The 132,695-nt window shown below is 37.6% G+C and overlaps 2 protein-coding genes across 3 annotated transcripts in view; one reads left to right on the plus strand and one right to left on the minus strand.

The window, feature by feature from the left end:
• The first annotated feature begins 38,088 nt into the window (after positions 1-38,088).
• CDK17 (cyclin dependent kinase 17) lies at positions 38,089-90,102 on the plus strand. 2 transcript variants are annotated; one of them, XM_018080510.2, is made up of 17 exons: positions 38,089-38,237; positions 42,718-42,756; positions 50,376-50,540; positions 56,978-57,111; positions 73,640-73,765; positions 77,669-77,725; positions 79,222-79,336; positions 79,866-79,960; positions 80,594-80,656; positions 83,418-83,541; positions 84,539-84,659; positions 85,191-85,288; positions 85,551-85,656; positions 86,432-86,474; positions 87,490-87,580; positions 87,806-87,883; positions 88,325-90,102. In XM_018080510.2, the coding sequence occupies exons 1-17, from the start codon at positions 38,120-38,122 to the stop codon at positions 88,360-88,362; spliced, it is 1,611 nt and encodes a 536-aa protein (XP_017935999.1). In that variant the 5' UTR covers positions 38,089-38,119; the 3' UTR covers positions 88,363-90,102. The 2 variants fall into 2 exon arrangements, with proteins under 2 accessions (XP_017935999.1, XP_008918488.1); XM_008920240.3 differs by lacking the exon at positions 42,718-42,756.
• A 5,559-nt stretch (positions 90,103-95,661) lies between these two features.
• ELK3 (ETS transcription factor ELK3) overlaps positions 95,662-132,695 on the minus strand; it is a 38,191-nt gene continuing 1,157 nt past the window's right edge. The window contains exons 2-5 of the mRNA XM_008920244.3: positions 115,443-115,651; positions 105,051-105,845; positions 99,906-100,028; positions 95,662-97,273 (exon numbers count right to left, since the gene is read on the minus strand). Coding sequence (XP_008918492.1) covers positions 97,175-97,273; positions 99,906-100,028; positions 105,051-105,845; positions 115,443-115,649 — 1,224 coding nt within the window. The 5' untranslated portion in view covers positions 115,650-115,651 and the 3' untranslated portion in view covers positions 95,662-97,174. The remainder of the gene's footprint in view (positions 97,274-99,905; positions 100,029-105,050; positions 105,846-115,442; positions 115,652-132,695) is intronic.

The following is a 132,695-nucleotide window of genomic DNA, read 5'->3' on the forward strand; positions in this document are numbered from 1 at the left end:
CGGGGGGCAGCTGCGGGAGGCTGAGCCCTCTGCGAGGGGAGCCCCGGGAAGCCGGGCCCGAGGGGTGAGCCGGGGCTGCGAGCCCCTGAGCACCGCCGGAATTTTTTGGTGAGCCTGCGTTCGTCACCGTCCTTTCCCACCGCCTCCACTGCTTCAAGCGAGGCAGCGTTCTCCTGACAGCTCTTCTCCTCGCAGCCTCCGCACGTATGACACATTCGCTCCTATTGCAGGTTTCCCCCCACACGCACACCCAAAATATATAGGTTTCAGTGCGTGGTATAGGAGTTTTTGTGCCCTGAGCTTTGAGTTCGAAGATGACAGGATACGTGAACACTGGCTGACCCTGAACTTCTGTGAACTCCTCCCTCCCCTTCCTTTCTCAGATATGTAATGGCTTGAGACCAGTGAGAGCAAAATGGTTCTCTCTAAAGAGGGGGAAAAATCTGGTGGAATTACGTTTATTTTATATTTCATGGAAATTTTTTACACCCACCAGTGCCAGTATACCATGTTCACAGGAATGGGTTAGCTGTTGCGTTAGAAGAATGCTGACCTTGATTCCCTTTGTCATTTCTGCAACAATTTTGGGAGCTGTCTGGAGTTGTGTTAAACTCATTGCTGTATTTGGCACTTTACTAATAGTGGTTAACAATATTATGGGTGTTATGAGCAAAAGGGGTATGAGTTACATCATAGTCCAACTCAGTAATTTAAAAAGCATCCATTTCCTTTTTTTTATTTTTTTTTAATTTTGGTGAATAACTTATATTCTTTTTATAATTTAACAGAAGATCAATAGCAATTTTCTTGTAGCTATCACGGCATAGATATAAGGAGAAGCCTGGTTGGACATTCTTCCATTTCTTCTCTTCTCTCCCCCTTCTTTTTTAATTGTATTAATTGAACTGGAAACTAGATCACCAAAGGTTAAATACTGGGAAGATGCAGGGCAGAAGAAAATATTTATGAAAGGAGACTTAGTACCGCATTCAGCTTTGTTTTCTTATTAGAACTGAGTTAAAACGAAATAGGTGATTGGGTATTTTATGTGCTTAAGAGGTTAAAGAAATTGCCATATTGCTTTGTTGTAAGAATTCTGTGTTCTCGTACACAGCTCTTGTTATTTATATCTGCACTTCAGTAAGTGACATGAGGAAAGCTTGTTCTGAATAATTAACACAGAAGTAACAGATACGAAAATGTCAAATTGCATGTTTGAAATGCACAGTGAAAAATTTCCTTAAAAATTGCTTGTGCTTGAAAAACAAACTGAATTTACTTCTCCAACATAGATAAACCATTATAATATTCACTTGGCATTAAAAGTGACACATAAATTGGAAAGATGAAAGCATCTTTTTTTTGGTGGCATTATTTAAATACTGCTTTAACAATAATGACTCTGACTTAGAAAAATCTGTAGGAAGCAGTGCAGTTCATACCTTTATTTTGCATATTGTGTGGTGTAACCCTGTGTTTACCTGGGATAGAGCTCTACACAAATCAGGAGGTGGGTTCTGCCTACATCCATACCGAAGAGTTTGCAAATTAGAGCCCGTGTTGTCTGAAGCAAATTATAGTTTAAAAGTGGCGAGTCATTTATTTTAAGCTTGGCTAAGGATGTGCATTAATTGATCTTTTTAATATGTAAAATGCAACTAAGGTGTAGTGAAATACTCGATCTATAATTACAAATATAATTCAGATTGAGAAACAGATCAGGGCTGTGTATTTCCCCTGAATGGCTCTGGCTTCAGTTTCTGCCTAGCACTGCAGTGTGAAAATATGATACAGCTTATGACAGGGATGTTAACATGTTCTATATGCCTGTGTTACTGTTACGATCTGGAGCTCTTACAGTAAAATGGCAGAAATTTTTGAATGGCCTACTAACATAGAAAATCTTTGAATTTCTTAAATTACTACCTGCTGCTAGGGAAAAAACCAGAATGCTTCACTCCTCTTAATAAGTTTTGGTTCAGAGCAGTACGTTTGAGTATTTACACCTAAAAAGTGCAGTTGGGAAAGGCTTCGTTGGAATCCGATTCAGTGAACAATCTACATTAAAATCTTTCCATGAATTTAGTCTTTACCCTCTTTTCATGTTAATGGAAGCTGTTGGTATTTCACATACTAATCAGCTTTTATTTGTTATTCAGGGAAGCTAATCAGCTGTATTCTAAAAACATGTATATACTAGTTGTGTCCTTATTGAATGCATTGTCTGGTAGGATGTGAAAATGGACAAGATGACGTCTAAAAATCTAGCTCAATAATAGTAAAGCTTTTCTAGTGTAAATTCACTAAACATTGCTTAAAGTTCTTAAGTTACAGATATCTTAAGTTGTTAGCTGCATGCTTGTTAATGCTTACTTTTTTTATTTTTGCAGCAAGCTCTGAAAGCTGTTGAGGCAGCTGGACAGAACTGTGATCAGTGGCACTTCAGAATTTGATGTAATACACTGCTGCAAAACTTTAGCATGTAAAAATGCTTTTAAAATGCCAAATGTTTACTTGACAGTTAGGCTTCACATCTAAAGAACAAACTAAGCCAGTCTATTGCTAGTGATCACTGTCCTTTTTTTGCAGTGCATGTAATTATAGCAATGGCTTTCCTTCTGAGTATAAGAACTAAATTTTTTTTTTTGTTCCTGTTCACATATTGATATAGAGACTTGGATGTTAGAAGTAAAAGTATTTTATATTTAAATATGTTGATCACTAGACAAAAATTTTACTTTTAAAAAAACAAGTCTGGGCCTAGGAGGCTTTTTAACTTTTTGAATATTTTATATCCTCTATGTATATCTTCTGGGCCCTAGTAACATTTTTCCCCATGAAGCTGGAAAGAACAAGGCTTCCTCCAGAAATACCTGCTAATAATGTGGGATGTTTTCTTTTTCCTGTGGATTTTGTGAAGAGTTGTGATGCCCTTTTAACAGGTTCTATCTGAAGAGTGAAAGTTAATGCTTGTTTGGACAAATCATTTTTTTCTGATTCTGTATTGAATACAAATCCATATATACACACTTTTAACTAACTTGATGGATTGGCAATCCTTCCAGAGTTGTTGGTTTCCTGGATTCCTTTTAGCAGTGATGTCAACTCCAGAGTTTAGTAGAACTGGCTAATTAGAACATCTACAAACAGTGGTTTAAACCTCGAGTGATTAACCACTGATGTCACAGGGAATAAACAAAACTGGAACTTGGGCTAATTTGCTGACTTGGAGCACAAAAACATTTGGAAGAGAAAAAAAAAAAGAATTCTTTAGTTCTGTGATCCAGTTATATGGAAAACAATAACCTTAATGGATACATAGATCAGGTAACGTGCATTGGACTGGCTTTTGATACATCAGTCCTGGCTTTTGCCACATCCTTGGAGATCATTAAACCCTACATTGGGGTGTATTATAAAATACTGTAGACTCATTGATACTGGACATCACTGTAATTCTGTTTTACTGGCATATTTGAGCTTTTGCAGTCTAGTGCCTGCTTTTAAAGGCTTAGAAATGTCATTCACTAGGAAATATCAGTTTATCTGGTATGGTATGCATAAGCATGAATGCTGGAGAAAAAAGAAATGTGACAGCAGCATCCTCAGTGCAGCAGCAGAAGAAATAACTGTCAAGTCACGTTTAATTTTTCATGTGGTAGGACAGAATTAGGCTTAATGATTTTAGGAAGACTGAAAAGTATCCACTTTATAACATTTTTAACTAAACACTCAAGGGCTTCTCTGAATTTCAGGACAATTTTCTGGTTGCTTATTTCAGTAATACCTTGAAAATGCAGTAAGCTGAAGGACAGTTTTATCCTAGGTTTTGATTCTGACCTTTTTTCCCAGTTTTTTTTTTAATTTATCTTCTCTGGAGCAACTTGTTTTGCATATATTACGTTGATCAGGGCTATGTTATTATACCAGAACAAAGAAATGATATATCTTCTAGTTGCACTCCTAGCTACAGTTCTTACCTGTCTTTGATTTTAGGTTGAACTTGTCAGGTATCTTGCATAAGTGAATGTTACTTTCTGCCCTCTAATCATATTTCATTTAATTGTAATCTGTACCTCGTAATTGCACTCCTTTCTCTGACTGCTGTTTTTTCCAAAGGTTTGGCAGAGTTGCACGATGGTCTCTGATTTTTAACATGTGTACTTTGTCAGCTTCACTAAGGATACTTGCATGCTTTCAGTTTGTGTTTAAGTTGTCAGAATCATGACATTCTTTTCTTTGCTTGGTGGATTAGAGCATTTTGCAGGCACAAAGCTGTACTGCTACAGTAATATCACAGTCAACTGCCATAACCTGCATAGTCTGTGAGAAATTTCTCTTCCCGAGTATTTCTGACTTCCTATTCTTAACCTGTACGGAAGTGTCTTTGTTTGTTTACATGTTGTTCAGGTACGTGCAATGTCTTTATACAGCAGTCATTAAAGTTAACATTTAATGAGGTTTACAGTAATGCGTATTAATTAGTGTTCACTGAAATAAATATCTTTTTGAAATATGGATTACTGAGAATGAGTAGTCATCAGCATTGTTATTAGTCATCAGCAAACCCATTGTCCTGTAACTGAGAGAAAACTGTTTGGGTTAAAAAGTTACAGTCTCCTATAGGTCAGTTTACAAAAAATGTAAAGAAGCCAATTTACAAAAGTATGAAGAAGTTGAAGTTGAGATCAGTTAATATGATTGATAAGAGAGGCCAAAGGCTGTGATGAGGAAAACCCATTTGCCAGCTATTGCAATAAGGCAAGGTGTATTTTAGGAGGAAATTAAATTCTAACAAATTTACATTTTAGAAATGTAAAGAAAATGTTAGTGTTTGATGTTCTTAGAATAGGTTGTTGTTCATTAAATCGTGCTGTATTCATAAGTAAACCAGCTGATAGTCATATGTGGTTCTCTGAGACTTCCTTAGAGAACCTGAAGGTTTTAAACAGCTGCCACTGAAGTTGGGTGATAAGAATTGTAAAAGTTGATAGGGCATTTTCTGGAATGGTAATGCTGGTTATATTTCTCAGAACACTGAGAAATTGTGTCATTTTTGCACAATGTAAGGTTTCTTTCAGTGGTTTTAAAAGTTAGTAATATGCATAGTAATGGATATTGACAGAGCAGGAGTTTAAGTAAAGAAAACAGCTGTTGCTCAACATATATTTATAGAGGACTCATCTTGTTAAATTAACTTCTGGTTCTCTTGATAAGATTAAAAATTTGTTTGGTATGTTGTTGATATTTCAGACAGGCTTCTCTGAAACTTTTTACTTGGCTGTTACATGGCATTCTGATTATAAGGAACTAGAATGATAGATCGAGTGTCTACATATGAAATGGTTTACAATCTGGTGGATAATATGAATCAAGTGGTTAACTATAAATAGTTGCTGTTACGTAACTGGGTGTGATGAGGGCTCCTCATGGTCACAGTACATTCACGAAGGAGCGCGGGGAAACCTGCTCAGTGCCCGCTGCTGGGCAGTGCCGCTAATGAAGGGAAAGCCAGTGACAATTGCTGGTCATGTTTGTAGCTCGCAAAAACAATAGATACTGCAGAACGGGTAATTAGCGCAGGGTGGATGCTTGGTAAAATGGCAGTTTCCTGATTGTTTACTTGATGTGGTATTTTATATCAGGCTTTAAAAGACTGAATACCGTGTGCTAACTTTTTAAAATAAATTAGTTATATTTTGTGATTGAATCACATATAAGCAGTTTATTAATATTACCTTTTAGTTTGGGAATTTATTTTGTAAAGGTTAGGAATAGTTTTTCATGTATAATAGAGAACAGATATTAAGTGTTGATCTGCATTCAGTGTGTGGGTTTTAGAGAAAGCTTTTATTTTGAAAATATAGTAATAGAAGTAATGATATGCAAGAGGAGGAAAAACGGTTATGAAATAATAGATTGCATGTTATATTTCCATCAGTTTTCTGTATGTCTTGGAGCAAAGTTGAATTTCTGAATGTAGAATTTGTAAATGCTCTGTGTAGGCCGAAAAAGACGTGGCCATATTTATGTTTAACTGGAGAAAATTAAAAAAGCCATTTTTCAGTCTGTCCTTAGTTTATTAGGAGCACAGCTTCCACTGTTGTTTCTTTCCTTGTCAGGATCTGGCTGTCATAAACAGCAGTAGAGTATTTACATATGGAGGGGGCTTGTTTCCTTCTTAACCACCATTCAGTCTTAAAGCCGTGTCATAAATATGTGACTAAATTGTTTAAGCATCTCCTTGTAGAGCGTGAAGCTATTTCATAATTCACTTTATTTATGTTTGCTCTGAAAGCTAAATGTAAAACTAAAGTCTTCTTGTATGACTATGGGAGACTAAGCTTGAGCTGGTGCTGCCTGTGAATGACTTCGTTGCTCCACAAACAGTTCAACCTCTAATAACTTTGGCACTGTTGCTCAAAGCTGTGGTGGTTTTCCCCTTGGCTGGCTACTCTCTCATCCCCACACTCCTGCCTTGATACCAGCAGGTGTCTTGTGACTGTCAGGGAACGAAGGAGGTTACCATAGATATTTGGGTTCAACTTCACTTTTGTGTTTACATGTAAATAACAGTCACTTTCTGCAGAATCAATGGAAAAACAGCAGTTTGTAATTATTTTTTTTAAATATCCTGAGCAGATGGGAGGGGAAACTTCCTGTGTACAGATAGGAAAGGAGGTGCTCAGCTGCTAAATATATCAATCATATATTCTCTACTAAAGTCTTTTAAAAATCATGTGTAAAACAGCAGCTTAAAAGCTTACTTTGGTACTCAGTAAGAAGGGACAGTGGGGAAATAATTACTGATAAATCTTACAAGATATATTCTTAATTTTTAATATGAGTACATCTTTGAAGTGAAAGTTATGAAAGGCAATAGGAGTTAGTTGTGGAAAATGTCAGTGCTGGAGGAAAGAAATCTAAGGAAACTAAAAGTTATATTTATCCTTAGAAATAATATTTAAAAACTTAACTACATAAGCTGAAATTGAGCTACAGAAGGAGTTTGAAAAATTTTGGAACATGCAACAATGAAAAATCAATAACTATAGTATTCATATTTTAAAGGAGCCCAGTAGTGGAGTTGTGCAGGGTCCTTTTTTTTTTAAAAAAAAAAAAATTGATCACCTCTGGAGAGACCAAATGAAATCTTTGGCTTCATTGAACCTGCAGTTTGGATGTAAAACACTGAAATTTACACTGAGTGTTCTTAAAGAGTGAGAAAAATGTCCTGTACAAATACTCAGGTAAAGCAATTTCAGAGGCAATTCCAAAAATTTAAGATTCTCCATAATGTTTCATTACCTTTGTCAATGTGATTCAGTAGGTTATGGCAAAGAAGCAAAATATTTTGAAGCTTATGCTGTTTACCTTCAGGATTAAACAAGATAAACAGCTTACAGTGTTCCCATATGCACAAGTCACAGTATTTTTAAACCTGCTGCTTGTAATTCTGGGTTGTTTATCAGGGAATACAGTTAACCTAAATGTTTTTTGGAGGCTCGTTTCTGATACATCTCAGTATAATTCTCAAAAACAAAGTGTTTGATCCATGAGCCAAAAAAACAGCTTTAAAATGTATTTAGGCAGAAGGCAGCTTTTCGTTATTAAGCATACTCTATTTTATTTTATTTTTTTTTTGTCCTGGACAGCACAGGAGAAACAACATAATTGGTTTGCTCAGTAGTTAAATGCTTTTCTTCTTGAATTATGCAATTTTAGTAATTTAGGAGCAAAGTAGATTATGAGTTCTGAAGGTATGAATTTGATATGCTTTGGTAGTAAACTTAGTTACTGCATTTTAAAATGTTTTTGGTTTTAGTTTATGTATGAAGTGTTGAGTGCTGTTAACTAAGAGTTCTGAACCTGCATCCTTTAAAATGGGCTCGTTCTCTTTTTTCTGGTGGTTTTACATAATAGGAGTTTTGGTTTCCTGGTATTTGTGAATATTTCTTATAGTGGAAGAGGCAGACTGTAGTTGAAGGATTTAAGTCGTTAGTTGTTTGTCATTGTTAAAAGTTATTTTGGGGATGAAGGGATAGCCAGTGATCATTTTTACCTGTAACTGTGTCTTAGTGTCTTAACAAAATACCTATATTCTTCTTAATGATCTGTTTCTAGGAGTGGGTAGCTAAAACCTGGGTTTTTTTCTTAAATGCATATCTCTATAATCAGTAGAGAGAAACAGGTTCAGAGGATAATCCAAAGATCTTAATATAGAGCTTGTCTCTCTTTCCACATTTACCTTTGAGGGAGCCCATCGCAGCCATTGTTTTTAGATTGCAGCATTACGGTTTGAGCTGAATTAGGTGCTGACTTCAGAATAATTTTTGTTGCACGGGTAAGTGGAAGAGGTTTCCACAACCATCTGCAAAGTACTGGAGGGAAGAGAGAGGGCAGGCATTACACAGTCCATGGTGAAGAAGGAAGAGAGGGTGGCTGGGGGATGGAGTCAAGCATTTTTTTACTAGTGGTGGGAAACTGTAAATGAACTCTAGAACTGGTATGAAACTTTCTAAGTGCCTCAGGTGCCTAAAGATGAATAGTGTCCCACCCCCCTGCAATTTATGCATTTGGGTCTTTTAATATGTATGCAATAAAACCTGCAGACTTTCTTTATTCTTTACTTCTGCTGGCAAATGCTTAACATGAATTAAAATTCTAGTCATGTTAGTATTTGTGATAGTCCATTTTAATGTTGAAATAGGTTCCTGAATGATTTGTGTTCATTTTATGTTTTGTGGCAATTTCAGAATCCAGGGTTGCAAAATAATAACTCTCTGGTGTGGGTTTTTTTGTAGCATGAGAACCTGGTTCTTAGAATATATGTGCTCTGTGATAAAGTAAGCCTAGTGAAGAGTTGGGCATATCCTACTCCTGCAGTTGATGTTCGTTATTGACTTTTTAACAATATAACGCTGTATTAAGTTAATGGTAAATTTACATCCTTTACATGATTGGATTGACATATCTGCTCTTGGTAACTGAAATTGTATCTTAATTCAGAGTTTGCTTTTTTGATTTTGCTTGGAAGATAGGATGTGAAGTCGTTATTTTACTTGAATATTGAGAATTATTTTCTTGAGTTGATTGACATTATTTGCCAAGTTCTATGCTAGTTTAGATAACCTGTTGAAGATGTTATTTTAGGATATAGCTGCAAGAGGCTTTGTGTAGTGACACTGCCAGTTCTCATGAGAAGAAGTGCATCACTACCTAAAGAAGTATGTAGGAATGGATTCTGTCAATTTTTGGTTGCTTGACTTGAGGCTTCTTTAAGATACTGATCTTCAGGGTGTGAGTGCTGAGGATGTTTTGAAAGTCAGCCTTAACAGGATTGTCTGCAGAGGCCTATTAACAGAGATAATACCCCAGCAGGGTCGGAAAACTTAGTAAATTCTAGTAAATATTTCTAAGAAACAGCTAAAGGAGAAGCAAAGATCTATCAAATACTAATAAGCCACCTTTATACTAACAAAATAGGCTAGCTTTCCTTTTTCTATGGCTAGATGTTATCTTGCTCTTAGTCTTTTATGCCAATGTAAATGAATCTAACTGGGATTATTTAATCTACATTAATACTTTATGTCTCAGTCTAGGTAATTGCACAGGGCTCTTCCAGTCGTATGTCAGATAGAACTAACACATATGTAACCTCACTGCTTCCCACCAGCTCTGAAATACAGGTTTGGAAAGCAGCCCTATTGACTGTCTTCTATAGGGAGTATTCTATTTTAACTGCATTTGGTATACAGAGCTTCCAGTAGTAGTAGACTGTTAAAAAAAAAAACAAACCACAAAGGTCTTTGTCACTGAAGGAGGAAAAAAGCCTCAAACGTCTGATAAAACACAGGAAGCAAAATTGTTGACAAAGAAAATTCCTTTTCTGTATAGTCACTTTTATGAGAAGAGCCACACCCCAAAGGTAATATATTTAACTGTTGGTGGATCCTAGTAACATAATAGATTTTTTTTTTCTCTTGTATTCAGAGGTTTAAAAAGGATAAAGAAAATTATGTGGGTTTATATCCTTCCCAAGTTATTTGTGGTAGTTGCCACATTATTTGTGTTACGTTCCAATTATAATGTTTGCCTCTCCGTGATTGTAAGAGGCTTTGGAAAAATAACATGTACCACTTTGTGCAGAAGTGGGAGACATTTATGGTGGTCCTATTATCTTGTTTAACTCCTGTCAAAGCTCCTTCCACAGTGTGTAAAAGCCTAGTTTTTCTGCTAGGTGGTAATATTCCAGTTGGATTGAGTTATCATGACTCTTTATCATAAAGTCTAGGAAGCTTTTTGATTAAGCAGTATGAAATACAGAGGAGCTGCACTCTGTTTTACAGCATAGAGATGCATTTTTATGTTTAATAATATCCCTCTCCCCTCTTTGGATGAGTGGCTTTGCTGTATTTTTGAACCAAACCTTAGGATAGCTGTGGTTTTATTGGGTAGCAGAGGGGACAGACCAATGTGGGGAGAGGAGTGCATAACTGGGGCCAAAGGAGAGCTTGACAGGTAGGGCATGGGATTACTGTGCACTCATCTAGAAACAGAGATTACTGCAGCATGTTCTTGTGAAATACTGGGAACCTGGTAGGGTGGGGGCTTTGGGGTTTTCTTTTGGTTGGTTGTTGTTTTTGGGATTTTTGTTTGTTTGTTTGGTTTTTGGTTGGTTGGTTTTGGTTTTTTTGTGGTGTTTTGTTGTTGTTGTGGGGTTTTTTCTTTTTTTCAGTGGTGGTTTTTAAGCCAGAGGAAGACCTAGGTGTTGTCTTAAAGCTTTGCCATCCATGCTATCAATAGTATTTAGATATAAAAAGTCAGACATCTATGTTTATCTAGTGAAAAACAACATATGTAAATTTGCTCTTATATCCTTGCAGGTTTTCTTTGAGAGATGCTGCATACAGTATTATCCATGATATATGCTGATTATGTGTTCTAAGGATAATTAAATGTTTTGAACTCAAGTAGGCCATAGGAATATATCCAGGAATTCTTTTTTCTTTTTTTTTTTTTTTTTAAATTCCAGTCATGAAATGCTGTAGACTGAATAATATGATGTAAAAAAGGTAGAGGTGATTACTGAATTGGTGGTTTTGATTGATGTCAAACCCATACTCTGCAGCATCTAAACTTCTCTGGTGCGAAGTTTGAATTTAGACTAAGAAATGTTTCACGTGTCCTAATGAATTGTCTTGTAGTGATACTTATTTAATCTTATCCGTGATTCTGACACAATTTTCCATTGACCAGCCCTTTACCAGAACACTGTTCACATCTGCACCTCTATACCCATGAATGGAGTGCTGGGCTCACAACTATGCTATGAAGTGCCTTGTACTACTCTTTTTTTAGTACCTTGAAGCTTTAAGTGTATGCAAGTTAAATACTGAGAATTTTGTTATTAAGGTTTAAAGTTCTGAAAGGCAAAAAGCAGCTTTTCTCTTTAATTTCTGGTACGGTTTTGTTAGCTTTTTTTTTTGTCCAGCAATATTTTGGGAAGTGCTGTATTTCCTTAAAAATATTGGTAGGGAACATCAGAAGAGGCAAGCTGTATTTTTATATACTTTTATATACCTAAATCTTTGCAGCTTACCTCTTTTTTTGTCCTTATCTTTTCTTAGTAATTTGACTTCTACTAGAAATGACTAATATTTGAATTTGAATTTTAAATGTTTAATTTTAGAGTTCTTAAGACCCCCTAGAATATGTTTTTGTTTGCTGTGTTGCTCAGATGTCAAATCTGAAATTTTTGATGTTACTTCAAGCATCTTAGATCACTGAGAGGCAAAGTTAGTCATAGAGTCTTGTTCTCAGCCCAGGTTTTCCATACTGTATTCTGGTTTTTTTTCCTACATACATTGTGCAGAAATTTATTTACTCAGATAATGCCATGAGATTAGCTGTAAGAATTTATATTATAATAAAGATGGAAACTTGTAGCTTCTGATCTGGGAAAACTATGTTTGAAAAAAGTAGAAGATTGTAGAATTAGTTAGTTCTTTGTCATTTTGAGATGCTACTATTCAATATAATAGACTGCCATCTATTATATTGAAGGGATTTTTTATGTTGAATTTTTAAAATGGTGTGCTATATAACTCTGAAATTCAAACAACTAGAAAGAGAAAACATGATCTATCTTAAATGTTAAATAAATTAATAGAAAAGAGAAGGGCACCTGATGGATAGAAGAACATTCTGACCTTGTAGAAAACAGAAGGTATTTAGGATTATAATAAGCATTAGTAGGCCTTTGCATATTTTGCTTAAGGGATCTCGAAGTAACTTTAACAAATGTGACCTATTTTTAGAGTTTGGTCTATTGAAAATCCTACTTATGATGTATTTGAAACTGTTTTTACTTGAAAAATGCAATGAAAGTTTCAGGTATTCCTATAGGGAAGCATTCACAAAGGAGGAGATTGAAATTGCAATTTTATGCCTGGGTGAAATTTGTATATAGGAAATGAGATGTAAAAAAAGGCAGCCACAGTTACTTTTGTTGCACACTTCATGATTAGTTAATGCACACTGGGCGTGATATAAATGCATGTCTGGCATATCAGAATATGATTTATACTGTGTAAATCATAAATACTTTATTCAGTATTTTCACTGCTCATTACACAGAATTGTCTAGCAGCACTTGAGAGAGTAAATGAATTCTCCTAAGACACTTCTAAATGCTGTCATCAGCAGTATCTACGTGTTTACATTCTCAACTGCATGGACCACTTTTTGAAATAATCCACTGTGTGAATAAAGAATATTCAAGTCTTTGTCATGCTAAAGTAGAAGTTTAATACAAGCACTAAATAAATTAAAAGTACTGTTCTTTTTTGATAGTGAAACTGTCTCAAATGTAGACATCCAGGCTCAAAACAGCAGTTATTAATCATTTAGTTGGGTTAAAGAGGTAGTTGCTTTTAAAAAGCTCTTTGTAATTATTTAAAGCTAATTGTTTATTTTAAAGGAATAGGAACTTTTCTTGTATAAAGTGGTGTACAGTGCTGAAATTAACTTAATTTATACCATGTGATGTACTGTTTATCAAAATGATGCACTGTAATTTAGAATCATTTAATGAAAATAGCAGTATCTTCTAGGTGTTTTTATTTATACAATCAGATCAACATAAATAATATGAATTAAAAACAAAAGACATAAAGTTGTTTTTCTTTGTTTTTTTTACAAGACTTTATGCCTCTCTAGGTGTACAGATATCTGGGAGTGGCGTTCCTGTCCTGGAGGGTGTAAGGCTGAATGAGTCAGGGCATGGCAGGAAACGGGCTCTTGGTAGCCTGGCTGTGCCCTGAGCAGTGACCTGGCCACCATCACTTCCCTTTTGGTGGCTCTAGTGGGTGCATTCTGCAATGATAAAATTAACTTTAAAGCTCAGAAAAGCACCTTAAATTGTTGCATTAATCTTTCTACTGGGGATATTTGGTAAATTCCTGAGTTCTTGTTCCTGTCTGTATTCTCACTAACTTGGTCATTTGGTCTTCCTAGCTGGTAGACATACACTCAGTTAAAATGTAATGTTGGTACCAAGATAAAGGTTTCTGTCTCTACCAAAGAGACTAGGTTGAGAATAGTGTGAGCTACAGGGAAATGAACGTTTGCAGGATATTCATCTATTTGCATCATACTTGTTTTAAGGATAGGTTCAAGAGTAGGAAAGTTTTGAAATGAATGTGTATTTACTGTTACCTCCAAAGGTCTTTGCTGACTAGATTATATACCAGTATGGACAGGATCCTGTTGTGGTAAAGTATTTTCTTAGTTAGCTCTACCTGTCCATACGAAAGCTAGTAAATCTCTGTGTTACTCTGACTTAGGGGTTTAGTTCATCAAAGCTGTAATGTGAGGCACAAACAAAAACTTAGCTGTGATACTATAAAAAGGTTTCTTGAACTGAGGATTTATGCCTGGCACTATTCCCTGCTATTCTACAGATCCAGCAGAAAAAGTGATTGTAAGCCTGCTTTGATGGCACTGGTAAATGTCTTTATGTATAAAGTCTGGGCAGGAGTGTGTGTGTATTTGTTTTTTAGTACAAGGCTGTTCTGAGGCTGAACGGAGCTGAGTAAATGTTTTTTTCCCCTGCTGTACTGTGCACAAGGCTGAAAACAAAGTTTTGAAAAGGTTAACTAGAGATGGCCACGAGTCATTGCTTTAGTCTTGTCTCCACACTATTTTCCTTTAATGTGGTGGTCATAAGACTGGAGTAGAAAGATGGCCTTTTCCATTGTCTGATGCTCCAGGACAGCTTTCCTGCCCCACAGACTTCAACAGAGAAGGATTCCCACCACATGGTGGTAAATACACAGTGGTTTTCTCTCTGGGTGGTAGCTTAATTTAATGGCATTTAGAGGAGTTCATGGTTACCCATCTCTTTCTCTTAGGTCAGTTATTTACTTTGAAGCTCTCTGCTCTATATGCTTGTTGACCTAAGCATTAGTGTGCCGAGCTGCTGATAATCAGACATGTACATTCCAAAAAATTGCACATTTTCAATTTGTCCTCCAAGATGCTCTGTACAGTAAGTGCAGTGTACTACATAATGGAGGGAGATGGTTAGGTCTTCTAGTTGACTTGGTGATTAAATTAGGTAGTTCTCACAGAGGATACTTTTGACACTGGTTATAAATTAAGTGGTCACATGAAACCTGCTCATTACAAGACTAATTAATAAGAAACATTCTATACTTACACCTCATAACCTCATCTTGTTTTACTAAATGTCACCTAGTATAATACATAATTAAAATATTTTGAACAATTTCTGGGGCATCATAATAAATTGTGAAACAAATTCTGTCAATCCTGTAAGTCATATCAAAACAAGCTGCTTTTTGAGCTTATTGTGCTGTCTTTGTGAGAATTTTTGCTGGTGGTTTACAAAACATGAACTGGGGCAGAAATTAAGTTCCAGAAGTCTGTCGAGCTGTAGATAGAGTAATTCTCTTTTGATAGTAGTAGAAAGACTCTGATCCTTATTCTTGCTTTTATGTCATTGTGAAGACTCAGTGTTTGAGTACAAGGGGTTCAGCATGGTATTTACAATGGGATGTGTTTTTGTTATACCTGAGAATGGAAAGTTTAGTGTTGCGTGTCTTGCTAGTGTGAAAGGCAGTATGTGTTTTGATTCTTTGCCCCCCCCCCTTTTTTTTTAATGTTCAATTGGTTCTGTCTTACTGTGAAGAAAATATAATAATGTGTATTTTGAAGAGTTGATACTAGATACAGAGTGTATTTCAAGTGTTTACAAATTGTCAGATTTGGCTTAAAAAATTAACTTGGTCTATGCATGTACCAACTGCATTGGGATGCCACTTGTATGTAGCTTAGATTCCAGTTTGGGTTTTTTTATCTCAAAAGTTGTCTTTCTTCTACCAAATAAGGGTTTAGTTTGACATACTTTATTTTGATATTTTATATCATCTTGCTGGGATACTCATGAGCCTTTAAAATGTTAATTTACTTTATATTGGAATTTCTAAACAACTGGAAGTATTTTCTGCTTGACTTTTGTGGTTCTTTCTAACTGTCATGTTTCAATGGTAAGCAAGAGCTAATCTAGTCTGGAAGGAAGCAGGATACCTTGTTTATGTAAATCTGTTGTAACAGATTTCCACAATATGCAGAGAGTATGTGTAGCAAGAATAGGCTTAAGAAGAGTTGGTCCCAACCTTTCTTTGCGTTGTAAATCATATTTGAATGTTTGACATGCAAATTTAACGATGAACGTACATTTGAAAAACAAATCAACGGTAATTTTATTAACCCTGTAGATGGGAGATTCTTTAGTGGAATGATAGAGAATTTTATTTTGCTAGAGTGATCAAGAAGTGCGGAACATGGATGTGGAAAAAAGGGCAGCTCTAACAGACTAGTCAGTCTCATTCCTAGGGCACCCTGACTGTGTGTGTGTGTGTGTTGCTGACATTTAGCATGTGAGCTCTGCAATTTTCTTTCCTCTGATATCTGATTTGGGAGACGTAGTAAATTTCATGATAATTTTAAGTTTTTTCAAATTCAAAATTTAGAGCTTTTTCAACCAGGTTGTCAGGTAGTTACTTCAGCTCAGAAGTTAACTGTGCAAATATGGTAATTTGTTCCCTGTTGAAGGGAGAAGCTGCTCTTCAGGCATCAGTTTATCAGGTGGAGTATAAATGTGTCAGCATGAGTCCTGCTGCTCTTCAGGCATCAGTTTATCAGGTGGAGTATAAATGTGTCAGCATGAGTCCTGTTCTTACATGAGTCTAAGATCTTGTATCTGTGTAGGCCTGCAAGCTCCATGTAGTTATGTTTGCATGTTCAGTATTTTTTTTCCTAGTCTCTAATACTTAATGAAGTTCTTCAGGCTTACTGCAGGTACAGGTTAATTCCTCGGAACGTAGTTGATCTGTTCCTACTGAATTTATGCAGCATATGGGAAACATATTATCTTTGTTAAGGACCTGATTAAAGTTCATGGAAGCATGTAATGGCGAATTAGATGTTGGGAAAAGAGTTACCTCTATGCTTGGCTTGTTTCAGATTTGCCTCAGTAATGTTTGACTGTCTTTGCTTTTTTGCTGTCAAAATGTCATTATTTGGATCTTTCCCAATGTTTTTATTCAAGTGATAGGGAACAGAAGGGAAGGAACTAATTGGTATGAGTCTGGAAAACATGCTCTGAATACCCGTGCAGCATTTGTGCTTTCTTATCCAGATTTCCAGCATGTGAGATATGTGATGGCAGAAGCATCACTGACAATATAGTTACAGCTCGTGGGGAGTCCAAAATGTATTTTTATCCTTACTGCCACTAAAGCAAAGTGTGTGTATTTCTCTCCTTATGGAGGTTCTCTTAAATTCTTGCTGTATAACGAGAAGCTTGTCTTGCTAGTTCATTAGTAATGGCTACATCCTACCGTCTCTTTTGCCAGCAGGGGTAGGAATTCTTCCTACACCCAGGAAATAGGCCAGATTAATCACTGATCCTGTAAGACAGCAATTTGTTCTTTAGATTTTAGATAAGTGGTATCTTTAGGGGGCCAAGCAACACCGATGTTGCTGTGCAAAGGATATTTCCACGTAGGTCATCTGCTTGTATTTGGACTGGCTTGCATGTATTGACGTTACACGTGTGATTAAGGCATAGTGGAAAGCTGCCTGCAATTCAGAAGCACCTGGTACCTTGGTTGCTTCACCACAAGAGGCCAAGGCATTTCTAAAACTCACTAAAATCCTAAACTGCCAAGCTTATAATTCTGTTTCTGCTTCAGCATATTGCGAGGGCAGTATAGGTGGCAACACTAAACAAAAGCATGAGAGGAAATAACTTGTAGTGGGTTGCATATAATTTTCATTATTTTCTGTCTGTACTGCAGTCACAGCAGCAGTGATACCTGAGCTGGCTATAAAGTAATTGGTTTGCATATTGCTACTGACAGAAGTCTTTCACTGGAAATGGTTGCAAAAAATGTTATAGAACTTTCTATGAAGTCTTCCAGTCACCTCCCTCCATGACTTGAAGGTTTTTATTCCCTGCAGGCTAAAAACCTTTCACTTTTCTGTGTTCCGTTTAGCTTCAACTTTCAGGGACTAGAGTCAGTGTTTTTTCCAAGTTAATCTGTTTCTGGGTCTGTGCCAGCAAGCGATCAGTGAATGTTTATTTCCCCCTCACCCTAAGAATTTGCTATACAATTTGAAAATACAGTCTATTATGACATGTCATGCTAAGTTGAGATGTTTGCTGAGGCTGTGCAAAGCAAGAGCTTGTTTGGAAAATGTATTTTGTTGGATTGTCATCACCTGCTATCATATTACAAGTTTTCAAATCTAAAACTAAAATATTCCACAGTTGGTACTGAAATACACAATATCAAAATGTTATATGAGAAATAATATTTGACAATCCTTTTGATATTCTCTTCTGTCCACTGTTATCATGCTAGTAGACATTTTTCTTGTGGGAATAGACAGCTTAAAACATCCTTATGTGTTCAAAGAAGTGTATGAGTGTAAGTGGTCATGAGCTTAAATGGTCGTGATCTCCACTTGAATCATCAGTATGAGTTATGTTATAAAACTGGTTGTGTGGCATTGCTGACACTTCATTCTACTGAACAAGAAAATGGCTTGCAACTTCTTGCCTGTAGACCAAGCCTTCTTTTTTTTTTTTTTTTGTGCATCTGGAATGTCAGGTGGTTGGTTTCCAGGCAGTTTTGCCTTTTTTCTTCTTTATTTGTTTAATAGCTTGATTATTTTGCCATTCTCTAGACACCAGATATCCGCAAGCATAATGACTGTTAGCTCTAGATGACTTTCATATTGTCAATCTAATGGCAAGATTGAGATATAAGTTCATATAGAAAAGACAAATAATACTTAGCAAAAATGGAGGGGGAAAAATTAATCGATTTTTTTCTCTTTTTTTTTAAAGTGTCAAGAGTATGAAGTGTATTTGTTTAAATTCAGATGACTTCTAATATTTTTAAGGTATAACATTTCTGCTGATTTTTCCAGTCTATAGGACGGATAATTATTAGTTCTTGGGGATCAGTACTTGGGCTGAATGTTTTGATGGTTGATAAAGAAGTGGATTCAATATTTCAAATTTGCTAACAAGGTGGAAGTTACAGATTTTAGCCAGAAAAACTAAATCAAATGTGATCTTTATTTTTTTCAAAGAACTTGATTGCATATATCTGTACTGTGATCCCTGTTCATTTTTTCAACTTTTCTTCACAATAATTTATTTGACTCAAGTTTGGGAACTTAAGAAAAATGATAAGATTTCTTACGTATTTCTTACGTATCCTGAAAAGGGTAGGATTTCCTACGTAATTCACTCAGCATCTCTCAACACTAAAAATAGATCTGTGAAATTCTTTCAATTTTTTGGCAATTTCCCATTGTAAATGTGTAACTTTGGGTGTTTTTATTTATAATAAATACTGTAGCTGATGTTTAAACAAACTTTAGGCTAGCTTGGAAGTGGAAATTTTTAAAATCAAAGATAGATGAGGGGAAAAATCACTACTAAAAATATTTGTCAATATTTTAGCCTTAGAGTAGCTCATTTCTGATACTTTTGATAGAAGCCTCTGTCAGGTCATTATTTTGTTCTTTAGATTTCAGATCTTCTTTGCAGCTTTGTTTATTTGACTCTATCTATTTCTTTACATCCAGAAAGGTTACCTTCAGCAGTATGGGAGAACTTAATCCGTTGCCTATCTAGTGCAATCAGAAATAAGCTTTGACACACAAGGAAGAGTAGGCTAAAGAGCAGAAATGCATATTAAAGTACTCTTACATAAGGAGAGTATTTTTAAATGGTGCTGGCTTAGTACTGTGGATTTTGTAAAGGCACTCATATGTTCTTGTAAACACATGCAGTTAAAAAGCAAGACTGTCTTAAGCATGAGAATTTTGGTTCTGTTGAGGTCATGGAGGGCTGAAAGACTACTATATCCATTGTCAGTGCTCTTTCTCATTTTATTTGAAAGGTTTGAGGGTTATTTACTGGGGTTTTTTTTTTTTGTTGTAGTTTTTACTTCAGAGCCAGGTTCAACTTGCATGCATTTTGCAAGAGCTTTCACAATTTCCTTTTTTAATGCTTCTATTAAACAAGTTAAAAAATGAGAGAAAAAGATAGGCACACACCTCCAAGGCATACTCAACATTCTGAAAATGCTTCCCTGAGTGGTGTCCATCACAATGGAATCTGAATCAGACCAGAAGCAACTGTAAAACACATTTACTTTCTTCCATTGTTAGAGCAGCAAGATGTGAACCTCAGCCACATCAAAAGCAGTGTAGCCAGTGGGTCAAGGGAGGGGATTCTGCCCATCTGCTCCACTCTGGTGTGACCCCACCTGGAGTGCTGCATTCAGCCCTGGGGCCCCAAGCACGGGAAGGACACTGATCTATTGGAGTGAGTCCAGAGGAGGGCCAACAAGGTGATGAGGGGGATGGAGCACCTCTCCAGTGAGAAAAGGCGGAGAGAATTGGGATTGTTCAGCGTGGAGAAGAGAAGGCTACAGGGTGACCTAATTGTAGCCTTCCAGTACCTGAAGGGAGACAACAAGAAAGATAGAAAGAGACTTTTTCCAAGGGGTTGTAGTGATAGGATAAGGGGGAATGGATTTAAACTGAAAGACTTTAGATTTAGATTAGATATTAGGAAGAAATTCTTTACTGTGACAGTGGTGAGGCACTGGAACAGGCTGCCTAGGGAAGTTGTGGGCTGCCTCATCCCTGGAAGTGTTCAAAACCAGGTTGGATGGGGCTTTGAGCAACCTGGTCTAGTGGGAGGTATCTCTGCCCACTGCAGAGGGGTTGGAATGAGATGATCTTTAAGGTCCCTTCCAACCCAAACCATTCTGTGATTCACAGAATCTTACCATAGAATCATAGTGTGGCCTGTTCTATAATTCTAAATATGGCTTTGATATTTGTTTATGCTATTACATAAGATAAAATAATTGTAACTTACATAATGAGGGAAAAAGATGGAGAAATGAATTAGAAAACAACATTAATATTTTATGCTTTGATATCAGGCTAGTAGTGGAATTTGTAGCAAGGTAAACTGTCCTGAAATCTGTGGGGGAAAAATGTTTGTGTTTCTGTAGTATTGATTTACTGACCACTTTACACCATTTCTTGTTTAATTTTGATGTGTAACTATTCTGAACATGTTGCATGTTTCAGTTCCTTGAAAACTTTCATCCTAGCATTGAATCCCAATTTGTCTAGTGCATGACTTAAATGATCCCTACGGAGAACTGAAGATTGCTACATGCAGTTGTCTAGAGCACATCCCTCTTTGAAGATTAGTATATAGATTCATTGTTTACATTATTTTCTTTCCAGAAATACTGCTTTTGATTGCATACTTTTCAGCAGTAGCCATGCAAGTACAGTGAAATAAGTTATGATTTTTTTTTTATTAATATTTTTCTTGTTAAATTAATCCATTTGTGGCAAAATAGTGAGACTATTCACCTTTAGGGAAAAAAGCATCAAGTGGCTGTTTAAGTGTCTGTATTGCTATATATTTTTCCATCTATTCTTTAGCCATACTTGCTCTTATATATAATCAAATACTGCAAATGTTTTGAGTAAGTGTACCTTCAGTAATAATGCATTTATTTTCAAGCAGTCTTGTTTCTGTTGACTGACGTTAAAATAGTTTATAAAATGTGCAGCATTGAGAAAATGAACAGATAAATCAACAGTGATGGCCACATAGCCTTTAGCTGTAGTGTATTGCTTTTTGTAGTGAAAAAGAATCATTTTTCTCCCACGAAATCAATTCCATCATTAATATTTAGGCTTAAGGAATTTGCTGTTACATGACTGTTACTGTATTCATCATATTTTATGGATTCAAACAAAAATTTATTGTAGGTTAATAACTTTTTAGTTGTAATTGCTTCAAAACCAGATAAAAATATGCATTGTGATAATGCTGAATTATGTAAAATATCAAACGCTCCTGTCAAATTGGTTGAGTCACATATTTCTCTCAACTTTTCTTTTTTTGTTAAGTTATTTCAAATTTAAGGAACTGTTGTGCAGGGTACAAGATAATTAGAAATAATAACACATTTCAGTATTTTTACTTGAATAGTTTCAGCTGCATGAAATTTAAATTGGCCATCTAAGCTAAGGGGCTGAACACAGATGGCAGAGTAATGGCTGGCTAGTGATCTACTTCAGAGTCAAAAGGAGTACTTTAATTTTACAGGCAAGAAAGTCTAGTTTTGAAAACAGACTGGAACAATTCATTTTTTAGAGCAAACAGTTTGAGTAGAACATGGTATTAAAACTGAATAACTTTCAAGTGTTTTGCCTTTCCTTTAAAATATATCTGATTCAACAAAACCAGTAAATTTATTTGCACCACACATTGAAAATTTTGTCTAGACAGTGTAAGAAAGAGGTTTGTGTACTGCTCTGTTTCTTACTCTGTGTAAGAGCTGTCATTTGTTTTTGTGCTAGCATTTTCATGTAAATCACAGCATCTGTCTTTTGCTGTTTATGAAAAAGAAAGAAATTGTTATTGGTTTACCTGCAGGGGGATGAGTTACAATTCTCTTGAAGAGACATTTTGAATATCACCTTATTTCTGAATAAAACAAAATTCCTTTTTGGGTTTTGAGGACTTTTGATAAATCTGTTCTTGTTCTTAGACTTTATTCTTCATTTTCTCATGACCTGACTTCTGGTTTCTTTACACTTTTGGTCTTCCCACCTTTTTTGAGGATGGGATAAGTGAAGAGAGTACCAAAATAGAGCTTGCATTTGTGTCTTGGTGGAATTAGATAATTTCTGTGGTATCTGTACTTACTATTCCTTTGACTAAATGATTTTTAGAGAGTAACACTGTGTTGACTTAAGGCTTCCTGTGTACAGTAAAGGAAACCAGAGATCTTTGAAGCTCTGGAGATCTTCTGTCTCATTCTCGTTTAAAGATTAAAACTTGCCATAGGCACTTAAGGGCTCACTAACTGGATGTGGCAGATCATTAATATATTTTATGGTAGAGTAAAAGTGATGACATATCTTCAACCTTTCTTGAGTTATTCTTGTAGGAAGACTGCACAACTACAAAGTAGCCCAAACTTTGTCCTTTACTCTTGTGTGTCCTTCTTAGGAGTAATTTCTGAAGGAACAACCCCTTGAAACTAGACACATTATAGATATCTGACCAATTTTGCTAAGTTAAGTAAGAAGTAAAAATCATGACACTGAGTAAAGAGGAGAATGGTATCTTGACTTAACACTTCAGTTTTTGTTCCTATGCAAGACAGAGCCTTAGTTTCGAGATGGTCTTGGTTCTTAAGCTTAGGACTGGTTCTAGTACTTTTTTCTTGAAAAGACTTGAGAATTGGGAAAGCACAGGTTTGGAAAATAGAAAATTTCATATTTTACTATAAACCTTCTTGAGCTGATGTAAATTTTTGAAAACTTCATTCACAAATGAAATTTAAAGCAAGGCTTTTAGTCTCTGAGGTGTCTTATGTTGGTCTGATGGTTCTCCTGGAAGTTGATGGAAATTTTAATGTCTTCAGTGGGAGAGTAATTAGACCAACAATAGAAATAAAAAAAAAAAAAAAAAGAGAAAAATTTTAATCAGGTAATGGTGGAAAAGATTTTTTAAACAAAATACTAAGTAAGAACATCAGCCTGTAATTGGACTTCCTGAAAACCCTTGTTTCTTTGATGCCTGGAATAAGATTGCTTAGGGGGCTGTAGGGCTTTCTGATTGCTGTTTTACTCTGGAAGGCTGTCACTACAGCTCTCTCTGTGCAAGCTCCTGTACCGCAGATCTCAGCTGCACCTCTAGCAATAGCAGATTTGTTCATTAGTCTCACTGCAGGATCACTCATCAGTGCAAACTTGGTCCAGATGAAGTGTAAGCAAATAATAACACTTCTGTTGACTTGATGAGAACATGTAACAATGCTGCTTTTCAGCTTTCTGGTGACTTGTACAACAGTTGATCCTCTGTTTAGTGTAGGTTTGGAACAGAGTTATACTTACAGTGTTTTGAACAGATTTGTGCAGAAAAGCTGGAGAATTCTGCTGCTTTGCATTGTGTGAATGTGTGGGCTTTTGATCTAGTAATTAGGCAGCATAATACTCAGTTTACTGTCTTGAAATGTAGCTCAAATCTCTTGTCATCGTTTTCCCTTTTTATTGGTGAGAAAACTTGTTGCATGCAGCTTACTCCAGTCCTTTCTCTCACTTCTTTTCAATACCTTGTGAGTCTCCTGTCTTCTTCAGTTTCTCCTCTCTTGTAATTTCATAGTTTATGCCTGTCATTCATTGCCCATTGCATTTCCTTGCTCAAGCTTCATTCTCCAGAGGCTCTAGTTGCTATCTCATGGAAGCATCAATATATGTTTAACCTTAAAACTTGTTTTGTTGCAACTTTTTAAATTGTTGGTTCCAGAGTAACTTCTCTTAACAAGAGCAAGCTTGCATGTAGTGCTTCACAATCTTTTCTAACAGATGTTTAAATATAGTTAGGATACTAACTGAAAATAGCTGATTTCTTTTTTCTTTTCCCTAAGACTGCAAGGTTATTGTGCATAATTTCTCTTCAGTAGCTTGTATGCTTTAATGTAATTGAAGACTGATAGGCTGAACAGACAATTGAAATAGCTTTTATATAAATTATAATGTGGAAATCAAAGTAGAGGTTGAGCAGTTAAAGTGAAGATCACAGCGAGTTTAGGAGTGTGTTTTGATCATTATAATCTGTGCAGTTCTTGTATGTTTACCTGGTTACTTGCCACCCTCAAATATTTAGCTCTCAGTTTTTTCTATGTTGTTTGGTTTCAGTAACAAGATAACAGTATACCAAGATAATACATATTTTTACATGTTGTTTCTCTGAATTATTTTTTTTTAACAAACCCTCTTTGATTTAGCAAATTCGGTCTTCATTCTCGAAAACCACCTTTGCTTTCATTAACCTGAGTTTGTTCTATGTTCTTTGTATAAAGCAAAAGTGAATATGCTTCTACTACAATTTTAGCCAGGCAGAAGCACTTTATGCCTAGCACATTTGCTACCATCAGGATTCTCCTACAGCTCTTTTCTCAATAATGGTAGTGAATTCAGAAAGGAAATATTTCATAACCACATAACAGTTTGTCTGTTTTATCTTTATTCATGATAAATGGCTCCATTTTGGACCTTGCTTCCAACAGTAGAGATAGCTAAGTTTTGAAGATCCAAAGCTATAGGATCATAGAATGGTTTGGGTTGGAAGGGACCTTAAAGATCATCTCATTCCAGCACCCCTCCTATGGGCAGGAACACCTTCCACTAGACCAGATTGCTCAGGACCCCATCCAACCTGGCCTTAAACACTTCCTGGGATGGGGGTCTACAGTGTCTCTGGGCAACCTGTTCCACTGCCTCACCACCCTCACAGTAAAAAGTTTCTTCCTAGTATCTAATCTAAATCTGCCTTCCTTCAGCTATAAGACCATTCCCCCTTGTCCTATTGCTACATGCCATTGTTAAAAGTCTCTCTCCTGCTCTCTTGTAGGATCCCTTTAGGTACAGGAAGGTGCTATAAAGCCTCTCCAGAGCCTTCTCTTCTCTGGGTTGAACAACCCCAGCTCTCTCAGACTTTACGTGTATGAGAGTTGCTCCAGCCCTCTAATCATCTTGGTGGCCTCCTCTGGACTTGTTCCAACATGTCCACATCTTTCTTGTGTTAGGGGCCACAGAGCTGGATGCAGCACTCCAGATGGGGGTCTCACAAGAGCAGAGTAGAGGGGGAAAATCCCCTCCCTTGACCTCCTGACCACGCTGCTTTTGATGCATCTCAGGATACTCTTGGGCTGCGAGGGCGTGTTGATGAGACACAGTGAGTTCTTGTCCACCAGCACCCTCAAGTCCTTCTCCTCAGGGCTACTCTCAAAATAATTTTTCTGAATTTCTGAAACAATTTCTGTAAACGTTCATTATCTTACTCTATTTACATTGTTTTAGTTCTGTGGTGGATTCTATTTTCAAATGAATTATGAGAACCTAAAAGTAGATGTCCTGAGCAATTCATGTGCATATTATGCAGAAGGCAAGTGTATGCATACCTGACCAGATAAAGGCAAATGTGTCAGCCTATAGTCGTTCCTTGGCAAGGAATCTTACAGTCTGTGGTAACCATAGCATTATATGGAACGAAGAACCTGAATTATTGAGACAACAAAATAATTTTGAAGATCTAGGTTTTCATATAACGTCCAGGTTACTTAAATACTCTTGTAAAAATCCCTTCAAAAAGTGTTCCTTATAACCTCTGCTAGGGCCATACAGGGTTCAGAGATGGACAGCGGAGAAATGTCCTAAGTTTCACCAACAGTGTGGAATAAAAGATACAAATATCCCAAAAAAGTGTTGGAGCAGTTAGATGGTCCCAATTGTTTTAAATGACAATACTAAACAAAACAGAGTCCTGAGAAAAAAAGAGTCCATGAGATTAATGAAATCAGCTGATACCTAATGGTATTTAGATTTGCTCTCAACAGTCAAAGGCTGTGGCTTGTTCTAGTGAGTCATTCTGATGCCAGAAATGGTAATGCCTAGAGGATTACTGTTAGAAATAGTACCTATATGACATGTATCATGTTGGGAAGAGAAAGGTTTGAGTTTATTATGCTCTATGAATGTACAATATACTTTTATATGGGATATTGGCTGGACTGCAATCCAACAGTTTATTTCATGTAATTAAAATCAGAAATGGCACAAATGAAGAGTGCATGTCAACAGTTGAGCAGAAGGAAGCATACACAGTTCAGTAGGCAGATATGGTTGCTGTAACCAGGCCTTCATTAAAACTACTATTTCTTTGTAACTAGTGTAACTTAGTAACTAAGTTTACTTATTGATACTGAACAGAAGCATAAATTTGTCTAATTGTGTATGTGTATCTTGTTTCTATGTGAAATAAACCTGTAGTTTACTGAAGTAAGTAGTAATAGTGAAAACCTGTGCCGTTCTGTTTTATCATTCAACTGATGAGAAGTTTAATTCTCAAGTCGTGTTATAAAGATGTACTAAAAACACAGAGGACAGGGAGATAAAAAAATTACTTCACGGCAACAGTCTGGCAGATTTTTATTCTGATGTTTTCATCAGAATGTAAGAGTGAAATAATTGTGTAAGGAGAACCTTATATGTTGGGGGTTTTTGGTTATTTAATTTTGAAAAATCTTCTCTAAAAGCAAGTGTAGTTTGTTTTTCGTAATAAAAAAGTCTAATAGCTCATTTTATTTACTTTAAAGATATATCTGTTTAGCAGGTGTTGTGCTGAAACTGTATTCAAGATGCACAACTAAAATTTCAGTGTGATAATACTTGATTATTTTGTGCTTTTACAAATTACTGATGAGACATAGATCCCTGGTCCTTTTGAAGGTGTTCTCTTGGGTTCCCTTTTATTAAGCAGAAATGCAGACTAATTTTAGAGAAAGCAAAGCTATGAATCTGAATTACAAGTACTGCAAATAAAAACTAGAAGCTTCTTGGACTGTTTAATTTCAGACTGATAGATCGTAGTTATCAAAAGGAAGTAAACTGAAGTGGGAGGATTCTTCTGGTTACTCTCCAATATGCTTGGGTATGTTGAAAGGGAGCATACCTGGGTGGTAAAACAAATATATACTTCCCTTAAAATGCATGTAATATTGTTTTAAAGAATATTTTGGGAAAAGGATACTGTTTTCCAAGGCTTTTGAGCTGTATAATTCAAGATCAGCTCAAGTACTTGACGTGGAAACAGTAGTTTGGTAGAAGAATAGCATATTCTAAAAGTTTAAAGAAATAGGCCTTCTGTTATATCAGTCAAAACATAATCTTCTACTCCGTGAGATGGCAGATGACATAAATTGGACTTTGGATATCAAAGGTTGAATACAGGGAAAAAAACAACCCAAGGTTTTCCAAAGAAGGTTAAGAAACAAAGAACAAAATAGCTGAGGAAAAAAAAAAACAACTAGTAAGATAACATCTGTTGCCCTTAAACTTGGCATATTAGTTTTGAATGTTAGTGCTGCTTTATCATGAATTTTCTTTTATGTGTCTCTTTATCCCAGCACTTAGATTCCAGAAAGAAAAAAACATTATGGGAACCAAGTTACTGAATGTAATGGAGGAGGGAGGAAGCGATTAGAAGAGCTTGGACATCTCTTCCATGTTAGAGGAGCAGGAGTCTTACGTGTCCTTGAGCAACTCAGTTTGGTCTGTTGTGATAGGACAAGGGGTAACGATTGTAAACTAAAAGAAAGTAGATTTAGACTAGATGAAAGGAAGAAATTTTTTGCAACGAGTGGTAGAACACTGGAACAGTTTGCCCAGGGAGGTGGTAGATGTCCCATCCCAGGAAATATGCGCAGTCAGGGTGGACAGGACTCTGGAGCAGCCTGGTCTAGTTGATGATGTCTCTGCTTATTGCAGGGAGGTTGGACTGGATGACCTTTGAGGACATCCAACCCAAACCATTCTATGATTGTAGCTCAGCTGGACTATATTGAGAGTTATCTCATCTAGTGACGTTATAATAACAGTTAGGGCTCTTTTTTCCTCCCTTGGAGTTTTACAGCAAAACTACTTCAGTACTTCTCCAAGTGAAAAACTTAGTTTCGATACAGATGTGTATTAGACTATGATATTAAATGATGCTGAAGTAAGTCTCTTTAGGGAAACTTACTGTCTCTGTAGAGGCAGCAATTTAAATTTACCTTTTCATAAAACAGTTTCTGTTTGTTAAACAAATCTTACAGTTTGACAACTTTATTCAGGTCACTGACAGCAATAGCAATATCAGCCTCTGCAATGTGATTAACATCCAGATTGGGAATTAGTTTGCTGTGAAAGAGTTTGGCCCAATGTTAGTCCTTGCCAGGATGAGACTCTGTAAGCATTAGGCTTTAACGGCAGAAGAATGCTGGTGTTTATAAATCAGAAGAAATTATTTTGAAGACAAATACAAAGTGTCACTTCTTTTCTTCTTACTCAAGAAACCAAAGAAAGCAAATGGATCTGCCCAGCACAAATACCTGTTTCAGACCAGTGCTCTGTACATACTGTGTGATCCTTTCACTGCTGCTTTACAGAGATTTTGTAATAAAATATCCGTCTGTCCTTACTCAGCCTTTAAACTGTAGCTTGCAGGGTCCTAGAGAAATACTGCTATGCCATGTGTGTGGGCCTGCTTTTGTTGACAGTACCAGTGTTGCTTACCTGGTATTAGTCACAGTTATTTTACCTTTTTTAAATTCTGTTAAAAAGAAATCTGGAGACTACTTGTCTTTCAGGTTTTGTTTGCTAATTCTTTGTGTCTGGTGTAATGGTATTGACTGACATTAATAGTTGTTACTTTTCAAGGTTTCCTATATACTAATGCTGTCTTACTGATTTGACATTCACTTACATATACATATTTTTTCCTTTTTTTTTTTGTTACCATTTGTCTCCTCTTTACTGAGTCAAGCTGAAGTCTTGTCACTCTCTCAGTTCTGTATAACCTGTTGTTGTTTCTTAATCTTCAGCTGGTCTCTGTTCAAGGTCCAGAAAACTTGTTTGGATACCTTCAGGTAGAGAATTGTTTATAGTAAGAGAAGGTAATGTGATGTTTTAGTAAGTGTCCTTTGATGTGCTAGACTGTTTGCTCAGTCTGGGAGGGAGTGGCCTCTCACACTGATTAACCGGAGTCGCCCAGATTACGTAGCTGTAATTTAGTTGTTCTGCTTAGTTTCAGAATCTGGGAACCCTTGTCTGAATAGCCTCAGTTACCTGGAGGAAGACCAAAGTGTAAGATTATGAAAGACACATAGGGAAGAATTACCTGCACAGGCAAAGAAAAGGAACATCAAGTGATCTTTAGTCTCTGTATGTGTTAGTCTCCATGTAGGGTTCTTGTTTTTTAAGCCAACAGTGACAGTTGTGACAGCTTGATGCATGGCAGTTGCTTTATTTTGTATATTTAAATGAAGATGTAACTTTTTTCCCCTGGCTCCTTCAACCCTCAAGAATACCTGTTGTAAGGCCGTCAGCTGCTCAGACTTAATATGGGAGCAGGATGTTGATGCAGGAGAAGTATAGAGACAGAAAAAAAGGTATTTGCATGTAGATATTGTGTGGTGGGAATTGTAAGGGGCTGAACCTACTGCAGAGAATGAAGGCACTTGTGTTTCATTCTATTTCATAGGCATTTGTTCTTGTTTTCCCATGTCATCTTTCCTCAACAGCATTTGCTGTTGTTCTTTATTTTGTTCACAGATTAGTTTTATTTCAGATCTCAATTTTTGTTTAGCTAAGCTAAAAAAGCTTAAGGCAAAACTGTGGTTTTTCAGGCTACTTTTCTGGTACACAGTAGTTCTGTCATAGTGCTCCCTGTGAGGACAGTCTTATACCTTGGATTTGATTTGCAGTAGTGACCAGTATTCTACTTCTGTGGAGGTATTAAATTGACTTAAGCAGGCTCGTGCTTTCCTCTCTGCCTTGTAGGGCATATTGCCACCACCTTTTTGTTGCCAACCTAGCTATTTGCAAAGCCACTTGGCAAACATATGTTAAAACTCTTCTTTCTTTCCCAGGTTGTCAGCTAGATAATAATTTGCCTTACATGTTTAGTATCCTTGGCAATGGATACTGAAATGATCCATGTGTGCATATTCAGTTGACCATTAAATGGCAGCATGAACACTTCAGACAGATGTAGCAACATTTGTCTGAATGTTATAACAGAACAAATTGGTGCCATGCTGAGATATCTTGACTGCTATGTAAAAATCAATACAGCAGAAAAAAATTGTAATTGACTTATTGTTCAGAGATTTTCTATTACTGAGGAATCTCTGAAGTTGTACTAATTACAAGATTGGAGAAGAGAAGAGAAGAAACTATGGTAATTTGCAAGTTTTAAAAAAATTATTAAATCAGAGCAGTTTATAAGTTTATGTAAAAGACATTCATGAATTCGAACAAATTTTTGAACCACAGTTCAAAGATTGTTTATTGCAAGAATAAGTTTAATTACTGCTCCTTTGGAATTACCTTTGAAATACCTCAGTGGAGGTATTAAATGTGCTCAGCCTGGCTATAAGAAACCTGTTTAGGCTGTTGTTTCTGTCAGTAGTTGCTTTCTTAGTTGTAGCCAAGGTATTCTATCTCTCTGTCTGTTACTTCAGGAACAGTAATTGTACCATTGACAATATTTCTATCATCAGAAATCTCTAGAAAAATACAGAATACAGAAAAGATTGATAAATCATATGGATTAAATGTCTCCAGTGTCAGTTTTTTCATACCATTTTTTTTCTTAACATCTTGTTTTATGTAATGCCTTCAGTGCATCAGATCTGATATGTGGCTTGTTACTTGTTGGAAAAATATACATATATTTCATCAGTTCTGTAGAACATGATCTGTACCATGCTGCTTATTGGTCTCTTAATTCACTAATTGAAAATTCTTCCAGTGTTGCTATATTGTCCTTTCTTTTAAAAACAATCAACCAAAAAAAAAAAATCAATAAAACCAAACTGTCAGTTACTGTGAAACAACTTTCTCCTGGACAATTTTTTTTTTTTAATCTTCTGCATGTACATAGAAATGTAACAGAAATGCGTTCAATGCTGTCTGTTTTTAAACCATTCGTGGCTCTTTAATATTACTCTTAGGCACAGATGTCTGCCTACAGTAATTGTGGAAGGGTTTGATTTTACATTTGCTTTGTGGGCTTTTATGTCAGGCCTTTCTCTCTGGGTTGCTTGATGGGGCTTTTTTTGTATTCACAACTATACAGAACGTGTACTCAGGTTCAACATGTCATAAACCCAAAAATTTGACATTTGTAGTAGAAATTGTGAGCTGTAAATTTATAATGATTAGCCACAGAAAACTAATTTTTTTATGACTGCCTTCATTTTGTCTGCAGTCTTAACAGTTACAAAGATTTTTTTTCTTGGGGTGAGCTCTCACTTGGTGGTTAATTTCCAGGCAGGCCACCATAAAGTTTCCTCAACAGCTTTCCCTCTTAATGAATTTTTATTTTAAAAGAAAAAGGCCAAACTCTTTTTTTTATCTTGTTTAGAAACTTGTGCCCCTCTTCTTTGCTTATCCAAATCAGGTGTTGCTTTAGGTTTTTTTGGTTTATATTGTTCTAGTGTCTTTGTTGTGTCTCGATGCTTGATTCAAGAATATTGAAGTAAGTTGAAAACTTGTCATTGCCTTAGCTCTCATGTTGTAAATAAAACTTTCTTGTTAGCACAACAAGAAGCAAATGTGGAAGACTCTGGTCGTGGGAGTTCAGATGCTTACAGGACGGGTGGTGCTGGGCTGAGAGCTGCTGGAGTTTGGGAGAAAGATCTTCAGTATGAGATTCTTTGATTTGATGCCTGAATTGTAATGGGGGGGGGGAAGGCAAGCCTTGAAAATCATGCTTTTTGTTGGCAAAATTGCTCAGGCTCACAAAAGATTGGAGATGCTTTTCAGTCTTAGAACCAACATTGTCTTCCGCTCAATTTTCTTCCAAAAACTTGCTGGTTTGCAAGACTGAGGAAAATTGTCCTAGAGGTGATGGCTGCAACATTGTAAATATGTTACTAAAATAATCTCAGTATTAGGGAATAGCAAGCTTTCTGTGCACAGCTTCTTTTTTTATAATATTTTTTCCTGAATGCTGCATTAAGGCTTAATACTTACTAATCAAAGCTCATAAAATTACAGATATTGCTTTTGGTTTCCACTGCTCACTTATCTTCCAGGATCTAAAGTTCTGTGGCTCTCTGGTAGTATTTATGCTACATCCATGCATAAATAGTTTTTGCCTTTCCCTTCAATAGAAAAAGGACTTTCAATTTATGGATCTGACAGCAACTGCAAGAAGCTTTGACAGTCAGCTCATTTGTTTTGTTGGCTTAAATGTCAGCCAATTTAACCAGACTCATACTGTGTTTTTTAACTTGGCACTTGAGAGAACAGAGCCTTTGATAATTAGCATGGAGTTATTAATCAGTACAATCTATCTAATCTAGGGAGATCTATCAAATAGTATGTCTCTGGTGATTTTGGTGTTTGGTATGGCTTGAATCTGTGTGGTAGAGAATACATGTCTATATTGTAAAGAATGTAGACTTGTAATGAGTACCTGAGTAAAGTTTTTTGAGTCCAGAGAAATAAGCATAGAATATGAAAAAAGGACTGCAAGATTTGACCCTGTTGGCAGATTTGGTGGTTTTGGTTTTTTTGTTCTTTTAAATTCTATACCAGTAGTTAAATATGCCTATCATAATGATCAGTATGCTTTTTAACTTAAAGGATTAATTAAAAAGAAGCCAAAACTCCTTCTATTAATTTCTGTCCTTCGCTACTCTTTAAAGGCAAAGGGATTGGGTGGGGGGGTGAAGATACAGAAAAGTATTCACAGGCTAAATTAAATTAGAACAGGGTAATTTCCATATATTTCCTCTGTTTGCAATGGTTCTTCCAGTTGATGATCTAGATCAGGAGCTGAATATAGATGCTCTCATTCCCTTTGTGAGGAGCCTCTTTGCCTACATTACCTAGTAAAACTATCCTCAAGATAAGAAGTTAACCTTTGTGAGTACCTTTCTACCTCCAGTTTTGAGTAATTGTTTGGCTGTGATTCTGTAAGTACATAAAAAGGAGCTTCACCTCAAAAGTTTAGTTCCATATTGGATATTGTTTTATTCATAAGAAAAAGGCTATGAGGGTACTTTTGCCCTTTTAGCACTTGGGAGGTCAAACTAAGCTGTGATATTTGACTTCACAGTTTTTTCTTTCATCAGTAACAAAGGCCTTGTTTGTCAGATGTTTATCTGTACAGTGTCAGTTCTTTGACCCAATGCAGCATAAAGCTAATAACTTTTTAAGTAGCTGTGTTCCTGACAATAGAGTCTAATTGCTGGGTCTGGTGTTGTTTCTAAAGACCAGAGGTAGAAAAATGCAGTAGAAAATTTTCTTCATTGAAGTGAACAAATGTAAGTTGAAACAAATACAAAGAACAGATGCAATGACTAAGATGCTGTATTTATAATCCATTCTTGTAGAGTAGAATTGTGATTGTAAGGAAGTGTGAATTTTATGAGCATTTAAACTGATGGTTTATGATCTTGGATAAATTATCTGTATACTTCTCATTAGTGTAATTAATAGTTTGCTCTATATTTGATGTGCAACATGCTGATGTGATCAATAGTTTTGTTTTTCTAATTCAGGTAGATCAAGAACAGTTTATTAAATATAAATTACTTGATAGAAAGCTGGTTTTCTTTTTAGAATTCTTTTTTCCTTGACAGGTGTTTCCTGTTCCTGTTTTTAATTAATATCGTTTGCAGCACTTTAAGCTTTTCCGACCACTCTTTCTGACACAAGGAGTTCATATGGTGTGCTGTTACCTGCTTTCTTTGATGTCTTCTGCCTGTGGCTTTAGTTTGCTAACCTCCTTAGTGACCATGCTGCATCCATGCTGTTGCTCATGCTGTTAGGTAGGGTTTCTGATCCTCTCCTTTCCTCCCCACTTCAGCTGTCATCTTACAGGTGAGTTTTCCGGAACAAGAACTGCCTTTGGATGTTTGGAAAACACCTATTGCCTTGTAAAGCAGCTTGTAAAAGCAGTCAGATAGCAACTTCAGTGTGTATCTAAGTTGGAAAGTACTTTTATAGTGCTTGATTTCTATGTAGATGTATCTTAATGCAATATAACTTCTGGAAGCAGAAGAGTCAGCACTTAGACTGATGCAAAGCTTGTTGAAGTTGAAGGACAGGTTCCCTTTGACTTCAAAGGGCTTTGAATCAACAGAATCGTAGTAATCTTGGTATTTGTGATCCTCCTGAAATAAACTAAAATTTAAGCTGTTAAATAACTTAATTTTGAACATTTTAGCTGAATTTTTTTAAACTTACAGGGATTAAGCACGCATGTTAATTGTGTGAAGGTCTTATGCATTCCTTTTTTCATTATGAAGGTACCAAGGGTCTGGGAGATTGAAGGAAGTGGTAGGGTTTTTTGAGGATTTAGCCATTGGCAGTCTAAGACCTCTGATTTTTGGTGAATATACGAGTGCGGCATCTGGTTGAGTTACTTCTTTTGGAATCAAAATGCTTTAATGTCTGTCTGCTATATAGCCAGGGTGTTGTGAACATCTGTGTGTGCTGAATGTGAAGTGCTATACTATAGGCATTGTGGGAAGGATTGGTCTGATTCAGAGAAGGTGAGCCAGAACCCATATGTTTAAATCTGATCTTAACCTGGATGATTTAAAAACTGGAGTTTGTTTTCAGAACTGTGTTATAAAGATCACATTTAGAGACTTTGGGTTCAAAACAGGGGTTTAAGACTATTGAAGGCAAATGAGTTAATGACAGTGTTGGAAAACAGAAAATGTAAATTTTGGCATTTTTTTCAAGGATTAACTTCTGTTGCTTTTAAAGACAAAAAGACCAATTTTTCAGGGTTATACTGCAGATCTTTTGTAAGAAGCGGCAGTTCCTTTGATACATTGTTGCTTCCTTCATTTCATATCATATCAGTATAAGGATTGAACAGTCTTTGCCAGCTTTTGTGGGTTGTATCAGATAGTATCATATGAGATTGCTTGTCCTCATTCTGTCTGCAGAAGACTAGAATTTGCCTTAGTTGCATTCAAGTGTATGCATCTATCTGCTATGACATCTAAAATATTTGATTTGCATATTATGTATTCAGAGTAGGTAAATTTACAGAATAGAACAGTCAAGCTGTGGTTTCTATTCTAGAACTAAATATAAAAATAACAGTATATTCTTCTCACAATTTTTAAGAATTTGGAGAAACATCATGAGTCTTATTACATCTAATCATTGCTATTACATGTCTGTTACTAATCGAGTAATTCTAGTTTGGATTTAAATTAGATTTACTGTTAAAAGGAGGTAAGTATGCATCTGCTATGAATTGGTGAAAATGAGTGTCAGACAATTTCCCTCCAGTTTTGTTAAACTGAATTAAAAAGGACTTTTCTGCAAAATTGCTGTCATTTTAAAGAAACAGTGCTAGCTTTGGATTGTATAGGTGACATTTTCAAAGCTCCATTCACTGATATCTGGTCTCAAACTACCAAGACTTAGCAGGCTCTACAACTTAGGCTGTGAGAATGAAGAAGTCAAAAAGATAGGACGTTTCCAAATGCTCGATACTAGTCACTTCTCCTTCCATTCTTTTTTCCCCCCTCTCCTTTACAAATCTGGATTAGCAAGAATACTGGTGCTTTAAGGGAGGAAAATTTGGTTTCATTTCTGTGAGCATCTTTTCCTTTATAAAAACAGAATTACATTTCAGTAGAAGGAAGCATTCACTCACATGTACGTTCCCACTCCTTATTCCTTTTTACTGTTAAATTCTTGGAAAATCAAGCTGTGAACTTAATCAGAATCCTAGCTGCTCCACGAAACATTCCTTTAACAGGAGAAATGTTGTAACTATAGTTAACAAAATACTTGCTTTTTTATTAGCTTGAGATTTAGAATGTCTCTTAGATTTTCTAATCCACCCATCTGTTAATTTATATGTAATATTCTTCAGCAGTAGACCTTCTTTTTAATTAAAAAATTGTGTAAGCTTAAATACTTGCAAAATCAAAATCCAGGAACAGCCTGTTTCCCTATAAAGGCACCTGGTTTTTTGGTTACTGCCCAAGTGGAAAATTGGAAAGAAATTGTTGTGCTGTCAAGTAGCTTTAGGGTATTACATAGCTAAAAATTGCATGTATCTTTTTGAGAATAATACATGTAGGAAAATGCAGGTTTCAAAGAAAATTGTGGGAGAATTGAGAAAACTACATATAAATGCTGTGTCCTTCCAAATATTTTACAAAACTGGGTTTTTAAGAGAAACAGGAACCGTTGTTTTTGGAAAGTTAAATGCAGAAATAAAACCGTTTCAAGTAAGGTCTTTAAAGCTGGTCCTGAACAGGAGAATTAAATGTTCCCCTTGGAATGTTTTCTGAATGCAGGTTTTTAACAATAAGCATATCCTGCTTTTGAGCAAAATTACTTATACTAAGGCATGGCTTTATTGCACATACAGTAGTGCATTAAAGGGGCAGTTTGGAAACTGCTGTCTTAACTGTATCTCCATCGGTATATTTTATTTCCTATATATCTGTACCCGGTGCCCCACTGTTTCTGTTTATACTAACTGTGGTTGTCTGAGATGTTACCGTTTTGTAATCCACCTCTTTCCCCTTGGATGCAGCTGTTGCTTTGCCAATGATTTTACTGTTCATCTCAGACTTTGGAGCTCATATCCCAAAGGTCTTCTTTTATCCATACCTAATGTGTTTTTTTCTGTCCTAAGCAATCTAGTGTTGTGATAGTTCAGTCTATGTATGCATTCTCCTACCACCCGCAGCCACTTCCAGGTTTGTTCCACCACTTTGTTTTCCTTTTTATTATGGAGCATCTAAACAAAGAGTAAGTTCCACAGTTGAAATGTGTATGCTTAAGGGAATGCTGTCAATACAATAAATGTAGATTTGTGGCATACTACTTCCTGCATTTCTCTATTTAAAGGAGAACATCGAGGAAAATATGATTTTGTATGTGAATTATGCATTTTGTAGTGCAAAAAAGCTGATGGAAGGGAAAAAATATATGAGCTCAGACTTAAACCTATGCTCTGCTTGTGTCGGACACTGCACATGTGAATCTTAGAGGTTGTGAGCAGATGAACAAGTTACTGTGAAATAACATCAAGGGTGAATTGTCCATATAGACTAAGGAGGGACTCGTGCCTCTTGTCATGCAAGGTCAAACATATGGCACACCACAAAGTTCACTTACCAGCTTAGACTTGTGGCAACATGTTTATTGACCTGGACCTTTTGTTATTATGGCTTGTTAGTTTATCACTATCGATGGAGAAAGTGCCTTCTGCTTTGTTCCCACTTTAGTCTTACCACTCAGCTTCAGAGAAATACCTGTTTTAGTCAACACTGTCAGGCCCTGGCTGTCTTATTTCCGTAGGTGGGATCAGGTTTGAGAATTGCTTTTGTGTTTAAGGCTTTCAGCGTTGTCCCCTTCCTCCTTTTGTGAAAAGGGCAAAATACAGAGAAGTTCAGTAAGTTATCATCATAAACAAATGGGCTTAAAAAGAGAAGGTTACAGCCTCTTTCTGCTCAGTGGATTTGGTGGAAGAGGCTGTGGAGAAGGCGATGGAGCACACGCTATCGAGTTTTCAGATGACAGTTGGTTTTATTATCAGACTGTAAAACTAGTGATCACATTAGCTGTTTTGTTTTTTTTAAAAAACACAAAGATTCTCATTTTCCCAAACAGAAATAAAAATTGCAAAAGTGTGTGGGCATCTGCCTCTCAAGACATTCTTCTTCCATCCAGTAGAGTAATCTTACTTTAAGGATATTGTTTTAAGGATAACTTGGATATTGCCTATATTTTCTGTAAGCCTTCCTGCATTTTTATGTCAGGCAATTAAATTTCATTTTCTGCTTAAATAATTTTTTCTCACTTTTTGTTGTTTATTTTTGTTTTCAGGCTTCCTTAAGCCAGACTTAATATTGATAGAATGAAAAAATTTAAGAGGAGACTTTCCTTAACCTTGCGGGGAAGCCAGACCATTGATGAATCACTGTCTGAGCTGGCAGAACAAATGACAATTGAAGAAAACAGCAGCAAAGATAACGGTAAGCATGTCTTTCACTTTGTAGAAAATGTAAGAATTTTGTCAAGTGAGTGTTGCTGGGGTTTATTTTAGTTTTCATAGCTGCAGGGACTTCCTTCCTAACCATTTCTTTTGGTTTATCTTATATTCAACTGCCCTGGTTATTTCAACAGGTTGATATTTATCAAAATATCAATAAATATACAATATTTATCAAAAATATCAAAACAGCTATTTATCAAAAGCTACCTAAATTTATCTTTTTATGTCATGCGCAGCAAGGCTCACAGATGCTCTTTCAGTAAACAAACCCATTGTATGAATTTACTGGGTCTCATATCAGCTCATATGGCTTCAAACTGAGTCTTTTCTCAAAATCATTATTTAGTAATATGATTGATACTAATTGCTTAAGTATTATACATAAAACTGTTTTCCTTCCCATTGGTGGTGCAGGGCACTAGTCTGAATTCTGTCATCTCTTCACATCTCTCAGTCGTACTTCTCTTCACCAATATCAGGGTGACTAGAAACATTCAGGATAACCAGCTTGCCCCTGTGTATCTTACAGAAGTCTTTGGCTGATCCCATAAACATACTAGCTGCTGTAAAGTCCACATTAATGATGATACAGCTTTTGAATGCAGTCTGCTGTAATAATGACTGGAAGGGGTTTTGTTGCTTGTTCTGTTTCCTGGGCTGAAGCATTTAAGTCATCTTCAGTGCTGACTATTTTTTACTCTGCCGACATCTAAGATTTTTCTCAATTAGCAAGTGGTCTGAATTTTATTTTTCCCCCACTTCACAGCAATAAATAATTCTGAATTTTCTCACTGAAAACTGACAGGGCCGGGAAATTTGAACAGAGGTAGAGGCAATGGAATTTGCCTTGCAGACATTTAAAACCCCATTCTAGATAAGTTGCATACCAAGGTTTTGGAAGTTGTATTTACCTTTGGCAAAACAAAGTTAGTTATGTTTTTCATTTTTGCCCTTAATCCCTGGTATATTCGTGCTTTTGTCCTGTTTTTATCATGGGCCTTGCCCAGTATTTTGGGAAACAAGGTTTATTACAACTTTTTATGTGTTGATACAACAGGTCTGCTCTGAAAGCAACAATTACAGTATTTTTACGCTGATATCTACTAAGTCCTTTCTGAGGCACTGGGTTGTCCCACATGATTTTATTTGTATTCACCTTAGTTACTGATGCATATTTTCTTCAGACCTGTATTTACTTCTGCAAGATTGATTTCATTATGTAAATAAGTGCTAAGAAAACTGTTTTCACACTAAGAAATAAGCATTGTTACCAGCATCAGTGAATGTAGTGGACTGAGTTGCTGAATTGATTCATTTGAAAACTGAATTCAGGAAGAATAAAAGCATTTTACTTTAAACTGGACCATGTCCTGGCTGTCAGCTCAGGAGACAGAGAACACAATAACTTGTTTACAGAAATGTGAGCTTATGCCATCTTAAACCATGTGTGAATCCATTTGCGGCTTGTAATATTTATCTGAGAATTATCCCAAAGAGCAATACTTAGATGTCTTCTCCATGCTTGTTGCCAAACTGTGACAAGCAACTTCTCAGCAGATACTTAAAGTGATAAAAATACAATTCAAGAAAATATTTCTAATTGCAAATTTTTTATTTAGCTTTTAGTGCTCCTTTTATTTTGCTTTCCATGTTATTTAATTGGCCAAAAGGAACTTCATATGCTAATATTATGATACATTATATGCTATGCTTATACATGCAGAATGTTGTTGATGCCTTAGTAGAGTCTTTTTGGATGCATTCACGGTGTTGTTGGTCTCTTGAAAGAAGAAGAAATATATACTGTACTTTTGTGTGTAATCTTTACTCATCATTTTCTGTCACTAAAAAAAGTTTCACTGACACTTGCTACCTTTTTTGGATTCTTACAGAATGCATTTATTAGTATCTGTCCTATCTTTGATCTTGCAGAGATGAACAGGATACTACATTATGAATTTTTATTTTCCTTTATTTTTCCTTTTCAACCCTACTTTTCTTAGGAAGTAGGGTTGGAAAATGCTTACTAGTCTTGCTTTTGTAAAGGAAGCTCTAACTTTCCCACAGATGAAGATATTTTGGAAAGAGTAGGGTTTGGGCACTGAAAAGTGCTGGAAAAACAGTCAAGTAATGAGTTGTCTCTTTTGGTGAAAGACAAGTTTAGTAGAGAACATAGCCTGGAAAAAAAAATCCTTCAGTGGGCATTTAAAAAAATTGCTTAAAAAGGATTGCTTAAATGAGGATGGTTTGCCTTGGCATCTTATAAAATCAGAGTGGTAAGAAGCCTGTACTAACTCTAAATATCCTGCTGGGACACATGAGAGGATGTAGTCTCTTGAAGAATATTTTATAAAGTGATAGCTGCATTAAGATCTTGAAAGTGCATCCCTTACTGCGATGGTGCTGGTCTCAGAAGGCAGGAGTAACCGTCTCCTTAGTTCTGCTTTTAGGAACAAACAGCTCCTTTACCTTGTGGAACAGAGAAACCCAAATGTGCCCAGTTTACAGGCTTTGAATCTGCTCTTAAAGAAACTTTAAAAGCACAGTTTAAAAACTTTAAAAGGCATGCCAGTGTCTTGATCTACAGAGAATCAAAGCCAGGGATACAAATAGCCTTCAGAAAGTGGTTCTTCATATATGCTTTATTTTCAAGCATTAGTACATCATCAACTTGAGAAGTGAGAGTTGAAGGGCATTGCAACTGTGCATTTTATGCCAGAAGTCAAGGCTAGACCCTGAACACTGAAGACCTTTACAGCAGCATTTTGTTCCGGTGTTGTTGTCCAATTTTGTTTTATTTTTTTTCTTTCTGGCAAATTGCTCATCTTGTCTCCTGTCATTCCATGCTGATGGCTGCGTTCACTGAAGGTTATAATTTTATACATGCTAGCTTTTTTCCTTCCTAGGAAACAGCTGTGTTAATGGACTGTAGAGATTGTAGGGACTAAGTCCGTAGAAAATCACATTGTGCTGACCTAGAATCCACGCTCATGTCCTTCTGATTTTCACATACATACCCCGTAAAATCTTTAAAATAAAGTTCCAGTTCAGTGCTGCCATTCCAGGTGTAGATCACTTGTACATAGTACCAGGGACCTTTCCTCATGATCACCCTTTTGCAATAACCCGTGTTGTTCAGTCCCCTGTCAAATGTTTCTTCTCCCAAACAATTGCCTGTGATTTCAAATAACTGTTGCTCCCATCCAGAGGCCCACTTTGTCATTAGCTCCAGCTCTGAGTGGGTTGTTTCAAGACTGAAAGAACAGTACTCCTAATGCAGAACAAATTGTCCCATTTGTAGTTCACAGACATAAAAATAGATACATAACTTTTCATTTCTTTGCAGTACATTGATACCATTGAATCAGCTAACCTTTTGTATGCAATCTCATTTCATACACATACTCCTTCATCATGTGATGTCACTACAATCTCAGTATGCATCACTCATCCATGAGCAGCAAAATGGGATTAGCAGGGATCAACCCACATTGTTCAATGCAGTAGCACAGACCTATTGCACTGAATGTAGAATAACCATTAGTTTTGGGGGTTTTTTAACACCATCAAATTATTTAGTGACCAGAAACCTATATATAATTAAATCTTCCTTACAAATTATGTTCATCATAATTGGCTTCTGGGTGAGGAAGCATTGCCAAATCATATGCATAAACCATAAAAATAAAGTGACCAGTGAAATGCATAATAATACATCTGAAGCCTTATGAACTGTGGACTGTATGAAGTATACTTCGGGCTAGCCTTTTAGCTAAGTACAAAAGCTTTTCATGGTCTCTGATGTTTCAACATATAAAATCAATTAGGTGGATTTGTTGTTTATTTTTCATTCTGCCATATTTTCATTCAGCATACTAACAATGTGCCGGCTTGCTTTTTTAATTCTAGGTTCTACCTTAATATATGTATTCAGATTAATATTAAAAATACTAAATGGTAATTTGTAGAAGTTGATGACTAAATTTACTCCTGAAATTTTTCTTTGCCAATGACATACTAATATAATTTGGCTAGAAGTAATATCCAAATCATGCATATTTCAAGCCCAATTCAGTGTAAAATTTATGCAAATACTTTAAATACATATGCTCTCTAATAAAAGCAGAAAATGTGGCTATATTGCCTAATGTTATGAATTGCATTATCACAAACTCCAAGCATGCTTTTAATAATAATTGCAAGACGTGTTCCAAAATATGTCCACAGCTCTTACATTTATATGTAAGTAACTTGGAAAGCATTCTATTTTGTCAAGTTTTGTTTTTATATATAGATAAATACACATGCACATAATAAGCAAAACAAGTGAAATTCTGATAGAAATGGCTATATGAATTTGTAGAATAATATTTATCCCCATTTAGTCTGTTTTAGCTCGGTGATGTGATCATAGGATCCATTCTCACGAACACTTGCATAATTTTTTTGTAATTTTACAGGTGTGAGTAATAATGGAAGGATCAGCTACGGTAAAGTGCGTAAGTGTTTTTTAGGTTTAAGGCATTAATGACTAGTTAATACTCTGATAAGAGGGGTGAATGTTTATAAAAATTGACACATTGCAATACTGTCTCGGAACATCCAAATGCCTTTGTAGCTGTAATCATGTCGTCTCATTAACAGAGCTGAGAAACTCCCATTCCATCTGCTTTGTGTGATTCCTTGAGCGTGGAAGTAAAACAGTGTGTTGCAACATATTTTCGAGACAATGTTCTTGAATTGAAAATATAAGCATAGAAATGCTTACTGGTAATAAATCAGTACATTTTTTCTGTTGATGTTGGAGGAAAGTATCAGTATAAAAATGTGGGGGGTGGGAGGGAAAAAATCCCCAGAATTGCTAGAACTCATTCAAGAGCTACAGATTACTGCAAGTCACTGGCAGTTGTCACAGCTAAACACTGCACCTTGGACTGTCCTTTGCACCGTGCTGACAGTGTTTTTATTATAGTCTGTATGTACCCTTCTGTGCTATGGTATACATCCCTTTTTATTATTACTGTTCAGTGTGGTTTCTCCATCCCACGTACACTGCACAACATAGTGTTCTTCTCTTTCTGTTTTGTTTCTTCCCACAAAATGTAGAGGCTCTGTTCATGTGTGGAAGTGCTTATGAAGTGAAATGAGCATGAAAATTCAGTGCCTGAAAGCATGCTGCAGAAACTCATAGTCTTGGAGGGCTATGTGTAGGTCTTGTCCACTCATAATTGTTCTCCTTCACAAGTAGAATACAGATTTGGCAGGAGAACGTGATGCTTAGATGCAGAAGTGGACTCTCTAAATACACCAAATTTCTGTTAGCTCACTCTGTAGGCTCACTGGTGTATATGTAGAGATTTGTTCTCAAATGGTGCTCAGATGGAGTTTCTAAGTACAGAAAAGTAAAACACACGTAACTAGCCAACACAATTTATTTCTGAAAGTAGGGCAAAAAGGAGCCGGATCCTCTGTTTCCTGGTTTGGTTGGCAGCGTGGTCTCACAGATGTTTGCATTGGGAGTTACAGGGTAGCTGTGTGTGTGGATGCAAGGATAGAGGCCAGGGATGCTTGTATCTTGGCTATGATGCTGACTCACATTAATTTAAATTGTAGCTAAAACAGTTTTCTGAAGGATTTGGTGTAGTGTGATGCCTTCTGCAGTTACGATTTTAAACTGATGGTTTGCTATGCTTATATGATTTGAGGTACAGAACTGCCATGCCTGTGTTCCAGTGCAGATCTGATGAACAAAAATACTGCCTGAGAATTATTTTCTAAACACTGTGAAATACGTAAATCTCAAAGGCAGGTTTTTGGCTTTGAATATATTTCACTTGATTGTAATCTTTGTCTTGGTATCCAGACCAGAGGGAAAACCTCACTGCATGTGAAGTCAGCTTTGAAGGCTTTTTTTAGTGGTTTTTTTTTTAGATGGCTTGATCTCATTCCTTGCGTTGCATATTATCTCTTGGTTTTGTAGTTTAAACAGAAGCCTTGGAAAAATGTCTGCCCTTTTTGTCCCAAATTAAAAAATAAAGTTTACAGGACATTACAGTGCCATTTTAGTAATTGATGTACTTCATTTCTCATCGAAGGTTGAAGACCATGTTTCTCTGGGTTTCTGTCAGCATATTTCTTCAAATGTGCTGCCAAATATTTTTTGCCCTGTGTCGTCCAAGTGAAGAATATTTGCTCTGGACATGACTGCTGCACTCAGATGGATAACTTTGAGCAATGGGAGGAATCCCTTGAGGTTTTGCTAAGTTTTTAATATTTTAATAGTCAATAGTTCAGAGGTTTCATCTTATTATTTAATGAATAAATACTATTTTAAGTGATATTGAGTGGTTGCTCTGGTTTTAGAGTGACTTAATGTTTTCCTGGGTATCACATATTGGAACCCAAGGAAACAATCCCATAAAATAATGTATAAATACACAGTATTTTGTAGTGTTCGTCATCCAGCTCCTTGAGAGTACATATATAGAAAACGTATTGCTGCTTTGAGTTATTTAAATATAACTTATATGGGAGCTGTCACCTGCAATCAAGTAATTTTACTGAGTGGATCTGACTGCCTTATAGCAGTATGATTAAGTATTGTACAGTGCAGCATGCCAACTCTAAAATGTCAGAAATTCACCTGCTTACATTCTACACTTTCTGAAGAAATAAAGAGCTTCTTGACAACAGCTTCTTCAACAGTTTGTTCAAAATATTTTGTATTTTCAGTAAAAAAAAAAAAATCAGTTTTTATTGCTGAGACACATGTAAAAATTGAGTAATTATTAACAGAGCATACATTCAGATCAGTTAAGTGAATGTGTAGTAGATGATGCCAAAATATGATTAAGCTCTATGACAGTGGCATTTGAGAGACCTATATAAATAATCTTAAATGGTTGTCATAATGCATCACAAGCTTCATGAATGCAAGGCTGTTTAGAGAATGAATATTTAGTTTCATAAATGTAGATTTTTGACACTTTTTCATTCTCTATCAAAATGGAAAATTAAAAAAAAAACAGCCTTGGAAGTTTTCTGGAGCAAGGGTGAGGTCAAGGTGGGTGGAAAAGAAACTATGTAGAATCCTGACCTATAAAAACCGGTAGCGGATTCTTGGGACATTTACTGAGATTTTGTTATAGTTGAGCCAGTCCAGAGTCAAGTTGCAGCTAAGAGTGGTGAGTGAGGTTCTGCCCCCACCTTTCTGCCAGCACCCGCTCTGTGTACTCCATGGTGATCTAGTTCTAAAACCTAAATCAAAATTACACTTCTTTTCTGTGGGAGGAGGACCTTGAGCTACATTTTAGGTAGCAGCAGTGAATTGTGGCAGGCTTGCTGTCACCCAGAGTTCATCCTTACTTAGAATACGGAACATGCCTGGGTTCAGTCCCCATTCTGTACCCAAATCAGCAATCAAATTCTGTGTCTCCAGTATCACTTGATTAGAAAAAACTCCAGTTGTGTACTTTATTTGTATGAAGTTAAAATACATATTTATGTATTTGTATGGTTTCCATGTCCAGAATGGATAACGGTTATGGAATAGAATATTTTTTTGCAGACTTAATCAGCTCTGTCAGAGATGTTTGATTTAAGGGATAATGTCGTGCTGTATGACAGGTGATTTTGGTTCTTTATTAAAGCTAGCTGAAGCAAATATCATTCCAAAATTTAGGCAGTGAAATCTGAAAACCAGCTTGGTCTTTTTGTCACATAATAGAGATACTCATGGGACATAAAAAAAAGAAAGAGGTAGTTGAGTATGTGGTATTATATATTCATAAAATGTGTTTTAAAATGCATTTACATTCCTAATGAAAACACTTTCTTTCTTTAATCCACCAGCTGACTGATGTGTGACAGTATGTCAGTTGCTGAGGCCTTGCCAAGAAATGCCAGGCAATTCTGCAGGCTCTCTGGAGCTTAGATTAAGTAAATCCAGTTAAGTAAATCCAGCACAGGAAAGAAAGTGGTAGTGTAGGTCTTTGTTCTTATAGATGGACAAGGAAAAGAAATATCATGGATTTATTGAAAAATTGCTTAACTCAGGAGTAATTTCAGGTCAGGCTTTATGGTTAATTTAAATTGCAGTTAAAGGAAAAATCTTTATGAAATACTTGGTTTTAGCTAATTCCTCAGACAGGCTACTTAGTAGTTATATACACCAATGTTTTACTTGATTCTGGCAGTTCTCATAATTATGAAGTAATAAAAGACAGTTCCACTTATGTTAAAACATGAATTTATGTAATTTCATAACTGAAAGATTTCAGTGTCTCATTTGAGTTATTTTCTGGGGTTTTTTGTTTGTTAGCCTTAGTGTTGGCATTATTTCAAACTTAGCAAAGCAGTGGTACCTTACTGGGTACTCTATTTTCTTAAAGTATATGTGTGTATTCTGAAACAAATCAGTAACATGGTCTAGCAACTCTTACAAGGTTAATAAGCCAGGCTTGGTTGTATTTTATACAGTGTTGTCTTTGGATAGTGCTGTTGTATTTATTTTGGGTCATGCTAATAGTAACGGAAGTTTGAGTGATAGAAAGTGAGAAATACAAGACAATTATCCAATTGAAATAAATGGTCAGCTCAGCATTCACCAGACTTGAAAATCGAGTAATACAACACTGCCTAATCACCATGCATTGCCCAGTCTTCAACCTTGCTGAAGGTGTACACTTAAGATAACATGAACATGGCATTAAAAAAAGGGTGTGTATGTTTTTATAGATATAAAATTAATGTTTATATAGATATAAAATATTTTTAATTGTAAAAAGTGTTCAGAGACTTTGAAAATAAATACATATGGTCATCCTGTACATCAGTATAACACATAATTTATGATACATAATTTATATTCTCATTGAGAATGTTAACTTTGTCCGCACTTAAAGACTAGATTTGTGTGATAGCTTAGTAGGCTGCATAAGAAATGTAAGAGTTGAAATGGCATTTCTTGAAAGATGAGTCAAAGATCTCATGATTTTTTAGACAAAATAGGAAGAGAATATAATAACAACCAACGAAATACAGTTTAAAAAGAACCACTGAGAAGTCCCTGCTTCAACTTCTTTCCATATCAGTTTGGAATTACAAATTATAGAGCAGGGTAAGGAAAAAGAGCTAGAGATAAATAATTAACAAGACCCTTGCTGGAATGGTTGTGGCAGCGAGAGCCAAAACAAGTGAACTGCCCAGGTGCTGCAGAAGTCTTATGCTGTAAGGACAGCTGGAGTTCTACCTGTCTGTTCTCCAGTCTCTGAGGATGACATTTGAGGGCAAGTCTAAGATTAGAGCTCAAAATATAACATCATTTCCCCAGAGAACTGTACTGGTTTCTAGTTCAGAGCCTCCGTGAACTAGGCAAGTCTCTGTGTGGTTAGTAACCCTGAGCAGATTTCTTGTTCCGTCTCCCCTTGAGCCTTGTAAGTTCTGACAGTTGTAGCCTCCTGTGGTGAGGAAACACCACAGACTGCGTGGTGTGAAGAATCATTTTGTGTGCCATTTGCAACCTGCCACAGCTGGCTCTTTCACTACCCTCCCTCTTGTGCTGAAGGAGGTGGTGGATGCAGCTGATTCCTAAGTGCCCTCTTCAGTCCTCTACAAAGTCTGTGGGTTGTATCATATTTCTACTGGTTTAATCTATATGAGAGAGGAAGACCAGACTGTGTATGATACACTTGCACAGTGAATTTTCTGTTGTTTTTTTACTCCCCTTTTAATTTCCATCATTCATTTTGACTGTGACTGAATATTAAAGCAACAGCAGCATGAAAATACCTGCTGTGCTGCTGGAGACACCTCCATCATGTCAGCTAAGCCTTTGAGTGGTTACTTAGTACAGTGACACTAAGCTAAGGAATGTTTGTGAGTTTTATATAGGGAACCATTTTTTTAAAGGCAAATCAAACCTATAATCACAGAGATAAAATTATAGGAAGCAGATTATAGATGTATATAGTATATGCATTTAACTTTTACAGTGTCATGTGGAATAAGTAATAGATTCCATTAAAAAAAAATTATGAGGAATTTGCTACCTGCTGCCCTAGGATAAACATGCTGTTGAAGGAACACAAGAAGGAAACTTATACCATGCTTAAGTCAAAAGGGATGATGCAAAATATTAGAAATGTAAATAAGCATTTGGGACAGAGATGTGCAGAGTTTTGAAGACCCTGATTATACTTCATGAGGATATACATGGATGTGTGGTGAAGTTTTCATCATGTTCACCTACTTTGAAGCTGTATTTATGAAGGATGGTAACTGAAGGATGCAGGCAGGTTTATAAGTGCTGACATGTCCTTTCACATTTGGTTTTCTGCCTGCAGCATGGTTTTTTTCCGGGGTTTTTTGTCGTTGTTGTGTTGGTTTTTTTCTGCAGCAGCTGAGTTAGTCTTTTCTTGGTGTTTCTTTTTGGTTTTTTTGTGTTTGGGTTTTTTTTTTGTCTCACTGTGTTATACATGTTTATTTGCAAAAATCCGTTGCACAATTATTTCTTAAAGTCACTGCCCTGTCCTTGGATAGTTCTGTGTACTTCTGTCTCTTTGCTTCAGACTAGTCATAGTAATATATGCACAAGGTTTTTGTATATGTGGGGAGAGAGTGGGTTCCCATCAGGATCCTGCTTTTATTAGAATAATAGGTATTTCTTGCTGTTATTTTCCTTCACCATTGAAATTCTGCTTTCCATACAAAATTTTCTCCTAGCTATATTGTTCTTCTTACCTTATTTTGGAAGAGAAAGCAAGATTTTGGGGTCCCTGCATGTGGGAATATAAGTTGGGATGATGAAATGGCATCCCAGACTACTCCCTGTCCCAGTAGGCATGAGTGGAGTTCTGAGAAGATCCTGTCTGTGCTACACTCTGGGAGCAGTGGCTCCAGTGACACCTTGGTGGGTGCTGCTCTGTTCAGTAGCACTACTTGTGCTGAGGTTGCTCAATGCGCGGCTGCTGCGTTTTCTGTCTTCTGAATAGTTCCAAACAACACAAATCTGTAATGTTAATAAGAATCAAATGATGGAAAAATAAAATCAATTGAATCACAAGTGGCTTTTGAGCATATCTTCTGGTCTTTACCCTAGTACAGGGACAGTGCTTGCATGTAGCTGCCAAATGACTCTGATCTCTTTTTCTGAAGTGAGAGTATTTCTCCTGTATTTTCTTGTATGAATGACTTCATTGGCGGTTCTGATAAATCCAGTTTTGTGACAGTCAATGCAAGCTGACATCTGTTCTGCTTCTTCTTGGGGTAAAAAAATCCTCTTGCGTTTTTACAGTTAGTCTGCTTCTAGTACCGTGTCAATCCTTTGAGTGCTAGTCCATGTGTGCACAGTCAGGTTACTGAGAGAACATGAACACTCTATTTCTGTGCACACTTGTAAATAAGATTTTAAAATTTATAACATTTTATCTTTTTAGAAAGTGTTTATCAGTAATAATAACTTTTACAAAAATCTCAAAATCCTAGTTTTAAGTCTTAAGTACTATGAACTGTCTGAAGTACAATCCAGTAGAAAGGCAAAATAACAAATCGAACACTTAATTTTTCTGATATCTTGTAAGTTAATAACTTTAATTATGACATGACAGCTCTAGTAGGTATAGACAGGTATGTTTACTTCTAAGGACGCCCAATAGCAAGATCTTGCTACTAGTGAAGCGAGAATTTTGAGAGGCAGAATGTTTGCAACGGCTTGCAGTTGAATTTGCTCATCATAGTTGATCTAACAGCTGTTCTGTTTAAATTATAGTAAAGATTCGACACTGTGCAGTAAGACAGTAGAAAATAATTACAGTGTTCTCATTTTCTTGAAGTTCTAAGACTGTATATTCAGCACATTTACTCATCCAGCATCAGAGTGACAGAATTTAATAAAATTAAATTTGCATAATACTTAATGCCATGTTTTGTACTCATTTGTTAATAGAGAAATGGCAGTAGTATGATGGTCTACTGTTAGCATGAAAGATAATCTTAACAGACTGGTGATTTCCTGTTTAGTAACTGGTTTTTTTCTTTTTCTTTTTTTTTTCCTTCTGGCATGTTCCTGACACTCCTACTTGCTTGTGGCAATGAATATTTTGATCCTTGTGAATTGTAGAGCCTATTGTGAAGAATGGCAGGCCTCCAACATCTCACAGCATGCACTCGTTTCTCCACCAATACACAGGATCTTTCAAGAAGCCCCCTTTACGGAGACCACATAGCGTCATAGGGGGCAGCCTCGGCTCCTTCATGGCAATGCCCAGAAATGGGAGCAGATTAGGTAATTTCCTACATTGTTTGTTTAAATGAAGTTTTCTGTGAAAAGTAATGTTTGTATTGATTCTTAGGAAGAGAGATGATTATTCTAATGCTTTGATAAATCTCTGGGTCTGCAGTAATTTTTTCTGGAATTGTTCGAGAATTTTGTTTTTGAGTCACTGAGTGTCTCCTAAGATTTTCAGGAAGAAAGCAATCAGAAGAACACACAGAAATCACTCATGAATTTTTGACAAGTTGCAGTGTTACAAAAGTTACAAAATATTCTTTCTAAATACTTTGCAAGGAACCCGTATGTCCATCTCAATTAAGCATTGGCAAGAAGTACCATAAATGTAATATGTTAAAAATAGAGACTAATCGTCTGATATGTGGAATTTTAAAAGAACCGGTGTATTACTTCGCATTATTATAAGGAAAAAATGTTTTTTTCAGTGACAAATTAAGACCACTCAACTATAATTATCTTTTTGTTGTGCTCCCGAGGTATATTTGTGCCTCTGTAAAGCAAAAAAGTTGTGAAATATTTTCTCTTCTACAAGTAATTTGTCATGTTGCTGCCTCCAGTCACCATTAATGTTTTACCCTGCTTTTATGTTATTTTAAATTATGCTTAATTAATTGATTCTAGAAAATGAGAGCAAGTCACAGCTTAATTAGAATTTTATGATTTTTTCAATCTTCTGCCCTCCTTTAGAAGTGTGTGATAAACTGATCTTCAAGATTAAGCTATGAATCTTCAAGATAGTAGTCAAACCACTTATATCCTACTCTGCTGTAATATCATTCATCATTTTCAAAAACATGCCTTTTTACTGCTTGTGCTACTGTTCAGACTGAATCTGTCTTCTTCAACCTGTCCTCTTGAATTGACTACAGCAGCTGTCATCACACAAGAAAATGGGTATTAGTGTGCACAGTTTGACTGCTATATCAATTCCTGATTTCACTCAAGTACTGTACACAGTATTTTATTTTTTTTCATTTTTTCCAGGCCAGTCTTTAGTTAACTTGCCAAGAATCTAACAGGAAGACAAAGTTTAAAAAAATTATTGTGTACTTAAATTTGTCAAACTAGATAAATATAAACTGTGTGCAGGAACAGCAGAGATGTTGTTGAGTACAGAGATGCTTGTACTCTTGTACTTGTGTGTTGACTTTACCATCATTCTCTTAAGATTTTGAAATGTAAATTTACCAGTGACTTATTCCTCCCCAGAATTTCACTTCTTCTTCATGAACTTCAAATGAGCTTTGCAAAAGGAAAATTCATACACAGAATCACAGAATATTCTGAGTTGGAAGGGATCCGCAAGGATCATCAAGACGAACTCTGAAGTGAATGTCCCATAACAGTTTTTGTTTTCATTTAATGATCCTTCAGTTTTCTCCAAAGCTTTATTTTTCATCTGGAAAAATATACTAATATATAAGTATTGTGAAAGAATGACATTAGTTATATTTTTCTCAGATGATCACATTTTATAGGTGAACTATTGTTTAAATAGCATGCATGATTTGAATATGTTAGTCTGTACAAAGTATTATAATAGCATGTTTTAAATAGCTACAGATAGCTGTACAGTTTGTAATTTTGTCGAAGTAGTATGGGATAGATGCACAGAATGTATCATAGAATCACAGAATGGTTTGGGTTGGAAGATCACCTAGTCCCAACCTCCCTGGAGGTTGCCATGAGCAGGGACAACTTTCACTGGACCAGGTTCTTTATGTGTACATTAAACACCTCTTTTTGCTTTGGATATGATGATACCATTTTTTTACTCCTTATTTGATGAAAATGTAAGCTACGTATACGTGTTATACAGTGGTAGAAAACACAAGTACAGGTATATGCAAGCATAATTACTCTTTCTGCTCCTTTTTCCCATTTTTCCTCCTTTTGTTCCTGCCATGTTAGAATGGTTATTGCTCAGCAGGAAGCTGAGGTTTTGCCTGTTGGGATAATGACATCACAAATTAAACAAGTTAAATGTACTACGCTACACGAAACTTTTATTTTCTTTGCTTTCTTCATCTGTCCTCTTTTCTTTACAGTTTTTCCTTTATTTCATAATAGAAAAATGCGGTCAGAGAGATATCCTAGAAATATCACAAAGTGATGGCAATTAAAGGACGATTATTTGGTTAAAAAAACTAGCTGAAACTGAAACCTGCCACAAGTGCATCTTCATGGCTGCTTGTTTTTGAATAAGATTTTCAACGTAATTCATTGAAAAGCCAAGGAGTGTTTTGGAGTTTTGTTAGCTTTTTGAGCATTGTGCTTGAGTTCCTGCAGTTGTGGTAACGTGTAAAATCCAAAAATACTTTAAAAAGAATTTCTACGTGGAAACTCTCTGTTAGCTTTAGGTTTCATAAAATGCTGTGTAAAATAAAAATTTTTTAACTGTACCTCCATTTAAAATTTGTTTAGTAGTTATTTAATTTAGTATTCAGTTATCAGGATATTTTTAAATAATATAGATGATTCCCAGGCCAAACTGTGAAACCACCGAATGAGGGTCTAGCTGAGGGATTTTTTTTAGTTCACTTGGATCTATACAGCTTCTACAGTCACGTACCTCTGGAAACATTTAACTGCTACAGTCCATGATGAAACTGGAGCTAATAAACTCTTTTTGGCCCTGACCTGGCTGAATGCAGAGCAAACCTGATTGTCCTTGTTCCATGCCTCTGGAGAGGCACCTGGAATGTGCAGAGCCACCTGAAGCTGACCCTCCTGGTGAACTGTAGTAACGACCAGGAGAGAGTTTATCCCTGCTTTTGCCAGTCGAGCTGATATAGTTGTGGAGAAGTTTTCATTGTCATAATTATTAAATGAAAGGAATGAGGTTCCCATACCGCTTTTGTAGTTCGATAACATTAACAGCAAAGGCAATTTCTATGGCCTTCCTCAATTTGAATCCTATTATTAGTGAAACTAATCTTAAAATGTAGTTACTTCATAGGAAAGTAAGCTTTGGAAAAGTGTGCCTTGGAAGGAATCCAATATGCAAGTCATGTGACTATTTTTGTAATAATTTGAGATAAGGTGGAAAGATCATACAGTCTGACTCAGTACTGACTAATTAGTGCCTTTGATTATGGCTCACTTGCAGGAGTTCTCCTTTGCTGCACTGTAGGTTCCCTGTATTAATTTCTTCTGTGATGTGTTCCTTGCACAGCCTGAAATGACGACTTCCCTGAAATGAGGACAGCCTTTTCTGAATTGAGGACAGCCTTTTCCTTTAAATGTACTTCCATAGTTACCCTGTTACACTGTAGTCATCTACAGCTTTAATAAGATGTGTAGAGTACATTGAAATAAACACCTGTGTAAGAGAATGGCTTCGATATTCAGTGAAAGCAGTTCAATACATTATTGAATGTTTAAAACCTCAGAAGACCATTGCAAGTAGGCTCTGATGCAGAAGAACTTATCTATAAGAAAGCTTAGTGAAATTAAGGAAATATTTGCATGATTTTCGTCATTGCTTAATCAAATGTCATCATGCACCTGTGTAAAAATTATTAAAATGTCTAGGTTAATGCCTTAGTCTGGGGTTTATGCTATTAAAATAATGAACATAAGGCTCTACTAATGCCTTTTTACTTCAATAAAATAAAAAGATGAATTTATATTAGATGATGACACAGTCAAATTATTCTTAAAAAGCTTAAAATTATATCTATTTAGAAAATAATTAAAACATCTGCAAACCCTTACAGATAAGAGCAGTTGGGTATTTAGCCCATTGGAAACTCAGGCATGCACTTAATGATGCATTTTTGGATGCTACAACCAGTATCCTGCTTAAGCCTGCTTGGTTATGGGTATGTAGCTTATCCAGACTTACCAGAATTAATCAAATCACAACAGTATTCAAAATCATCATCTTATATAAGTCTGAAATACTGCATTTTTAGACTTGTGTGGTACAAACCACTTTGTCTTCACATTCCTGATATATAAAGAGTAGAATCTCCTTGCAGCTGCATTTTTTGTCCCAAATGTATGGGTTTGTGTTACTAGTTCTTGAACTAGTCCTTAGTTGTGTGTCATTACATAGGTAATCTTCTTAGTAGAATTACCTTTGTCAACTGGAGTGCTCTTTGTAGTTCTGCACATTGCATTTTGAACTGCCCTTTTTTTATAGTAACTTTGTAATACGGATGCTTTTGTGAATTGAACATGAAAAGTATGACAGAATCAGTCCCCTAATTACTTTTTAATAAGTGTCAGTCTTTTTAAAAAAGGAAATTATGTAATTGCTCCATGGTTTAAAATACATGTTTTTAAATACAGTCGTTTATTTTGCGGAATTGCTGCGATAACTGTCTCTTACCTAGCTTCCATAAAGAAAATAGACTTTGGGGCCCAATCAATGGGCTTGTGCTAACATGAGGATAAATAACTTGGGGAACAGTTGTCAGTAGGTGCTACACTTCATTTTACAAACAGAATCTCGAAAGCTGTAATTGAAAAGAGGATATTTATTAAATAACTGATACTGTGAATGTGCTCTTTACCAGATACAACAGCACTGTCATAACAGCTTTGCTGCAAATAATGTTTTCAATGATGCTTTTATATTACTAAAAATAATTTCCCACCATTTGTTAGAGATTTTTAAAAATACAGCTGTCAAGTCACTACAGAGGGTAAGAGAGATTTCTTAGCGATTTTGTCTGCTTAGCTTAAAGGTAAGGCTGATCTTTAGGAACCACTTTCTGGAAATCTCTTCCTGTGGTTCAAACTACTATGCTTTTAGAAGCATTGATGAATATTTACCTTGTTTGAAACCAAAAGATTGCTTCTTATTATGTAAGGAGTGCAGGTTAATTTTTCTTATTCAGTCCAAATCTGAGCATGACTTGCACAGAAAATTCTAACGCAGCGTGGATTTTTAATCAAATCCAATATAAATCCACATCACTGCTGGAAAATATGCTTTGTGCATGAGATGCATGCTTAGTTTGTGTGTTTAATTGCAGTATTTTGTGTTAAAATATGTGTTGCTAATTCCTTATGAGTTAATCTTTCTTTTTATATCCATTCTATTTTCTGTAAAAGGAAATTCTTTGCACTGAAGAAGAATTTGTTCCTTTGAAGTCTACATGATTCTGTGTGAGACAAACTAGACAAGTGAAGATGTGCTGATAAGAAACATTGACCTAATGGCTTTTTTCCCCCTAGAAAATCCAGTTTTCTTGCTTGTTGATAGTGAAAAAACTTGCAGTTTTTCTTTTGTTTTGTTTTGGGGTTTTTTTAGTTCTGTAATGCTTTGCAAATGATAAATATTTTCATGTGTGTTGGTGGTAAGACTGAATTGATCTCTATGTGTTTTCCTAATATTAGCATTTTTTTAGGGGTAGAGGTCTGAGGTTTTTAGTTCCTCAGGTTCTCTTTTACCTTGTACAAGATAATGCTTAATATCAAGGAACAGGAGAGGGCAGGGAAATGGGTGGTTTTTGAAGCACCTAGTATTTAATCGCTAGGGTAATTTTGACTTCAGGTATTTCAGAAGTAATAGTGGAGCATTACTCATAGTGAATTGCTTGTATGACCAATTTCCCATGTGTGTCCTTTTGCAAATCATTTGGCTCTCTACTGTTAATTGATTTCCTCTTGTTCATTACGGTGTCTTCCAAAGTCTGGAAAATTCTTTGGTGCTTAAAAGTAATGTATATTATACACATAAACTCTTTTGTGTGGATGAATCTAAAGGATTGTTTTAAAAATACCGATTTCAGTTGACATGAAGATCCTGCAACATCACATAACTCAGGCAGTCTGTTATGTAAATTCCTCCATGAGATCACAAGTTTCACTTAATTGCTCTTAAATGTCAGGTCCTCCACTGAATGCACTTGTACATTGTGGGCCTCTGTTTAGATGGTCATAATACATCCCATTCCTCCACACTTGGACACCAGAGCATTTTATTTCTGAAGTTCCAGTATTTGTCGTTTCTGAAAATAATATACCTATACCTCTCTGTTTTGGGTTTTTTTAAAGCTTTCTGAAGATACATTTAGGTTACTAACATCAGGTATTCTGATTTGAAAATGCTAAATATTCTCAGTCATGTTGTATATCCAAGAGCAGCTAAAAGAGAAGAGGTACTGAGGGAGTTTAGCTGGAAGGGCCTTTAGGAATTAAAATTGGTATTGAAATGTTTGTCTTTTGTTTTGGAAAACTGAGTTCTGCTGCAGTCCAAGTAAGAGAAAGAAAGATAAAGTCTGCGTAGAAGTCCTGTAAAGTAAAGCTATTCATTTTGTGATTATTCCTGAGCCATAAAAAGTATATGTCAAGGCTACCATGGCTGTGATGAGCCTTTGACTCTGCCATGTAATCCGAAGCGCAGTAATGATTGAATTGTTTTCCATCTCTTCAAAAGAGCTGATTAACTGTTTTCAATTCTTTGGATTATTTTTAAGATATTGTTCATGAAAATCTGAAAATGGGGTCAGATGGGGAAAGTGACCAAGCTTCTGGAACGTCATCTGATGAAGTTCAGTCTCCCACAGGTGTTTGTCTCAGAAACCGGATACACAGACGAATCTCCATGGAGGTAATTTATTTTTCATATAAGGATCATTTAAATTGACAAGAGAGTTGGGGGTTGCTTTAATTGTTTGTTATAACTGGTTATCTTCTCAATTAACTGTAATTGTTCTGACATAAAATAGTTTCAATTCTGCACTAAATACGTCCTCATTTGTCACACAGAAAGATGGTTATCTTGCACTGTTTATGAACTGTTAATTTTGAAAATCTACATATGGTTTGAAACTTGTTTTTTTGGGAGGAATTTCTTGAGTTTAGCATTTGAATAGCATTCTGTCACATTCTGTGCAGTTCACTGAATGTATTCAAGAAGATACATGGTTTAGACATTTTTTTTTACTTAACACTGTTTTCTGGTCTTTGCAAAACTAATGCTACGGCAGCAATGGTCCTGACTGCTTCAGCCTTTTCCTTTCTTCCTGTTTTTTTCATGAACGGAACTTTACAGGATGGTAAACAAAAGGAGGAAAAGTACCTTATGAATAACTGTGCACATAATTTCCTTTATTTATGAGTCTCATTATGAATACTAGCCACCCTTGTGCTTGCTTTGTTGTCATTTCCCTTTGTGAACTAAAACAGAACACTTCCTTTTTCTTGAGTGTATAAAAGTTACAATTATAATGATGTCTTTGTTACAGAAGCATGTAAAATTTTTTCGTTGCTGCTTTATAGTATACACAGTAATATGCAAGATTTTGTAAGATTTTAAATCTTCATTCAAAGCCTCATATCAAATACTGGATTGGGAAACAGATTTGGATAAGTTACAGTAGGGTGGACGTGCCAAAACTTTTTTTATTTGTGAGGCATTCTGTTATGCTTGGAATTCCAAGACTCCAAGCATGTAATGCAGATATGAATCCAAGAATGTTGTGAATTAGCTGTATTGATTATTTATATAATTTCTTGCATGTGGAAGGTTTTGTCTTCAGAATCCTGAATTTGTAAATTAATCTCAGGTTTGATCTAAAGACTTCATTCTCCCAAGTTTGCTTGCTGGAGTTTGCTTGGGAGAGCTAAGGTGGGCCTATTGGTTTATGAGGGATACTTAAATTAAGAAAAAAAGTCATTGTAAAAACTTGCTTGTCAGAATGCATGCTGGAGACACTAAAAATCAAGGAAATTATTTAAAAGGATTATTTGCTTTTTGTTCATTGTTTGTTTCCTCTGCATTTTGAAATGCACACTTAAAACAGGAAAGAAATACAGAAATTAATGATGCATGATGAAATTACAAACTGAAATGGAATTCTGTCAAGTCTTCCAGAGAGGGCTAAGAAGCATTAAAGAGTTCTCTTTTATATTAGAATTTAAGAACTCTAAAACAAATTACAAAAGAACTCAGGAAGAGTCAATAAAGTTCAGGAAATTTCTGTGTAGTTTTTCATAAGATGTCAAATAAAAGCATCTTTTCATTGACCTCTTTAATTGTGTAACAAACCTAATATTACTGTTTAAGAGGCTTGGGAAGCTTCTAAGTTTTGTTTATGCAGTGCTGATTTTCTCATTTTTCTCCCAATTCCAATGCTTGTTTCTGACTGTTGAAATTAACATTATTCCTTTATTGACTGGCTCAGTCAGTAAGAGCAGGAATGTTTTTTTGGCAGCTGTTCATGTATATTCTGTAAGAAGTGCAACGTTTCCCTCAAATCCCTTTAGTACTGATATGGTGACTTTTCCCATAAGATTTCATGCTAATGTCTGCCAGCAGCCTCAATTCTGCATTTTAAGAATGCTGCCATTGAGAGATATTTTTGGTGGACTTAAGTTTACTTCTTAGAAGTGCTTAGGTTTGACTTTTACCTGTTTGTGCATTCCAGAGGGAGAAAACTATAACAATCTTTGTAGCTTTAGTTAAAATACCTTTCTAATGATAATCTTTTCAGTCAACTTTCTAATTTCCTTAGTGAAAAGGCCTTAAGTGATTACATCGTCTGCCTGTCTTTCCCTTCTCCTGTTTATCCCGTGGGTCATTTTTAGTCAGTTTTGACAAGTGGGTAGAAATCTTAGATGCTAATTCTCTGCTAATTTCTGTGAAAAAAAAAGCTCTGCATCGGGAGACATTGTTAATGTATCCACTGCTAGGAAAGATGCAGACTTTATTAAATGCCACAGCATCCATATATGAGTTGAGCTTCAAGATATAAGTCAATAGAAAACCCAGTTTTACTCGTTTTGCTGTTTGTGGAACGGGATCGCTTGCTTCCTTGGCCTTTGAGGGAACCAAAGAAAGGTTTCCTCTTGCAAAAAGTCATGCCTGCATGCCTGGTGTGATTTGTGCCATGGAGCTGGCTGGTTCAATAGTAACAATGTGATTACAAAAAGAGAAAGAAACATCTTTGTTGTTAAGTAAGTTTCTGTTATTTCAGTTTTATTTTGCTGGCTTGTGGGGACAGTTAATCTATCATCTCTAGACATCATTGAGTAGCCTATACTCCCTTTATAGCCACTTAGGTTGAGTTATAGCTGTGTGCTATACATACACGTTGGAGTAAATTAGTGTATGTGACAGTGTGTTTTTGCTGTAGTCTGCTGAAGTCATCAGTCCCACTTGAAATCCATTGTAGAATGTATTTGATTAAATATTCACAGTTGGATAAACGCAGTAAATCAATACTCCTGTTCCTCCACATTCAGGTGAATGTGCCTGTCACACTATGGCTATGTGCTTTTTTTGTGTTTAGTTTGGCCAATATTCGCTGTATTTATAGTGGTTTTGTTCATAATTACTTTGTTATATATGTTTATTTCTCTCTGCTGAATTGACAGAAGTCCCGAGTTGTTTTGAAGGTAACTAATCAGGTAAAGCTGAAACCTTGGAACAGTCCTTTTTACTTGAAAGAACTTCGTGTATATAACCAGATTTTTCATGCTAAGCTTGACCTTCCTCTAGGATTCTGAAAATTATCAGCCCATCAAAGAAAAACTCAAGCCTTATTTTAAAGTGCTTGCTGAAAGCATGCATACTGGACTCAAAGTTCTAATTAGAAAAACTGAGTATTAGTATTCCTGGCATGTTTTGTCCATTAGAATACACATTTTGATTTTTAGTGCCTATCCCCACTGCAATCAAATAATGCAGAGCTACAAATAAAATGCTGTCAAAGAACAGCAGACATATTATCTTCTACAGAGTATATGAAAGATTCTGCTGGGAAATAAAACTTGATGTTTCTAAAATTTTTGTATAGAAATATCTTGGAAGATAGAGAAATGCAAAATAGACAATGGAGAGAGAAGTGGAAAACATGTTTGTTGTAGCAGAATCTCCATAACAATAGAAAACTGAAATTTCATAACCTTAAATTGCCCTGCTTTAGATAGGAAGTCATCATACTGCAGTGTAACCTAAATATGAAACATTTCAGATATGAAGTGGTGATAGTGCAATGAGAAAGAATCCTGCTCTGCAGTGAGAAGTCTGCTGGGGTGAAAACTTTCCATACATAGAGATACCAGCTTTCAATCTGTTGTATCCTCCCCCATCCGCCCCCCCCTTTGCCATACAATTTAGGCCGGTGTGACTGCTGCAGACAGGGAGATGGTGTGCATTTGCTTCTGAATTCGACAACACTGCAGCTGAGGTTCTAATTTTTTTTTAATGATTATTTCTTGTTATCATGTGCTTAGAAAACAAAGAGAACGTACCAGAATCTCACTGTGTTGCCTAGATAAAGTTTATTTTGCCTGTAATCCACAGGCTACAAATTGTTGGTAAAGCAGTTGCCTTTTCTTTTTTTTTTTTTTTTCTCTCCTTGCTTCCACTCATTCAGGGAGGAACCATGCTGACAGTAGGTGTGAGGTCTATTATGTGAGGAGTTTGACTTCAAACAGCTGTTAGGTTTCAATTAAAATGTCTACTATTCTCATGCTAATATCAATGATTACTTAGTAAATCAGTAAAATTATCAAAACAGTTGTATGGAATAATTTTTTCAAGTGTCAGAAGCAATACAGCTTAAGAATGACTACTTGTATATCTCTGTTTTAAGTGTATGTGCTTTCATCATGTAACGAGAAACACTTCTCTAGATCATGGAGCTACAACTTAAAGCATTTTTCACTTTGATTTTGCTTGAGAAGAAGACATGGGCAGTAAGGCATTAATATAAATTCATGTTTCAAGCTGTAAGGGTTCGCTGGGGTCCCTGTGCCCACGCACTGCATAGTGAGTGCATCATTAAGAGCTGTGGTGGATAAAAAATACAGAGAAACAGTCTGTGCAAATTGAAACATCTGTTTCCCTTTCCCAGAAGTCCAAGGTCTGTAAGCTGTCTTAGCATGTGAACTGGCGGAGGGCCATAACCCACTGTTCACCAGCCTGTTTCCCAGATATTTTATCCTGAGAAAGAGTTCCTATCCATTGGACTGTCACATTAGTGACAGAAGTGTGTTCCAGATCAGACTGCTCCTACCACACTGCTGTAGAGTATAATTCTCCTCTGGGAGGATTAGCTGAAGGGTCATGCTTTTAGCTGAACAGAAAGAAACACAAAGGCTGTGAATTGATGCTGTAAAGCAGGTGAGCATTGTGCTGGTCACCTTCCGAAAGGAAGTGTGTGGATGAGAAAGAAGTTTTCGGTTAGCTTCACTCTTTATCAGGGCTGTGACTAGTTTGGGGGTCTTGACACAGTCTGAGTAACAGTATGCTGTTGGTACAGTTGGGCAAGTGTACCTTCTCCTGAGAAAACCCCACAAAATTAATTGGTGTTTCAACTGACACAGTGTTAGGATTTTGTTCATAGGCTTCAGATTAGAAGGTGATTTATAGATCCCCCATTCACATGTGCTAACAGGGCACTCTTGGATCTGTTCAATTGCTTGAATGCTTGAACAGCAGACTGGATGGCAGTACTGACACAGGTTTTTGGTTGGGGCAGTGCAGTATCTTCTCCTTCCATTAGTTTTGGAAGCAGGAAGCCACTGTATCCAGGAGAGCCTGAGCATTCAGCCCTACATATCTTGCCCCTCAAGAGGCTCCCGTGGATCCCCAGCAGACATTACTGCATGATGCCTTCTCTGAGCAAAGTTTCTTCCTTCCCTCTTCCTTCTGTGCCTGGCAGCTGCAGAACTCTTTCTGCCTTATTTACTGGGTTTTACCTAACTTCTTTCTCTTTGGCTCCTGAGAATGCATAGCTCTTTCTTCAGTTGTCTCTTCTGAGAATCTAAGCATGTAATCACCTACCAGAAGATTTCAGTACTAGACAGACAAAAAGTTGAAGCTAAATACAATCAAGACTTTTTTTGATTTTCAGTGGTCACTGTATTATCTCCATTCAGTTATGCTTGGCAGCTGTCTCAACCTTTTTCAAGGTAACACTAGAAAATGTGTTATCATCTTTGTAAACTCCTACTTTCAAGTTCACAGGAAACTTGATGATTTCTAAGTCCCTCTTCTAAAACCACAAATGTATGTTCTAAATTACTAGTACAGTTTTGATGAAACTGATGGACCTCCTTTTGATCTGTTTGATTAGCAGACTTTAATTTCTTTTGCATAAGAAAACTGTCACTGAAACAAGAAAAATAATTTCAGTTTGAATAACGGAGGACTTTAACCTGTTTTTTGCTAGATTTTTTAAAGGATAACTGTCTTTGTTATAAGCAATTGATGCTTTTTTTGCCTTTCTGTTAGGAACCTTTGTAATCCTGGTGCTAAAGTTCTTGCATTCCACTTGCAAATGCTTCTTCCTTTAGAAAAGCTACTGCACTAGGCAATGCTCTTTCTATAAGGAGGGAATGTATGCTGGTTTGGTTTTGCATTTTCATAACTCGGATTTCCTTTAAAGTTCCATTTAGGAGTAGCCTGATATAATATTGGGTGTGTTCAGCCATCTGTAAAACACATCTCTAGTAATCACTGGAATGCATCAGATGAGAAGTAGTAGGTTGCAGTTTCATACCCTGCGCTCCAGCCACACTTCTATCCAGGAAGGTCAGATTTCCCGTTTTCACATTCAAGAAGTTGGTTTATTTTGAATTAGCTAGTTTCTTCATGGGACTTTCCGTTTGGTACTTGAAACTTTGTTGATGGTGTGAATGCTAGTGTTAATAATTAACATTACACAGAATTGTTTTAGAGGTCCAAGTTTGCGTTTTTGCAGTGGCATGTTCTGTTTCATTTCTCATGGTATTTTTTTCTTCCTCTTTGCCTCATTCGTCTGGCAAGCTGATAAATTTGTGCTACCTTCTTTCTTTTGGGCAGTTTCTCCTATTACTATGTTACAGAAACTGATGAAAACATACAGAAATCTATATTTAAAAATCAGGATGGTGTAGTAATAAATGAGGCAGAGCTTGCTTTATTAGCTTCTGTTACTGCCTAGCACCTACCACTGAGTCAAACAACCATCAGACCCTGGGTTTCAGCAGGGTTTATGTTGAGGCTGATGCCACAGAGTGATATCTTGATAGGTGATAATTTAGCCAAGCAAACAAAATCAGACATGATCTTTTTAGAGTTGTCATTATTTTTTTTTCATAGTCTTCCTTATATTCTGTAAGTTCACTTCCTTACAAGCTCTCTGAGATGCAATAAAATAATAACAAAACAAAAGTAAAAGAAAAAACACAGAAGAAGTACTTTTAATTATTTCTGGCATAATCTGTCACAGATTTCCTGTGTAATTATACACTTTATGAAAAGAAAGTTAATGTCTCACATTTGAGTTTCATTTCTCCTTTCTCAGATTTTTCAAAACTGCTTTTATGACACATGTATTTATTTTGTTTGTTTTTCATTGGTTGTGAATAGAAACTCCTGGACTGCAGTTTCTGAATACTCTGTGCTGAACAGTTTCAGTCTTTCCCTCTAAAACTACTGGGAGATATGAAGTAAATAAAAAAACCTGCCTGTGTTTTTTTGAAAAAAGAAAGAAAAAGCAGTTTTTATTCAGCCAGTCATTAGTCTAAGCAGCATATCCATGAAATGAAAATTCTTGCTAAAAGTATTTTGAAAAAGAAAGTGTTCAGAATTCATATATTTGACTACTTCCATGAAAAAAACCTGTTGACCTATAATTCTAATTTTGTGCCTTCAGAAATACTAATTGCTGCAAATACTACTGAAAAGATATTTAGCACATTTCATGAGTTTTTCATGGTGCTAAAATAAATTAAAACAAAGATACCCTAACTTTAACCTGGTTTCTGTGCTTTTTATTTTTATATTATTTATTTTATATTTTTATTTGGCCATAGCTGCTGTACATATTGGGATCAATTCTATCCCAAATATAAAAAGCCACGTGATTCAGTGCTCCAGATTGATGCTTTCTTAAATTGTGTTGCATTTCAATAGACTGGCTGAAAACCAGCATGGATTTATGGTACGAGAAGTAGCAGTGATCCTTTGTAGTCTTAAGATTATATTTTCATTATTGCTGCTAACAGAAGTAAAGGTTCTTTGATGACCCTTTCCTCAAGTTTACCAGAATAGTAATTGATTAATTGTGATTTAATGTTTTCACTGAAATAATAACAACATTTAAGTATAAAGAAAAAAATATAGTATTCAGATAGAAATCACTCTGCTGAAGGCACTTTATCCATCATAATGAAATTATAGCTAAACCTGTCTGTTGCAGGGGGGAATGATGATTGTTTTATACACATATAAGGAAGACTGGTATAGATAACTCATCCTAGCTGTTAAAGTAGTCTTTCTGGCTACAGTAATTGAGGCCTATTTATAAAGGTGTTAAAATAACATCCTACAAGGATGCTGTAGGTTTCTTTTGATGCATGTGTATACTGGTGGTTTTGATTCAACACCTCAGAGGTCTACAGAGCTGTAACCAAACAACACAGTTCTTCACAAATATGTTATCTGATTTGGGGTTAGTTTTTTTTCTATTTACTTTGCCTCTAGCAGTCTTGTTGTATGTCATAGTTTTATAGAGGATCCAGTTGGCTTCAACTGTGCTAACTGTCATTTGACAAAAATGCGCTGAAATTTGATAAGGCAACCTTCAGAAAAAACTCCACAAGCTAAAATATTGCAATAAGTACATGCTTATAAGGTTGTATATTAGAATGCTTAAATTCTTACTGGCATAAGCAAGTGTCCTAAAATTAATGTTTGCTTTATGTATCATGAAGTAGCACCTAATACACATTTTTAGTTGAAATATGCAAGGCAAGAATAGAGGGAAAGGTTGGTTGTTTTGGGTTTTTTTCCAGTAAGCATGTCATGAAGTTTAACTGCATTGCATAGAGGGTTATATGTTGTAGATGTCATTAAGCATTCTCTAGTGAACAAAAGCACTGTGAGTTACTAGTGAACAGCTTGTGGTTGCAGCTGACACGTCTCTCTGGTCCTTGCTAAAACTGGTGAGAAGGCTAATTCAGACCAATGCTTACACAAGAGAGCATTTTCATTTGATCTATAGTGGATTGTTTGGCTGTCAGACTGTCTGTATTCTTAGAAGAACAATTCTTTTTTCTTTGTGAGGCTGTAACAAAATCTTACAGATGGAATTTAGCAATATTAACTCTTAAAAGATAAGGTATAGTTTAAGGGAGAGGTGGAGAGCAAGTTGTCTGTTGCCTTATAGTAAAGTAACGATTGGTCTGGAAATGTAACTTATCGATGAACTGAAGACCCAAAGCAATAAGGATTGGTATATAATGATGTAGCTTGACAATATAGTCTGTCATGCACTGACAGAGACAGCTTCTTTCTTGGCTTCTAAACTTGTATCAGTGGATAATTACTCACTTTGCTTTGAAGGGGTAGTTATCTGATAGTTCACTTTCTTACACCACATCACTGCATCATCACCTTAGAGACCATTCTCCTCCAAAGCCATTTGGCCACACATAAGGAAATACTGGGTTTGGAGGTACTCAGCTGTTAGGTTGGCTAAATGAAACATTCAAGTAAGAGTCAATTGTGGCTGATGTTATCGTGGTTTCCCGTTCCAGTTTTTCTAACAAGTCATTTGGTATTACAGGATTGCCCTCCTTGTGTTTTATTTGCATCCTACTGCTTCACTGGCAGAGGCATGAATCTTTCTTCTCTTGTTGCAGTTTTGAGTGCAGTGCCATTTGTAGCCCAGCAGATTTGAGAGAGACTTATTGTTGCAGCAAGATAGAAGCAGTCTGCAAAGTGGCACATTTGTTAATGGATAAAAATAAAAGCAGCCTTGTTTTTTCTGCTTTTTGTAGTGTTGTAAAAATTGGGTCCAGGAAGACCTTAACAAATCCTTCCCTGGGGCAATTTTCTGGTTATGTATTTTATTTTTGATTGTAGTTTTTCTGTTTTGTCAAAAATATTAGTATCTATTGTGTAAATGTGCTATGTAAGTCAAAGACGTAATGACTCGGGTTGTCAGAAGACAGACTAAAAAGTGTGAATGTTTCAAATTACTTCTTTTTCGAGCAGTTTCAACATGTAGAGTTCAAACATTCTCTGTCCTGTGTTAGGTACATCTTTTTTTAACTTGGGTGAAATTTAGTGAAGTGTGTAGTGCATCTTGGCAAAAAAAAAAAATGGTGAGTTAAGCAAATCCAGAAGTATTTTATTATAATATCTGATTTAAAGAGTGTAAAGTCAACAGTTTTCTTTTCACAAATAAAAGTAGGTTTATCCTGTGGAAAAATGTACTTTTTTGACAGGGTCTAAGAGAAGTGAAAATTGATCTGCTGATCAGGAATGAGACTTTCTGAAAAGTGTCATGCTGTGACACTAAAGAATATTTTATGAGTCAAGTCAGGAAACTATAAAGGGGAATAGCTGGTAAGTTTTTTTTATGGAGAGTAGGAGATGAGAAAAGGATAAGTAGAAAAGGAGAAGTTTGACAGTCAGATGTGAAAAACAGAATGTGATAACAAAATTCTAGTATTAAAGTCTTGGGAATGGTTTACTATTGGTGCCAAGTCAAGAAGCTGATATTTGTGATAGTATTTTAGGCCATCCGAAAGAGGACTATAAGTAATGAAATAAAAAAATGTTAGGAGTTTTGGTTTTTACTTTAAAGTATGTGTGAAAAGCAGGCTAAGTTTGGAGGGTTTGGTCTTGGTTTTTGTTTGTTTGTTCATTTTTAATTTAGAAGACATGTTTGTTTACTCTATAATGTTAAATTCCTCAGCTCACAGGACCTACAGGATTTAAGTTGTGCCCAAGTGTAAGTAGTCAGTGGTAGACAGAACATGCACATCAAGTTACAGCAACACAGTTGGGTGCTAGCCAGATGAAAGAAAAGGCTCCACGAACTGTAACTCTTCTCAGAGCATTTGCTGTAGCTGGCATTAGAAATAGATGGTAAAGACAAGCACGAGTTAGGGTAGTTTATCTCCACAGAAAACAAAGTGATATTAGTGTCACAAGTGCTTAGATGTTTATCTACCATCAAACAGGGTAGGACAAATGTGATTCTCATTTCAGACAAATTATAAAAATAGATTGCATTTCTCTGCCAGTAATACCAGTAGAAAAGCAAAACTGAGAATAAGCATTGCATATGAGGATAGAAAATGTGGTTTTAAGTTTTAGAAGGAGGGGGGGAAATGCCACAAGCATTCTGGTTTCCCTAGCAAATCAAATGGTGCCTGAATATGCTCTCCAGAGTGTAGTCTGGAACTGGATCAAAAAATAGCTCATTAAGTAACATACAGTTAACCTTAGGCATTTCAGCATTTACAGTACCACACTGATATATTTTGTTGCAAGTTGACCCTAAAGATAACTATAAAAGAATTAACTAGAAAATGCTATGAATTGACAAAAGCTTTTTCATATATCTAGACCTCATTCGGAGAAACAAATCTTAAGTGACATGCAAGAAAATAATATAATTTTAGTTTTTTTAAAGATAGTTTGTTCTACCTGAAGTACTTTGCTGTCCCTAAAAGCTAAGGTTCCACATTCCAGTAAACCTTTGCTTCTTAAGAGTTATAAAGGAATGTACCCAGATTCCCTCTGCATAGTTGAGGGTCTGTGTACACCACTTACACACCTGTTATGTTTAAGAAAGGATATATAAAATAGCATAGAGAGTTGCTCTGTTTTACTACCTTTAAAAATTAAACAAAAATTTAGAATATTTATAAAGGGATGCAAAATTAGTGTTGAAAATGGACATTTAACTCTGAAGTATTGACTGTCTCAAACTCTTAAGTATCTGAAGTTAAAGAGGATAGGAAAACTCAGTCCTGCCTTATTCTTTTAACAGTATTGTAGCAAGATCTTCTAATGGCCTGCATCCTAATAGTTTCAATTATAAAAGCTTTCTTGGTTTTAATTTGTTTTTTTTTTCTTATGAGAAATGCTAACAGGTCACTTCATTCAGTTGGTCATTGAAATTAGTGTGGACAAAGTCCTTTGTCCAGAAAGTCTCTTTTTCATTGTTTCATGGAATTCTGCAGAGATTTAAGAGAATTAGAAATTCTTAAAAATCACTGTTTCCTACTGTTGCTGGCACCGCAGCCTGGTTCACACCAAACCAGCAGCAAGCTGTGGGGTTTGGAAGAGCAGGTTTTGCTGCTGGTAAAGCAGCAATGGCGGGATTGGGGTGGGATGGCTGCATGAGCAGAGGGAGGGAGCGGAGCTGGAGATTGCATCTAACGGGCAGCTCTGGGCTTCATACTCCAAGGACAGCCTCTCCATAAAGGCTGTTCAGCACCAGCAGGGAAACAGGTCTCCCCTGGGCTTGACAGCCAACCCAAACTGGCCGAAGGGCTAGTCTGTACCATCTGGCATGGCACTCAGCAATAAAAGCTGGGAGTAGGAGGGAGGAAGGGGGAACATTTGCAGGAATGGGGGAGGAAGGGAGGACATTTGTCTTTCACTTCTTGAGCCACTGCCATGCTTGCTGAGGCCCAACTTTCTGGGAAACAGATGGACCACCTGCATGCCGATGGGAAGCTGTGAATCAGTTCCTTCTTCCACTCTGCTTGGGCACACAGCTTTTGCTTTCCCTGTCATTCCCTACACCCACAATCTCCTCACCACCCTTCTGTCTTCTCTGCATCTCATGGGAGCAGGGAGTGGGCACTCCTCTGGGTGCAGGCTTGACTGTGCACCGGGGTCAGCCCGGGTGGGGGGGTAAGTCTCATGCTGCCATCCCAAGCATCAGCAGACTGCCTGGTCTTGAACTTAAGGCTCAAAATTGGTGGGTGTGTGGTCAGGTTTTTGCTTTTCTTTTAATGTTATCTCAGTTAAATTAACTGGGTTTTTCAACTGTGTCAGACTGATGTGATTTTAGTTTCCAGTTTTTCTGTTTAGCCACTAGGAAACGTTATGCTTATTCCTCTTATGCATATCAAATGAATCCCCTTTCATGTCATCGTATAGTATTTAATTATAATTGCTTGCTTTTCCCAAGAGGTGGCAGCTTCAATTATTGCGAAAACTGGGAGGAATTAAGGTGGTACAGAGAAACAAGAAACAATAATTTTTCCATTTTTCAGATATCTGGGGTTCCAGTCTAAATTACTTTCTTTAATTTTGTCTATTTTAGGCAGTTAGATAAAGGATAATTGTAATACAAAAAAGACTTCTTATTTATGATTCTATGGTCTTTCAGATATTGATGTCATAAAAGGTTTCTGGCTGGGGGGTAGCAATCTTAATATATGGTTTTATAAAAGAAGTCTTGGATTGGTTGGCATTTCAACACAGCCAAATGTGCATGAGTATTGCAAGTAGAATAGTAGTGTAAATCATTAGGAGGAAAAAATCTATAAAGTACCTGCTGCAGTTTTCATAAAATCATTATGTTTTTGTCACAGAAAATAACCTTTCTTCAATTCAAAGAAGTTAAGGAGAATAGATAGTGTTTTGATTTTATTTACAACATGGCAAAGATTCAGGCTTCCAGCACTTAATACTTTTTGTTTTTAAGGGGAAAAAAGAATGATTACTATTGTGTATAATCCATTATATTACAAGTGTAAGTAGAGAAATTTTATTAAAATCAGGTATTGCAATTCTAAAAAAAAATTTCCCTACTTTCCCCCTCAGGTTGTGGTGTGTTTGGTTCTTTTTTAAAGACAGACACTGCAGAGGGTGGGGATATGAGGGTTGTTGTGTGGTTAAATCGAAGTAGTGTTTGTTGGGGTTTTACCTGAATTGGAATTGATATTGGCCTTTGCAGGAGTAAGTATTTACATTCAAACAGTATCTGTATTACCTACTGTGGAGCATCAAATGTAAGTTTACAGCTTAAGCTCAGTTTAGAACTGAGGATGTCACATGGATCTCTGAAGTAAGTCATGGGGGCTTTTGCAATTGCCTGTTGCAGAAATGGCATAGGCAGAAGTTTAGAGAATAAAGGAACAGGAATTATGTAATAGATTTACAAATACCTCCCATTATAATATTTTCTGGTACCAAAATATTATCTCTTTTTTTTTTATGGTACCTGGGCTTCAAAGTAAGGAATTCTTAAAGAATCTTAGACTTGTTTCCCTTCCTCTCCATCTGAAAAGTTATGTTTACTGATGGCAGGCACTGTGCACAGTTAATGGCATAATTTTCAAATTGCCATCACAGCCTAAAGGCTACCTTTGCTTCCTTCTTCCTATATACCCATCGACCTTGTATGCTTGGAAATGCTTCTTGGAGGCTATGGAGCTAGGTTTGAAGCACCACTTTGGCTGCATTAAGAATTAGTGCTGTGAGAGGAGAGAACATGCAGATTGAAAGCTTTGGGATACAATCAACTCAGTATTTCATGAGGCCTTTGAGTTGTGGTCTGTGATTTCAGTGTCCCTATAAACATTCTCCGTTAAAATCCCTAGAAACAGGCTGTGTTAAAATACATATTGTCAAACAAGCACTGTGGGACAGTGAGAAGAGAGCACTACATAGCACATTTCTGTGCCATAAGAGTTAATGGATAGAAGTAGGAGAAAGCTATTTTGCCACATGGTATATAGGATAATGATGATATCTGCTGTGTTCAGAAGGTTATGTTGAAAAATTCAGCTCAGTGCTCTTTTCTTCTGCTGTCTTGATATTTACCAAATTGTTCTTGAGCCATCAGAGAAAGAAAATGAGGATATTTGGCCCAGTGTTGATCTGGGATTACACTAGGAAGGTGGAGTAGAGTGACGCTGCTCCTTCTTCTGTCATCTGTCTTGTTCCAGCAGTCTCATGATTTTACTCTGCAGTGAGATGTCAAAGCTGCTTTCCTTAAGTCAACATGGCACGCCTTCCTTTGTGCTCAACTGTTTTGAAGGGCTACCAGAATTTTCTGAAAAATGCAGTAAAGTATAGGATGGAATTATTTATTTTTCATGATCTGAAGCCCTCCTCAGTAGGAGAGAGGCATTTCTCTTTTCAGATAACTTTAGCTTCACTGAATTTTAGTTGCTTATTACGAAAATGGCATTTGCATAGCCTGGCAAAAAGAAAGAAAATATTGTAGTGGAAAATGCCAGCTTACTGTAGGGAATACTTCTAGCTCCTGTTATGATTAGTTAGTTCCACTACTCTCCCGAACACCACCCAGGCAGTTTTACAATTGCCAATGTTTTGAAAAATTTGAAATACTCAAGTTGAAAATGAGTTAATAAACTTAAACTAGAAGCTGCCAAAACGGAACCATCCTTTTATTTTCTTTTGATTTAACTTCAAAATGTTGGTCAGAGCTGTCATTCTGTGAACAACACTTTTTTGTTTAAAGAAAATTTAAAAATTCTGTACCAAATGAGAAATAGACACTTATTTTTTTCAGTTATGCAAAACTGGGCAGCAAAGCAGGAGCTGACAGACTTAGTGCTCTGTACCTAAGGAGGTGTGAGGAGCAAAAGGAGAAAAGGAGGATCATCTGCCAGAATTTGGAGCTTTGCTGGCATCTCTAAAAAGTTCTGCCTGTATCCAGTGGCCATAGTGAATAGCATATGTAAATCATTGTGGGTGGATATATATTAGCACTTCAGTCCTACCTGAGATTCAACTAATTGCCAATATATAGAGATTTTTTTCAAAGTATATATCTTTAACTGATACTTTCTGCCTAGCTTTTGCTCCAGGTATGTGTGCAGGTCATGCATATACATGGTTCAAATATGTTCTCATCACTGAAAGCTTAGGAAGTAGTTCACCAGGATCTTGAGTCTTGAAAAGTCTGACGATCCAGTTCTTTTGTCAGCCTAAGCCAATTTGGCTGCCGGCTTCCTGGGCTTGCCCTGCCTCTCTTGCCCTGTGTTCAGGCTATGAGCTTGTGTGACCTTACACTGAACCTGTTTGGAGCACAAAGCTGGCAGGAAGCTTTTGCACTTTGCCTGAGATAGTTTCTTGATGATTTAGCATGCTGAAATAGTTCAAAGCTGCTGCAAAGACATGAGTAGAAGCACATGGTCAAGCCTGAGGGGAACTGAACTGGGATGTAGCTGCCAACATTTTAGCTCAGGATGCCCATCTGGAGGTGATTGGTAAGATAGAAAAGGGTAACTTCCAGAACGCCTTGCTGCCCTCAGGTCAGTATTGATTAAATCTGAGCTCCACCAGCAGAAATCTGCAGTTCCCCTCCTGTGCTGGAGAAAAGTGTGAAAACAGTGGTGCTTCCAGAGGTGTCCTCTTAACTTTAGGGTAGAATCTCTGGGAGTGGATTGTATACTGTGACGTTGTGCATGATTTTCTTAACTTGGATAAGCTATCTTCACCAAAATACAATTCCTGCTGTTTTGCAAAAATACTTCCCATCTTTTGTGAGTTTGGATATGTTGTCCTTTTATCTCTGTCATGGTGACTGACCATTTTAAGACAACATTTGATATTTTGTTTTCTGGCATGTTTGAGATTAAAGCCAAACTAAAAATGAAAATAGTAAGAATGTGCAGTCACCCCAAAGAAATCTTCTCCCTCCCATTTGCTGAAATGTGAAGTAATTTTGTTTCCCTCTTGTCTTAGAAATAATGCATGTTGCTGTTGAAAAAATTTACTAGTGAAAAACAGAATCTGGTTTAGGGAAAACTGCTTTTATATAATGGCATTTTCATTTTCTAAAGATCCTATAGTAAAGAGTTTGAAATAGAAAACATGTAATAATACTTGTTATAGTTGGCTCTAATAACGAAGCAGTTCTGTTTTGTAAGACTGGAAAAACTGGAAATTGAAGGAAGTCTGTAACTTCCAGTAGTCAAGAGTAAGAGAGGGTGATATATTTTGAATCATGGAGATCTCTTGTTATTCTAATGTAATTGCTATAAGAAAAGAAATGTATTTACAAGTCTCTGAATTCTCAGTCTCTAGTATTCAAGGTATGTATAAGTATCCAAGTAAACTCAATACATTTGTCCACAATGTAATTAATTGCATTTTAATATTTCATTCCTCTTGTTAGGTTAATGAGTTTACACGGGGTTTGTTTTTTTTCTAACCTGTTATCTAAGCAAGTTGAAGTATTGTTAGGAGAGAATATGTTTTTAAAGCAATTTCTGTGAGATTATTTTTAATTGTATAAATCTTTCAGTTTTAAATAGCAACACTGGAAAACCAATAACACTACAAGTGTTAAAAAATGTTTGACAAAATTATGAATTGTATTTGACCCTTCTCTTTTCAACATTCTTTGCTGCAGGATTTGAACAAGCGCTTGTCCCTGCCCGCTGACATCAGGATACCTGATGTCTACCTTGAAAAGTTGCAGATCAACAGCCCGCCCTTTGATCAACCCATGAGCCGACGTTCTCGTAGAGCATCACTAGTAAGTGTAATGCATCTGCCTTTCTAAACCAACCTCCTGGGTCTTCAGAATCCATTTACTGCATGTGCTTGTATTCCATGGGTATGTTTCAGCTTCATTTGCACCTTGACTTTTATGTCCTGAACGTCAGCATGCACCTGTCAAAATCCAATTAAGAACTTCATTTCGTTTTTCTCTTGCTATCTTGGTCCTGTCATTTCTCATTGAAGGTCTTGACCCATGGAAATCAGTGGCTAAACTCAACTCCTGAAGTACATACTTAAATCCTTTTGCTTTTTAGAGCAGGGATGATCTGTTTGAGCAAATAGGCCACGCAGTCTTAGGTCAGGGCTGGGGCCTTCATATGATTTAGTAGGAAGACCCTAAAGCAGCATAATATGAAGGCAGGTCCTCCTTACTGTTCTTTTTGTGTTGGATAACAGATTTTCTTTCTCAGAATTGCTGTTGAGATGGTAATGGGTGTTTTGCATTTTTGCTGTTGTTGTTTTAAAGCATATGTGATTTCCTAAAAGAACGAATGAATAAATTCGCATACATATTCTTAGATTATTGAGTTACATTAAAAAATAAGTCTTTTTGTTGGAGATGGCAGAATGAGTATCTCTATACTGTAATTAGAGTATAAGTCCTAGAAATGCTGGATACTTGTGCATATAAAATATGCACATCCCTGAAATAATACAAAAAGCACCATTATTGCCTTATTTTACAAAAAATTGCTACATTTCAGCCATAATTTGATCTATCAGCTTTCTTAATGTTAATTGAGGTTTTAAAGAGTTGCTAGACTGTTACTGAATTCCTGAGCAAATTCTTTAGTGAGAAATTCTTCACAGAGAAAAACTAAATACATTTTTGAAATGCACATTGATGTTTTCTTGATTTAATACCTTATTTGCTGAAAAATTAATATCAAAGTACGTGTAGTGAAATAGTTTCATTAACTGTGAAATATCTTTACTCACAATGAATAATGTTTTTAACAAAGCAGTGGTTGAGATTTCATGTAGTTTTACCCTGAAAAAAATACAATTTAGTTTGCTAGACTAACGAAGCTCTGATATGTATGCCACCTTTTACAGGAACAATATTAAAAGAAAAGAAGATTGGAGCAAAGCTCTGGAAGTAATAATACTGTAGCTAGCTGAAATATTTATGCCAGAATTTTGGAGCTCATTCACCCCTTAGTTACTGATGTAGCATTTAACTGAGGAACAGACTTCCCCAAACCTATCTTCAGATACTGGCGAAATACCTGTTCAGTCCAACCTTTTCAGTGGAGTCCACTATTTGGGGGCTGGGGGAATTTTCCTGTGTGTTTAAGTCTCCTTGCTCATTTAACATTGAGCCCTGAGAGTAGCTGAAGTTCTCTGTACCTTCTGGAAGACTGACAGAAAAACAGTGCCCTCTAATGAATATGGTCTGTGTGTGGAATCAGCATGCTGTCACAAGGTTGTTTCATTTCACCTTTTAAAAATGCTTTCATTTTTAATGGGCTTAAAAGTCCAAAATGAAACCTGCCAGCAGTGCTGTGGAATGCAGGCATGCATTTGCTGCATTGTCCTTTCATGATTTCAAACTAAGCTTTAAAAAGGAGAAATTCAAGGACTCATTATTCCAAAATTGTCATTGAAAGCCTGGTAGCAGACTCTTAATTACAATATATGAGTACTATGCTCTGTTTCAAAGGCATGTTTCTTTTCAAGGCTTAATGGGAATCAAAAAGGCTATAAAAAGTACCAAGTGAGGACTTGTTATACTTTAGGTCTGGATTTTGTGCATACATGTATAGTATTGCATGCACAGTGGCATAGGTGTAACTTCTGCACCAGTTATTAGAAGTCAAAGACCAAAAATGCCGTGCTTCAGTGTTTCTGTGTAAGTCAAGGTAGATGCATATTGCAGAAAAAAAATGAAATAGTTCAGAAATTATTTTGAAGGAAAAATGAAATTGATCTTAGTTTGAGGAATGTAAAAATTAGTTTTTCTTAGGAGTAATAAGCAACCAAAGTGTGATCAAAAATTTAAACACATAAAAAAGCAGGTCTTGGAGAATATCTGTCTTCTGTATGTAGGAAATATTTTATGGTTTTATTGTATAAAAAAAGATAATGACTTTATTTAGTCTTGATGAAATCATCAACGTTTCTTAGTAATTAGGCTTTTTAAATTGTATTCCAGACTGTCTGGCAATAATAAGACTAAGGGCTATGAGTTCTCCTTTAGTTTCTCCTATAAACTAAGCAGCCTATCTTTTTAATTCTAACAACATCTAATATTCACTTCAAGATATGTTTGTTTAAGTAGGTCAAAATGCACTTTGGAAACATAATATTTATTTTGGTGACATTGTACCTGTATAAGTGGTATGTTTAAAATCTCACTGGAGCTATAATCCCTAAGGCTTGCCAGATATCAACTTTGCTTGTATTTTGAGATAAACAGCTTGTCTTTGACAAACTCCTAAATATGTGTGATGCTGAAGTAAGTATCACTGCTTAGGCAATTCTAAAACATTTCATTTCTAGCAATAATTTAATAAAGCAGAATTACTCTTAATGCTATGTTGGCATAATTATATGCCCTTTTTTTCTCTTAGATATATCAAATATGTTTACAGACAAGATCTTATACTTACTTCGGACGTATTTTCTTCCATGTGTTCTGAAAATTAAGTATTAATCAAACTTTTCTTACCTTCATATTGTATTGTTTTCAAATCTGAATACAGTAATCAGTATTTATGTTACAGTGTGTTACCATGAAATAATATAAAACTTTAATATCCATCAGATTTTTAGGAGCAAATCAGTGTGTCCTGATGTGTGTACCTGGGCGCTAAAGCCAGTCCAAGATCAAAGGATTGTTCCTTGGAAATAAATAGCCAGTGGAGGGCTATGGTTGGAAGTGAAAGGTGATGCTAGGGGAGAAAACCTGGCTTTTTTGTCTTAGTGTATGTCCAGTTGTCAGTAAAGCATAATCCCATGAAATCGGTGAATTTTGGGTTTTGACAGGATACAGGCTATATGCACGTTGTAAATTGGTTTAAAAATGTACATGCTTACATGTTTACTTTCAGCATTCTTTACACTGCAAGAACAATAGAAGGCTTTGGTGTAGTTGACTGTGGTCTTATGTGAAAATAACTATTAGAGACAACCATGTTAAATATGAGAGTAGCAGTGAATTTGAACAGGAAAAGAGCAATGATCTTACAGTCTTTGGAAATAAAGGTGTTATATAGGCAGGCAAAGCCTTCTGGCTTGCATTGAAGAGCTAAGCTGGTGACAAAAAAAGAGAAGGTGAATAGATCCAAGTAAAATACACAAAGATGTGGAGTTATAAGGTAAGAAATGTGAATTGTTGAGACAAAGCTGAAGCTTGTGGAGGATTTATGTTTAGGGATTTTCCTAGCGAAGTTTTAGTCCGAAAAGCATTGAGAGTCAGAATGGGAGAGGAAACTTGGAGCTGGGATCTTGAACATAGCAAATAAATTTACTTTGAAAGAAGCAGCGACATATGGTTGTGCTGAGCAAGAGAAAGAATGGACTAGTTCAAGGTGACTTCTGTGCTTTGAGCTATAACAACCTCATTAGTAGTAATCGGATCAGAAGAGTGGAGAAGACCTAAGTAGGAGGTAGGTTAAAGTGAGGGTTTGGTCTAAGTGTAACTCAGTACATAGTCCTTCCAGGATACACTGGAGACTGGCCAACGAGCTGAACATTAGACTTGGATGCTGGGATAAATTTATATCATAGCATGCTAAATTGTTTTTAAAATAGCAGAGTTATATGGTGTTTACTATCAGGTAATTTTCTGAAGTGACGTTTGGCTTGCTCGTTAAATGAGGTATAAATGAAGTGTTTGGTTTTAATCATGAATTTTCCATTTATTTCATTGCAGTCAGAAATTGGATTTGGAAAAATGGAAACCTATATCAAGTTAGAAAAGCTTGGAGAGGTATGTATAGCTTTCTTTTGGAACAATCACTGCTTTGATGACAATGTCTTATATAAAATTTTGCATAAGTGTTAACCGAAATTCTCCATATCCCTCAAAATAGCAGTTGAATTTATCTTTCAGTAAACTAAACATATTCAACACGTATAATAATTTCACAACCACACGAATGTTCTGTGCATAATAAGCATAATAAGCAAAAAAAAGGAAAAAAAAACAGGAAAACTGTCGTAGAGCTGAGGAAGAACAAGACTCCATTAGCCAATGAGCTGAGACCTTCTTACATAGGCTGGCTTTTTGTAGTATAGACAAAATTATTCTGTTGATAATAAAACTAATTAAGTCTGGTGTCCTCCTGCCAGGAGTTAGGGAACACTCATGATGGACTAGAGGCCAGTGCTTGCAAGGAGCAGGCAGTAGCTATGTCTGTTCTGGTAAAGAAACCTGCACGCCTGAGCTGGGCAGCCAGCCAGGTGCTGCCAAGTGAAGTATGGAACACTTTGATTTTGCCTTTCCATCTGGGAGGGCAGCAGGCTTTCCACCTCCACTCAGCCTCTGACTTCCAGAGAAATAGCAGGTGGGTCGCCAAGTGTCAGTCCTGTACCAACGGAATCAGAAATGGACAAGGAGCACAGGAAAGGGATGCACTGAACATTGCAGAAGGAGGCAGGGCTGGTCAGCATCTCTGCTGTGAATGTTGCAGTCCTCCATTTGCAACATTTTAATTTCCAAACACATTTATTTTCTTATTTTGCCTCTAGTACTTGTTAGATGGATCACTAGACATGACATAACAATGCCCCTCTCTAGAGGAATGTTAATTTAATAGCAATCAAGTGATAGTTGTGGGTGTACATAGTCTCACTTGCTTAAAAAATATAGTGGACAGCACCAGTTTTGTAGAATCACAGAATTGTTTAGGTTGGAAAAGACCTTTAAGATCATTGAGTCCAACTGTTACCCAGCACTGCCAAGTCCACCACTAAACCAGGTCCCTGAATCTTTTATCTGTCGTCTACATATCTTTTAAATACCTCCAGGGGCAGTGACTCAACCACTTCCCTGGGCAACCTGTTCCAATATGTTTTCATTAAGGTTGTGGAAGAGCATGTCTGCAGCATAGTGTAGAGATACCCAAGCTAGGTATCAGTCGTCTAACAGAGACTTTCAGGTGTGTAAATGATCCCAGCAGTGAACTTCGTAAACTTAACGCTACCTGATCTGACTTCTTTGGTAGCTCTGTGGTATACAGATTTCCATGTAATTTCCAGAGCTGTTAAGCATGCACACCCCATGTGTCTTCTGTGAGTTCGGTCCTGTGCTTGAAAAATACTTCTGTACTTTTACATAATATCAAAAAAACATAATGTAAAAGCTATTCATATCCAAAATGAAACCTCTTAGAACCTCAGACCAGAAGTTTATATTTTTTTATTTAACTAAAGTTTCAATGAAGGAACAGCTTGTAAAAGTTTCCTTCTTTTTCCATTTTATAGGGTACTTATGCAACAGTTTATAAGGGGAGAAGTAAATTGACAGAGAACCTGGTAGCTCTGAAAGAAATACGCCTGGAACACGAAGAAGGAGCACCGTGCACAGCCATAAGAGAAGGTGGTAACTTTTTCTTTAATTCTTGGAATTTCAGATACTTCTGGATTTGTTTTTTGACCAAAGAACCATCAGTACTTGGAAATACATAGACTACATGGGAGATTAGTGAAATTGATATTAGTATAGATCAGGAAAATTTTAGTGCAAACATATTTAGAGGTTGCATTTCAGATTTATTTGCTTTATGGGGGATGATTCTGATCTCAAATGCAGTGTTATAAACGGATGATTTGATACTGAATTAGACTACTATTCGTGAGTAACTTCCAGGGACTCAGAATACATTTTTATCAAATGACATCTGTCTGAAACGTATCATTTGCAAAATACTTACAGTTTATTACTTGAGTGTATGTTTGATACTTTGATTAAATACCTTTCTTATTAACTTAATCTCAGAGTATTACGTTCCTAAAAATAGCTTTTTAAGTAAAAAAATCAATTAGCCTATATGTATGAACTTTTTAGAAATGCACTTAATGCTTGTGTGTTTTGCACTTATTTTTTTACTTACTATTCTCTTTTGCAGTGTCATTATTAAAAGATCTGAAGCATGCAAATATTGTTACATTACATGATATTGTGCACACAGACAAGTCTTTAACTCTTGTTTTTGAATACCTGGTAAGTGCTTAAACAATTAGTGAGCTTTACATTCAGTTTATTATTTCTAAGAAATGGAAACATAGTGAAATTCTGTACTCTTTTTAAAAATACTGGGACTATTCTAATTTACTCCTGCATCTACAGTCATTCAGCTGAAAATGAAGAAGATGTATTCAGTTCTTGAATTGTTGTAAATTAGTAAACGCTGTTGTGATCATTTCAGAGTTCCATTAATAGCAGGTAGTTGTGGTCTACCTGAGCAAATGGCCTACTTGTCCAAAATCATTAACTGTAGAAAAGGGTAATCACACTGCTATTCCTATGATATTTTTTTCTTATGATGTATTCACTTCCAGTGTAATTGGAGAATGTACCAATTTTATAAAATACTGTGCCACACACAGATGGAGGAGAAGGCAGTAGCAAATAATGTTGCCTGAGCTGATGCATCTTACTGAGAAACATGGGTATTTATATCCTGTGGAAAGCCAGAATTTTCTGTGCCCAGGCGTTTGGGTTTTCTATCATTGAATATCTTTTGCAGAAAACTCATTTTTCTGATGTATTATTTTAGTTCTACCAACAAATAATATTCATGCAATCTATTGTCCATAATTTGACTGAACAACAACAATGATGGTGTTTTGACAGGACAAGGATCTGAAGCAGTACATGGACGACTGTGGTAACATCATGAGTATGCACAATGTAAAGGTGAGTGTTTTTAGTGACAGTAACTGCCTTCAGCTTTGTCCTAAGAATCTCAGAGAATTTAATAATCAGGAGCTATATGGTTTAGTCTTTTTAAAAATAAAATAAAGAAACAACTTCCTTTTTGACCTTTTGGCCTACGTTTGACATCAAATGGAGTCTTTATGATTTTGATGGGGTTTAAGTGTTTAAAACATTGAAAAGAGATTATTTAACTTCATATATTTTCATTCTCTTTGAAGTTATATATCTAAAATTTAAAAATTCCTCAAAAATAATACATTCATAACTCTTTTGGGCTCTTCTTGTCCTTCCATTGATTTATACTCATTTATTAAGGTTGTAGTTTGATATATCCTCAAATAAAATTTATATATGCACACTATATACATGCATACTATATATATGCATACTATATACACAGAAAAATGTAGCCTTGATCATGAATGTGGTTTTGGGTGCCACTGCCTACCACACAAATAAGAAATTAAAAATATATGTTTAAGAATGAGTTATGTTCATCTTTCCATTAGTAAGAAAATGGAAGTAATTTTCTTTAAGGCTTAATTGCCTATTTCTTTTAATTATGGCTGTGGCCTGGTCGAGTGACTAAGTTTTGAATCTGGCCTGCTGAAACTGACTCAAGTGTTACCTCTCTCATAACAAGCAGGTTTGGATTTGGAAAACTGGAATAACTCTTTATGCTCATTGATACTTATGGCTTTATAAACAAGGTTCCAAACAGAGGTCAGTGCTATCTTGAAATGAGTGAAGTGAGTTGGCATTCAGTCTAGATACTGGTTACTGTTTGGTTAGCTTTCTCTTTTATTCTGTTGTCACGTTACAAGAAGTATCTCTGTGGAAAGACATCTGCCCTTAACCTACTCTGTTGCTTCCTTTGAGAGTCTGCAAAAATAAATTCTTTAATTTGTTTCTACTTTGGAGAGACAACAAAAAAACATAATTACATTTGTGTTTTTAATTATCTACAAATTAATAAGTAAAACTTTAAGCTTAAAAAACGTAAGGGAAAGCTGTAAGTGGGAACCTGACTCCTATAATAAGTGCAGTTAAAGAACAAGCAGAATCTGGTTGTGGTAATCCAAGCTAAGCAGAGGAACTGTTTTTCCTTGTTTGCCTATGGTTTAAGCTGTGCTTGAAGAGCAGATTTATATGGTCATTACCTTTGGCGCTGGTAAAACAGAACAGTTTCTTAACTGTGGTAGCTGTAGGTGCTCACCTTGCAATAGCTGTGGGGGTTCGAGTCATCATTAACATTTGAGAGACCTCCCTGTCATCACTCCCCTCACATTGCTCAGCTAATTTTAGTTTTTTTGTGTTTTGACAACATGAAGATGTATGTGATCTCTGCAAGTATTAGTTTCAACGAAAATTTTGAGCTAATACATGGCATCCTGTGCATTTCCAAAAGGATCCCTGCCAAGGGTGGTGAAGATTCACAATTTCTGTAGGATAACCTGCTTTTCATTCTTGACTAATCCTTGCAGTCCCAGTGTACACTAAAGATGGCCATCGATTTCCATAGCAGTCCTGCTAATATAGCTTGGGACTGGCTACCCTTGCAACAGTATGGACATGAGTAGATTGAACAAAACTTGTTGCTCCTCATTCTGCTCTTATAAAAAAAGAAAACAAAGAAAGAAATCAGTCCCTGTTTTTCGAGAACAAGTAAATCCCAGGTCAGTAGACTGAGAACAGATGGATATAACTACACCTTCTGTGTATTTGCACAGTTTACAAAAAAGAATTTGATGGTGTCACTTGGTACAAAAATAAACTGATGTGTTAGAAAATGGTCATATAAAAATCTTCTAGTGTTTTCCCTCAAAGGTCCTGTTCCATGATGAATTTGTCACACTGGTAAACATTGCTTTCAGTACTGCTCTATGTTTTGTCATTGTATATTTGATCACCTATGCTGACTGAGGGCCATTGTGTGGTAAATGCCAGCAATGACTACCCAGAAGTTTCATGGTCAAGATCAGACCCTTTATACATACAGAAACTGCAGAATAGTTCTTAATGCAGTGATATAGTAAACTTGTTTGGCTGCCAAACCTTTCTTCACCCCTTACTACTTTAATATCTATGTATGTGCAGCATTAATATGCATAACTGGAGCTGCTTACTCGGCTTGCTGTTGCAAAGGACTCAAATAAACCTGTGTGTGTCAAGGTGAGGGGATGAATATAAATGCCAGAGGCAGTTGGGCTGTTTTAGTAATCCTCATTTCCTCATCTCTCTGTGAGCTTGCAAATCTAAGTGTATTTTTCCAGTAGCATGCCAAAGCATTCTTTACATAGTTTTGCACAGTTGGATAGAAAGGATGCTGTGCTGCATTTTCAGAAGAGATTCTATGGCAGAAGGGAACTTGAGTATATAGTCAGAGACAGTTACCTTTAAAAACATCAGTGTGTGGAAGAGCAGTAGTAAATGCTTACTTTAAAAATAAACAGGCCTGTGGTTCTCTTCAGTTAAACAGAACCAATTGCTCTTAAAAGTCTTTGTTGTAAAGTATAGTGCTAAAGCAGTACATTAACATAAAAGGATTTTAAATCTCTGAACAATAATGAAGATGTTCGGAATGTGTTCATATGGAAAAGTAACTCACTTTTTGAGAAGTGTTTTTGTCCTGCTTACAATACAGAGACTTAACTCTCCAGTACCCAGAAGGGCTGTTACAGTTGTGTAATCTGTAGACTAACGTTCTTTGTCTAATTTATCTAAATGTTCTCTTTTGTAGCTATTTTTATATCAGATTCTTCGTGGTTTGGCATACTGTCATAGGAGAAAGGTGTTACATCGAGATTTGAAGCCTCAAAATCTACTCATTAATGAGAAAGGAGAACTGAAGCTTGCAGACTTTGGTATGGCCTGAAATTATTCTGTAATAGATATTTTTATCTCTCAGCAAAATAAACACTTTTTTCCTTATGAAGGAGAAATGAGTACATTGGGTCTGTAGGGAATTTGGGTGTTCTCAAAGGGAAAATGAAAGTCAGTCTTTTACAGTAATCAAAGTAATACCTGTATGGATAATACTGTCACTTGAGTTGTGGTTTGAAAGTAGTCTTAACAGCTTCCTTTAAAATTGATACTTAGTCAAATCTTTAAGGTGGAGCTCAAGTTACTTCTCCTAACCCTCCACAGTCACTCTAAAGCAGGGTAACCGTGACATGAGGTGAGAAAGAAAGGGTCGTATGCTAAATTGTCAGCTGTTGCTCCATCACTTGATACACCAGTTCCTTTGGGATTTACAGTAGGTGGGGCATGCACATTTTCCTGTTACCTTCCGTGTCTGGAAGATCCTTCAAAAGTTATGATACCACTGGTTGTTCCCCTTGTGTGTGAATGAAAGTTGCTCGAAAGATTGCATCTAACATGATAGACCTGAATTTTATTGAAGATATTACTGACAAATTGAAATGTTAGGATGGAAGAACCCTGATGATCCAACGCAGATTTGGATCAGCTGTTTCCACTGTTTCATTATTTGTTTGTTGCCTTCTGCTTTTTGCAATGTAATTTTCAAATATAAATAGAGCAGAAGGGTTTTTGCAGTGGGGAGGTGTCATACTGATCTAGTGCTTTGTTGATTTAACGAAATGTATAGGATTAGCCCAGAATTTGATCTGTTTACTGATCTTCTGTGCTTAAAAATGTTGACCGTGAGATTGCCGTAAATACCAAAAGACGAATCACAGGTTGTAAAAATGTATTTATTAGGACCTTTAAATGAGCATTAAGGGAAGGTATTTAGCAAGTATAATAAGGTTTATTTAGTTCTTCAAAATATTTTGTCCATTTCATGCAAAAAGGATTTCAACAAGCTGCATATGACTCTTCATTTCCCTGTTTATCAAGGATTGGCAAGAGCGAAGTCTGTTCCTACGAAGACCTATTCCAATGAAGTTGTCACATTATGGTACAGACCACCTGATGTTCTCCTCGGATCTTCAGAGTATTCAACTCAAATTGACATGTGGTTTGTATAGCTTTGTCTAATTTAAAGTTTTGTTCTGAGTGAAGTTGAAAAAATGTTAACTCTGCTGTTATGTAGTAACATTCAAATACTCATATACCCAAATCCTTTGAATTTTTGTAGGCTACAACTGAGTTAGATGCTTAGAGAAAAAAATGGTAGACTGGGAAGGTGCTACTGTTCCTCTCTGAAAATGCAGAGTACCTTTTTACTGCTCGGAGTAAGCAAGCATTAGGCCCACTGTGTTAGGGGCAAAAACAAACCTTATTTTCCTAATGACATGATAATGTGGTATTTTACTATGAACTTTAATACAGTTGATTAACTTGACATCTGAAGGAAGGGGATATAATATAGCTATGACACAGGTTTTGTTCAGTCTTTGACAACTCTTTTGTTGCTTCACATCTTTCTAAACAGTATTTTTAACAACTAATTTAATAATTTGTTGTAATTGAAGAGAAATTGCAGAAGTCTTTAAGAGCTGAAATTTTAGGATTATTTCTGCTTTATCTTTTTCCTGTTTTTATAAAGGGGTGTCGGATGCATATTTTTTGAAATGGCATCAGGAAGGCCTCTTTTTCCTGGTTCGACTGTTGAAGATGAACTGCACTTAATTTTCAGACTTCTTGGTAAATGAATACTTTTAGCAGTAATGTTGATGCTTTATGTTTGTATGACAACTGTAGATCTTTATAAACAATGATATTTTATATCCCATTGTAATCAAGGTGACGGAAAATTATTCAGCTGAGTGTACAGCTGAGTTTGCAGAATATAGACTTACTGAATGATGTTTTTTCTTTTTTAAATTACAAGATAAATGCTTATTCATGTCAAAGTTGTTTGTTGGTTTACATTTTAAGCTGAATTTGTTGGTGCTTTTAAATGCAGGAACTCCGTGTCAAGAAACATGGCCAGGCATTTCTTCCAGTGATGAATTTAGAAACTACAACTTTCCTAAGTATAAACCACAACCTCTCATCAACCATGCACCAAGGTACTTTGTGTTTTATTAATAGAAAATACACGTCCCTGTGGCTTTGCATATTCGTAAATGGGAACATATTTCCAAGTACAGTCTGCTACTGAATTCTGTAAAACTGCACATCAGTTGTTATTGTGGGCAGATGCTAATGTAAAGCAGAATCCTGGTACTGTGTGATTACTTTGTCTAATTTCATTCTAGGAACCACAGCTCCTTAATGACCTGTAGAACTATAAACTCCAATTAATAATGTCTTTATAGTAGGAGTATTCACACAGCATTTCCTAAATAACCCAGATTCTCTTCTGGTTATATTATTATGGTCCAGCCCATTTGTTTAAATAGCCAGATTTCCTTGGGCAGTTTCTTGAAATGTTAAAACTATAATGAGGGAGTTGAAGGGTCTGTACAGTTAATATAAATAAACTTTATAATATAGACTACAGCATTTTTCGTTGACATTGTTGTTTCCTAGTAAGTGAGTAGTATTAAGCTTTAAAAAATAATAAAAAAATTTCAAATAAATAATCCAGGTCAACCTAGTAAATCACAATTCAAACTCAGGATTTGTCTATCCCCAGTGTTTTCCAAATAGTCTTGTTCTGACATACTGGTACTCATAAGTACACAGTTTAACATACATAAATGTTGTGTAGGTGAAAGCATTTTTATGTTTCAATTTAATTTTCAGGTTTGTTATAATTTAATTGTTAGTTCCTCAGCGGTTTTACTTTTGTAAATATAGTTCAATAACTGTTTTAATTTTTAAAAATATTTTTATTTTTAGGCTAGACACGGAAGGAATTGAATTGATAGCGAAGTTCCTTCAAGTAAGATCTGTTTTGTGGCTTTACTTTATAAAAGTGCAAGTTTAGAGTTTTAATATGTTATTTGCAAAATGTATTAGAAGCGATAGTATCTGGTAGATCTGTCTCAAAGAGAAATGTGTAGGTGAGTCTGTAGTGGATGATGTGAGAAGAATGAGTTTTTGGGAAGCCAGTGTACTGTGAGAATTAAAAAACTGATGTTTACTTTTTTTTTTCCCCCATAACTGATTTCTTCTCATACTACTACTTGTAAGAATAGAATTTTCTGTGTTAGCAATACCCTGAAAAAACTAAACCTCTTGTGAAATACAGCATTAAACCAGAACTTTTAAATACAAATGCTATATTTCCATAGCGATGAACTGAGTCAGTACTAAAGAAGGAGTTACTAAGGAGTAACTCTTCTATTTGCAAACTGTATTCAAAAGGTGAAGTACGTGTGCCTAATCTTTTAATCTGTATTAAAAATGAGCCAGAAGCAAGATAGAAGGCCAGCTCCTAAGTCTTTGAGTAATGCAGCACTGTGACTTCACAATGTTAAAAATCCTTGTTACCTAAGGTGGAGTGCACTACTTTGCTTTGCAGCTTGTGATTTAAATTCTACAACAGGTCTTCTTCTATTTACACATTGTTTTAGAACAGTACTTGCAGTCCAAACCAGGACTTTGTTCAGGATTTGTATACATCGTTTTAGGTGTCTGCATCGTTGTCCAGAATTGCATGTATGCCAAGCAGGAGCCATCTAAGCATTGTAACATCTATACATAAAGTATATTTTTGACTTGCATCCATTTACAAAAGTTATTTTGACTATATTAGCAGTCTTGTTGGCACTACTGATTTAGATAACATCTTAGATTTTTGTGTGTGCAATATAAGTAATGAAAACAAATTTGTCCTAGTGTTTTATGGGAAATACTGAGCAAATAGAACTCTCTTTTTCCCTTTGATGAAATCACTCGATGCAAAGAGATTTTAAATGGAAACCAACACGCTTGTATGCTTTTTATATTAATAGTATGAATCAAAGAAGAGAATTTCAGCAGAAGAGGCCATGAAACACGCATACTTCAGAAGTCTTGGAACAAGAGTACACACTCTGCCTGAAAGTAAGACAAGTAGTAAAGTAGCAGAGTATTGTTAAGATAGTACATTAAAGCTAAATATGTTGCATAAGAAAAACTCTATTCTATTAAAGAAGTCTGATATATATTGACTTAAATATTTGTTAATAAGAAACTTTTTTATTCTGAACTATGTAATTAAGAATATAATTTTGTTTATTAAAATATAGTTGTGTTTGGATGTGAATGAATTTCTTTGTTACGTTCCAGGTGTTTCAATATTCAGTCTAAAAGAGATTCAATTGCAAAAAGACCCTGGCTTTCGAAATTCCACTTACCCAGAGACAGGTATGGAAAGTTTGATTTTTTTTCTTGTATCTGCTAAAAGAATGCTGTGCCAGAGGCATTTGTAATTGAAAAACATTTTGTTAAATTAGTTTGTATGAATGTACTCAAATATCAAGAATGATTTGCTGAGATTCCTGTAGAGACATGCAAGCTAAAGGCACAGAAAGAGATGAGTTTTGCCAGGGATGGGCAGAGGGACTGTTAATCTGAGAGTATCTCAGAGATTCAGACCATTACTGTGTGGGTGTGAATGTGGCAAAAAACCCTGCATTTTCACTGGTGTGAAAAAACCTGCATTAAGTGCAGTTAAAACAAAGATACTGATACGGATTTAAGCACAAAGAATATTCTCTTGAAATAGAATGAAGATGTAGATAATAACTTGGTACTTCTCTTGTGCAAATGCTTAGCTTTCTTACCATGGTCCATGTTCTGTTGTAGGACATGGGAAGAACAGAAGGCAGAGCATGCTTTTTTAAAGTAGGCAGTGCAGAGTCAAGCCCAAGACTATCCTGTCGATCAAGGACTCGGATCCAAAGGCAGTGCTTTCTGTTGGTGGACTTGGAATCGCAGTTTGTCTACACTGTCCTCTTCACAGTGGAGTCTTTTTATTTCCAACCTGCAAATTATGTTTTTATATTTGTTGTCACAGTGTGACAATTTTTTGTACAGTTGGTTTTAAGGTCTCCTCTGCCACTAGAGCCAGTAGGTTACAGCTGTTGATGTAACTGTAGCTGCAATTTTTGTGCAGGACTGAGAAACACAGTGCATTATTTATTGCGGAATCATTGCTGCTAAATAACTACTGTCTGTATAGTTAACACAACAGTTCCATGCCTGAAAAAGTTGCAATGGCTTTATAATATGTGAATGCATCTGTTTCTCTTGATAACATGTTCTACTGCTGCGGGGTTTTTTTCTATTTCTTAAACTGCAGTGTTTCCTGGAATGTAAACTTAGCTTTGCTTGGCTATAGGTGAGCCATCTTTAATGCTCTAAGTTCTTGGCACTTAATTCCTTATTTAACATTGGAAGTATGTGTTGAAATAGTTGAAAAATTATAATGCATATTATATTTTTGAAAAGCACATGGTGTGAAAGTTGATTCCAACAAGTGAACAGTAACTATGATTTGCTCTCAGATCCTACGTTAGTTATTGATAAGTTAAAGCATGGAGGCTGGGTGATAAATTTTGTCAGGCTTACTCCAGCATAAAATATTTGCACATTGTTGTGCATATGGGGCCTGAAGAAACAATTAATTTTTTACCTTATTTTTAACTTAGAAATACAGATAGTAAAAAGATAATCCATATACATTGGACCCTGACTTACTTTTCGTTACAGAGGAACAGGACAACTAATTACAAGAACATGGGAATAATGTCACACTTTTCCCACCTTGTTGCTCTGCCATTTGTGCATTATTCACTTGAAATCAACTGGAAAGATGCAAGTTTGTACTTGATAAGAACTCACTGTGCTACAGAGCTTTTACAGTGGGAACTTAGGGAGTTTTTCAGATCTTAGATGTTATCTGTTTTCCAGAGATAGTAAACATATTACTACTATGCTTATGCATCTCAATGAGTATCATAAGTACACCTTGGTGATGGTTACAGTATTTTTAAGCATTTGTGTTCACCTTTATGAACCTATTTGTTTAGTGCATCTTAAAGAGACTGTAAATCTTTATTGGTATATTTTGAAATGTTCATGTAAATCTTTGGCTGGTATATCATGAAAATAGTCATAGGTAACTTAATTTTTCCTGACATTCACTGTAAAACGTTCAGGGGTCCTACCATTTCTGTTCAGGAAATCTTGTAGTTTATTGTTATTTAACAGTATTAAGTGAATTTTTGTATATTTCCTTTTAACTTTATTTGTGAATAGTGATTGTGGCATGTTTGGGGGTGTTTTATTAATATTTCATTGATACTGGTAAATTTGAATTGGGATTTTTTTTTATTTTCTGGAAGAGAGAAATTCATGTGTAATGGTGACTATTGGACCACTACTGCTTTTCAGCATTTGTAAACTGGTTTTACGTTAAATCTTGTAGACCTAACAAACTGCTGTTATTTCTAACTGACCGACCTGTATTAATATTGTACTTTTGAAAGTATAAATATTATGTGGAATTCTTTGGTTTTGTTTTGAAATTTATAATAAGAAAAGCCCTGTGTTGTTAAAAATACAGACTAAGTGAACTTGCGGTTCTTGGGGCATTGTTGGAAACGTTTGGGTAGATCCGTGTGTTGTGGGAGCCGTCAGTCTGAACTCTGGCCGCTGCTTTGATTCATGGAATGCAGAAGTAGTGGCAGTGGAAAGTAACGTGGCTCATCCGTGACTGAGGTTGTTCAGGATCTTATGAGAAGCACGGCCCACAGTCCCATTGTTGGTGAGCAAGTCCTGCGTGTCACACGGTGTCAGAAGTCTTGCCTAGGTCTGGGAGTGTAATACATGTCTTGGACACGTGCAGAGGTCTCCCACTGATTCGAGTGGGAGTTTTATGTGTGTGTCAGAGGCAGACATGGCACTGATAAAAAAACCTCGTCCTGAAATAGTTGTTATATATTTTTTTATAGTTGCTATGGATATGATCTAGATTTTATACTGATTAACTTTGTAGGAAATACATTGTAGATGTGATGGTGTTGAAGAAAGACGTATCAGAAAAACATCTTTTTTTACAGAAGTAGTGAAGATATAGAGTAAATGTTCACTGTGGATAAATGTGGGATTTAGCATTTCTAGAACAGTAATATTTTATAGATCATAAAAGAACAAGTAATAATGTGACACTAATGAGTAAAGGACTTAAAGGTTTAACTGGTAAAATGAAGTGCATTAATACATTTAGAAAGGGATCTGCTACAGCTAACAAAAGGATGTTCCATTTTAAGTAGGAGCTCAGCTTTTTTGTTACAGATGCAGATGAGATGATCTTCCTTAAAATTAAAGAAAGCACTCTGTTTATAAAGAAATTTTTCCTAAGGACCTACAAGTGAATCTGTTTTCTTCATTAGGAGGTAGCTTTAAAGAATGTATTTCTTAAAAAGCCTGGCATCTGTGGTCAAGCCAGCTTGGGGGTTTTTCTTAATTCTCTAATTGAAATTCCTGCATCAGCAGAGACAGTTCTGTGGCAGCTGCCTATTTGGGGCAGTAGTCAGCAAGTCTGAGGTTTCTGAGCATCTCTGTGACATCCTTGTTGTGCAGTTCAATGTTCTGCCTCCTGTCTGGCAGAATCAGGTACTACGGACTTGGTTTCACTGTCCCAGGAACTGTAAGGAGTGTTGGCCTTTTTGGGAGAAGACCTCAAGCGTGACAAAACCCAAGCAGATAGTCACCGAAAATGGGTGACTTTCAGTGTTTGGTATGACCACCTTTGCTTGAAGATGAGTGACCGGTTTATGAGAAATGGCCTGCAAGTCGTGGCTGATTTTAAGTAGTTCTTTTTAGAAGGCACCTGGTGTATCCCACCTACCCCAGTGTAGGAAGGCCAGGGAGTGGGTGCAGGTGCGTGTCAGAGTAAGGTGGGCTCGCAGACAGGACAGAGGCAGGTGATGGCGATGTGGGCGTGTGCACGCACAGGTGGAGCTTGAAGGGGAGAGAGGGTGGGTGGAGGACGGGGATTGACAGGACGGGATGGGAGATGGACAGGGCAGGGCAAACCAGCTGCTCAGCAATGCTCTAGAGGAACGTGCATCTCAACATGGCTGTGTTATTTTTGTGCTACTTTACCACAGCGTTAAGTAGCCAGAGTGTATCCCTGAATTGGGCAATAAAAGTTAAAATAAACAATTATTAAAGAATCAACATACTTTGTATTTGCAAATCATTTGAAAAACTTGCGAGGTAGCGTTCTCTGGGCTGCTTGCTTGTTGTTTGTGCATGAGTTTTTTCAGTGTAATAAAGGTACATTGTTTCTGTTTTGCAATGTTAAGATGGAATTAAGGTTAAGAATACATTCAGTTATTGCGGACAAAATATATGAAAGGTATGTTGTAAATATCCCCAAGCTAAGTATTATAAACCCAGGAAATACTCAGAATTAAGGTCAGATTTGAAAGAAATCCAAACAAATCAGGGTATGGAAATGTGCGGCTATTATAGCACATGGTGACACTGAAGCAAAATCAGAACTTACTTTGTCTGTGACAACATGATGAGTTTGTCTGGTTACTAATGAGCAGAGTTGAAGTAATTCTTAGCACATTTCAGTACCTTTTTTTACTATAAGAAATTTTGGCTTTAAAACAAATGTAACATTTCTGTGAAATGCCTTAATTTTTGGAAGGAACTTATACAGTTTTTTGGTTGTTTTTTTTTTTTCCAGAGTTTGGACTGTTAGAAGTTTAATGCTCCCATTTGGTCTTTGTGTTGTTCAGCAACATCCTTGTATCTCACCAGCATCCATGTCATACCAATTTAGGAGATTGGCAGCATGTATAAATTATAAAACATAAAGAAAGCACCATGAAAACATGTAGCTAGTTGGAACATTGTAAGCTCTGGCTGTACAGGTGGGGTGATTATGAACAGTATAAAAATCAAGCATGTATGTGGGCTTTGTAATTCCTACCATGCACCCGTTTCATCTGTGGAGTTCAGTTGCACAAAAATCATGCTCTTTTTCTTGGCCACAGTGAAAATTCGGTTTTTCAGAACTGGGATGAGAGTTTAGCTATTCTAGATTGTTTTTTCAATCTTTTGTGTGTGATTTTTGCTGGGCAATACTGTGCTTCTCTGAAAGAAGATTGATGTCAGTGGAAAACATACAATTTTCCATAATTTTTGCATGTTTTCTAAAATCCCTTAACTCATTTAAGTTCTATAATATTTGAGCCAGTTTAAACTGTGAATGCACACATGTGCACATGCTGTTGTGGTAAATAACTTCTTAATTTATTGTCCTGGCTGCATCCTCCAAACTCATTCAAGAAGCAGACCTGCCTGAGCACATTGCTTTATGGTCCTCCTAATGAAATGTGAGTCGTTCTTGGCTCAGATGCCCTGCCTTGAGACACATTTTTCCCCAGAGAGCTATAAAGTTTCTTCATTTGATGCGGTAGGATCTCTTTGCTGATGGAATTAGCATTGCTGCAGATTGCAAACCAGGGAGAATGCTCTTCCCTGTCTCCTCTCTGACATACTGTGGCAGAACACCTCCCTCCAGGCCCTGTGTCTGCACTGCCACCTGCCCCTCCTCTTTCACACCCTGAGCTTGTTTTTCAAAGGCTGTTTTTTCCTTTCTTCCCCATCCTTTTACTTAATTTGCGGGAGGAGGGAGCTGGCCTGGAGCCATGTTAGGAATAATTAAGGTTACATTTATTCATTCGTGCATGTCATGGAGTGAATATGAGCTGATGGGAATCTTTCACAAAAAACAATCAACATATCCTAACACCCTCTATTCTAGGATGCTTTTCTACAAATACCACCACTCACCCAAGGCGGGCCACGATGCTGATTGTTCCAGAGTCCTTGCTTGAGGTTCATTCTCCTTTTTTCATTTAAATAAATTTATACTGCTTCTCACTAGTGCTGTCAATCTCTTTGCCCTCAAGAAGTAGGTTTGCACTCCATCTGTGTAGGCAGAGCACTCACACATTAATTGGTAAGAGCAGTTACAGTTTGGGGCTAAAAGGGATTTCAAAAGTTGTAGTTTTCTGATGACTCTGTAGGGATCTGAAGGACCTGTGTGTGTTTGTCCTACAGGATATACAGTCAGTCACAAGATCAGAAGTGAACAGTGATGCCCTTACATAAAAGACTACCTGTACTTACTGTGCCTTTTCTAAATTTGTTTGGATGTCATGATGGCTTCTGAAGATTCTTCCTGTAGGCACAAGATCACACAGCCTCTTAATGCAGAGACTTGTTCCCTTACATACTATAGTCTGTTTTAAAGGACCATCTCCCCTTTAAATAGTCATCTTGTTGACAGTTATTTACTTCTTTGGTAGGTATTTCCAAATAGGCAAGTGCCTGTCTGATGAGACTAGTTTTATTCAGACAAAACAAATTGTTCTTTGTTGACATAATCGATGTGTGTCAAAATCTTTTTCTGTAGTTTGTTATCACCCATCACTTTTCCCCATCCTGAAAGTTTTCTTTAGAACTGAAGCCACTTACTGGTGCCAGGGCAGAAGGTGTGCACAGTCTCTCGACAGAGCTGCTCTGAAGCTGTGACCCTGCTGGTGGATACTTGGCTTTTCTGTACAGGTAAGCCAAAAACAGCCTAATCATGCATCCAAGCCTATATAATATTGGAAAGATTTTGTGTATTGCTGAAGCATGATAAAGTGTAAATCTTAAATCCCTCAATTGTGATCAAATTGCGATTACTACTAAGAATACTGAAGAGAGAATAACTCCCGGTTTATTCCCCAGGATTGTTGGCTTGGAGCTCTCCATGCCACAGGAAATACTGACACTTTCACAGTATTTATTTTAAAAACATTTATTTGATTTTTCTCTACAGTTAAAAAGATAAAATTCAGTACAAGATTAGCAAGAGAGTTTTTTCTTCAAAGCGTAAGGCATAACCATTTAGTGTTTTATGTAAGTGTTAGACTTGGGAAGAATTTATACAAATGAAGTCCAGCCTCTCAACTGGAAAAATTTTTATTCCACATTATTGACCAGTTTAGAAGGCAGATTTCATTTTGATAACCTGTTTTTTTTAATTGAAAAGTCAATTAGCAAAAGATGTGTTCTTTTGCTATTTTTATTCTCTCAAAGAATAGAGAAGAAGATAGCGCTGTTTCCCAGTTGCTGTGTGTCTTCCATTAAGTTTTACTGGATTCTCCCAGATCCTTTAAAATAATTTGTTGAAATAGGATTTTTTTCCCCGAACAGCTGTTTCCTCTTATATTTAAAAGAAATCCACAATCACTCAAGAGGCAGGAGGGTAGGAGGGAAGATGTAGGTGTGTTGAGACTTTTGAAAAGAATCTGCCTTCTTAATAGTAAAACTTTGGAAGAAATAAAATCATGAGAATCTGAAGGATTTTTCTTTTAAGAATCTCTTCTCTGTCACATACTCCCTACTTTCATGTTTATCTGGTTTTTTTGCAGTGTGATATTTGATTTTAAGTTTTCAGGAGTATCTGCCTTCACTTTTTGAACTCACAGTGAGAAACACTCCATCTCTATGCTGTGTTCTCCCGTTGGCTCTACTGGCTGGTAACAAGGTGGAACTATTTGCTGCTCATGCCTTATAGATATAAGTAGGTATGTATGCTTCTTTAAAAATGAGGCAAGAGTTGGTGCTAGAGTGTGAAATATTTGCCTCCCTGTAGCTTAATTATTGAAAAATATTCCATGTACCTGAGAGGAATGCGTTGGAAGAGAAGTGTTTTATCTCCACTAGCCTAGTCAATCCCATCAGTTACATTCTGCCCTTTCTTCCAACCTATTCTGATTTCCCTTTGTATGAAATTTGCCCTCACTCATAAATTTAGTGTCAGTTCATCTTCTGGTTTTGACCCTGTGGGGTGGTGCAGCTTGGAGCTCTTAAAACTGCACCATTTGCTGAATGGGGCAAATGACTTCCCAAGCATTTCATCCTGTTCTCCTCATGTCTTGCATCTAATTGCTCTGTTTATCAGCTGGTACTTCTTAGAGATACAGCAAGTTTTTATCTTGTTAATTACTGCAAGTGGAACTGAGGAGTCATTTTTGATTGTGCAATCCAGGCGCCTGAGGAAAATTCTTGCTGTCTTTTGTCAGACCACCTCTGCCCCAAAAATGGCTTTTCAACATCAGAACTGCATTAATAAAATGTTTATTTAGCACCTTTCAGGTTGAAGGATCCAAAAGCACTTTACAATTAACTACACACACCATCACTGAAATGCATCCAAGCAGAAAATCAGCAGACAACTCACTGCATACATTTCAAAAAGAATGGTCTTTTGGCCAGAAAGCAAAGTAGAGGCTCTAATGACCTGTCGCAAACGGGATTCTGATTTTGGTTTGGTTTTTGAAGGTCTCATCTGAAAAACCTACAAGGTAAAGCTGCATTCAACCCAATTTAGCCACCTCAGAAAAATGAAGATTTGCATCAGCCCTGCCAAGATTAGAATCTGTGGTGCCAGGGAGTCTGGCCTAATCCTAACCTGACATTTAGATGACTAAGCCATCACCTCAAGGCAGAGAACATACCCAGAAAGTTCAAGTTACAAATATATAGTAACACAGTGCTGTTTTTTCATCCAGAATTCAGCTGTTTATACATAAACATCCCACATGTACAGTCTCTGCCTCTTTGCAAGCACCAGGCATTAATTTACAGACCTGTAACTGTTCCAGCTTTGGGGGAAGGGGAAATGTGACCTTCTGAGCTTGAGTAGCTACAATAATCTTTCCAGGTAAGTAGTAGAAGGCACTTGGCATGGCTGAACAAAGCACCTGGAAATTCTCTATCAGGAATGATCCTCGTTCCCTAGGAGGACAGAGGTTACCTGCAGTCTTTCCAGCTGTACTGTTGACAGTTCATAAGAAGTATAGGCCAAATAAATTTTGAGCAATGTCTCCTTTTCTACAGAAGTATTCTCAAATGCTGGAAATGTCTCGAACGTACACAGCCCAGTTCTTCCCTGTTGCAACTCGCCAGAAGAACCTGGGCATAAATGTGGCTTTGTTACTCCTAACTACATCTCCTGACTGTAACATGGATTACGATTTTCATTTCTTCAGCAAACAAAAATTATAAGGCTATTTTTATACAATTTGAAAGCACTTAATACAAAGTTACATTAATACACTGCATCATATGGCCTATCCATGGAGAAAATACTGAAATACTATCATAGGGCTGTTCAATACTAGTTTTTTTCTTTCAACTTTTTATCTTAATACTAGAAAATATATAAATCATTTACATGACTTTATGCAAAAGAAGGCACAGCCGGTTATAGTTTACACAAGCACAATGCATAATATGCAAGAAAAGGGATTAAAAAGAAGCTTCACATCCCTATTAGATACATTGTTGCAAAACATTAGGAAAAGTACTTCAACAACAGAAGTGTTCAACACTTGAGAGCTATGATATAAAAAAATTATAATTCATTTAATGCATAACAGATTTATATATACTTTTATATATAAACACTGTTGAAAAATGCTAACATAATAAAAGTAGATTATCCATGTAATGAAAAGTGCAAACCGAAGTAATAAAGGGTTTCACAATGTCCTTCTCATAACACAGGAAAAACTAGCCCATAGGAATGAAGTGTTAAATCCACCAGTACATCCTTGGCGCGATGAGGCATCATCAGGATTTCTGAGCGTTTGGAGAAAGCAGTACTGGTGAAGAGGCTCTGTCCAGACTGGGGAGTGGCACTGGTATGTGACCATTTAGCAGAGTTGGAAACTGTAAGAGGCCAAAAGGTAAAAATTACTCTTTATCTCAAAGCATTCAGCCCAGAAGCACATGGATTTAGCATTAGCAACTGGCTCCAGATGGTTTCAAGGCTTGTGATGTCTATACAGTAAGATATATATCCAAATGCCTGCATCAGCCATTAGGAATGCAAAACAGAGGACAAAACATGACTAATTTGTAAATATATGGGGATATAGAAATCTATTATTGGCTATATTTTATATAAAAATTCACATAATACATTTATCATTGCCCTGGGAAAGTGAACACTGTAGAGAAATCTTTGCCATCCATTCTGTTTCCAAAAATGTTTTTCAGCCTACAGCCTATTAATTACAATACATCCTTTTTGTCTGCCCTTCTTTAACACTATGCAGGAAAGACCTTTGCAAAAGTGAAAGTCGAGATGTAAATTTAGGGCAGAAAAAGTACAATTGGGAATACAAAGCATGGGGAAAATTACTCTCAAGTAATTACAATTTCTCTCTGTATTCACTAAGAAACTACAGCTACACCAAATCATTCAGCATGTGAAGCAGAATAAATTATTTATATTAATCTGCTACTTCTGAAATACCATGCAGAAAAATACTTATTCAATACAGAAGCTGTATATTCCTAGTTCTGTAACTTACCCGCAGTGATATTTATTGACTAGTTCTTAACATCTGACCTGAGAAAAAGTAAAGCAAGTAGGTGGAATAAACTTGCTGCAGCATGAGGCGAGAATTATCCCAGTGGTAAATACTGATCTGGCCTCAAGGCCCAGCTCCACAAGCTTGAGAGAGGCAGAGCTGAACAACAGAGCTCTCAGCTTCAAGCATCTGGTGTATTTTTACCTCTTAGAAGATCCGTCCTTCAACAGCCAACTCTGCTGTAATCACTCCCTACACATGCACATAATCTGCTCATAACAAGTTTACTCTTCCACTAAGATGTCAGTTAATGATACCTGTCTTCCACCATTCTGTTGAAAATCAGGCAGAGCAGCACAGGCTCAGCAGCATGTGCTGCAAAGGAGGGGCTGGCACCATGCTCCTGGTGTGGCCAGGACTGCCTGATGCCTCTCTTTTAACCAAACCAAATTTCAGGAAATGTTTCCGTGACTTCTGCCAAGATTCATTAAAACACAGACCTGGATTACAAGCTCTTCCCTGCCTAGCTGCATGGAGTGTGGGCTGGCTTTGCAAGGAGTCTGAGGAGAGCTCTGCCTTGACACCCACACTGCTGACCCACCAGTTCTCAGTGGGGTTGGCTGGCCTTCAGGCTGTGGTTTTCATTTCCAATTTGCTGTTAAATAAATCGTTGTGCTCTACAGCTTGTCATTGTGGCCTTTGACTGAATCAAACATCGTTTGTAAGGCCCTTGGGGTCTCTCAGAAGGGAAAGCCAAGGCCACTCCTCACTTTCAGTTCCCACAGGAGATGGCCAGTGTGTATCCATAGCTGTCCAAGCTCATTCCAGGCCTTGGCGCAGGCACTTCTCTCAGATGAACTGTCTGGTTGATTTAACTACGTGTGCAAAACTAAGCTCCAATACAAATTACTGAGCTTATCTGAAACACAAATAAGGAGCCCTGAGCTCCATGTGCAGCTGTCCCACTGGAGGCAGAAAGGCTTACTCCCCCAGTGCAGACTGCACCTGAGCAGAGCACTTGAGCTGAAGCCCAGCCCTGGATTCAGGCAGTCAGTTTCCCTGAAGGTTCAGAGACTAACACAGGGTCCCTGTCTAGCAGTATCTTCCTCCTCTGTAAGTGCTGGCCCTCCACAGCAGTCGAGGTGTTGATTCCAGGGGTGACCCTGCATTCTTCAGCTGCACAGATGGCCACTGGGTTCCTGTGCTTTTTGCCAATGAGGAGAACAGCATAATTTCTTCTGATTTAATGAATGGGCTGTTTTGCAGCAGCTACAGCTGGAACTGCTAATATCATCCCCACCATCTTCTTCCTAAGCCTCAAGCAGATGCTGCAGCTGAGTGCTGTGGCCATCATGGTTTACTCAATAACTTTTGAGATGTTTACTCTGCCAATACCCACGAGAGAGTGGACACAAAGCTGCCTTTCTGCTGTTACAGAGAAGTCATGCTCAGCAGTATGTCCTTGGTTGAGGACACATGGATAATTTGCAGGGGAACTGGAAATGGAGCCTTCAGGTTCAGAGTGCCCTTACTGTAAATACAAATATGTCTTTCTAGAGTGAGAAATAGCTAATTAAGACAAGAGGATAAACCTACACCCACCTTACTGTGTGAGACCCAAACTGCTCTTGGTTTTCCCAGAGCTGTGTTCCATCCCTCTCCTGGCTGGTCCTGAACTGGTTTTCACTCTTTTCCAGAAGCTCTGAGAGCTCAGTTACCTTCTTTTACTGGGGTCCAGCATTTATTTCTGTTTCCCTCACACAGCATGTGTGTGCTTGCTGCAGTGGACACTGCCCTGCAGGTTCTGACTGTGCCGCCAACGATTTAAAGAAGGTACAGGTAAGTAGGCAGGCCTCTCTATAAGAAAGTGCCTGTTAACTCCTGTATTTTCTTAATCTGTTTGAAAAGCTCCAGACTGGTGTAAGGAGATGTCTCTTCCACATGTGCACCTTTAGCAATGAAACCTGCGCATTGGAAAGACCTACCTGGAAGAGAGTGTTTGGTCCCTGCAGCCTGGCAGGACTCAGAGGAGCAACAGGACTGAGGCTGCTCCAGAAATGAATGCTAGACAGCAGCGGGCTGGGGGTCAGCAATAATCCATTGGGGGTCTGCAAGACAAAAAAAGACCCCATGACACATGGCTCAGGAGTTACAGCTCCATCCAGCAGCCACCACCCCTACAATCTTACACATCACCTACTGGCTCCATTTCCCAGTTAATTCACACATACAGCATGGTCAGCAGCAGCTGCCCATCCAGCCCTGCCTCCTGTCTCGTCAATACTGGATACCCACACATGTAATAATCCTTCATATGCAAATGGATTTAATTTCTGTTTGCTTAAGGAGAAGCAGTTATTGTTTATGTGAACCACACTCATGCAGCTGTGTAGAATAATACCATGTATGCCCCAATGCCTGCCAACTCTGCCTAGGCTTTTTCAGAATCAGTCTTTACCTTCTGAAGGGCAGCAATTGCTTGACCTGACTGCAGCTTTTCAAGTATTAATGCAATCATGTGTGGAGCCAAAAGAGTCACTGCCAGCCTTTGAAGTTTACTCCCCTGATGGCGCCTTGTCATAATGGAAGAGGCTTCAAGAAACTGGCAGTGCCCAAGCTGACATGGGGAGGGGCAAGGGTATGGGCTGGGTGCCCAGAGGGATGGCAGAGAGCACAGCTGATTGTCTGAAAAGACTCAAAACGGCAAGAACTAAGAATGCAAAGCTTTTCCCAACTCAGAGGTGTCTCATTCCAGTGCCATGGTGTCTAAGAATTGCTAGGAATGCATTCAGCATTTCTAAGCACAATTGGAGGGGAGGTAGAGTTAAAGCACGTGCAAATCTTGATTCAAATGAAGAATCACTCAAATTATTCTGTATACAGAGTAACTTCTATCATTCCAAAATAGAACGTGGAAGTGATGTGACAGTTTTGAAAAAGTATTTGGCGTAATGAGTTAATCTCACCAGTAATCTTGATGCCAATTATCAAAATCAGTCCTATTTACCAAAGCACTTAATGGATTTGAGTACACACTTAGCAAATAAGCATGTGCTTTGCTGTGTAGGACAAGTGCCTCAGTGCTCTGCTGAACTGGGACACCCATTTTTCCAGACTTTAAAATATGTACAGAGAAGACAGAAGACAGACGATAGAGAGTATTTCCCATAGTAACCAGCACACCATGCATTCTGGTACCTGCTAGCTTCCCACCAGGACAGAAATATAAACTCCCACATGTGGCAATTGCAACTGGGGTCACACTTAACAGCTGCTCACACCACGGACCATCACACCCCGTTACCAGGACTCTGCAGTGAGCAGGCTCACACAGGCAGCACCACAGGTCATGTGGATTTTCAAATATGACAGACATTATTTGCATAGCAGCACCTGAGGGATCAGCTGTGGTGTTTGAGGCTCTGTGCAAACACACGGGAATACAGACCTGCTGTGACGTGTTTGCACTGGAATTCACACCAGGGTCAAACAATTAGTTTAACACTAGCAGAAGGGATAGACAAGGAACAGCAAACATTAGAGCCCTCCCAGTGATTCAGGTGTCTGAAAGGCAGTTTAATACAAAGAGGTGGTTTCCCTAAGGAATCTTAGAAGAAGCAGGGTTTGTGGAGAAATGTGTGCAGGGAAAGGACACTGCCACCTTCCTTGTGCTGAAGAAGGTGGATCAGAAACACCAAATCCCATGGAAGAAACCACAGTTATGTCCCAAGGAGTAATAAACCTGTGGTATCACTGGGAAAGCAAAAGGTGTTGATGCAGTAAATCAGCAGGTGTAGTGGTCCCAGGAGTACCAGTGAAGTCAGGGTTGGGATATATTTGCATGACAACAAAAGGGGCAAAGAGCGGGTGGAGGCCTGGAAAGGAGAAGACTTCTGTCTTGATCTCACCAAGTGACAGCTCTTGTCAAGATAGCTGAAAAAACAACCTTGACAAGCAGGCACCTGTGAACAGCCCCCTTACAGTCGTTCTCTTCCCACGACCATGGCGCTTTCATGGGGCAGGAAATCAGCAGCACCAGCAGGAGCCCCTTTCCTGTGCTGTATTACAAGCTGGTGCTCCATTGGCAGGCAGCTACTGATGGAGATTTACGGGACTGACAACACACTGAATTAGGTCAGGATAAATACTCAGATCTACTTACAGAAGAGCCTACTAACCTTAAAACCAGAGATGTAAGCAGCAAAACCCATCAACATTCAACTAAGGACACAGTACTAAGAGCTCCAGTGAGCAGCCTCGGTTCTTTACTTTTGCTCTAAGAAACTGCAGATAACCAGAACTGAAAATGCTGTTCTTGAGAGAGTCTTTTGAAAATAATGAGGAAAAGTTGGAGGTGTTTATTCCTACCTAGATACAGCCAGAGAAGGTCTTCAGAGAGAGAGAGATTTGAAACTTAGTTGCCCTCGGTTCATCTCTGGAAGCATGCTAACATGCCTACCAGCAGTGCTAGCAAAAGCTCATGTCCTCTGATGAGGAGAGCACTAGTGTCTGCAAGTTCTGCCAGAGCCAAGAGCCAGCCAAAGCAAACCTCCAAATCCGTTTAATATGTAATGCAAAAAGAGCACAGAGCCTCCCAGGCTTGTTCTCAGTATCACCATCAGCCAATCATCAAAACCACCAGAGGAAACATAAGTGTAAACAACACCACAGGATAGGCTACCCCTAAATTACATGTGGAAATTGATGTGTCACTTCATTTTCTGCCCTCATGCAGCTGTACATCTGGTAGTAGATGTGGAACCCATTGGGAAGTTCCTACTTAAAAATGTCATTATAACCTAAGTATAGGAACAGTTTAAATAGAAATAATTCATAGCACAGAGAGGATTATGTTAAGTGACAATGCTCATGGCTCCTGACTTCTGACAAACAATGTGCGTAAGTACAACCTTGTCACTTTTAGCTGTTAGATCACAGACAAGTGCTGTCACACATACATTACTTCCCAGATCATTAGGCATGTGCTGGAGCCTGGGTGGTGTCTGTGGATACAAAACGGAGCTGGCTGCAGGCACACTACTTTGTCCCCAAGGAAATGGCATGTTGTAAATGTAACAAATGCTAAAGCAGAGGCCTGAAGAAAGACTGTGAGTCAAAATTATATATCCACATTGGCCAAGGGAGAGACAACAAAAGTAATAAGTATAAATAATCTGCAAAAGAAGCAAGTGCTGAACAAAACCGAAGTATCTCTCTTTGAAGCTAACGAAATGGAAAGCTAACATTTCTCTACCAAAGTAAGGTACTGTATGCTCTGACACCCTCAAACCTATTTTTCTGTTCTGAAATTGATTGTGCTCACAGGGCTCCACCCTAGAGTATTCCTCAGGACTAGCAGGTGCAGTAGAAAGCCATCTGAAATACCCTCTCAGGCCACAGGACCTTCTCTGAACCTACATTACTACTGGAGCAGACATCCTGTTCTGCACTTGCCCCATGGCAGCAAGTGTATCCTACTAGGATCTGATAAAACAGAGAATGTTTGAGATATGATGCATGTTCTTCCTTGGATAATGGGATGAACAGCAGATCCAGTCTAAATTATCCTTTAGTTATCTTGCATCATGGTGTTACAGTCCTCATGGCCTAAGCAGCCATCCCGCTGAAGGAGCACCACAATCCTCTACCTAATTCCCTTCTACATCTTTCAGGGCAGTAAGTACACTAGTTCATAGATTAATGGGGAAATTGAATGTTTAAAAATATAATTACAAAATGAGGAAATAATTCTCTGTTCATACTGTGTTTGGGGGCAGCAGTAGATTAAAGTGGGTTTGTAATAATTCATGCTGTCATTGTGTCTGGTCGGCATCTGATATGATTTGTCAGATTTTCTCCCTACAGGCAGAAACTGTGGTTATACCACAGTTAGAGGTCATATGAGTTTGTCAATCACCTCAATTTTGGTTTGCCACACTTCTGTTCTTCCTGCCAAACGTAACTTCACTTAAAGGCTTTATGATGTCAAAAATTACAGGTGACAGCCTTTCTTGGTGACACAACTTTGTATCTTGGTGGTTTACAGGTGAGCCTGAACTGCACAAACTTGCTCTGCAGCCAGCTGAAAATAAGAGCAAGTGCTGTGCTGGCTGAGAGTACTTGCTGACACTCTCACTTCTGCCAGGCCTTCATGCCACGGGCACATGACACTGCCTGCACCAAACACCTCCAACACCCCCGAGAGGTGTTGGGTAATGAGGTAATGGGATTCTGCACACAATATGTCTCCTAGACAGCCTGAAGTGAGTGATGGCCTGTAACACACCTTTGTATTTATTTATTTGCCGTTTGGTTTGTTACATTCAGTGCTAGTATTTGCATCGTTATTTCAGGGCTGGGGATCTTAAAGGGTGTTCCTCAATTGGGATAATTTTACTCTTGGTATTTTTGTCTAATTTTGCAGTGGTACTGTAAGACAAAACTCACCAATGAATGCACTGAGTCATATCTATGTGATTTTCCTCTTCTGCTCTGAACTCCTAGATTTTTTTTTTCATAGACTAGCATGAAAATGAGAACTCGCTCTTGACATTACCACAAATAAGTGATTAAAAAGAACAAACTAATCTTCTGGTTATTTAGTAGGTCTGTGCTGAAAAGCAGCTCTGGCAAGTACTCTGTTGATCTGCACAACTTTGTAAATCAAAACTGGTTTCAGAGCCTGTCTTAGAAACCACTTCATTTGCTCCGTATTCAAAAATTAACGAAAAGGTCACACTGTTTGAATGGATACAACATCTAGTAGAGGAATCTAACCAAGCATCCCATAATGCACGTGCTCAAGTTGTGATCTACAAAACCCCTGTGGTTTTCTCTGTGGCTTTTTCCTGTTTGTTTTGTAGACCTGGAGGCTGGTTTGAACTGATAAACAATTCACTAACGGCTCCCTATCTCCTTAACCCTTCAGGCAGTCTGTCAACTGTGATGGCTTTTCCCACACTCATGTAGGAACAAACCCCAGCAGGAACCTACTTTCCACCCCTTGTTCAGACCACTGCTGTGTTTAACTCTTTCCCATATGATTTTTTTTCCCATCAGATGATGACAGGCCAATAGAGCTAACACTCTTGGCTACTTGGAGGGAATGCCTGGAGACAAGCAGGTATTACCTGTGCAGTGAAGAAAGCTGGAGTCAGGGATCCCGAAGGAAGCGCAGGGCTGTTGAGGGCGATGGAACCGATGTCAGTGCTGGAGAGAACCATAGGTGGGGCAGAAATTTCCAAGCCTTTGGGTTTTTTAGCCTTTGGGGGAAGAGATGAAGATTTTGCCTTGGAGCCTGAGGAGAGGTTCAGAGGCTCAAGGGAATCTGAGTCGTGGCAACTGGACTCAAGGAAGAAGCTCCTGTGTTCTGTAGGGAGGGGTGAGGTGGGAGACAGAGAAGGTGATCTGGAGGAAGATGATGATGGAGATGAAATGCTGGCACTGTTGGGTAGCATTAAGGAAGATATTTTAGCTGATACTGAAGAGCTGAGGAAAGCAGAGGCAGCTGCTGTTTCAGAAGTAGAAGGCAATGACACCACAGGCCTCGTAACTTGTTTGTCTGTTTTGTTTGTCACAAATCTGATAACAGTCCGAACTTCTTCGACTGGTATGTTTCCTTCTGACTTCTCCTCCAGTTTTTCTGTTTTGATTGGCTTGTAAGGGTCTGGCTGGTTCTGCAGAGAGTTGATAGTGAAAGAGGAGTACAGGCCCGAGTGGATATATTCATTACGGCTTGTGCTTTTCAGTGCTGACAAGCTGTGCTTGTGCTGATCCCTGCTCTCAGAAGGCATATTACAGTCGCTGTCCTGCAGCAAAAGGCTCTCTCTGCTGATTTCCACAGCATGTGGATCCATTTTTAAAATCTCAGGAAAGGAGACAAACTTGTATACAAATTTTTGTCCGATCACTTTCTTGATGATGTTCTGCAAATACAAAAGAAGATGCTAGAAATATCAGCATTTCAGAGGCACTCAGTATAGCAAACACAAGGGTAGGGGGGGCACTGCTTCCTCATCGAGTTAAGCAGGTCATTCCTTGGGGCTCTTAATGCTGATCACCTTTGGCTCATTCCAATACCTCTGCTCTGCCAGGGAGTCCACCCCCTGCTCCTCATGTGTCCAACAAAATCTCCATCACTAGGTGATAAAAACCTGCTGGTGGTCTGTTTTACTTCTGCTTCCTCTGAAGCAGCTTGGGAATATTTTCTTTCCAGTAAAAGCAGTTCTGCTGCCTTGCAGACTTGAGCTATGCCACCGTTTGCATTCCATAGCAAAGGCAAACTCCTTCACTTATGCCTCCCGAAACCAACACCAACCACCCTAAGTAAGAAGTACTCTCAGAATGTCCATAAGGGACAAAACCACCTTAAGCCTTCTGGCTCCAGCCATTTACCCTCTCTTCCTTACACCATGCAGAAGGATTGAACTAAACTGATGGTGACTGACCTTCTTTCAATGGTCTGTGAAAAATGCAAGCGCTTGCATGGGCTGGAAAAGTATTTGCATCCTGCTGTATCCCCGGCACTATCTCCAGGCTTGCATTAGGCTCGTGATGCTCACTGGTGCAGGCAGAAGGTTTTCATCAGTCTAAACTGACTATTGAAATTAATGATTGAAAAAATCCCAAATCTCTCAAAGGTTTGTACAACTATTTCTGTAAGTGTCCCCTTTATGTAAATAACTGATTCCCTTTGAGATCTTATTTCCAGTCCTAGCTCTCCTCCTGCAAACTCCTGCCTGCTCTAACACAATGCTTGCTATCACCAAGGATATGTGAGCTCCTCCACAGAGGCACTTTATGGCACCAGGCTGGGCCTAGGAAAGGGACTGGAACACTTCATTTACCACCCTAAGCCAAGTGCTGCAGAACACAAGAAGCAATATGTCCTGAGATTTCCATGCTAATTTCTCTCTTCTCGAAGCCCCTGGTGGAGAGTTTGTCTTTGAGTCACCTCTGAAAAACCCTTTCAAGAAAATAAAAAAGAGGGGAAAAAAAAGGAATACAAACATCATCCCTTTTTATATAAGGACAGTACATAGTGCTGGGTGCTTGTAGTGCCTGCACTACACCTTGTTTTGTCACAAAAGCAAGGCTGATTTTGTGAAAGAAGAATCTGCACTTGGGTATCAGAACCTCTTCTGTCTTTCAGCTGAGCTACTGCACTCTGTAATTCATCTGTCCTGACTGTCCTGGCATTTCATTCAGGGCACCTTCTTGAATACAAAATTAATCCTACAAAGAGCCCTGAGATGTGGCTTTGCATCACAGGTCAGGAGCTGTGGCATAAATGGAAAAAGTTGTTTCCCAAGTTAATAACAGGGATCTGTAGCAAGGAGGAGAATTAAATTCGGCAAACTCAGACTAAAGGCACAAAGCTGCCCTCTTCCATGCTGAATTGTACACATATCTACCCACCTGACAGATGCTGCAATGCCTTTTTTTCCCCTTCAAAGGTTCAGGACAAATAGTTAGCCCACAGGATCTCAGTCTGCATGAGCTTCACTTCCCATGGCTTTGGGCTTGGCCTAGATTTTTTTTTCCTGCTAATTAGGTGAAACATTGGATGGGTGCACATTCTGTGCACTCCCAGTATTGCATTCTTTTTCAAAAAGGCAAAACCTCCAAACTACTCACATATGAAAGGAAACACCCCAGCTGGATTTTTGTTTTCTTTTTCTAATATATATATTTTAATTCAAAATAATACCTCCCCTCTGCTCCTGGCAGCTTTGAGTTACTTTTACATCAAGCACTGGCAACTGAGATCCTCCTTGGAAAATGTGACTCCCAGCAGAAAAAGAATAAATGTATTTAAGGATGGCACTTTTTCACTGATGCAGGCTTGAAAAGGGGGAACATTGCTATAAAAAGAAACTGAACAGGATGGTGAGTTTATACTTCCTTTGTTATTATTAAATGTAGTTATATTTTAAGAAGGTTGCAGTGTCTCTCCTCTGACTCCACCAGCCTGCAGCAAAGACCCACTTAACGATGGCTGGAGATGAAAAGGATTCAAGTGCAGATCCCTCAAGCACTTTGCAGGCTTCTCTTAAATGTGTAGCCTGAGGAAATCTCCATCAGTGTGCAAGAGAAAAAAGGACACAAATTAATGAAGTGCCTCTGAAATGCCACTCACTTTCTTATATTTTTTTGACAAATAATTGAAGTGAAGGTAAAAAGCAGCTTATTTCTACCATCACCTCAGTGATCTGTCAGAATCATTCTGAACTGTGATGGTTCAAACCTCAAAAGACAGTGACAGGCACCATGACAAGAAGGGGTTTTCCTCCCTCAGTTTGAAAGGGCAAAGAATGCTTCCTTATATGAAGGACTGCATTTGCAGGAAGACTAGACACTTGCTTGGTAGCAGGAGAGTCAGTATATGTGCACACAGCCCCTTTTTTTGTTGTTGTTTGAATTTTCTAGGTAAATTCCCTCATGAGCAGGCTTGCAATGAGTGCTAGTGGCTGCCAGCCAGGGCTGCTGGGAGCTGGGGAAGGCTGGGGCCGTGCAGCTGGGGAGGAGAAATGGGCAACCACGCCAGGAGCAGGGGCTCCAGTCCAACAGCTTAAAAAAAAATCTTACCAAGAGACAGTGCTCTTGCACACTCAGAGAGAGGGCAGGGAGCAGGAATACCCCTTTTCTGTTGACTTCTTGACTGTTCTTTACACTTCCTCTCCTCTGTCTCCAGTCTGCAAAACAGTGACTACAGGAAACATGACCATGCCACCCCATTGAAAAGTTCTTTGAAAGCTGGGTAGAGCCCTCCCCAGTGTTTGCTCCAGCTCATCAGCCGTGTTAGGGAGCTCAGGCTTATTCACACACCAGCATTTCAGGCACTTGCTTCATGAGCCCCTCCAAAGACAGCCTCACCCAAGAGCTCTGAATCACCACCTGGACAAATAGGTCTCTCCCTGTCCTCCACAGAACAGCTGGCTGAGCTGGATGCCAAAGGCTCAGTGGCCTGGTTCACCCTGCAGCTTAAACTAGACTATACTGTGGGGGTATTTGTGTCAGCTATACATATGCACTACTACTTTTGGAAGCCCTCCTGAAATCTATCATGTGTTTGTGTTTTATTTTCATCAGCTCTGACTCCTGTTCCCTGTTTGAGCCATTTAGAGCAAAGGTGTAACTATACTACCAGTGTGACTGAAGGATGTTAGTGGCTTGGCTCAAAGCTCTTAGCTAGCAAGTTTGCTGGCAGGAGCCACTCAGGAAACTGAGCTGAGAAATGGGATCCACCTTCTAGTTGAAGTTCAGACTAATGAGGGGTCTCAGGAGCAGGAAGACCAGATTGGGACTTTTCTCTCCTCCTAGGAGGTGACATATAATCAGGGTGCCTGAGATCTCAAAATTTGTGGCAGAGCAGGATGAACTTGTCTGTAAGTACTAAACATCCCTGCTCAGGAAAGAAGAAAGACCACAGCTGTAGCTGCTGCTCATAACTTCCACTGGGATGTGTTGCAAGTTCCCTAGCTCCAAGGGTACCGAGGGATGCAACACGTGTAGGGACACTTAGGCTACAAATTCCTCACAGGACTCTGTCCAGGCTGCTTCCAGCTATTGGGATCCCTACCCAGAGAGAGGGCTGCTCAAACTCCAGCGTCTGAAGCGCGTAAGCTGGCAGGAGGTACCTGTAGCTGCATGGTTTGTTCTGAAAGATGGGGGTGTGCCCATATCAGCATGTGCAGGCAGGCAGATTCTGCTAACATCATAGACTATGCAGTTATGCTTATTATACCATGTGTGTAGAAGCTGGATTTGTGAAATTTTTGATGGAGGCACAGGTGCCACTACACTGGGCACCTATACTGACCTTTGGAAGATCAAGGCTCTCATTTAGCTGTATTTTGGTCTTTCCTCACCCACCTCCATCTAGAAGACAAAGGCCATTTCTCTGGCTGGCACCTTTGGCCAGGGTCTCTGCTCTCTCTACTGCAGTTCACTGGACATCCCTTTCCTCTCACATCAAACATGAGCAATTTTATGACTCTTTTCAAGGCAAGTGTTCTTGGTTTTTCTTCTCTACCCATCACCTCTTACTGAGTATCAAATTCTTTACTCTTTACTCCCATCTCTCCATACAGCACAATATAACCACCTTTATGCCATTTCAGTCGAGCACTTTCTTGACTTCCACACATCACTCTCAAAAGAAGCACCTTCCAGTTTTCCACAAAGGTATTTTCTAATGCTCCTTCAAGTATTTCCTCGTAACACGTCTGACTTGTGCCATTACAAAAGGAATAGCCAGCACTCTAGCACCGTCACACTGCTATTGTTTCTTTGCAGGATTCTATTTCCCCTGCGCTATCTTAAAAGAAAACCTTGCCAAAAGCAAAATAATAGTTTCCATTATCACTTTATATCCTGAAGTTCTGTAAGCAGACAAGAAAAGGACCCTCTTCCCAAAACAAGTCTTCCATGCTGCCACACACACTTGAGCATTAAAAATAGGAACTAGTAACCAGGATACTGGGTTTGACCTGTTATAGGAGGGGAGCGAATGTGCTGGACACCCCTGAATCTTGAGGGCACCCGAGCAGCTCTGTTCCCTGCACCATCATGAAGCAGCCTTATTATTTATATACAATACATCATACTGCCAATCCATCTAAACAAGTGGGCAGCCTTTAACTGAAACTAAAACTGAAACAGACTGAATAACACTCACTGAGTATAAAGCCTGGGGCCACATACTGTTCAGAGAGGATGCAAAATTATTGAATAGCTGCTCATCACAACAGTATGTGGCTGTGTAATTAAAGATGCAGCATAACTCATGCAAACATTAAGGTTACCCAGGGAACTGTGATTCTTGTATTTCCTAACTTCTGAGGGCTTGACTTCCATAACTGCTACATCCTATTAAAGTCGGTATCTGCATGTAATTTCCTGGATTTGCCCTCCTTCCCTCAATAAAAAACCCTCATGGGAAAAACTCACTAGGTTCCCTCTTGTGTTCTCATCTTGAAATATTCATGGGGACTTTTAGTAGCCCTGAAGCCCTTAGAGACTTCCAAAAGATATCTGCCATTATAACTATCAGAAAAACAAAGTAACGGGCAACTTGAACAAAAAGAAATTTACTAACCCTATTTATAAAAGTATTTTACTCTTCATATCAAACTAAAGTGCTCTGTGTGGGAATGGCATCGAAAGGTTTTGTTCCCTAAAAGCATCGAAAGGGATTTCTAAGCAGCAGAAGTGTGTGACGTGATGGACACAAGCTGTAGGTAGAGAGAGTGCAGGAGGCCAGCACTATCTGTCATCTGTTCTGCTGTTCTGTTGAAGCAACAGGGGAAATGCATTAAATAGAAATAAGGGGGGGGCAGAATTTGGGTAACAAATGAAACAGGAAATGGAATCTTCAGATTATCTACAAACCTTTAGCAACCATAATCATGGAAGCAAATTACAATCAAGACATGCCATACTCTACATTTCCTGGGGTGCTTTTTATGTGAATTTAGCATAAATCTAGCCATCAGCCTCAACAGCATGTCATGCTTGTTTTCAAAGCCAGGCTAAGGAACTTGTCCCAGTTGTGTTATTTTTCTCCAGTACTGGAATTAATTTACTTTTAAGTTCAGATGAATCAGATGATGAATTTTAACAAGCCAGTGTTCCCCCCAAGCAAAATGCAGAGCTCATAAACCCCCATTTATCCAGTAATCAGTTTTTATTTCTCCATGGTGAATAATTCCAAAGACAGACCATGAAGCATTAGCTCAGTGTCAGCTGTATGCATTAGGAGGAGAGGGCAGTCAAGAAGGAAAGGTCCAGCCCATGTGCCTTGGATGGACAGCTTGTGTCCATCATTTCTAAAAAATCACTGCCCTTTGTCTCAAACTCACATGCTGCCAGATCACTTGGGTTATAGGTAAAGAAGTCCCTGTCGATAATTCCACAAGGCAAACCGAGTCTTGTCCAGAGTTCTGCCTCTTGTCTTTCCTGCTGCCACTCCCTTGTCTATCCCATTTGCTCAGTGTGCAAACCATTTGCCCCAGCACATCCAGCTGCCAACATATCCATCACTGCCAACAGCTAAGAAGGAAACAAGGATCTCAGAAGGCTCCTTAAAGCTACCTCAGAGTCTAGACTGCTCTTGGTTTATCCCACAAATTGGTGAATGGTCCTGGGGAGAAGAGCACAGATGTCTGAGAGGCTCTTTCATCTCACCAGCCCTTCCGCTTTTGTTGCAGAGGGGAAAAAAGAATGTCAAGGAGCCTTTCCTTCCCTTCACAACTTCTTCCCTTCTGTGCTATGCAGGGTAGACTGAACTGAAGGCAGAGGAAGTGTTTAGGACTGAACCCACTGCTGAGCACTCGCTGCCAGTCTACTAGGATTCATTACTATCTTATGCCAGTATCTCTCACACTTCAAAACCCACAGAAGTTGCCCTGTCCCTTGGCACTCCCCCAGTAATCCACCTTTTTCTACTGTCTGGGAGCCTACAGGACACAACACACTATATCCACACAGAGAGTGAGAAGCACCCATTGTTTTCAACTAAAGGAGTTACTCCTTCAGTTTGAATAGGAGTTTCAGCCATAGGTTTGGTTTGGGGTTCAAACCCTGATCATAACACATCCAGGAGCTATGACCTCCATTGGGCCGCAGAACTCCTGGAAAAATGGCCAAAATCCTTGTGCCACACTTAGATAAAACTGTCAGACAGAAGAGAGTGCACAATCCAAGAAAGCAGCTGTAGGAACAGCAAGCAATTGCCTCAGCCACAGCCCTGATGAAGAAACTGTACAGCCACTCTGGCAGATGCTGCATGAGCAGAGACAAAACAGATGACAAAGGTATATGTGTGCTGGGAGGGGGGAACTGAAAACAGAAGAGGGGTTAAGAAAAAAGTTAAAGCTTAAAAGAAGCAAGGGAATCTCAAGTAAGGAGCCATTATATTCCATTAATTTGAAGAGATCTGGTCCTTTGTTTTAAAGCCATGTCTGTTCAGTCAGTAACTGCATATTTGGGCTCTGCCTGGCTATGCTGTTCATGCACCAGCAGGCACTCTGTCTCCATTGATCCCAGTCAAGTTTATAATCGGAGGGGTTGGAGCAATGTAATGAAGTGAGCTTCCCCATGCTGAGCAGAAGCCTTTTTAGCACTTAGCTAAGGAGAATTCATCATACCAACTGCTCAGAACAGCCACTGCACTGTCCTCGCTGAATCCTTTTGTGCCTCAGTCAGGCCACCTTTGAAACACGTTAAGTGGGAAAATCTGACTTCTAGTGGACAAAACACTAACAGCTCTAAATCTGAAACTAAAAAAGGAGTCCTTGTGAGTAATGAAAAGTCTGATCATCAAATTGTTCATAGTTAATTTGCAGTCAACATGATTTTGGTTGCTGTGTTTGACTGCATAACACCCAGCCCAACTGTGCCCTTCAAGAATTAGTGCACTACAAATAATGCATGACAACAGTACTCTGAGCTCAGTCCAGAAACAATATCTAGTTTCCTCTGCCTTGTGCAGGCAGCAAGCATGCCATAACTGTGCTGGACACTGGTGTTACTCACTGCGTAATCTCATATCACCGCCTTTTCTGAAAATCAAGATGAGAACAGACCACTAAGCATGGCTATAAAGTTTTCCTTTTTAGTATACAAAATCTGTAAAAGTCTTTCTTTTTAATATTTAATCTACAAGAATATAGGAAATAGTAAAACCTAGTAATTTAGAATTTAGATATATTTTAAAAAATATCCATTTAAGGGGAACTAATCCTGAAAAAAATTAATATTGGTAAGTAAAAGCAATATAATGTTCATCCAAAAAAGGCTAGAGAAACAGTTTGGAAACTCCTTGAATTTACTGGAGTCTAAAATTGAGAAAGGTGAATATGCAAGATTTGCGTTCTACAAGATTTGTGTACCTGTGTTCTATAATTTTTTCCTTCTAGTATCTTGACATATCTGAGAGATTTCCTTTCAGTATCTGTTATAGCAATCTAATACATATCCTGGCTACTCCCTGTTCTCATTTTGGCATTCTCTGTTGTACTGTCGTCACCTTGCTTCATGCTCAAGAATAAGACCAAGGACTAAATGTCAAAGTGAAGGACAGTGACAGTGATCTTATGAACCCCACTATACTGCAGAAATTTTATTTTCAGAGGTGCTAGCTACCAGCAACCTCTATTGACCTCTTCTAAATTGTGGGCATGCTCATGATGTCTGATATTCAGAAGCAAATAGAACAATCTAACTAATTCCAGATTACTATGTTCATATGTTATTATTTCAGATTACAGTTTTAAATAAAGAAGTTGAAAATGGAGCTGCCAATAGCTAACAGCTCTGCACTAAGTGCATGCCTATCTAACTACCTGTAACCAGTTTCCAAGAGTGCACAAAAAATCCACAGCTTGCCAGCTAGTTAAGGTCTTACTAGTTCTATCAAACCCCAACAGATGTATCTGTGGAGGAGGGCCAAAATCCATTAGATTTAGTAAGGGAGAAAAATTGGATGAAGAAACCCATATCACAGCACGTTTCACTATTTTAACTTGAGATACCCGGAAGATAAGTTCTGAAGTGAGAGTAAATTTAACATTCTACAGCAAGTAGAGTCTTCAGCTGAGGTGAGCTCAGCATGAGACTACTACCTTGAGAAACAAACCCAAACATATCACTGCTCTGACACCCACCATCTCACCAGCCACCTTTCCCTGCTTGCTACTCTCATTCTGCACCTTCATCCAGTAAGACATCACATTAGTGCTCTTTCATATATATTGCTGCTAATTAAATGACAGAAACATGTAATTTAGACTAGTGTTGAAGCTAAGTCAGATTTTGTCCTAAAGTGATATAGTAGAAAATTTGCAAACTCCTAGAAACACCGAGCATTACCAGAGGAATAGTTACAATGAGATCCTGCTGAGGAAATACTGCACTGTCACAACTGTAGAAGTGTTTCAGCATTGTATTTCCAGCTAATACAATTGCAGTAAAGATATACCAAAAGGCTCAGGTAAGACTAGCTAAAACACTGGTCAGCAGGTTCTATGGTCCAAAAAATGTGTCCCATGAAAACACAACCCCACCCTCTATGCTGTTGGGTTGTTTGTTTTTTTCCTTGTTTCTGACTCAGGCAATACTTGCTAGTAAAGCTGCCATTTTGCCTGCTGCATTGCAGAATTCCTGCTTTCTACCATTCCAGAAGATCTTATGCAGGCTCTAATAATCAAGCAGTTCTCCGTTATCAACAGTTATTTTATTGTTGTCAAAAGCTACAGAAAATATTGGGCAGCCAAATGCATAAACACATAAAAGCATCAGTAAGTGTAAACCCAGGTCAAAACTCCCCTCCTCAGGAAACAGGATGTACAGTGTTTTCCTGTGCATCTTTTAACCTCTTATCTCCACTGTGATCACATTCAATACTGTTGTCTGTTGTAAAGACTAGTTAGAGGAACTTCTGAATAGCTTCCACTGAGAGGAGAAATATTAACTGGTAGTGTTTCAATTTTCTTAGTTTGCATGAGAATAACAAAATTTACCTTGTCATAATAGTATCTGAGCGCTCGGCTCAGCTTGTCATAATTCATATTAGTTTTGTTTTTTCTGAGTCCCCACAGCTTAGCCACTTCTTCTGCCTTGAGTAGCTTGAATTCGCCATCATTAGACGTCCAGCAAATCAGGTGCTCATGTTTCTGGTCTAGCAGCAACTGCAAAAGGAACTGCCACAGTGTGATTGCACTCTCCATACCTACAAAGGACAAAGGAGAGCAACAGTGTGAAAAACATCTGGGAGCAAGTGTTCCACCCAACACTCGTTTCAGTAATAAGCTCTGTGTAGGAGTCATCCCAGGTAATTGAGAAAAGGGAAGCTACTATATAATTTACAACCAAACATCCACAAAACCTACAGGTCTTCCACTCCTCTTTCAGTATTTTTTCCCACTGCTATTTTCTGAAGCAACACATAAAATAGAGGAAGTATTTAGAAAAGCACTGCCCACATAGTTCATGTGGTACAAGGTCATCTCCAGTTGGTGTCTTCCATTCAATGTATGCAATTACACTTCAAAGGAACATATGGGAGAAGGAGAAAGACTTGATGTAACTATCCACTGAAATGGGACTGAAAACCTGCTCTTTACTGTCATGGGGAGTATAATGAACTTGTTCAGGTACGTCACTGTGAAAAAGGGGCGGACGAGGGAAGACCAGAGCAGTTGCCTTTAATTAGAGGACCAGAAACCACACTCATTCCCCCCTCCCACCACACACACTTGTCTTCCCAGTATCATATAGCCTTTGCCTATTTTGTTTTTTCCAGGGCCTGAAATTACTCTTGCTGCTTCTGTTTGCCAATTCAAATAGCTCAAAAGATATTCTTTATCTGTCAGGAATGCTGAAAGTTCAGTACCCTTAAGTGCAGTAAAATAAGTGATATTTACCCTGAACCTCTCTCTAACAGGGATCTTTTATTATCATAGGTACCGCTGAGAACTATATTGGAGGAATATTTTTAACAGTGCCTGAGTCTCACGTCTAAGGTTGTTTGAATATTTTTTTTCTCTGCTAACTGCCTGTGCTACTGAGCCCTTCCTAGAATAAACCTTTTGTTCAGGCACTGCAATAGAAGGATAAACTGAAGACTAGCTATATTCGAACTGCTTAAAAATCACAACTTAAAATCTGGGATTGTTATCACTGATAACAATTTATCATTTTAATGAAGATGCAGCTAAAATTGACCTTTTAAACTAGAGAAATAAAAAAATAAATTTTCACCCACTTTCAACACTCCTAGCCTTCGCATGTTAACATTGGTTCAAATCATTTTTTCTTGGCTTCTTCTGATTCTTAATTTGGACATGTTATGTTGCACAGATTTATTGCTGGTATTGCTGGGTTGACTATGGTGCTAATGGGGCTAATTATTACCTAACCTACCTCTCTGCATGTAACAATGGATATTTTTGTTTTTATCTAGACAAGCTCACAATTTTTGCTTATTTTGTTTACCAATACATTATTGTTTGTGCCCTAACAGATGACATGGACAGGATGCCAGGCTTGCTGCCTGACGCTTCCCTGGATGTGAGGACCACAAGAGGGCACAAGACTTCCAACTATCTGGAACAGGCGGCTGCAGGAACAGCTGCTTCTCCAGGTCTGCCCCAGCACAAAGGAAATCACGGTGCATAAGGTTCACTAGTATAAAGAAACATAAACTACATAAACTTCACTAGTGTAAAACAAGTTGATGATACTAGAGAACGCTGTCAATAGTTTTACAGAAAAACAGGATTTGGAGCTGTGCTTTGGTCCAAATAATTACAAACTACACTGGCCAAACAAGGGTTTGCAGAATTAATGATGGTTTTACTATCCCTGCAAAATCCTCAGTTCCCTAATTAACTGAGAATCCCGCCTGCATGACAAGGACAAAAACACCTATTCCTGATGCCCAGCTGTATGACAGAGTAACTACACAGCACCTCCAAGGGTCATTAGAGGACTCCCAGGACTGTTAGGGATCCTTGAAACAGAACTGCCTGTATGGATGGTTTGGCACTTTCAAAGGTTTGCATTTGCTTCACTGCAATTCTATTCAAATATAATACAAATTATACAAATTTCATACAAATTTTTTTCCGCATAGTGTAAGGCAAGAAAAAAAAAAGTATAGCTAGAATTAAATATATCTGAAAATTACTCACTTTACAGTCTTTAAAAGTTCCTTTAAACTACACCATCTGAGCAAGTATTAACCTCTTTCGCAGATGATTTATCTATAACTTCACAGATAATAAAGTGTCCCTATACACAGATACACATCATATATACTTTCTAATTAATATTTATAAATTTTGCAATTTACTTTGCTAAAAAAGTGTAGTTATATACAACCATATTCCTTCAAAATAATCCTAGTTTCTGTATATCATGTATTATGCAGTGATACCCTGCACAATCTCAGCTTGTATCATACCACACTTCCAAACAAGAAATCACAAATGGAACTTTTTTTGCCCTGGAAAATCATTAGTAACTTATAAATATCTTTCTTCAAAATTTCATTAAATTGTGTACAGGTGTTCCATGCTACAAAGACCTGCCAGTAGAACTTCAGCTGAGGAAAATAAAGATGGAAGAGAATTATAGAAGCACCAATACAAACTTCAGCACTATATCATTAACCAAAACAGTATAATGCCTCAGAGACACAACTCTCTCATCCAGATCTTAAACTACACCTTCCTTCAGATGATCAGCAATTGTGGCTCTTGAGAGAGTTTAGGTGGAACTGAACTCAAAGGGAAGAGCATTTTGCTGCAGCCTCTTCCATCCTCTACCTAAGTTCACCTCTGCCTAAGAACACTCATAGGGTAACTACAGCTAACTTTGTACTACACTTTCTATTACGAGCCTTGTTTTTTGATGCTTATCATTTGTTAAATGTAAACAGTTTGGGATTCGATTTTATCTACTGAACATGGGCCTCAAGGTGACTCAGCCATAGGCATAATGTAAAATGCATGAACAGCACAAGCCTGGGCGAGATCATCCTAGTGGACTACTCACAGCACAAATCACATGTCCTGGTGAGTAAGGAGATGTGACTTCCATCAGGTTATTACATAAAAGGTTACTGCCACCTTTTTCAAAGTGGTTCATTTCTTCAGCCAGCTGAGATGCACACATAATCTCTGGGGGTCACTTCAGGTGCTGGATCAAGGGCAGATGGCTGTGGTGGGATTAGATTTAGGCAGCTCCTCACCACCCTGCTTGCCTTACCATCAACTCTCCCAAGTGAATGGCTCTGAATGGGCTTTATAAAGGACTTGTGTACCTCTGAATTCAGCATCGATGTGCTTAGTTGGTATATGCATAAATCTTCTACTGGGTATGACCTAAGTCTGCCCCTACAGAAATGAGATTAAAACAGCTCAGTGCTGCCTTGTGCTTCATCCCTCCATCTGCCACCGAGTTCCTGCATAAAGCTTCCCATATTGCCGGTATAGCAACTATATGTATGATTCCTACATGAGGCAAATCATGCTAATTACATTTTCAGCTGATTATTAATTGTATGGTTCTTCTCCTGTAAGCACCAAACTTGAGGCGTTCAGGTCTGAGTTGCACTGAATATTCACAGCTGTAAATTTAACACAAGCCTTGTGCTAAGCATATATGGTGAAGTAAAACCTCAAATTCCTTAAATTCTGTAAACTGGTGTTAATCTTTGCATCTCACTTCCATTCTGTAAAATGTGATTTGCAGGGGAATAGTTACAGCAGGATGCTCTGCCTGGAATGGGGTAAAACAAATAGAACAATGCCCTGTTTGCAAATCTGTTAGTGGTGAATGGAGAGGGGTGCTTCATGCTGCTTTTGGTTTTGAATAATGCTGAAACCAGACAACTTACCTAAAGCTGCTGAGATGACACGGCTGGCCTGGAGACATCTGATCACTTTGTACTATAAAAGTCCAGTCATACCTTTTAAGGGCAGGGTTTTCCTTCTTGGAGTGTGTGTCTCTTGAGTGGGGATGCCCCTCAAGGTTACTCCTTGAGGCAGAGCAAGAGAATTGCCCACAATTGTTGGTATGAGTGAGTAACTTAATAATTGTTTTTTGCCAACTTTAATATAATCACTTCAATATTGCTTCAAAATAGTGCACTACACTAGTAGTTATAGCTTCTATACTGTGTAGTAAATAATCCTGATTTAAGATCTTTTTGTCTAACTGGTATCATAATATATAATTTATTTTTCTATAACTATATCTAGTATAAAGGTTTAATTACACCTACATGATCCTATAGAAATAAACTGTTGACAAAGTCTGTGGCTGAGACTGGATCCAGCCATACCTAGACTCTGAGGAGTTTAGAAAGCAAAGGGGTCCTTTCTGCACCCTGTGACTCAGCAGGAGGGCTTCTCTCATAAACTTTGCCTGAAGCTCCCATTCTGTCCATGACCAATTCCCATTCTTCCTGTGACAACAGAAAAAATCTAAGATTCTGCGGTGACAGGATTTTTTTACTGACGCAAAACATTTCATTTCCAGTCAGGTCAATAAAAGTATTAACCTGTCTTTCTCTACAGGCACCCTTTTGGGTTCCACAACATATTAACTAACCTCTTGGGAGGACAGCATGGCCACACAGTGTACTAAGGCTTAACTTGTGCCTCATTTGAGTGGTGGAGCAAAGGAATCACATGACAGATGTATTAGAAGACATGAAATTTAACCAAAAATCTGGTACCTGTATTAAAAGTCATTATACATTATGACTGAGAGGAGTTGGAAATCTTCAGAAAACACTGAGTTTCATTTATGTAGTCTCTAATTCTTTTGAATTTTTACTGACTCAAAGGGAATTCAGTGTCTTGCCTTAGTTTGACAGAAAAGGGTGTTAGGATGTGGTCACTTCCTACAGTGACCACATTTCATTCAACTCTTTATTAATACTAAATGGTAATAATAATAATAATTCCTGTTACTTCTGTGCTCAGTACAAGCTTCAAGGCGGGGCAATAAATAATACATGGAACCACACACTGAATTACATGGATTAGAAGAAAAATAGTTTTATGTAAGCCCTTATTTAGATAGTGACATCCATCAACGGTACAGAATGGGAAAGGCAACCTATGTTAGAAACATATATTCTATGTCATGGAAAGCCTAATTCATGTAGACAAAAAAGTCAATTTTTTAATCTATTTTAACTTTGACACATCTGATTTTGCAATCTTACCATTTTTTAAATACTTATACAATGCCTTTGACAGCCAAAGATGTTTTCTAAGCCATGAAACAAAATTTGACCTGACCTAGATAGCCTAGTAATTTTACTTTTTGATCAGTTCCATTGATCCACCGCTGATGCAAATAATCACAGGCACAGTTAGAATGAATTACATTTGGAAATGCTGTGTTAAGACAGCAAAACAATATTTCAGGACTGAGTTTTCTGAAAATCCATTTCTCAGGCGGCTGTGACAGTACACTAACACCATCTGCATTAACAATTTACATTCCTTCCAGTGTGCTTCCCCCCATAAAGCCTACCAACTGCACGATCAGTGTGATACTACACGCTCTCCACACCCCAAATTTTAAGTCCAGGACTGATGCCAGAAGGAGGCAATGCAGGATATTTGTGCTGATAATACTGCTCCTATTTATTTCAACCAAATTGAGGTACTAACAAAAATGCCTAAACTTGGAGCGGCAGCCAAGTTAAAACCACAAGCTCCTCCCGAAGAGGATAACAGAAAAGGACAGAGACATCCACAGCAAGTGTTCCATCTGAGAGGATGCTCCTGTAAAGGGGGTACCCAAATTCCTCATTTCAGCAAGGGGCTTACATGCCAAACACTGTCTCTCCCTTTAGTGCATGGAGACTGCCCTCTACCAACATGAACAAACATTATGAAAACATTACATATGTTACACTAGAAATAGTTAAGACACAAGAATACACGTGCTGATGAGCCGCTACAATTTTTGTTTTTACCAAGACAATACATATGAAATTCCATATGAAAAAATGTCAGTCAGTAAAGTGGCATTAAGGTCAAAAAATACAATCATTAACCTGCTGTGCGAAATAAAGCAAATAAGCAGGCCACCTTAAATCCAGGCAGTGGAAAACCAGGAGGCTCAGAGACAAATCTAGCTAAATAAAAAGCTCAGTATTAAGAAAGATTTATGGCATGAACTGTGAGATAAGCAGGATAGTCTTTGAGGCATTAAGTTTTGTAGGACTCTTGCTCAGGAAAAGGTAGATGAAAAGGGCAAAAAGCTGGAAAGCAGCTCTGTAGCATTCATGACTTCTGCAGAGGTCCTTAGCTTCCATACAACTATGTTACAGTTGTAATATAGTTCTGTTCTCACACAAAGTCCAGGTTTCCTACTTGGATTCTTTCTCCCACTCTATGCTAGCTCCCCCATAGCCTTTCTAAAATAAAGAAGTGTACTGCTGATCCCAGATAATCAACATGAACAAGTTCTGAGGGCTAAAACTAGGAATCTGCCAGGCATTAAGATCAAAACCAGCCCCTTTTGCTTTAGAGGGTCTGCAGAGGAACAACATCTGGAAGTCTGAGCTACAAACCACGTCATGGGACTTGGAGCAGAGGAGGGACAACTGAGTGGGACAAACTGTCTGAGGAACTCAGCAGCTGAAAAAAAACCAGCTGGAGATCAATTAAATCAAGAAGACATAAAAGGTGTTAGCCAGCATTATGCCCTATAGGTAGTCACAGAGAGATGGTGATCAGACACGTACATGAAAAGAATTAAGAGGCTGAGTCAGGGCAGGGAAATTTATTTCCCTTAGCATATGAAGAAACTGCTGATTCCTTCTGTAGCCAAAGCAGCTGCAAAAGACTCAGCTCCTTTTTGTATGCCCCATCACAGCAGGCACACACCTCCACTTACATTTCCTTTACAAGCACGTGTGCTTTTGCAAGCGCACAGCATTTCTCAGTAACAGACACCTCTTTTTACCACTTCAACTACTCTGGAAAACGTGTGTATACTTTTTGAATGTCCACGTACTGGTTTTGTATCCTAATTCTGTCCAGCACGTTTCCCTGGGCAGCGTGACGCGGGGCATTGTTAAATTTCTCATTCACGTTAGCATTCAGCTTCCTTTATTTCTGCAGGTTGCAGCCAGGAAACTGGAAAATGGGCCACAGGAAACCTGGCCTCCTACATCTGTCCCAGTTTGTAATAGCAGCTCTGGTTTTATTTTTCTAAGTGTCTCAGGTTCATTTTAACCCTTGAGAGGACTACTGCAATAACATGTGCAAGAATGTGACTGTTCTGACATTATTTTTTTTAACCATCATTTCTCAGTACTAGAAATAGAGATTTTTGCTTAACTAAATGCACGTAAAATTATATTAATACTTAGAAAATAAACAGTTATGTGAGTTTTTTTAAAAACTCATGTTGGAAATCACCAAAACAATTCCATTCCATAATAACAAATATCAAAGAGTTTATATGAAATAAGGTAGTCTCTATATGCATTCTAAACATAGTTCTACAGTCTGTATGAAAAGTTGAACAGCTTATAAATCCTCTAGGACAATTTTTCTTTCCATAAAAAATTGAAGCACGTTGGTTTTGCATTTAATTACAGAAGCAAAAGAGTAGCAATCAATAAAAGAAACTTTCCTAAAATAATCAAAAAATCTGTCAGCCATAACATTTTTCAATGAAAATTCATCCGTATAACAGTGAATATATCATGAGAGGTTAAAGACAATTGCCAAATCTGCCCAAGTGTTTGCTCAGAAACATTTGAATGAACAAGGCAAAAGGCTGAGTCAGTCCTAACACTTTATTTCTCAACAGAGATGCTTCAAGGGTGATAAATAGGATGTGGTTGGTGAAGAGTTAGTGATTCTGCCAGAAAGGAGGAAAAACAAATATCCATTTGTTTACTCAAAGTTTTCAAATACACATCAAAGGAGATCTTACTGCTAATTTAATTGAGGTTGAAAAAATAAGCTCACAACTAAATGTGTAAATATACCTCATTTAATTTGATGCAGAACTTTCTCTGGTAAAGGTAGTAAATCAAACTAGTGGTGTAACCCATACCCAGGACACTTCAGAGAACCGACTATATGTATGATACAGAATGCCGGTAATTTTTCCACATCCAGCAACCAGGACATTTCCTGTCAGAGCATCCTCCAAGTCCTTCCATTGTGTTGAAACTGCAAAAACTTTCTAAATCAGGACTTCCTCCTATTATATTTTAGAGGCGTCTTTCTGGGAAATGCAGATTCAAGTGGAAAAAAAAAAAAAAAGGAATTCCTGCAGCACCACCCAGTGGAAACATTAGAAAAAGCTACAGGGGTGCCCCAGCACAAAAGTTCCAATTTACTGCAAAATTACAGTAATATTGCCACACAAAGCCGGACTGGTTTAAGGATGTGCCAAAAAAGCAGAGAGGATTTTGCCAGCCAATATACTTAAAAGAGCCACGTGAGGTATGCCTACTCTGCCACTCCTGCATATTAGTCTTCTCTTAACTTTAAATTCTAATTTAAAAGATTATTTACAGTAAAAATCTACAAGGTCTCCTTCTCAAGCAAGAATACCCACTGTTATGGCCCAGCACATTTAAAAAAATAAACAACCTCCCGTGGTTAAGAGCAACATAAAAGAGACAGCAGCAAGATCTAGCAAAATATTAAGGAATTACATCAAGTTCCACTGCAGAAAAGAAAGCCTTCACACACATGTCCAGTAATGCTTTCTGTAGGTAGATTTGGTAATAAAATGTATGCAGTTTTTAATTGTCTTAACTAAGTCAGAGAAAGCCGGAGGCAGATGTCCAAAGGAAGAAAGTTCTGCAACCCTTAAATTAATACAACAAAGGACTGGTTGCCTGCCAAGCAGAGGTGTGATGACACTGCCTTTAAAACACGAGTCTACTCATATTCTCTGTAAGGATGCACTTCAAGAAACAGTTTTAATCCCACTGGAGTGACAACCCTTAGCAGGAGGGAATACGGCTACTTGCTTCTCTGTGAAAGGCTTAAAAATAACCTGCTCAATTATTTCTAAAGTGAGCTGTAAACGAAACTACAGAAATCCGTAATGGCTCCAACTGTTCACCTTGGGACAGACATAAAATGACTCTTCGCACTGCTTTCTGTCTGCTCATGTGGCGCACATCTGTGGCATGCTGGCAACACGCTATGCTGCAATCCAAGGGACTCCTGCTTTCAAAGCCAGCCTTATATGTTTATTTTTCCCATATGACTTTCTCTTGCATTTTTGTCGGCATCAATAGGACACAGGTCATGATTACTTGACTGTCCTGTATAAAATTTCTGACGGTCCCAGAGCTAAAGAGGGTAGAGGTTACAACCTCCAGGAACAGTGGCCATTCTAAAAGTTTACTTGACATATCAAGTGATGATTACTCTCAAATGTAAATGCTTTTTCCTTATATGAACTCTCTTCTTTAATTGAAATATTAAAATTTTCGATTTTGTGATAGCAGACTGAATGCTTTGTAACTTATGCTAGTGGCCCTAATATTTTAAATGGTGTATTAATACTATCTGCTGTCTCAAATGTTGCTTTAATACATTTCATATTCAAATGTTTAAACTAATCTTCCCCTTGCCACTGATTTTTCCTAGACTAAAACTTAGATAAACACAAAGGTCTTTTTTTATACTGTGAGCAGAAAGGAACCTGGCCAAAAGGACAGGAAAGAGTCTTTGGAGTTCTGTTCAGACAAACCAAGGGGGCTGGCAATTTTCATGAGACCTGAAGCACAGCAAGATCATCACAGCTTAGACTCACAGTCAGAGCTTTCCTTACGATGTACATTGCTGAATTTTCAGAATTTGCTGGATTAGCAAAATGAGCCATTAAACTACTAAATAACATACCGGCTTACCTGTATATTGCCATGTTGCAAGGAGTCAGTCAAAGCATGACACTGAAAATGGTGTAACACAGTTCAGCGGATGGTAACCCACATATATAGAGTCATTTTACCTGGACAGTTTGTTCACAAAACATTAGTGCTATTGCAGTAGTTCTTGGAGCACGAGTCAGAGTGTAAGTTCTTTAGTCCTAAAAAATGAGCAACTAATCACAGCACTAGTCAAGGTCTGTATTTTTCACTTTAAATGCTGCTATTATGTCATAGGAAAAACCTAAATTAAGAATCACTGTTACATGTAAAAATCTCAAAGGTCTGCTATTCTTCTTTCTCAGCGCTAATCAAAGTTCTGATATGTGTGTTTATCATGCACTGGCTAAACGAAAATCCAATTAAAAGATTCTTACCTTCAGACATTATTCACTTGCCTACTACACCAGCAAGAACCTGCAGGTCACACCTACACATTTCCCCTAACATCGTTCATTAAATATGGGAATATCCAACAAAATGTACCATAGAATACATGAGATTTCAGCCAACAGAAGATCTGGCTGCTACTCTCCTGTACTGCCTGTGTCCTGTGTGCTTAAACTATGCTGCTGCAAACTATGGATGAGAGACAAATGGGACATTATTTCAATGATTACAGAAAACTTTGCTGTATACAAAATGCTCCCTCTCCTCAACTTGGATGAGACTGCACAGTCAGTATTATTGCACCCTACTTCCAGGGAATCAATCTAGCCTTGATACTGCTCTGTTTGGAATAGTTTTCATCACAGAATTTCAGCACTGAAGCAGCAGTACTGAAGGAGTGCTGCAGTCATTCTGATTACAGAATCACAGAATCAATCAGGTTGGAAAAGACCTCTGAGATCATCAAGTCCAGTCCATGACCCAAGGCCACCTGTCAACTAGACCATGGCATTAAGTGCCACATGCAATCTCTTCTTAAATACCTCATGGGACTGCGACTCCACCACCTCCCTGGGCAGCCCATTCAAATGTCTGATCACTCTCTGTAAAGAATGTCTTTCTAATGTCTAACCTAAACTTCCCCTGGCAGAGCTTAAGATGGTGCCCTCTTGTCCTACTGCTGGTTGCCTGGGAGAAGAGACCAACCCCCATCTGGCTCCAATCTCCTTTCAGAGAGTTGTAGAGAGTGATGAGGTCTCCCCTGAGCCTCCTCTTCTCCAGGCTAAACAGCCCCAGCTCCCTCAGCCTCTCCTCATAGGGCCTGTGCTCGAGTCCCTTCACCAGCATTGCCCTGCTTTGGATACTCCCCAGTGTCCTTCCTAAACATCCTTTCTATACCAGCCCTATTCTACACTCACAGTTTGCTAAACTAACCACACACACCAGTTGCTCTGAGTCTGCTCTGAGTCACTGGACTTCACAGAGGTCTCTATCTAAAATCTGAACACACATTCCCATCTCAGCTATGTTAGTGTAGCATGGAAGAAATTCTCTGAAGGTAGTCAACTTTCTCCAGATTTCGCTAACTGAGTGGCAGTAGGAATTTGTTCTAACTTTCTAAATGCTTTTTAAAGATTGTTTCTTCTCATGAATTACTGTTAATTGCTGGGAAGAGATAATGGTTCTACTTCAGTCTATAAACTTTTTGTGCTGTATTGTGACTTGATACAGCAAGGGCCTCTCAAACATTACCACAATATAAACATTTCAAAACAAAAGCAGTCATTAGCATCCTTTTCAAAAAGCTTAAACTGAAATACATTTGATCAATTTTCATCCAAAAAACCCAAACAACAACAACAACAAAAAGAAGAAATATACAGATATACAGTAAAGAGGTGCTGTCCCCACATTAGAGGCAAATGGATGTACAATAGAAATCTGTTTTCCAGATGAACTATCAGCTATTGCAAAATGAGGATGGGAAACTTACAGGAGGACATTTGATTAAAAACATTTAGATTCTTTAGATGAAGTATATAATCCCAGTCTACTCTTTTTTGTACAACTGGGGAAGTGTGTCTTACACAACATCTTTGCTGGTTCATTAATGTTTTCAGAAAAAGACCCATCTTGTAAAATTGTATTAATGGGACTTAATTCTTAGGTTAGTGCCTAGAAAGCTTTTACTTATTTAGAATGATTGTTAAGAATCATAAAAATTACAAATGATTCATTACATAATTTAATGACAGCTAAAAGACAATGTGTAAGACGCAAGTTTTCCTCTCACAGTAGTTCAAATGATCTTCAAGTTAGGATTCAAAAGGTAAGAAAATTGTATGCTTTAAAGCTCAAGAAACTAAGACAGGGTTTTTGCATGAGAGCCAAAAAACATTAATATGTAGTAAACTAGTATTTGCAAAGATCATTCAAGTTATATTCTGAATCTTCACATAATGAGTAGTAAATTGGCAAGCAGAGACACAGATGTGTGAAATGACTCCTGAAATGGGTCTGGGAGAAGCCAGTATTGTTCAGACAGTATATCCTGACACTGCAAAATGTAAAGTAAAGCTATGGAAGACTAGGAGGACCCTTGCAAGAGCAAGCAAAAGCTACTCCAATGCCTTAGTTACATTCAGCATGCAGTTGGTCTCAGTGCATTAACAGAAGTGCTGACACACTCAAAAGTAAATACATGCCTAAGTGCTTTAAAAGATCAAAACAAAGTGTGTAGCTTCCCACAGAAATTCTTCTCCTGAAGATCCTGAGCTGTATCTAACTGCTCAGATGTAGAGAGATCATGTTATAGTCTTCAGAAACCTTTCTTTACATTGATTTTGATTGGTATTTATCTTAAAAAAAGTTCATAGGTGTCATCATACAGGTGAGCAGTTTTCAACACATGGCCATGCCCACAGGGGTCAACGGACCTTTCTCCTGAAGGCAAGGCAGAAGCACCACAGCACTACAACAGTAGGCACAACTGCTCAGAAATAATTATGGATCCACAGACACAAAAAGGACAAACCCCGCTACTCTTGGTAAACACAGCAGTGCTACTTAAGCAGCCCAAAATCAAGGTGCTGGAAACTGTAACTCCATAAGAGTAAAAAAATGTATCATTTCATTACCTGCCTAGGCCATGGAAAAATTTGGCCTCTGATGTTCTTAACTGCAATATAAAATATTACTTAAATATTTAGTTGTTCAGCACAATATGAGACACTGCCCATGAATTACATTGACTAAGTAGATCAACAGCTCCAGTGTACTTTTTTAGTACTGCAAAAACCTGCCACAGTATTCATACAATATTAGAAACGCAGAAAGACTATACACTTATTAAGTGGCAGGTAGCGCCTCTGTAATATTTTCATATTAATGCTTATGGCAGGTGTTTTCTTTAGTTCTTGCTTTTATAAAAGCAGCATGTGTCCTTCAAAGAGCTTTTGAATTAAAATCCACTCTTAACAGCAAACCCTTAAGAACCTGAATTCTGATATAATTACTGACATATAAAACCACAATGACTTAAAGTAAGTTTTAAGGACAAAGATGAATTTCTTCTTGTGAAGTGCACAGATGAGAGCTACTTTGTGCTTCATCTACTTTGTTTCCATCCATGAAGCCTTGTATTTTGTGGTGTGATGAGCTGGACTTCCTGTGCCTACACCTTGACATTCCCCTCAAAATCGTGACTAAATCTTTAATCATTCATTATTCAACAAAATACTTCAACATGAGAACAGACATATTCTGTCTTTCAAGAGCTCTCAACAGCCTCCAGATACTCGTTGATTCATTTAACAAGCCACAGACAAAGTAAACATCTGCCTAATGATTCAAGACTATGAGATTCCCTATTGTGGGAAACACTGAGAAAGCCATGGTGAATCAATCCCAGGATATACAGCACAACAGGACTTTGACAGGTCGTCAGTGACAGCCTGTGGCATGAACCATTGGGTGTGGCTACCAGAGATAGACAGCAGCTCAAAACCAACAGTACTCTTTGAAACTGGCCCAGGCTAACTGTCCTATAATCGGTGTCACAGCTCCAAAATTGACTCCAGCAACAGCATGCTGAGCATTGGACCCACCTCCACCAGAGGAAAACCAGGGACTGATAAATCACCTCAACTGCACAAGTGAGTCCAACCTGCCAAACTTTTACGGGAAGTAGTAGCTAATTTATCAGTTCTTCACTCTCTTAGATTATTTAGCACTATGACAGCGAACCACTCACGGAGATAATGGTAACTACATGAGCTTACAAAGTTTACATGGTGTCACCAAGACACATTAGCTAAAATACTTTTTCATAAACACATGCATCACAAATAACCACGTGTTGGTGCTTCCACTCTTATCCTGTGCTCCTTTATCCTTAGTAGCCAAATGTCTGTTTATTTTGGCACCTGTTTCTTTCTTCTGAAGTAACATGTTGTCATGTCATTGCATTTCCAAGGCTAAGATTTGTATTTTCTATACAGCTGATGGACCTCTATGTCCATTTTATGTATACCTACCTTCCTACATTTAAACATATGAGCCTCAGAGCAAGCAACAAGCTCCAGGCACCTTGGTGAACCTGCAAATTGACTTTCATTCTGTGCTAAGTCCTTCAGAACCAGTTTTTAATCAGTATTTGTGATCACTTGATTAATAACACCTGCCTCTAAGGATACCTCTGTCATAAGAATGCCTTCAACCCAAGAAGGGCATTACAACGAGTAGATAAAATTTACATAATTGGACTTTCTGCACAGCAAAGAGGGAATACCTCAGTCTTTGGAGTGAAACATTTGATTTCTTTTCATGATTGAAGTTTAATAAAGTAACATTAAGTAACAGGAGCAAAGAACCATTGTGAATCAGTAAGCAGTGAGAACTGCTAATGAATAAAACAAAATACATTTTTGTTTCTACATATTAAAGTGTCCATGTGCATAGTATTATAAACAGTTACAAGGAAAGCTGTAGCTGAGTTTCTTCCCTGAGACCGTGTTGCTTATTTCAGATGTTGCATCCAGGTAGAGTCAGCGATATCAGAAAGGATATAAACCTGAAGATTTTTTTCTTTTTAGGACAACTCGCAGAGGTGATTTGAAAAATCAAGATGTAAGCAAAGATGATAGTATCTGAACACTTAACAGACAACATATATTCTTCTCATACACTTTTATGCTTTGTAAATTAAAAGAAGTAAAGAATAAAATCATACTTACAGTAAAAACGCCTTTAATACTTTTTTATTATTTGAGTGGAAACTATCATGCAGTATATGATATTTGGATTTTTTTTTTTCTATTTCAAACGGAACCGTTGTTTTTTTAACACATCTACAGACTACTTCTCATTCAGTCTTTCAAATTTACAGAACACACAACCATAATACTATTACTACATTTGTTTTTCTGTAGGACATCAAGATGTTTTAGACTTAAATTGAGTGAACACAATATATGAAATTTGTATGGATAGACTACATATATATATATATGTACATATGTATGTATGTGTGTGCTTCATGCAGATGGCACACTGAAATTCCAGCAATATTTAATGCAGTAAGTGGACAATTAAATATCGATATTTTGAAGAGAGATAATAAGAGCTAGGAAACACTCTTCAGTAAGAGGTTTATTATTGTACATCACACTAATTGTTCTATAATATATTCAAAAGACTTTTGATCATTATGCCCAGTAATGCACCTCTTTCTCTAAAATTTAGACTTTTACAAAAGAAATAAACCTACAAAACTGAAAAAATTCTCTTGCTTCATGATAACTGGATTTGATTGAAACAGATCAGGCATTTTCTGGTTTGTACACTGTTCTAAAAATTCTTCACTGCCTGGCTAGAAAATCAAGAGGCATGTGTGTCTGGAGATTGTGTCACTAATCCACTAATAAAAGTCCTCTGTAAAGTGATGTTAATGAAGAACTTTTCTGTGCCACTTGGACATAGGAAGTACAGGAAACACTGAAGATCCTCAAAAGTAAACACGTGGTATACTGCAAGTACTACTTTTTTGCATAATATTTGCTAGTTTAATGCTATCACATGATAATTCAATTAAGTAGCTAAGTGTTATTTCCTGTTACATGCCATTTTATTCACATTTATTGACATTTCCTTTAGCTAAAACCCACTTGCAAGCAAGAATCCATTTTCTTTGTTTGCTCCAGGCTTTTTTTTTTTCTGCAAAAAGTTTGGTGGGGCATGGCAAAAATCTTTCTAATTCTGAACATGGACTTCTTTCATGACGGCTGTGAAAATAAATCATCATGAAATAATTACACAAACCACTAAATGAAAAGTGGTACGTACAAAATCTCTTCAAAATTAGACATGTAAAGCACCAATACAGGAAGGCTATGTGAGTGAATACGCTTTTCAAATATGCCCATCAGCTCAGTATCTTGGCTCAAAAGTCTTTTAATCTTGCAGTTACATACAACTGTCACAGATGGATAGAACATGTTTCTCATAACACAGCCTTCTGCATACCCCATTTATGTGCTTCACCCCATGGAAATATTTATGGATAAATTACATTAATCCAAAATAATTGAAAAGTCTATATGAGCAAAATACGAGATAAACCACAACTTTCTGCTAGAAATTAAATGTAACCATTGACTTCTGAAGTTGGAGTCCTCATGACCGAAAAGATGCTGCATTGTATAAAACTGTCTTAGTACTACAAACGTAAGTAAATAAAGATGTAACTTGTCTCCCTTTCAACTGCAACGTTAGAAAGGCTGACAGGGCTTCACAAAACCCTCCTGTGTTAGGGAACGGAAACTCCTAATGAGATTAGTTGGTGTGTGTGCAGACATTACTTAGCCATGACTAAATGGGCTCTCTTCCTGCAGCCAGTGGAAAATTCAGGGAACTTTTTCCCCCTGCAGCATCAGAGTCCCTCTAACCTTCAGTAAAGCCAGATCCAACAACAACTCTCCACTTTCTCTCCCTTTCTCTCTGTCTCTATTTTTTCCTTCCCTTACAAACATTTTTTTGTTTTTTGTTTTTTGTTTTTTTTTCTTTTCAGTTGGTCGTGGAAACTATCCACGTCGGCCAAGGGGGTCTAGGGGCAGGAGGTGGCTAAGGAAAGCCGAGGGGGGAAGGGCCGGGGAGAAGGCAGAAGACTACAAAGGAAACTGTAAAAAGGAGCAAATACATAAACCTGAGAGGGAGAAAACCACAGAGTTTCTTTGTGAGCTGCAGTGACTCATTTTCAAGATGTTGTCTGCTGCCAGTTTCAAACCGGAAGCGCATGGCAATTAGTCTTGCTGTTTCCAGACAAGCCAGAAACTCTCCCGACACTTTTTTTTTTTTTTTCCCTTTTTAAAGCCCCTTCTGCAGTTTCTGCAGGGGCCTTCCCCTCCCTCCCCCCACGCCCTCGCCGGCCCCGCTCGGCCTCGCAGCG

Source organism: Manacus vitellinus, unplaced genomic scaffold (genome assembly GCF_001715985.3).
Source record: "Manacus vitellinus isolate BGI_N305 unplaced genomic scaffold, ASM171598v3 scaffold_5_pilon, whole genome shotgun sequence".
Classification (NCBI taxonomy): domain Eukaryota; kingdom Metazoa; phylum Chordata; class Aves; order Passeriformes; family Pipridae; genus Manacus; species Manacus vitellinus.

Bases quoted from the DNA above. Each gene is read 5' to 3' on its own strand.
- CDK17 (XM_018080510.2), top strand. From the start codon at position 38,120: ATGAAAAAATTTAAGAGGAGACTTTCCTTAACCTTGCGGGGAAGCCAG. The intron at 42,757-50,375 runs GTAAGTGTTTTT...TGTGAATTGTAG, and splicing joins GATCAGCTACGGTAAAGTGC to AGCCTATTGTGAAGAATGGC. The intron at 79,961-80,593 runs GTAAGTGCTTAA...GTGTTTTGACAG, and splicing joins CTCTTGTTTTTGAATACCTG to GACAAGGATCTGAAGCAGTA.